We start from the raw sequence: 144,179 nt of genomic DNA on the forward strand, positions 1-144,179 counted from the left end.
GGGCTAGCAGGATATTATCGGAAGTTTATTCAGGGATTCTCCTCTATCGCAGTTCCACTCACGTCGTTGACAAAAAAGAATGTTAAATTCGTGTGGAGCGATGAGTGTCAGAAGAGCTTCGATACTTTGAAGCAAGCTCTTATCTCGGCACCAGTGTTGGCCATGCCGTTAGGGCCCGGAGACTTTATTTTGTATACCGATGCTTCGAAGCTCGGTCTAGGCGCAGTGTTGATGCAGCATGGGAAGGTGATAGCATATGCTTCTCGTCAGTTGAAAACCCATGAGAAGAATTACCCTACCCATGATCTAGAGTTGGAAGCCGTGGTATTTGCCTTGAAGATTTGGAGGTATTATTTGTACGAAGAGAAGTGCCAGATCTTTACCGACCATAAGAGCCTCAAGTACTTCTTTACGCAGAAAGAGCTGAATATGCGTCAGAGACGTTGGTTGGAGCTAGTGAAGGACTATGACTGTGACATTAGCTACCACCCTAGCAAAGCTAATGTATTTGCGGATGCATTGAGCAGGAAAGTCGCAGTGATGGCCCATTTCACGATTTCCAGACCTCTTCAGTTTGAGATGCAGAGGTTTGATCTAGAGACATATCCTCGAGGTAGAGTTCCCCGTCTATCTACTTTGACGATTCAATCTTCTCTTCTAGACCGTATTTGCAGTGTACAGTCAGCAGATCAGCAGTTGGCAAAGTGAAAGCAGAGAGATGAGGCCAAGGGCAGTATCTTGTATACAGTTAGCGACGGCATTGTGAGATACCGAGACAGGATATGGGTTCCTAGCAGTGATTCTTTTCGAGCAGATATTTTATCCGAGGCCCATATGTCGCCATACTCTATTCATCCTTGGAGTACGAAGATGTACAAAGATCTGCAGTTGTTGTATTGTTGGCCAGGAATGAAGAAGGATATCAGACGTTTTGTATCCGAGTGCCTGACGTGCCAGCTAGTGAAAGCGGAGCATCAGTGACCAGCAGGCTTGCTCAAGCCTCTTCCTATTCCCGAGTGGAAGTGGGAGAATATTACCATGGACTTTGTGATCGGTTTGCCGAAGTCAGTCAGAGGATCAAATGCTATCTGGGTGATTGTTGACCGTCTTACCAAATCAACACACTTCTTGCCCATTAAGACGACTTTCACCATGATTCTGTATGCCGAGTTGTATATCCGAGAGATAGTCAGACTTCATGGTATTCTCGTTTCTATCGTGTCTGACCGAGATCCTAGATTCACTTCCGCATTTTGGAAGAGTCTGCATTCAGCAGTGGGTACGAAGTTGTTGTTTAGCACAGCTTTCCACCCTCAGACAGATGGTAAGTCAGAGAGAGTTATCCAGATTTTGGAAGATCTTCTCCGTGCATGTGTCATCGATTTCTCAGGGAGTTGGGAGTCGAATTTGCCATTGGTAGAGTTCACCTATAACAACAGCTTTCAGTCGTCTATAGGTATGGCTCCGTTTGAAGCATTGTATGGTCGAAAGTGCAGATCGCCGGTTCATTGGGATGAAGTAGGGGAGAGATCAGAATTGGGTCCAGAGATTATTCAACAGGCTGCCAATGTAGTAGTCAAGATCCGTGATAGGATGAGGACTGCACAGAGTCGACAGAAGAGTTATGCGGATCAAAGGAGGAGAGATCTAGAGTTTGCCGTTGGCGACCATGTTTTTGTGAAGGTAGCCCCTATGAAAGGTGTCATGCGGTTCGGGAAGAAAGGAAAGCTCAGTCCGAGATTCATTGGACCATTTGAGATCCTCGACAGGGTTGGGACATTAGCTTATCGTGTTTCTCTTCCGCCGAATCTGGCCAGGGTACACAATGTGTTCCACGTCTCTATGCTGAGGAAGTATATGGCAAATCCTTCGCATGTCTTGAACTTTGAGCCGTTGCAGCTTACTCCGAACCTGTCTTTTGAAGAGAGACTAGTGTAGATCTTAGACAGATAGGAGAAGAAGCTTCGGAACAAGCTGGTTAAGCGAGTGAAAGTCAAGTCAAATGGCTTAATCATTCAGAGGAGGAAGCTACGTGGGAGTCTGAGCCAGAGATGAGGAGTCGGTATCCCGAGTTATTTGGTGAGTTTTAATTTCGATGACGAAATTTCTTTTAAGGGGGGAGAGATGTAGAACCCGTTAAATCAGACCACGTATAAGTTATGCATAATTTCTAGTATTTAAATTAAAAATGATTTTTCATGCATGAGGATTTAAATTCTTTTCTTTAAATTTGTTGAGTTATTTTACGCAGTATTTTAGTTATTATCTTTTCAGTTAAATAAACGATGCCGGACTAGAGTTGGAGTATTGAAATAAATTTTAATATTAAGAAAACATTCCTAGAATTTATTTAAGATAAATAATAAGTTATTTTAATATAAAAGAATGTTTAAGGATTTATTAACTTGAGATAAGTAGTAAATAAATTCTTTATGTCCAATAATTTAATTAAAAGCCTAAAATAAAATATGTGACCAATTGAGATAAGTTAATCTAGGCTTGTTTTATTTAAGAAATTGTAACTTAACATGTTAGTGAATTTAATTTAAAAATTAGCCATGCATGCAAGATAATTATCATCCTAAATAAATTTATTTATTCACTAAAATACTTAATGGGTAGATAAAATTCTAAAGATTTAAAATTCAATAATCAAGCAACATTCCACCCCATTTTTAAAAGCATAATTTTGGCCACCTTGATAAGAGATTTGAATTAATTGACAACTCACAAACTTTGATTCCTTTGCTTATCTCTTTTCTTGGTAGATAATCCCTCACCTTTTAATCATCAATAATTATTAATTAATCAATATTTTTCCCATTTTATTTCAAGAATTTCGGTCACTACCTTTTTAGATTTAAAATTATTTGGCAACTTTCCATCTTTAATTCATTTCCTTATCTTTTTTTTTTGGGAGATAATTCCACTACACTTAATCTTCAATAATTAATAATTAAGCAATTTTCCTACACCTATTTGAAAGTTAGAAAATCGGCAAACCTCATTTTTAATCAAATCAAATAAATCATTTCCCTTCTCTCTCAACTCAAGGATAGAAAAGTTTCTATCTTGCCTTTCTATCTCCCATTTATTTTGCAACTTCCTCATTCACCTCCTAGACTTTTCTCTCCCCATTTTCGAAAACTTGAGAGCATTTTCAGTGGATAAAATCGTGAGTCTCCTAGGAGAATTAAGAAAGAAACAAGAAAGAAAAGTAGAAACGAAAGAAGAACACTCTGTCTCCTCCGCGCCGCGTCGTCGTAATCGATTTGTTTTTGTTTCAAACAAATCCAAGGCATGTTTCTATCATTCTTTCACTCTTCAATCAAGTCATATTAATATTTTAAAACATTTCATGTGCATGATTGTAAAGGCAAAAACCGAAATATTGTCAAACCATTTTCGAAAAGGTAGTGCAGAATTTTTCGGCTTCACCCTATGCCTCACGGTTTTTGCTGTTTTTGTTGAGTTACAGGTTGGCTTTATTCCAGGGGCTCAAGGCTACATCTATACATGTACTAGGGCATGTTAGGGTTATGTAAGTCCATTGGTTCCAGCCGCTATACGTTGGAGAAAGAGTTTTGATAGCAACTCTCCTCATTGCTATTCATGAGTCTCGAAAATTCTGGTTTTGGATTGTTCAAGGAGGTTCAAATCTTGGTTGGCTATTGAGCCTGTCACCATGGTTGGAACCCTTCCTTAACATGTCTAGGACATGACCAAGATGCCCTTCCATGGCTTGGTTCACGTTCCCATCGGTTTTTAAAACAAACAAGACAAGCACCTCCTTCGGCCCTTTCTTTCTTTTTCTGCGTGAGTTGTCTCGGTTTTTGGGGATGGTGTGGATCTTGGTTGGCTTTTTAGCCCTTATCCATGGTTCACACAATACCTCATTATGTCTAGATTGAGCCATGGTCGATCATATGGCCACTGGAACGACACATGACAGCAAGCGATCCAAACAATCGCGTGGTACAGAATTTGTTCTTGGTGTCTCGGCTTCAGTTTCGGTTGTCCTAGGGAATTGCATGGTTTGTGGTTGGCTTGTAGCCATTAGCCATGGTCCAAGCCATGCCTTAGGATGTTGAAGAGAGGCTCTTGTCAGTGGTTCAATCCCCAATGGCCATTAGCCTTGTAAACGACGCATGCAAGTGCAAGGGCTGCTGCTGTATTCAATGGACAGCAGGTTTGTGCTTCGGTCCAGAGGCTCGTTTGAGTTCTTGGTGGGCTTTTAGCCTATGGCCTTGGACTTGACAGTACCTCATCAAGTTATGAAGGTCATGTTTTTGGCCGTTGGTGATTCGGTTAAGTTTAGAGGTCGTACGAGAATTTACGATGCAATGTGCAAAAATGACTCTCGAAAGAGCGTTTCTTGTTTTTGGCATCCATTCACCAAATTTCGACTTGTAAAATTTTCGGAGCTTCATTTCATCATTTTAGGTGTATTTTAATCTTGACTAAATGATGGTTCGATGTTGGTTCGGGTTGGTACGGAGTCATGGTTAGAAATTTAGTTGTTGGTCTAGTTGGCGCCGTTTTTGGGTTCAGTGACTAAGTTATTTTCAAGGAAAAATCATTTGCATATTTTTCATGTAAGAATTAGGTCGCAGCGAGCTTGGGAACGATCCAACCCATTTGGTAAAATAAAACAGGATATTTAATTATAGTAAGTGCATAAAAAAATAAAATGTTCATTTTTTAGATATAGGCGATATTGCTTGTGGCCACCTCACGTTCATGGGATTGCAACTTATCATGGGATTATTACTTCATCCGATGGTCACTGACCAGTTCAGTTCATGTTCATGTATGGGTACAGATATCCAGTCCAAGGGCTGTGATGATCTCTACCGCCCAGTATACTGTGGTTTAGTCTGATCAGACGATTCATTTCGTGTTATGGGCCACTTGCGTAGAACATATTCTCAACAGAAAATCATTATATGCTATTTCATTACAGGGCTCTATCGAGCAAACATTTCACTTACGATTTTCAGTTCAGTTATGCACGTATTTATAATTACTCATGACAAGATATTTTCACGTTATGCTTTACGACATGATATCTTTACACGGCATGAAATTTTTATGATATATTTACTTGTTATCTACGATATATGCATGCTGAGTCTTTAGACTCACTAGACTTGATTGTTGTAGGTACTGATGAGGTCAAGACTGAGGGCGGGGACCAGTGAGCTAGCTTGGGTCGGCAGTAGTAGGAACCCGAGGACCTCATTTATCAGTTTATTTATCATTTTTATGCAAACTCATTTTTTTTTATCACGATGAATTATTTGAAGTTGTTATTTTGAAACAGATATTTACTTCCGCTGCTATTTCGACATTTAAAACTTTTATTCCGCTGTTACATTAAACCTTAAAACTTTAATTCAGTTTATTTTATGAATGAGGCAAGTTATTTACCTTTAAAAAGAAAATTTCAAATTTTTTCGCAAATTTTCAAGTTCGAAATACGGGCCTCTACACCAAGTACAATACAATCTAACTCAATCTCATGCCCGTCATACTGTAGCATACAATGTCTAACAGACGTCACTGATACAAGACCTCTCCCCAAAGGTGAAGAGACAGATACTACAGCAGATAATGATTCAACATCAATGCATGAATCAATGCAAATCGCTCAGAAATAAAAGTGTGGGATGCACCCGCATCAATCAATACGTAAGGAGGATAACCACATAAAGAATAGTTACCTGCAACAACATCATCTGGTGCTTCCTGTGCCTGTTCTTCAGTCAAAGCAAATACTCTGGCCTGTTGTCTCGGAGGCTGGCTAACAGTCTGGCTTCCTCCTGGCCTCAGTTGTGACTGAGTAGTAGTCGGTGGTGGCTGGAAAGAATGAACAGTAGATGATCGTCTATCAGTCTGTGCCACTGATCCAGATGATTCTGCTTCCTGGAATCCTTGGAAACCTCGCTGTGGACAAACTCTAGCAAAATGTCCCTGCTGTCTGCAGATGCGGCAACTACCAAATACTCCTTGGCATTGCTCGGTAGGATGTTTTCCACCACATGTTCTGCAATAAGCCCCTGTATAACTTTGGCTCTGTCGGGAACCACTGTAGCTAGATGAACTACTACCAGGCTTCTTGAACTATTTCCCTCGAGCTTTCATATAATCTTTGTTTCCACTGCTACTACTGTCACTCTCAAATCTAGGAGGGGGTTGGTGAAACTGAGTTGGAGATTGTTGCTGTTTCGGTGCTGGGGCAACGTACGAAGCTCCTTTCTGCCTAATCAGGCCAGCTTCAGCTCCTTTTGCTCTGTTCAGGGCATCAGCAAAGTTATTCGATCGCCCGGTATTCACCATTGTAAAGATCTCGGGATTCAATCCATTGATGAACTGATCAGCAACAACTTCATCATTTTCAGCAACATGTGGAGCAAATCGCAGCAAAGTAGAGAACTTGGCCACATATTCTTCTATGTTCAACTGACCCTGTCTCAAATTGGCGAACTCTGCCCCCTTGTGTTTCCTGTATGATACTGGAAAAAATCTTTGATAGACTTCAGTCTTAAAGATTTTCCAAGTAATAACTGTACCTCGATGCTCCAAATCCCTCTTGGTCGTGAGCCACCAATTCTTTGCAACATCATGCAACTGGTGCCCAATCAGTCTAAATCTGCGCTCGTCTGTATAATCCAAGGAATCAAACAGCATCTCAATGTCATCGAGCCAACTCTCACACTCAACAGAATTCTCTGTGCCCTTCAAAGTCGGCAGTTTAAACGACTAAAACCTCTTCAGTAGTGTTTCCATCGGTGTCGCTGTGACATCCATCGGATTAGTTGAGGTACTACCCTGTTCAGGGATTCTTCGAGAAGACATATTTGATTATCAAAAAGATTAGTAACCAAATACAACAAGTCTGTTTCAGTCCTCCTCTGATTATCTTACTGCTGATCAAGAATTGGTTCTGATTCATTCTCCACCATACATATTTCCAATCAAATCAGATATCCAGGTAAACATGTATTTAAAGCAGTAAAACATGCTATCATCACAAAAGCAGGAAAGAAAACTCAATCTACCCCGCTCACTCTCTTCTAGGTCAGTCAGTCTAAGGAACCTACTGCTCTGATACCACCTGCTGTGGGGACCCGAACCTAATTCATTTTCTTAATCATCATTAGGATTAGTTAATTAATCTGGGTCTAAATTTTTTTTTAAAATACATGAGTGCGCAACATATGATAATCAATCTGATATAAACATCGAAAGTAAAGTACAAGTCTTATACAACATATGTTCAGATCAACTAGTGTTCAACAACTACATCAAGTTATGAAAATCAAATCTACGTCTAAGTCCGGATCTCCACGCTAATCTTGATCTCTCATCCTCTTCTCGACCCTGATCCTGTCCCACCTGTTGTCATGCACACATACAAACACAACAACAGCCGGATAACTCCGGTGAGAAATATATTCCCAGTATAAACAACGTATACATGCAATCATATAAACAGATATAAAAGCATGAAACAGATATCAATAACATGTATCACAATCTCAAAGACATGAATCGATATAAAACTGTAAATTAACTCTCGACTCATAATCTCTGACTCGACTCTTCTGTAATCGAGGGATCCCGATCCTTGACATTGGCACACTATATCGAATCTCAGCAATAGAAGTCGATCTGCTCCTAAGCAACATCAATATAAACCAAACATCCAGTGTCTTGGCACATCCGCCAAAGACTTGGCACCTCAGCCAATGACTAGGCACATCCGTCCATGACTCAATACATGCTTTGCTATAAATCAATAGACTAAGTATATCAATATCATGAATTGCAAACATCAATGCAATAAAATAAAGTATGTGGTTTTGGGAAACTCAAGTCAAATCAAACTCGAATCGTATCTTCCCGGTTCAACATTGATTTATACCTTTCTTTTGTCGATCTGACGAAGTCGAAGTCTCGAATTCGAAGCTATCAATACTCAATCTGGCAATGACAATATTGAGGAGTACAATGTCAATATACAACTCAATCAATACTGGATATAATCGGAACTCAATCTAATTCTGTTTCGACGGCATAACTGCACAATCTCGATATACCCAGCAATACAATATCAACAGATACAAATCATAACTCATAATCGATCAACAACACAATCTGATATCAAATCTGTATAATCTCAATCAAATTCAATCTAAAAATGATAACAATTTCATACGGTATCCGTTCTTCGATCCGATTTCGATTATACGATTACAACAATCTCAGGAACACATAATATTAGTCATATCAGGATTTCTTCCATATCATATTTTCAAATCATACAAGAACATAATAAAACTTACGTCCAGTTAAAGTTCTTGTCGAGAGGAGCACAGTACTGAAGTTGGATTGAAAATCAGACGGCCGGATCAGTCGCAAATCAAATTTCCAACTCTAAATTGACTTGAATCTTTCCAGGGAGAATTCTCGTTCTTTCCTCTTGCCAACTGAAGGAATAAATTAAAGTTATATATATCTTGCATGCCAAGGACCAAGTGGCTTATCCTTTGTGCTGCACGTCTCGCGCATATGCGCGACCTCCTCCGGCGCATAGGCGCGAGACACTCTGTCTCGGCATTTTTCATTCCCTCAGCTCGCGCATATGCGCGTCCTCTCTTCACGCATATGCGCGAGGTTCTTTGCCATGCATACGTCGCGCATATGCGTGAGGTTCTCTGCCTGCCTCGCGCATATTCACCCTGCTTGGTCGCGCATATGCGCGAGTGGTTCAGTCCTCGCACATAACATGTCTTCTTTTGTCTTCCCCAGTCTGATCCTTTTCCTCTATAATCACATCAATTCAAAATCAATAATCGCAGATTAACAGAATAAAAATCTCGGGCATTACAAAATGCAACGCTCTATTCCTTCCAAATCTACTAACTCGTCTATTCCCATCAACATACCCATTACATGCCTCCTCTTCTTCACACCTCCTATATTTTTTTCGTAAAGACTTAAACTCCTTCTCCCACATTCTATCCAACCCTCCTAACATTAATTGAAATTGACGATCGTCAATCATTATACCTGCAAGAAAAGGTTAGTATAAAACAATAAAGAATAAAGTTCCTCACCACGAATCCTCATTAGTCACTCCAATGAAAATTTACTCTACTCTCTCTTTTTTTTTCTCTTTTTTTTTGGTCCTCACTACAAAATTTTGCACGTCACTCCAAGAAATAAACGTTCGCTCTCAAGTATGTCACTCGATTTTTAGAGTTATCTCGTAGGGTACATTTTCAGGCTCTGTAGCTTGTGTGCATCAAACCCACAAGTTCAAACTTCACGACACTTGCAAACTGACTTACACGGACTGCGTAAAATAAGAAATTTGAAAGCACAAGATGGATTCTTTGTGCACTCAAAAAAAAATAAAAAAAATTCACAAATTTCAAGAATCAGTGATTCACGAAAGACGAAGAACGAACGGATAAAACAGATCTGATAACAAACAAGGATAAATACAGATATGAAAATAAAAAAGATAAACTTACTTGAATCAAAGGGGAACCTAAAGCTCTGATACAAAATGATGCGATTTTCAACCCACGAAAAGCAAACGCGCTCAAAATGGAGTCACACCCTCGATTCGATGAAATAAAAAAACGGTTGTGTTGTCCCGATCTTTTTGACACAAGTAAGGTTGTAATATTCACCTCTAAATTACGAATAATTTAGCAATAAATATTAACGAAGATAAACAATCGAAATTCAAACGAACCTTCAAAGAACTCGTCTTTGACAATTCGAGTGAAGAACAATCAACAAACGCCACAAAATGTTAAACTTTGATAAGTTTGATTTGAGAAACACACAATATGTATACAAAGCCAAGCTTTGAAAAGTTGAGAGAAAAACTCACAAAATATTATTAAACTCAATGAATAATTTTTTACCATGCTCAAAATTCGTTCATATATTGTGTACAAATCAAAAAGATACTCAAAATCTAATTACCTAATCAATTAAAACTCTAAAGTAGGAAATAAATAATTTCCTCGCAACAGAGCGCGCTCGGGCGGAAATTTATGTCCGCCCGGGCAGGAAGTGTTCGGCTTTCTCTCGCAACAGGGCGCGCTCGGGCGGATATTTATGTCCGCCCAGGCGGGAAGTCTTCGGGAAATTTTTTTATTGAATCGTAAGGCTCGCACTCGGGCGGTAAGTTATGCCCGCCCGGGCGCGGAGTGTTCGAAAATTCTCTTTCATTTAACACTCGCACAATGATCCGATGGCTCCAAAGCTCATTTCCATGCATCACGAGGCTTGGAACCTTTCTTGCAAACTCTTCTCGATTGCTCATGAGTCCATGCAATGCTTCCTTGAACCTCCTTCCAATTCTTTGAACGCCATGCCCGGCCAGTTTCATATCACCATGGAAATCGATCACACATGCTCGCAACAAATCTTCCAAAATCTGAATCACTTGCTCAGACTGGCCATCGATCTGAAGGTGGAATGCTGTACTAAATAGCAACTTCGTCCCCATGGCTGCATGTAAACTCTTCCAAAAGGACGATGTAAATCTGGGTTTCCTGTCGGATCCAATAAAAACTGGGATCCCGTGCAATCGGACTATCTCCCTGATATAGAGTTTTGCATATTGAATCATGGAGAAAGTCGTCTTCACCGGTAAGAAATTTGCTGACTTTGTAAGTCGATCGACTATAACCCAAATGGCATTGGATCCTCCGACTGACCTCAGCAAACCAACAACAAAATCCATGGTGATATTCTTCTATTTCCACTCGGGGATAGGGAGCGGCTTAAACATTCCTGCTGGCATCTGATACTTTTCTTTCACTTGTTGACAAGTGAGATATTCAGATACAAATCGGCGGATGTCCCGTTTCATACTTGGCCACCAATACAGTATTTGAAAATCCTTTTACATCTTGGTACCCCCTGGATGAACGGAATACGGCGATGCATGTGCCTCAGTCAGAATATCCTCTCTGATCGAATCAACACTAGGCACCCCACATCCTTCCTCTGTACTTAACAACACCATCAGACACTGTGTAGAGTACACTGTCCTTGACCTCATCCTTCAGTCTCCTTTTCTGTAACTGCTCATCCGAAAGCTGACCTCTACGGATTTGTTCTAGCAAAGAAGACTGGACTGTCAGATTAGACAGCTTAGGAGCTCTGCCCTTAGGATAAACTTCAAGGACAAACCTATAAATCTCTGACTGAAGAGATCTCTGTGCTGACAGCTGTGCTACGACTGCTACATTCCTGCTCAAAGCATCTGCCACAACATTAGCTTTCCCTGGATGATAGCTAATTTCATAATAATAGTCTTTTACTAACTCCAACCACCGTCTTTGTCTCATATTCATCTCTTTCTGCTTGAAGAAGTACTTGAGACTCTTGTGATCAGTGAATATCTGACATTTCTCGTCGTACAAATAATTCCTCCATATATTCAATGCGAAAACAACGACAGCTAACTCGAGATCATGAGTCGCGTAGTTCTTCTCATGTACCTTCAACTGTCTGGAGGCACAAGCTATAACCCGATCATGCTGCATCAAAACTGCGTCTAACCCGAGCTTAGAAGCATCGGTGTACAACACAAAATTGCCTTGCCCTGATGGCATGGCTAAAACTGGCACTGTAATAAGAGTTTGCTTCAAAGTATCGAAGCTCTTCTGACATTCTCCACTCCATAAGAATTTAGCATTTTTCTTGGTTAATGAAGTGAGTGGTACAGCAATCGAGGAAAACCCCTGAATAAATGTCTTGTAGTAGCCTGCCAAGCCTAGGAAACTACGAATCTCTGGCGCGTTCTTCGGCTCAACCCATTCTTTCACTGCTGCCACTTTAGCTAGATCTACCTCAATGCCACTGCTAGAAATGTAATGTCCCAAAAATGCTACTTTCTCCAACCAGAATTCACACTTACTGAATTTTGCAAACAACTTGCGACTCTGCAAGACTTTCAAAATTGTACCCAAATGCTGACTGTGTTCTTCATGGCTCTCCGAGTAAATAAGGATGTTGTCAATGAATATTATACGAACTGATCTAGGTAAGGCAGAAATACTCGATTCATTAGGTCCATAAAAATTGTTGGAGCTTCGTCAGTCCAAATGGCATCAATAAGAACTCGTAATGGCGATATCTTTTTCTAAGGGTGTCTTACGAACATCTGCATCCTTTACCTTCAGTTGATGATACACAGAACGTAGATCTATCTTAGAGAACACTGTAGCTCCATGCAACTGATCGAATTAATCATCGATCCTTGGTAATGGGTATTTGTTCTTGATCGTTACCATGTTCAATTCTCGGTAATTGATATACAGTCTCATGCTCCCATCTTTCTTCTTTACGAAGAGCACTGGTGCGCCCCATGGTGAGAAACTAGGGCGGATGAATTCTTTGCCTAGGAGCTCCTGAATTTGCTGCTTGAGCTATAACATCTCTGATGGGGCCAAATGGTATGGCGCCTTAGAGATTGGCACAGTGCCTGGCATAAGGTCAATGGCGAACTCCACATCTCTCTCTGGTGGAAGGCCTGTGACGTCATCAAGAAAAACGTCATGAAAATCTCTGACTACTGGTAAATCAGATATCGACGGAGTGGGTACATCAGGTGCGGAAATAATACTGGCCAAGAAAGCCTGACACCCCTTATGAATAAGCCTCCGTGCCTGCATGTAAGAGATCATGCGAGGGAAACTCCTCCATCTATCTGGCTCGAAGAGAAATTGCTCCTTGCCCAATGGTCTTACCAACACTGATCTTTTCTGAAAGTCAATAAGAACACTATTCTTTGTTAGCAAATCCATTCCAAAGATAATGTCAAACTCTGGAATCGGAAATACAATCAGATCGGCATACACTAGGTGGCCCTGCAGTTCATGATCAATATCTCTGACCAAGCTAGTAGCAGATAACTCTTTCCCTGATGGGACTGTCACTGAGCAGTTCACGTCGAGTCCAATGGACTGGACATCCAAATGATTAGCAAACGTCTCTGAGATAAAAGAGTGTGTGTCCCTAGAATCTATCAAGGCCTTCGTGGCGACTCTCTTTATGAAAATATTTCATGAGAGACGTTAGCATAACACACAAATTTTTTATCTCAAATACAAATCTTAACCTCATGAATAGTTGGAAATTTCTATCTCAAGTCACCAAAAATACGAAACAGTACACTAATAATCCCAAATAAAATTCGAAACATGCCTGGCAAAAATAATACGGTGCTGAATTAAATAAGTTACCAGTCAACAGGGTCGTGTCTAGGTTCGCCTTCTCTGCCTGCATGGCGAACACTCTCCTCTGGGTCGGCTTCCTACATTGTGGGCAGTCCCTCAGCATATGATCACTGGCTCTGCACTTGAAGCATTTGTCAGAACCCCATAAACACTGGCCCATGTTCTGACGGTTGCACTTCGGGCACACTGGGTACTCAGGCTTCTAAGGAGCCTTCTTTTGCTGAATAGGACCTTTATCTTTTGGCGGCCCCTGAAAGGCTTCTTTCCCTGATGTCCCTGGAAAGACCTCTTGAACTTCTGTTGCTGTGAGTGCTGCTGTTGTCGCGCCTGATAGGGCCTCTTGCCCTGCCTGTCATTCTCAATATCCCTCTGGTCCTGCTCTGCCGCCAAGGCTCTCGACATGGAAACAACATAAGTGGTAGGACCAGCAACTCTAGCATCACGGTGCAAGATCGGCCGTAAACCATCAATCAAATGCCTCAGCTTCTCCTGGGCATCATTCGCAATCAAGAGCACGAAGTGACACCCCCTCTCAAACTTCCTCACAAATTCGGCTACACTGCTGTCTACCAGCTGCAAGGTCATAAACTCTCTTGTCAGTCTGGAGCGTACTTCCTAAGTGAAGTACTTGGAGTATAAGACTTCCTTAAAACCATCCCAAGACAGAGAGTGCAAGTTCACTGACACATACGTGCTCTCCCACCCAGTCTGGCATCTCCTGATAACAAGTAGCACATCTGACCCTGTCTGCATCCTGCAGCTCCATAAAAGTGAATATCACCTCGATGGACTTAATCCATTCCTCTGCTATCATCAAGTCAGTAGTTCCCGAGAACTTTTTGGATCCATCCTCCTGAATCTCTCATACACTGCCTCTGGCCTAGGCGGCCTCGCTCCCGTATCTACTCCAGCGTTGTTCTCCGCAAACTGTGGGAAGAACTGAGTCATTCATGCAAGCATCTGAGCCTGCATATCTGGCGGTGGATGAGGAGGAGTGGCCCTCTCCTCATTCCGAGCCTCTCTATCCTCTTCACCTGCTCCCCGTGCATTCATACGTCTAGGAGGCATATTGTTCCACAATTTACCCAACACGTAAACCAACATGCATGAAAATAATATCCATATCATCATAAGATAAAAGTAGATAGAACATAAACGTGTACATGCTGAAATCATGTCTTTGATGCTTGCTACATGAAATAATTTTTAAAACTTTAAAATTTATAGACTTGAGGCGTGACTTCGTGAGCTTCTCGCAACTGGCAGTGAGCATAACCCTTTACAAGAACACCGCTCTGATATCAACTGTAACGTACCATACTTTTAAACATACTTAAAATTTGTGGGCAAAAAAAAATTTTCTTAAATAAGTAATGATCTTTCAAAATGCAATACAAATAAAATGTTTGACAAAATATTTAGAATGCAACGAGCTTGAAAAAGTACTTTTTTTAAGCAACGTGAAATAATTCCTTAAAAATCAGATTAAATGAAATAACATGCATAAAAATCCTTGAAAACTAAGCGGTCCTCGGGTTAGTCCACTGCACAGTCCGAGCCAGCTCACTTATCCTCGCCTCTCATCTCCTCAAACTCGTACTTACCTGTATCGATCAAGTCTAGTGAGTCTAAAGACTCAACATGTATAAACTGAGAATAGCAAGTAACGTATAATAAAACCACATGCATTTTAAAGTAGCACATACGTATCTTAACTTTGAACATACTTACATAAACATAGACGTGTCATCGATTCATAAACATTTTCATAAACGTACTTTCATCATACATACTTAAACATGCATATCATCATCATTTTGCGTAGAGATATGTTTCAAAGAAAGTGACACATACATAATGCGCCTGATCAGGCTAAACCACAGTACTTGGCTGGCAGGGATGTCCACTACCACATATATAAGATCACCGATCATACTTTACCGTGTGGATTGGTCCCTGGTCATACTTTACCGCTTTCCAATCTTGATCAAAACCCGGTCATACTTTACTGGGGTGGAGAGGTCCTCGGACATGTTCTCCGGCTTCCAAACTAGTTCATAGTTTGTCACAAGACATTTTGCATACATCAAAAATAAAATATTTTTTTTGCACGTCGAACACACTTAAAAACGTCGAGGGCTTTGTTGGAACACTCTGGACATGCTGCCCTAACCACAGCAGCAATGATTCAGGAGATCCCAACAAAGCCTGCAACCAAAACATGAAAAAACGTGAAGAACATGCACAAATTTTCACAGCTTGAGCGGTTTTACGATAAAAATCATACATCTCTCATTTCTTATCAGAAAATTAAAAATTTGCTATCGAATAGAAGATAACACAGAGTAATACAAATCATATGATGTAAACATTTCCAGAAAACCAACCTATAAGTTGCAGAAATCGAAATAACAGAAGGTGATCGGTTTTGTGAGACAGAAATTTCACAGCTTGTGCAAATTTACGATAAAAATCATATCTCCCTCGTTGCTTATCAGAAAATTACGAATTTGCTATCAAATCGAAGATAACACAAAGTACTACAAATCATATGTTGAAACATTTCTAGAAAACCAACCTATAAGTCGTAGAATGCAAAATAACAGAGGGTGACGGGTTTTGTAACACATAAATTTCACAGCTTGTGCGATTTTACGATAAAAATCATATCTCCCTCGTTTCTATTCCAAAAATTATGAATTTGTATCAAATAAAAGATAACAAATATTAGTACAAATCATATATACAAAAATTTCCAGAAAACAAACATATAAGTCGCAGAATTCAAAATAATCGGAGCACTGGTCAGTCTCTTCTTTAATTCAAGAAAACTGGGCTCACAGTCTTCTGACCAAATAAATGGAGCATTCTTCTGAGTCAACTAAGTAATAGGCTTGGCAATACTCGAGAAATCTCTAATAAATCAACAATAATAACCTGCCAAACCCATAAAACTGCGTATCTCTGGCACAGATATCGGTCTCGGCCAACTAATCACAGCCTCAACCTTGCTGAGATCAACAGAAATACCGTCTCCGGATATAATATGCCCCAAAAATACAACCTGTCTCAACCAGAATTCACATTTGGACAGTTTGGCATATAATTTCTCAGCCCTTAGAATTCTCAACACAGTTCCCAAATGCTCGGCATGTTCAATCATGTTCTTCGAATAAATCAATATATCATCAATAAATTATAATAACAAAATCATCAAGATACCTCTGGAATATACGGTTCATCAGACCCATAAACACAGCTGGAGCATTAGTCAAACCGAACGGCATGACAATAAACTCATAATGTCCATACCTGGTTCTGAATGCTGTCTTCGAGATATCAGAATCCCTGACTCTCACCTGATGATATCCAGATCTCAGATCGATCTTGGAATATACAGAAGAGCTCTGCAACTGATCAAATAAATCATCAATACGAGGCAAAGGGTATTTGTTCTTTACCGTAGCCTTGTTCAGTTGTCGGTAATCAATACAGAGTCTCATAGAACCGTCTTTCTACCTCGCAAATAGTACTGGAGCACCCCAAGGCGAAACACTCGGTCTGATGTATCCCTCGGCCAGTAGATCTTCCAACTGCTCTTTTAATTCTTTCAATTCAATCGGTGCCATTCTGTACGGAGCCCTCGAAATCGGAACTGTACCTGACATCAACTCAATTCTGAAGTCTATCTCTCTAATCGGAGGCAAACCCGGAATCTCATCTGGGAAGACATCAGCAAACTCGCATACCACTGGCAAATCAACCAATGACGGACTCGATTTCAGTAAATCAACTGAATAGACAAGGAATCCTTCTACTCCTTTCTGTAACAATCGAGTCATAGATAATACGGATATCAAAGAAATTCTGGATCTAGAACCCTTACCGTAGAATTTCCACTCATCAGCCATATCCGGTCTGAATCTCACAATCTTGTGGAAACAATCAACAGTAGCTCTGTACTTTGTCAGCATATCGATACCGATAATACAGTCAAAATCAGACAACCCAAGTACGATGCAATCTAACTCAATCTCATGCCCGTCATACTGTAGTTAACCATGTTTCACAGAATTCACTGATATCAAACATGTCCCCAAAGATGAAGAGACAGACACTACAGATGATAACGACTCAACAGGAAATGCATGACTCAATGCAAATCTTTCAGAAATAAATGTATGAGAAGCACCCGTATCTATCAATACATAGTCAGGGTAACCACATAAAGAACAGTTACCTGCAACAACATCATCTGGTGCTTCCTGGGCCTGCTCCTCTGTCAAAGCAAATACTTTGGCCTGCTCTCTAGGAGGCTGGCTCACGGTCTGGCTACCTTCTGGCCTATGCTGTGATGGAGTAGTCGGTGGTGGCTGAAAGGAATGAACAGCTGATGATCGTCCACTTGTCTGAGCCACTGATCCAGATGACTCCGCTCCCTGAGATCTCTGGGAACCTCTTGTGGACACACCCTAGCAAAGTGTCCCTGCTGTCTGCAGATGTTGCAACTACCAGTCGCTCCCTGGCATTGCTCAGTCGGGTGTCTCCTTCCGCAAGTCCTGCAATACACTCCAGTATAACTCTGGCTCTGTCGGGCACCACCGGAGCTAGAAGAACTGCTCCCTGACTTCTTGAATTTCTTTCCTTTAGCTTTCAAGAAGTCCTTCTTTCCACCACTGCTACTGCCACCCTCAAATCTGGGAGGTGGTTGCTGTGGTCTGGGTGCTGGAGGAACAAACGAAGCTCCTTTCTGTCTCATCAGACCGGCTTCTGCTCCTTTGGCTCTGTTCAGAGCGTCAGTAAAGTTATTCGGTCGCCCTGTGTTCACCAATGTAAAAATCTCGAGGTTCAAGCCATTGACGAACAGATCAGCAGTAGCTTCCTCGCTTTCAGCAACATGTGCAGCAAATCTCAACAAGGTAGAGAACTTGGACACATAATCTTCTATGTTCAACTGCCCCTGTCTCAGATTGGCAAACTCTGCCCCCTTGTCTTTCCTGTACGACACTGGGAAAAATCTCTGATAGAATTCAGCTTTAAAGACATTCCAGGTAATAGTCGTACCTCGATACTCCAATGCTCTCTTTGTCGTAATCCACCAGTTCTTGGCAACATCATGCAACTGGTGTTCTATCAGTCGGACTTGCCGCTCATCTGTATAATCCAAAGAGTCAAACAGCATCTCTATATCATCTAACCAGCTCTCACAGTCCACAGAAGTCTCTGTTCCTTTCAGGGTTGGCGGTTTAAATGACTGAAACCTTTTCAATAGTGTTTCCATCGGAGTTGCTGTCACATCCATCAGATTTGCAGATGTACTACCTGTTCAGGTACTCTTCGAGGAGGCATATCTGATTACCAAAAGGATTAGCAACCAAATATAACAAACCTGTTTCCGTCCTCCTCTGATCATCTTACTGCTGATCGAGAATCGGTTCTGATTCATTCTCAATAATACACGTTACCAAATCAAATCAGATAGTCAAGTAAACATGTATTATTAAAGCAGTACACATGCTAGCATTCAAAAGCAAGGAAAGAAAACTCATTCTACCCCGCTCACTAGCTCCTATCTCAGTCTAAGGAACCTGCTGCTCTGATACCACCTGCTGTGGGGACCAGAACCTAATCCATCTTTATAATCATTATTAGGATAATTTAATTAATCTGGGTCTAAATTTTTTTTTTAAATACAAATTCGGAAACGTAAAGTAATCACTCTGATATAAATATCAACATAAAGTACAGATCATGTACAACATATGTTTATCGCAACTAGAGTTCAGCCACTACATCAAGTACTGAAAATCACTCTACTCTAAGTCCGGATCTTCACGCTAATCTTGAATCTCTCATTCTCTTCGTGACCCTGATCATGTCCCACCTGTTGTCATGCACACATACAAACAAGACAACAGCCGGATAACTCCGATGAGAAATACATCCCAGTATAAATAATGTAAACATGCAATCATATAAAACATATATAAAAGCATGAAACAGATATCAATAACATGTATCAAATCTGAAAGACATGAATCGATATACAACTGTAAATCAAACTCTGGACTCATCATCTTAGACTCCACTCATCTCTAATCTAGGGATCCCGATCTGAATAAGAACGCAACGTTCTCCCATCTACTTTACCCCAGCTAGATGGTGGTACGTTCTTAGTCCCTGACTTTGGCTGTCTATATGGAAGATCTGCAATAGGAGTCGGTCTTCTCCTCAGTATATCGATATATATCCAAAAGTCCAGTGACTTGGCGGTTCTGCCATGGCGATTCTGCCAAAGACTAGGCGGATCTGCCCAAATCTAACTCATGCTTTGCTATAGATCAATAGACTAAGCATATCAATATCATGAATTGCAAATAATAATGCAATAATCATTCAGTGTGTGATTTTGGGAAACTCAAGTCAAATCTAACTTGAGTTGTGCAATCCCGAATCAACATTGATTTATACCTTTCTCTCTGTCAATCTGACTCTGTCGAAGTCTCAAACTCAAATCTGTCAATACTCAATCTGACAATGACAATAACGAGGAATACAATATCAATACCCCACTCAATCAATACTGGATATAATCAGAACTCAATCAAATTCTGTTTCAACAGCATAACTGTACAATCTCAATATACCCAGCAATATAAATCAATCAGATATCAATTCCCACAACTCATAATCAATAACGATACAAATCTGATATCACATCTCAGTCAAATCAACTATGAAATTCATAACAATTCTATACGGTATCCGTTCTTCAATCCGATTCCGACTATACGACGTCTAACGTATCAGAAACATCATATATGAATCATATCTGATTCCTTCAACATCATATTTTCAAATCATATCGGAACATAAAAAAACTTACGTCCAGTTGAAGCCTGCGTCGATAGGAACTCAGTGCTGAAGTCGGATTGAAAATCAGACGGTCGGATCAAAATATAAAGGCGTAAGGATTTTCTGAAAGATTTCTCGATTTCCCTTCTTCGTCTCTAATGAATTCTGAAGGAAAGAACTTATATATATATCACCTTGCATGTGTAAGATACGTGTCACATTTTTCATTCATATCGATTGGCGCTCGGGCGGTCATAAATTTCCGCCCGGGCGCTTGCTCGGCGCTCGGGCGGTTAAAACTTACCTCCCGGGCGCGGGAGATTCTGTCCTCACGATTAATCATTGGCGCTCGTGCGGTCAAAAACTACCGCCCGGGCGCCACATCTTCTGTCCGAAGCATATTTTGTTGAACATTGGCGCTCGGACGGTCACTTTCTACCGCTCGGGCGCCAATAATTCTGTTCAAAACTTGTACAATTCATATGCTTTGCCCAATCTGGTCTCGGAATGGCCCGGCTATAATCACATCAGTTCATAATCAATAATCTCAGATTAATAGAATCAAAATCTTGGGCATTACAACCATCTTACCATACTTAGCAGGTGGACACTAAAAACAAGGTAATAATGGGATTTTATCCTATAAATAGTAGGTATACATCTCATTAAAAGAGGGATTTCTGGAATTTGTTATCTTCATGAACTCACATATATCTTCACATATATTTCCATTATCCTTCACCTTAACCCTACTGACTTAAGCATCGGAGTGGCCAAGCCAGACACCTCTCTGGCGACCATTCACGAGTTCATTTCCTTGTTTTGAGGTTACAGTTGGAGCCATATTAGAGAGATATATCTTCTCCACAATATATATCTCCTTGCTCATCTTCCCAAACAAAACTCTTATCAAATCCGGTGGATTGCCCCGACCCTGCTCACCCGATTCACCCGGATATCATCATTTTGGCGCCGTCTGTGAGAAATTGAGTATAAGACGAAGACATGGCTCCTACAAGAAAGACGAATCAAGATAATTCCCGGGCTCCTGGAGATGATATACTTATCTCTGGATAAGGTGGTCTTCTGCCCACAGGACCTCCACCTGTTATTACTTTGTTCCCGAAGGAGTTGGCTCGGATTATATTCGATGCCATAGAGAAGGCTGTAACCCGGAGAGACCCTTCTCATCATGTTACACAGTCTGAAGGAGAGCAGAAACGAGAGCAGGAGGTGAGGGAGGAGGAAGTGAGGAAGAAGGAGAGGGAGTCTAGTGCTGGTTCTAAATCTCCTACAAGGGTAGAAGAGTTGGAGGAGCTAAGGCAGAAGATGAGGGTTTTGGAGTGGCAGATAGGTGAAAGGAGCAGTGCTCGAGTGATCAGTAAAGGATGCCCCTTTGATGATGCCATTATCCGGGAGCCTCTACCCAGGCATTTCAAATATGCCAAGATTAAAGATTATGATGGCAGCGCTGACCTGGAGGAGCATTTGATCCGGTTCGAGAACATGGCCATGCTGCATTGTTGTGCTGACAAGATAAAGTGCAAAGTGTTCCTAACCACTTTAGTTGATTCAGCCCAGATGTGGTTTGAGGGGTTGACTCCTCAAAGTGTACATTCTTTTGAGGATTTCCAGAAGGTATTTATGCACCACTTTAGTAGCAGCAAAAAATATAAGAAAACTACCTTCATTCTTTTCGAAGTGAAGCAGAGCCCAGGAGAGAGTTTGAGGGTCTATATCTGGAAGTTTAATCGAGTTGCTCTGGATGTTCCTTCCTGTGCCCCCGAGACCAAAATTACTTCATTTACTCGGGGCCTACGGGAAGGTGAACTTTTTCAATCAATAACCAAGAAAGCGCCCGGGGATTTCCAAGATCTGTTGGACCGGGCAGAGAAATATATTAATATGGAGGAGGCGCAGAGGCAGAAGAGGGACGCATCGAGAAGAGAGAAGGGTGACTGGGTGTCTAGACCCGAGGAAAAAGGATTGAGAAGAGGTAATCCGGGCATTTTTCTCATCGTGTGCCCTTGAAAATCACCTGGGATCGGGATGTCCAGGAGTGTAGCAGGGACATGACCCCCCACCCCCACCCCCCTCAAAATTTTACTAGGCCCTAGAAGAAGGGATTATGTACCCTTCATAAAGTGTGTTATCATAACACTGAGGACTGTCGGATGCTGAAAAGAGATTATGTCCCACCTGTTGTCCCGGGATAAAATCCACCTAGTAAGAGGCCGAGATTTCCACCATGGACAACTAGGCAGTCAGGACCTAGTACCCAGAAGGACTCGAGAGATGCCCCCGATAGGAGGAAGAATTCGGAGCCCGAGAGAAAGAAGGCCTCACCCCCTGTTTTAGGGTAATCAAAATGATTTCTAGAGGATCTACTGATGGGGAATCCAATCGAGCTCGGAAGTCTAGGAGTAGGAGATAGTGCATGGGGGTGGAAGGAGTAAGGAGGAGCGAAGCAGTTATCAGCTTTGGCCCGGAGGATCTTAAGGGTGTCAATCTTCCTCATAATGATGACCTGGTCATTCAAGCTCGGGTGGCAAATTATGACATTATGAGGGTTTTCGTTGACTCAGAAAGGTCTGTGAACGTTATTTTCAAGGAAGCCCTCGTACAGATGGATTTGCAAGGGTATCAATTGGAGACGGTGGAGACTGCTCTCTTTGGCTTCGCTGGTCATGCTATCTACCCGGAGGGAGAAATTTTCTTGCCCTTGACTCTGGGCAATAGGGAGCTGAAGAAGACTGTTATGACCATTTTCACTGTTGTAGATTCCCCATCATCTTATATTATCATCCTGGGGCGGCCGACCATGAATTAATTGAGGGCCGTAGCATCCACCTACCACCAGAAGATTAAGTTTCTAGTGGGAAGCCGAGTGCGTGAAGTCCAGGGAGATAAATCTTCTTCTCGGAAGTGCTATGTAGAAGAGGTCCGGGTGGACCGAAAGAAGGCGAGGAGGGAAGAGAAGTTAGCGAGTGTGGGTGAAGAGGTGGAGAGGGTAGTAGAAAAGGGGGAAGTCCAGTTTGTGGCGGAAGAAGAGCAAGAGGTGGTGGAGATCGGGCCAGGCAAGGAGATCCGGTGGCTCGAGACCTTGACTTATCCACCCGGGTCAGTTTAATAAACTAAATAATGTTAATATTTTTGCCTGGTCCGAGCAAGAATTGATCGGGATCTATCCACTGGTAGCTGAACACCATTTGAACATCCTACCGTGATCTCAACCTGTGAAGCAGAAGAAGAGACACTTTGGTTCCGAGAAGGACAAAGTAATTGATGAACAAGTCCGAGATTTGCTGCAAGCTGGCCACATTCAGGACAGCTTCTTATCTGGCTCTCGAATGTGGTGCTGGTACCAAAGGCTACCGGAAAGTGGAAAATGTGTGTTGATTTCAGAGATCTCAACAAGGCTTGCCCCAAAGACCATTATCCCCTGCCCAGAATTAATCAATTGCTGGATTTCACCTCTGGATATGAATTGCTCAGCTTCATGGATGCTTACCGAGGTATCATCAAATTCCCCTGGCCAAGAATTATCAAGATAAGGCCAGCTTCATTACCTCGGGAGGCACATTTTGCTATGTTGTCATTCCTTTCGGGTTGAAGAACGCATGGGCCACATATCAGCGTCTAATGAACAAAGTATTTGAGAAGCAGCTGGGAAGAAATGTAGATGTGTACGTTGACGACGTCCTGGGCAAGTCTAGACCCAAGCCACCTATATCGATACCATTATAAAACGATTCTATGGAAGAGTCCAAGAGATGATACTTACCAATGTGTCATGGTATTACTCTATCTAAGGCAATGTGTCCCAAAACTGATGAAGAGATAGAGATGACGACACAAATTTCATATGCGTCAGCCATTGGTCTAAGACTACTGGTACATCAGATATCGACGGAGTGGTAAATTCATCTTTGCCACTCTTATACAATTTGGGATTAAGCTCAATCTAGCCAAATTCATCTTTGGTGTAAAGAGTAGTAAATTTTTGGGTTTTATGATCACCGACCGGGGGATCGAGGTGAATCAGGAGAAAGTTAAGTCAGTGATGAACATGCCATTCTTTCGATCTGTCCGAGAAGTGCAGAAGCTGACAAGGAGAATTGTTTTACTTTCTTGGTTCATTTCTCGATCATCACATCGAAGTTATCCATTCTTCCAGGTCCTGCGGAAGGCGCAACAGTTTGGATGGGATGAAAAATGTGAATTGGTCTTCCAAGATCTTAAGAGTCACCTAGCAGAGCTTCCTGTCTTAGTAAAGTCAGAGCTCGTCGAGAAATTGGAGCTTTCCGGATCATTTTTTATTTCGATTCACAGTACCCAGCAGATAAAGGACGTTTATGAGGCTAAGGATGACATGATGCTTAAATATCTAAAGCTCATTAAAGCCCAGGCCGAATTCTTTGTGGATTGGAGCATTGAGAAAATTCTCCGGGATGAGAATGTGGAAGCAGATGCTTTGGCCAAAATGGCCGCCTCCTAATCGGAAGTCAATACCCGGGAAATATTGCATGTTACCCGGCTGATTCATTCCACGGCTGAGGAGATATTGCCAGCACCAGAGGATTCTTGGATGACATCCCTGATCAAGTTCATTGTCAACAATGAATTACCTGAAGATATAACTCAAGCTCAAAAGATCAAGAGACAAGCTCCCAGGTTTGTTCTCTTAAATAACATCTTATACAGGAGATCATTTCAGGGACCTCTGTTAAAATGCTTATCTATAGGAGAGGTGGACTATGTCCTCCGGAAAATTAATGAAGGCTGCTGTGGAGACCATCTCGGGGGAATAGCGTTGGCCCGAAAAGCAATGCTTGCTGGATTTTGGTGGCCCAGTATTAGCCAAGACTTTGCTCGAGTGGTCAAGACGTGTGATGATTGTAAACATCATTCTAATTTTCAACCCAACCTGGCCACTCTTATGAAGCTTATCTGGCCATCTTGTCTCTTTTATCAGTGGAGCATGGACATTGTTTGTCCCTTTCCCGTCGCCCGGGCTCAAAAGAAATTTCTTTTGGTGGCAGTCGATTTTTTTCAAGTGGGTAGAGGCCGAGCCCTTGGCAAGAATTACTAAGAAGGAGGTGTTAAAGTTTCTTTGGAAGAACATTGTATGCCGGTTTGGAGTTCCCAGGTGACTTATTTCAGATAATGGGAGGTAGTTCCAGGGAAAAGAGATCACAGCTTGGAGCCAGGAAATGAAAATCACTCAGTCTTTCACTTCTGTTACTTATCCTCAAGAAAATGGTTAAACAAAGGTTGTAAACAGAATTATTGTGCAAGCCTTGAAAACTAGGCTACAGGGAAAATGAAAAGACTAGGTGGAGGAATTACCTAATGTTCTCTGGGCATACAGGACTACTCCCTGAGCACCTACTCAAGAGACTCCCTTTAATCTGGTATATGGTTTTGAAGCAGTTCTTCCTGTTGAAATCGGACAATCTTCTACCTGGGTAGAATCTTGCCCAGATGATAATGATGAAAGCCGGGCAATGGAGTTGGATCTAGTAGAAGAGAAAAGAGAGTAGGCTATGATCTGAATGGAAGCTTACCGAAGCCGGGTTAAGAAATCATATAACAAGCGAGTTCGAATCCGAGATTTTAAAATAGGGATCTAGTGATGAAAAAATTCAATCCAGCTGGAGATTTTGGAAAGTTGGAAGTTCGGTGGGAAGGATCTTTTAAGATAACCTGGAAGGTTAGTTCGAGAGATTTTTATTTAGAGGATGCTCAAGGACGATCTCTTAAGCGATCGTGGAATGTATTTCATTTGAAAAATTATTACGCTTGAAAGATGTAATTATTGTTTGAAGATATAATGAAAGTTCTTTTCTTTCTCAAGAAGTGTATGAATATTATATCTAAACCCGGGACATGATCCCTGACCCAAGGCTCCGTACCTTGGTTATCAATAAGTCCAAGGCTCTACACCCTGGCTCGAGGCTCCGCATCTCGACCATTCCCAAGTCCCGGAACGTGATTCCCGGCCCAAGGCTCCGTACCTTGGTTATCAATAAGCCCAGGGCTATGCACCCTGGCTTGAGGCTCCACACCTCAATCATTCCCAAGTCCGGGGACATGATCCCCGGACCAAGGCTCCGTACCTTGGTTATCAATAAGCCTAGGGCTCTGCACCCTATCTCGGGGCTCCGCACCTCGACCATTCTCAAGTCTCGAGACATGATCCCCGGCCCAAGGCTCCGTACCTTGGTTATCAATAAGCCCATGGCTCTGCACCCAGGCTCGGGACTCCGCACCTCAACCATTCCCAAGTCTCGGGACATGATCCCCAGTCCAGGTTCCCATACTCTGGTTATTTATAAAATTCAGGGCTCCGTACCCTGACTTAGGGGTTCTACACCTCGATCATTTATTGAACAGAGGGATTTTTATTCAGCTCAGGGCTCAACATCCCAACTACTTATTTGAAGTTACTGGCTATTTTACAACACTTAGAAAATTTTGTGAATTATCATTCAAGGGCAATTCATGGTTAAACTGTTCTAAGTCCGGATACACAGTATATTAAAGAGAAATGAAATTTCATTAATGAGAGCCCGAAGGCCAAGAGTACAAGAAAATTAAAATAAATAAAAGAAAATTATGTACAAGCCTATTCTAAATCTACGTGACTTGACCCTGGCTGTTCTTCCTCCATGGGGTCCTCCTTCTCCTCTTCGCAATCCTTGGAAATGGATGCTATGGCTCGGCGGAAGTCCGGGAAGTTTTCCCTATCCTCAGGCAGAAGCCCGGCTTCTTCAAATTGTTCCCGACATTTGTCAAAACTTGTCTTGAAGAGAGGATTGGCCCGATCTTCAACGACCGCCTTGAATTCGGGATACTGAAGAAAGGAGGCATGTCACATATCTCTGTTTTATTTTGCAGCAGCCAGGGTCCTCTCAGCTACCTCCGCCCGAGATTGTTGTACCTCTACTTGCTCGGATAAAGAGTTAGTCCTTGATTCCAAAACAGATATGGTACCTTGCAAAGCTTTCTCCCGGATGAGGCTTTCATTTTCATCATCCCGGGCCTTTTCCAACTGCTGGTTGGCTTCGTCCAAATAAGCGCGGAGGCCAGCTACTTCTCCCTCGTGGGCAGTCCGAGCCCGGGAAAGCTCTCCTTGAACCTGCTCAATAAGCTCTAGAGCAGCTTGGGCCTGATGGTTCTTTGCAGTAGCTACTGCAGCCACCTCTTTAAAGGCCGACACAAGCATTTGAAAGCCCTGTCCAACAAAGGGTTAACAAAAAAAAGAGAGAGCAAGAAAGAGGAGGGATTGGAGAAATTACGGATAAAAGCCGGTTTTAGCCCTCGAAGAATTTGGCGGTAGGCCGGGAGCTCTTCAAGAAGGCCTCCTCTACAGGAATGAGCATCTGTTTGAGGAGTTGGACTCCGGTGGGAGTAGCTCCCTCCAGAAAGATATTATCCCGGTTAGGTTGTTCAATCTGAAGGAGCTCGCGGAGGGGCTCGCGGAGGGGTTACAGGCAAGGAGGAGTAGTTGATTGAGTGGCTAGAGAGGAGCCATGGTCCCCTTCCCAGTTACTCTCGAGCAGTATCAGCTCCCGGCTTGTTCCAGCCTTTCGCTTCCTCTGAACGAGAGGAACGTGGTCTTCAAACTCTTCATGGGAATCCGCTCGGGCTGTTTCCTGTTCTAGCTGAGTCTCCACTCGGGTAGACTCCTTTGCCCATGCCGCCTCCTCCTCAGCCTGTTTTTTTTTCTCGGCAGCTGCCCTCCGAGCTGCCAGTTTCTTTTCTTTGGCCGCCTTCTCGGCCGCCCATTTCTTGGAAATTGCCTCTTGAATTTTGGAGTTATCTGCACAAGGAAGGAAACATGGTTATTGAAAATCAAGTATGCAATAAAAAATTAAGTAAGAAGGGGGAAGAATAAATTACCGGGTTGAGCACCCGATCCCGCGAATTCATCAACTACCCGGTCCATAGGGTCTTCAGTCTGGGCACTCAACCCGTAGGCGATCATGTTTTCATCAGAAATAAGGGTGGAAGAAGAGAATTTTTTACCCTTAGCCAAAGTTTGGCTTCGGAGATAGGGATCCTCGAACTTTTAAGCTCGAGGGAGGCCAGGTTGAGTAGGGAGAGAAGGAAGAAATCCGTTTGAACAGAAAAGAGGGGTCGGGAGGTCAATGAAAAAGTAGCGTCCTTTCCATCCCTTCTGAGAAAATGGGATATCATGAAGGAACCAGTAGTTTAACCGGGCAGACAGGGAGAAGGCATTGTCTCACAGCCTACAAACAAAAAAATAATGAAGAACGGGAGAGTTGATAAGAATATTGTGCATTTTAAAAAGGATGTAGACCGAGGCCATAATCCGGAAAGAATTGGGGTGGAATTGGTTCACAGGCACACCAAAGAACTTGGTGACCTCGGTATAGAAAGAAGGGACAGGAAATCGAAGACCATTTCTAATTTGGTCCCGGAAGAATGTTGTAAAGTTAGGCGGGGGTTATTGGCCGTGTCAGAAGGGCCGGGAATTAGAATTTGAAAAGAAGAGGGGATGGAGCCGAGAGTCCTAAGCTCCTCATTTGCTCCCGAGTGCAAAGTGCTGTTCATTGAAGCAAACCAAGGAGTTCCCGGGGTCTCAGAGGGAGGAGGGCTAGAGGCCCGGACTTTTCCCTTACCTTTGCTCTTTTTCAAAGTTCGGAGAGGGCCGGAAGATGAGGAATTTGATGGTTTGGTTTTTGGTTTGGTTTTTGGTTTGGTAATAAAACATTGTGGTGGAGGAGAAGGGGAAGAAGATGAGCGTAGTGCGGTGGACTCGTCACTAGGTGAGCCTCGCGGATTTGCTCCGGAGGTGGAAGATGTGCAGGTCGACATTTAACAAAGGATAAAAAGAAACTTACGAGGGCGATGAGACGATGGATTTGCGAAGGAACGGTGGTTGAAGATCGCTGGAGTAGAAGAGCGCCACACGTTGGAGGATTTGATAGAAATCTTGAGAGAATTTGAAATTTCAGAAAATGACAAATTAAGATGGTGTGTTATTGTATATAGACGGAAGGGACTAATCTCCACCGTTGATATAAAAGGCGAATCGAACAATCAGGAGGCGTTTGGGAAATTGTGCGGGTATATGAAAGGACGTGCACATATATCGAGGCGTGTCAGACTTATCATATTCTCTGAATACGTAACGTTTCGGACTGTTTAAATTCCAGAGTAGGGGTGTCAAAAATGAACCCGACACGGGACGAAACGAAAAATATCGGGTTTGGGTTTAGGATTTTCTGGTTCGGGTCGAAACGGGTCGGACCTGAATGCAAACCCGTAAAAAAATTTTCCGGGTGGGTTCGGGTTGACCCGGGTTAACCTGAAAAAAATATCAGGTCACCCAGTGACCCGAACCCACCCTACCCATCATTTTTTAAAAAATTTTTTTTTTACAATTTACACAACTATTGTCCATGCCCATGATTTTTCACTTTCTAAACTAAAATAAAGCCCAACCCAATAATTCTCTAATGTATCCAAGGATTAACCCTTGTTGACTTCTCATTTCTCATCTCGTCCAGGCGCTTTCTCCCCTTCTCACTCAAGAGTCCAAGTGAAACCCTTCACCGCTAATCCGCTTCTCGTCCAGGTGAACGAACTGAGTTTTGTTAAAGTAATCTTTGTTGAGCATGACAATGCATATAGGCCACAAAATATAGTCTCTGTTTCATGGAAAACGTGTTGATGGCAATGATTTCAATTTTCAAGTTATTCTGAGTTAATATGGTTTAACAGAGCAAACGTGCTGTCGATTTTTCACATGTCAGACCACTTTCTCTGACTTATTTCCTCATTTTTTAAATTTTTAATCAAAACTTTTTATATGCTGAAATTCAACATCTCTCGTGAGTTTAGACATATTAAGATTGCCTTATTTACGATAGCTTATTCTTCGGAAATTTTAGCATAATCCTCCAGTATTTTAATTTCATTTAATAGAACTTCCCATTATATATTTTGGAGATTTTTTAAAAAAAATAAACAAATAAAATCAAAAGATTGACTCATTTGTGACAGCTGTAATACAATATGCATTATTGTGAAAGTGGGTTTTCTTGGAGAAAAAAAAGGGGAAGAGTGATATGACTTGAATATACGTTAGAGTAGATGTCCTGCAAGCCAACGGTTGGCTAGGGAATTTATTGACTCAAGTGTAATAAACAATCTTTATTTTAATATAATTTAATTTTTTATGGTCTTGTTATACTTTATCTGTATACCCATGCAAACAGCATAGATAAAGTCTTTGATTATGCTTTAATACAAATGAATCGTAATTCGATGTTGAAACTCATTTGTAAACACTGCATATTCTAATTCGTTCCTAGTCGATTCAGCCGCCTAAAACAGGGATAAAGGTCGCTTGAGCTCGAGACTAGCATCTGTGATGTTGTGTACTGCGTTTCTTGATAAGGGCATGGAGATGTCCAAACATGCAGATGGGTAGTCATATGATTATTATAACGAACAACCTTCCCTCGGACTTTCCAAGTGGTTATCATTCATCGAGAGGATAAGTCCGTGGTTATGATTGTACACCATTAGTCCTTACGACCTGGGACAACACTGAGACTCTATATGCTAGGGCTGTGCTTTGACTCGTTTACCGGCTCCAGGAGAGTCATCAGGTGGCGAGGTTGGGTACAGTTGCGACACATATAGGAGCCAATGCATTGTAGTTGGGGATTCACCGCTCACTTGCGGGTGTGGATATCCTATGTGATCTGATGTAATAATAGTGCATGGAATCTCTGGGCAGAGTATGAGATGTACGTTGGAGATGAGTTCTGCAATAGTACACGCGATGCCACTATTATATGTGTCAAATAGTTATCGAATTAATATGCAACCCTCGATGAACCAATGGTTGCAGATTCGATCGGGATATATGAGATGAAGGGGCCGTACAGTACGTCAATCATAATCGACTGGTTCTTGCAGGCACTATCTGTGATACCTAGGGGATCATGGGGCGATGCTACTAGACGCTCTTACCATGATCATGGAGCGTCCACACACAGCGCGCGCACGGCGTGCGGAGCGTCCGCACGCGGCGCGCACGCGGCTTGCAAGCACGCTGGCGCGCGCAGCGGCGGAGCGTCCGCACGCTGCGCGCACAGGCTGGTGCCATTGCACGAAACGTTCGGACAGCGGACGGGCAGTGCGGGCGGCTGCCCGGTAGTGTCTCGGGAAGCGTTATGTATGATGGGCTTTAATTGTTTGGGCCTAGGGTGCAATTTTCTGATTTTTCAAATTTTTGGGCAAAATTGATATTTTTGAAAATAGGTTCAATTTTTATTTTGGAAAATTGATTTTTAGAAAATTAATAATTTTCTTGTAAAATAAATAATTAAAATATGATTTTAATTATTTATGGTAAAAATGAGTTTTACAAGAAATCAATTATTATTGATTTAATTGGAAATTAAGTAAAGGAGTTTATTTAATTTATTAAATTCTTTAATACTTTTGGTGGTTAGTGATAAAATTATTAGATATATGATTTATCAATTAATTAAATTGTTTAATTAATTGATGTTAATATTTGATATTAAATGCATGAAGGATGATCGAGGGCCTTGACCAATGTGTTAGGAGTATGTTAGGATATTCTACTGTTTTATTCGTTTTTTAATAGTTGATATTATTAAAGTGGGCTTGGTTTATGGCCCGTTCCCACCCCCATGAGATGTATCCCTTATGTGCCATGGCTATTTAAATGTAATTATTAGAAATAGTGGGAGATCAAAACTGGAAGATGGTGAGCCCGATGAACGAGATGAAGACATGTAAAATATTGGAAGCTCTTGTAATAGTTGCATTTGCATCCCTGCATTCACCTAGGTTTTGGACCTGGATCCATGTTTCGCTCACATGGATCTAATAGTGTTGGCGATCGATCATCCTTATTTATTGTTGAATGTCATATTATGATATATGTGATATATAGTGGTATGCATGTATGTATATTATTAGATAATATAGTTGTATGAATCCTGCAAACATACAAACTCGTGGCACGCGATTTTTAAAATAAAATGATGAGACAATTTTAAAATTAAAATCCCTCATTTTGAATATGATTCAAAATTTATATCAAACCGAAAAAGTAAAAATTAAAAGAGTTTAATTTTTCTTTTCCTTCCATCAACCGTGGTTGCATGTTGATCGCTACCCGCGGACAGTGTCTGGCTCATATTATTGGGGAAGCCTGTACGCCGGAAAGCTGTGACTTCCACCGGACATATGATGTGAATTGAGGGGAACTCCCATGACTTCGGCTCATATTATTGGGGGAACTCATGGCGACCGTCCACTACAATTCAATATTGATGGGTTGGTTTGACAGGCGAAAATAAACGGCGTCATATTATTGGGTCCTTATTAAACGTGAGGCAAAACACGCGGAAGTTGCATAGGGATGCAATATGATTCTACCTTTTAGAAATTATAATTGGCTTATATTATTCGGGATTATAATTGGCTAATTGGACTAGACGTGCCCACTAAGGAAATACGATTTCCCTTTTTCATCAGAGGGTGGTGAAAATGTCAAAATAGTGGGAGGGAGATTTATAAAATAAAATCCATATTTTATATCTTAAAATTATTTTAAAATAATCAGCAACCATTATTCTGTTTCCATATCAGTATATTTTCGATTTCGTCACGTAATACATTTCTGTTATTAACAAGCTAACTGAATCTAATTTTCAAGACTGGTTGGGAAATTGTTCTGAATTCGGAGAAAATGACATACACACTAATGTCAGTCCTGCTGAACTGACAAAGCATGCAAGATGGTAGGACCATAATATGCAAGCTAAAGTGTAACATTCTCGTTTCTATGTCAAATGAACTGTAGGGACAGTTTGAGGAAATTTTGAATGCTGCTGACATTCGAATGCATGTACAAGAGTTGCATGGTGCATGAAACTTTGCACACCACTTTCAAGGAGCTCATGACTACACACATGCAAGACAGGACTTTGGCTCATGAGCGTGGTGTACGTATAACTAGACTTATTAAAAATATGGTGGGCCTGGAATATGTGATTCCTAACGAGTTATTTGATGACATTAAATAGTTGTCTTTCTCTTCCTCATTTGACGGGGTTATGGTGAACTTCAATTTGAATAAGATAGATGATAGCCTTGAAGAGCTAGTCAATACGCTAATAACTTATGAGATCACCATAAAACAGGAAATCTAGTTCTTCTTATGGGCCTCTCGTCAGACGAAAATGGCCCACAAGGTAAGGGAAAGAAATGTTCTGCCCCTCACAAGAAAAACAATCCCAATAAGAGGCAAACTCTGAAAGACACTTAAAAGGCCTACAAAGCCCGATAAGTTAGAACATATTTATTTCACTGCAAGAAGTCCGGACATAAGAAATTATATGTGCCAGAAATGTTCAGAAAATGATAAGTGAATGTCCAAGTAAACATGATTTCAACAACAAACAAAAGAAAGATAGAAGATCCAAATCCCGCACAAATATGGCACGCTAGACTAGGTCATATTTCCCAAGGAAGGATGCACAAGCTAGTAGGAGAAGGCATGTTTGACTTGTCAGACATAAATTCTCTACCTATTTGTAAATCATGTCTAAAAGGAAAAATGACAAAGACTCCATTCAATGGAAACGTGGAACGTGCGCATGGTCTACTGGATTTGATCCTCACAGACATTTGTGGCCCGCTAAGTGTTAGCACAGAATATGGGCAATCCTACTTCATTACCTTTACTGATGACCATTCGAGGTATGGGTATGTTTATGAAACACAAATCTGAAGCATTTAAAAGGTTCAAAGAATTCAGATCTGAAGTAGAAAAACAGCTAGAAATGAGTATTAAGACACTTCGATCTGATCGAGATGGAGAATACTTGAGTGCTGAATTTTTGGGGTAACTAAAAGAGAATGAGATTCTCTCACAGTTGATCCACCAGCAACACCACAATTGAATGGTGTTTCTGAACGTCGAAATCGAACCTTGATGGACATGGTTCGATTCATGATGAGATTCACTGAATTGCCTACATAGTTTTGGGGCTTTGCGCTTGAAACTGCGGCAATGTTGTTGAATAATGTCCATATTAAAGCAGTGGATAAAACGTCATATGAGATATGGATGGGAAAAACTCCCAAATATTCTTACATGAGAATATAGGGATGTCCTGCTTACGTGAAGCAGACAGTGGGAGACAATTGGATAGTAGATCCACTTTGTCCTACTTTGTAGGATATCCAAAGAATTCTGTTGGATATTATTTTTATCATCCCAATGAAGCAAAAGTGTTTGTTTCAAGAAATGCCACCTTTTTGGAAAGGGAATTTCTATTAGATAGAAAAGGCAAAATGATAGAACTTGAAGAAATTCAAGATAGTCCCCCAACTATAGAAGTTGAACCCATTTCCCAAGAACCAATAGTTGAAGTACAAGCTCCTAAGAGGTCTTATAGGGTTATTAGACCACCTGCAAGATATACACTTCTTCATGAACAAGGTCATGATGAGCCTTGTGTTGGATGTGATCCAATGAACTTTAAAGAAGTAATATCTGATACTGATTCAACCAAATGGCTTGAAGCCCTGCAGTCAGAAATGGACTCTATGTATTCAAACCAAGTCTGGAAATTAGTGGATCCACCTGAGGGAATCATTCCCATAGGATGCAAATGGATCTACAGAGGAAAGCTTGGGACGGATGGGAAGGTAGTGACCTTTAAAGTAAGACTGCTTGGAAAAGGTTATACTCCAAGGTAAGGAGTTGTCTATGAGAAAGCTTTTTCACCAGTTGCTATGTTTAAGTCCATTAGAATACTACTAGCCATAGCAGCATAGTATGACTATGAGACATGGCAAATGGATGTAAAGACTGCATTCCTCGATGGTGATATCAAAGAGGAAATTGATATGTCTCAACCTGAGAGATACACATCAGTGAGAAGTGAGCATAAGGTATGAAAACTTCAGAGATCAATATATGGTCTCAAGCAGACGTCAAGGAGTTGGAACCTCAGATTTGATAGCACTATCAAAGAGTTTGGTTTTGCTAAGATTCCTGAGGAACCATGCGTGTACAAGAAAGTTAGTGGGAGTGCAGTGACATTCCTGGTACTTTATGTTGATGATATCCTACTCATTGGGAATGATGTAGGATTATTGCAATCAACTAAAGTATGGTTAGCCAGTAAATTCTCCATGAAAGACATGGGTTAAGCATCCTACGTATTGGGAATACAAATCTATAGAGATAGATCAAAGAGGATGCTTGGCCTCACCCAAGCCACCTATATAGATACAATTATAAAACGATTCTCTATGGAAGAGTTCAAGAGATGATACTTACCAATGTGTCATGGTATTACTCTATCTAAGGCAATGTGTCCCAAAACTGATGAAGAGATAGAGATGATGACACAAATTCCATATGCGTCAGCCATTGGTAGTATCATGTATGGTATAATATCGACACTTCCTGATGTTGCTTATGCTTTGAGTGTTACAAGCAGATATCAGGAGAACCCTGGTCCAATGCATTGGAAGGCCGTGAAAGACATTCTTAAGTACTTGAGAAGGACTAAGAACTTGTTCATGGTCTATGGGGGTGGAGAATTAAAATTGGAAGGCTACACTGATTCTAACTTCCAATGTTACGTAGATGATTCGAAATCGACCTCTGGTTTTGTATTCATGCTTAATGGTGCAGCTGTCTCTTGGAAAGGTTCCAAGCAAGACACCGTTGCAGATTCCACCACTGAAGTTGAATACATTGTTGCATATGCCGCAGCAAAAGAGGTAGTTTGGATGAGGAATCTTGTCCAAGAGTTGGGAGTTATTCCTAATGGAGTTGATCCAGTCCCGTTGTACTGGGACAACACTGGTGCCGTTGTGCAAGCAAAGGAACCAAGGTCTCATCAGCGATCCAAACTTGTACTGAGGAAGTTCCACATCATACGGAAGATAGTGGGAAGAGGAGACATATCAGTTGAAAGAGTCCCCTCTGCAGATAATGTTGCTGATCCACTTACATAGCCCTTGCCAGGACCATTGTTTGAGAAGCATCGCGAAGCAATGGGATTAAAGTTATGGGTAGTTGGCTCTAGGGTAAGTGGAAGATTGTTAGAGTAGATGCTCTGCAAGCCAACGGTTGGCTAGGGAATTTATTGACTCAAGTGTAATAAACAATCTTTATTTTAATATAATTTAATTTTTTATGGTCTTGTTATACTTTATCTGTATACCCATGCAAATAGCATAGATAAAGTCCTTGATTATGCTTTAATACAAATGAATCGTAATTCGATGTTGAAACTCATTTGTAAACACTGCATATTCTAAATTCGTTCCTAGTCGATTTAGCCGCTTAAAACAGGGATAAAGGTCGCTTGAGCTCGAGACTAGCATCTGTGATGTTGTGTACTGCGTTTCTTGGTAAGGGCATGGAAATGTCCAAACATGCAGATGGGTAGTCATATGATGATTATACCGAACAACCCTCTCTCGGACTTTCCAAGTGGTTATCATTCATCGAGAGGAGAAGTCCGTGGTTACGATTGTACACCATTAGTCCTTACGACCCGGGACAACACTGAGACTCTATATGCTAGGGCTGTGCTTTGACTCGTTTACCGGCTCCAGGAGAGTCATCAGGTGGCAAGGTTGGGTACAGTTGCGACAAATATAGGAGCCAGTGCATTGTAGTCGGGGATACACCGCTCACCTGCGGGTGTGGATATCCTATGTGATCTGATGTAATAATAGTGCATGGAATCTCTGGCCAGATTATGAGATGCATGTTGGAGAAGGAGTTCTCCAATAGTACACGCGAGGCCACTATTATATGTGTCACATAGTTATCGAATTAATATGCAACCCTCGATGAACCAATGGTTGCAAATTTGATCGAGATATATGAGATGAAGGGACCGTACTGTACGTTAATCATAATCGACTGGTTCTTGCAGGCACTATCAGTGATACCTAGGGGATCATGGGGCGATGATACTAGACGCTCTTACCATGATCCGATGGGTGCAATCAGAAATGAGTTCTGACAATCTTGATCAAGGTGTTGATGAAAAGAATGGGGCTAACTAGGGTAAGCCCGAATAAAGGATTATGTCATGAATCACAAAGAGTTGTGAACCCACGGCTAGCTGTATCCCTGAACCATTGAGGGTCACACAAGCACTAGATCGTTTGTTCCCGTTGAGAGAATAAATTCAAGGAGTTGAATTTATATTATGATATAGTAAATTCAAGCAGTTGAATTTATGATAATTAAATTTTGAGAAAATAAATTTAAGATGTTGAATTTATGAGATAGTAAATTCAAGAAGTTGAATTTATGAAATTTGGAGAGAATAATTCAAGTAGTTGAATTTATAAAATTTGATAATTTAATTTATTAAACTCAAAAGTTGGGTTTATTAAATATTAAATTTTGGATGTGATAAAATTCAAGGAGTAGAATTTATAATTTAAATATTATATTCAAATGTTGAATTTGTAATGTATTTAATTTATTAAGCTCAAAGGTTAAGTTTATTAAATATTAAATTAAATATAGTGGGAAGTATGTTTAATGGGCTTGTCGGAGTACAAGTTCAACATACTAAATAATTAAAGTTCTTAATGGACTTTGATTAATTAATTAAACTAGTTGGACTAGCCCAATTAATTAATCAAGCCCATTAATGTTAATTATGTGTATTAGGTTTTGGCTTAATTATAAATAGGAGTGATCAAGCCATAACCCTAGCCTCCACCTTCACAATTGTCGAAAATCACAAGTTTTTTCTCTCCAAAATTTCGGCCACTTCCTTTTGAAGGAAAACTTTGAGCCGTTTCTTGTTTTCAATCTCAAACGCAAAACTTCTCCCGATTTTCTAGTGCAAATTGGAAGAGGAATAGATCATCCAGTCGTGGACCTGATTATAAAAAAAACAAAGACTCCCTTGAAGAAAGTTCGTAGGGATTCATCAAGAGCTAATCCGTTTATACCAGATTAGTTGGAGCCACGTGATTAATTCACAAAGGTATAATTTTCTAAGATCCTAAGAATGTTTTTGTTAAAATCATACGAGCGCCCAAAGCAAAACATATTTTGATTGTCAAAATAAATAAAAATTTTTAAAACTTCCGCTGCGTTTGGGAGTGTAGAAAACCCAGATCCAACAGTGGTATAAGAGAAAGGATTTCTGAATCGTATGATTTTAAATTATATTGAATAATTTATTTCTATCCACACAAGAAAATTTTTCAGAAAATTGTAGCACCATGAAAATTATTTTTTTTCAAAAAAAAATATTATTTTTCGGATCTGCCCGGAATTGTTTCGGGAAGACCGCAGCACAAAGGCGCCGCGCGCAAGCGCGCGCGGCCGCGGGCACGCAGCGTGCGGAACGTGCGCACGCAGCGCGCGCACGGCAGGCGCAAGCAGCGCGCGCGGCGTGCGGAGCGTCTGCACCCGGCGCACGCATGGCGTGAGCGGCAGAGCGTCCGCACGCTGCGCGCACAGGCTGGTGCCACTGCCCGAAACGTTCATGCAGGGGGCAGGCAGCGCGGGCGGCTGCCCAGGAGTGTCTCGGGAATCGTTCTGTATGATGGGCTTGAATTGTTTGGGCCTAGGTGCAATTTTCTGATTTTTCAAATTTTTGGGCAAAATTGATATTTTTGAAAATTGGTTCAATTTTTATTTTGGAAAATTGATTTTTAGAAAATTAATAATTTTCTAGTAAAATAAATAATTAGAATATGATTTTAATTATTTATGATAAAAATGAGTTTTACAAGAAATCAATTATTATTGATTTAATTGAAAATTAAATAAAGGAGTTTATTTAATTTATTAAATTCTTTAATAATTGTGGTGGTTAGTGATAAAATTATTAGATATATGATTTATCAATTAATTAAATTGTTTAATTAATTGATGTTAATATTTGATATTAAATGCATGAAGGATGATCGAAAGCCTTGACCAATGTGTTAGGTGTATGTTAGGATATTCTACTGTTTTATTCGTTTTTTAATAGTTGATATTATTAAAGTGGGCTTGGTTTATGGCCCGTTCCCACCCCCATGAGATGTATCCCTTATGTGCCATGGCTATTTAAATGTAATTATTAGAAATAGTGGGAGATCAAAACTGGAAGATGGTGAGCCCGATGAACGAGATGAAGACATGTAAAATATTGGAATCTCTTGTAATAGTTGCATTTGCATCCCTGCATTCACATAGGTTTTGGACCTGGATCCATGTTTGGCTCACATGGATCTAATACTGTTGGCGATCGATCATCCTTATTTATTGTTGAATGTCATATTATGATATATGTGATATATAGTAGTATGCTTGTATGTATATTATTAGATAATATAGTTGCATGGATCCGACAAATATACAAACTCGTGGCACGCGATTTTTAAAATAAAATGATGAGACAATTTTAAAATTAAAATCCCTCATTTTGAATATGATTCAAAATTTATATCAAACCGAAAAAATAAAAATTAAAAGAGTTTAATTTTTCCTTGCCTTCCATCAACCGTGGTTGCATGTTGATCGCTACCCGCGGACAGTGCCTGGCTCATATTATTGGGGAGGCTTGTACGCCGGAAAGCTGTGACTTCCACCGGACGTATGTTGTGAATTGAGTGGAACTCCCATGACTTCGGCTCATATTATTGGAGGAACTCATGGCGACCGTCCACTACAATTCAATATTGGTGGGTTTGTTTTACACCCGAAAATAAACGGCGTCATATTATTGGATCCTTATTAAACGTGAGGCAAAACATGCGGAGGTTTCATAGGGATGCAATTGGATTCTACCATTTAAAAATTATAATTGGCTGATATTATTCGGGATTATAATTGGCTAATTGGACTAGACGTGCCCACTAAGAAAATACGATTTCCCCTTTTCATCAGAGGGTGGTGAAAATGTCAAAATAGTGGGAGGGAGATTTATAAAATAAAATCCATATTTTATATCTTAAAATTATTTTAAAATAATCAGCAACCATTATTCTGTTTCCATATCAGTATATTTTCGATTTCGTCACGTAATACATTTCTGTTATTAACAAGCTAACCGAATCTAATTTTCAAGACTGGTTGGGAAATTGTTCTGAATTCGGAGAAAATGACATATACACTAATGTCAGTCCTGCTGAACTGACAAAGCATGCAAGATGGTAGGACCATAATATGCAAGCTAAAGTGTAACATTCTCGCTTCTATGTCAAATGAACTGTAGGGACAGTTTGAGGAAATTTTGAATGCTGCTGACATTCGAATGCACGTACAAGAGCTGCATGGTGCATGAAACTTTGCACACCACTTTCAAGGAGCTCATGACTACACACATGCAAGACAGGACTTTGGCTCATGAGCGTGGTGTACGTATGACTGGACTTATTAAAAATATGGTGGGCCTGGAATATGTGATTCCTAACGAGTTAATTGATGACATTAAATAGTTGTCTTTCTCTTCCTCATTTGACGGGGTTATGGTGAACTTCAATTTGAATAAGATAGATGATAGCCTTGAAGAGCTAGTCAATACGCTAATAACTTATGAGATCACCATAAAACAGGAAATCATTGTTCTTCTTATGGGCCTCTCGTCAGACGAAAATGGCCCACAAGGTAAGGGAAAGAAATCTTCTGCCCCTCACAAGAAAAATAATCCCAATAAGAGGCAAACTCTGAAAGACACTTAAAAGGCCTACAAAGCCCGATAAGTTAGAACATATTTATTTCACTGCAAGAAGTCCGGACATAAGAAATTATATGTGCCAGAAATGTTCAGGAAATGATAAGTGAATGTCCAAGTAAACATGATTTCAACAACAAACAAAAGAAAGATAGAAGATCCAAATCCCGCACAAATATGGCATGCTAGACTAGGTCATATTTCCCAAGAAAGGATGCACAAGCTAGTTGGAGAAGGCATGTTTGACTTGTCAGACATAAATTCTCTACCTATTTGTAAATCATGTCTAAAAGGAAAAATGACAAAGACTCCATTCAATGGAAACGTGGAACGTGCGCATGGTCTACTGGATTTGATCCACACAGACATTTGTGGCCCGCTAAGTGTTAGCACAGAATATGGGCAATCCTACTTCATTACCTTCACTGATGACCATTCGAGGTATGGGTATGTTTATGAAACACAAATCTGAAGCATTTAAAAGGTTCAAAGAATTCAGATCTGAAGTAGGAAAACAGCTAGAAATGAGTATTAAGACACTTCGATCTGATCGAGATGGAGAATACTTGAGTGCTGAATTTTTGGGTTATCTAAAAGAGAATGAGATTCTCTCACAGTGGATCCACCAGCAACATCACAATTGAATGGTGTTTCTGAACGTCGAAATCGAACCTTGATGGACATGGTTCGATCCATGATGAGATTCACTGAATTGCCTACATAGTTTTGGGGCTTTGCGCTTGAAACTGCCGCAATGTTGTTGAATAATGTCCATATTAAAGCAGTGGATAAAACGTCATATGAGATATGGATGGGAAAAACTCCCAAATATTCTTACATGAGAATATAGGGATGTCCTGCTTACGTGAAGTAGACAGTGGGAGACAATTGGATAGTAGATCCACTTTGTGCCACTTTGTAGGATATCCAAAGAATTCTGTTGGATATTATTTTTATCATTCCAATGAATCAAAAGTGTTTGTTTCAAGAAATGCCACCTTTTTGGAAAGGGAATTTCTATTAGATAGAAAAGGCAAAATGATAGAACTTGAAGAAATTCAAGATACTCGCCCAACTATAGAAGTTGAACCCATTTCCCAAGAACCAGTAGTTGAAGTACAAGCTCCTAGGAGGTCTGATAGGGTTATTAGACCACCTGCAAGATATACACTTCTTCATGAACAAGGTCATGATGAGCCTTGTGTTGGATGTGATCCAATGAACTTTAAAGAAGTAATATCTGATACTGATTCAACCAAATGGCTTGAAGCCATGCAGTCAAAAATGGACTCTATGTATTCAAACCAAGTCTGGACATTAGTGGATCCACCTGAGGGAATCATTCCCATAGGATGCAAATGGATCTACAAAAGAAAGCTTGGGACGGATGGGAATGTAATGACCATCAAAGTAAGACTGCTTGGAGAAAAAGTTATACTCAAAGGTAAGGAATTGTCTATGAGAAAACTTTTCACCAGTTGCTATGTTTAAGTCCATTAGAATACTACTAGCCATAGCAGCATAGTATGACAATGAGATATGACAAATGGATGTAAAGACTGCATTCCTCAATGGAGACATCAAAGAGGAAATTGATATGTCTCAACCTGAGAGATACACATCAGTGAGAAGTGAGCATAAGGTATGAAAACTTCAGAGATCAATATATGGTCTCAAGCATACGTCAAGGAGTTGGAACCTCAAATTTGATAGCACTATCAAAGAGTTTGGTTTTGCTAAGATTCCTGAGGAACCATGCGTGTAAAAGAAAGTTAGTGGGAGTGCAGTGACATTCCTAGTACTTTATGTTGATGATATCCTGCTCATTGGGAATGATGTAGGATTATTGCAATCAACTAAAGTATGGTTAGCCAGTAAATTCTCCATGAAAGACATGGGTGAAGCATCCTACGTATTGGGAATACAAATCTATAGAGATAGATCAAAGAGGATGCTTGGCCTCACCCAAGCCACCTATATCGATACCATTATAAAACGATTCTCTATGGAAGAGTCCAAGAGATGAATGTGTCATGGTATTACTCTATCTAAGGCAATGTGTCCCAAAACTGATGAAGAGATAGAGATGATGACACGAATTCCATATACGTCAGCCATTGGTAGTATCATATATGGTATGATATCGACACGTCCTGATGTTGCTTATGCATTGAGTATTACAAGCAGATATCAGGCGAACCCTGGTCCAATGCATTGGAAGGCCGTGAAAGACATTCTTAAGTACTTGAGAAGGACTAAGAACTTGTTCATGGTCTATGGGGGTGGAGAATTAAAATTGGAAGGCTACACTGATTCTAGCTTCCAATGTTACGTAGATGATTCGAAATCGACCTCTAGTTTTGTATTCATGCTTAATGGTGCAGCTGTCTTTTGGAAAGGTTCCAAGCAAGACACCGTTGCGGATTCCACCACTGAAGTTGAATACATTGTTGCATTTGCCGCAGCAAAAGAGGTAGTTTGGATGAGAAATCTTGTCCAAGAGTTGGGAGTTATTCCTAATGGAGTTGATCCAGTCCCGTTGTACTGGGACAACACTGGTGCCGTTGTGCAAGCAAAGGAACCAAGGTCTCATCAGCGATCCAAACCTGTACTGAGGAAGTTCCACATCATACGGAAGATAGTGGGAAGAGGAGACATATCAGTTGAAAGAGTCCCCTCTGCAGATAATGTTGCTGATCCACTTACATAGCCCTTCCCAGGACCATTGTTTGAGAAGCATCGCGAAGCAATGGGATTAAAGTTATGGGTAGTTGGCTCTAGGGCAAGTGGGAGAATGTTAAAGTAGATGCTCTGCAAGCCAACGGTTGGCTAGGGAATTTATTGACTCAAGTGTAATAAACAATCTTTATTTTAATATAATTTAATTTTTTATGGTCTTGTTATACTTTATCTATATACCCATGCAAACAACATAGATAAAGTCCTTGATTATGCTTTAATACAAATGAATCGTATGTTAGAGTAGGTGCCCGACAAGCCAACTTGTGGCTAGGGCTTTTATTGGCTCTAATGCAAAACAATATTTATTTTAATAATATTTTACGATTTTATTCGATTATGGCATTATACTTTATCTGTATACCCATGCAAGCTGCATAGATAAAGTCCTTGAATATACAATAGGTACCATGAGGTCTGCGTCTCAACGTAAGATCATGAAACTCATTATGAAGCGTACCGTATATTCTAAACAGGTTCCTAGTCGATTCAGCCGCCTAAAACAAGGATAAAGGTCGTTCGAGCTCGAGACTAGCATCTGTGGTGTAAACGCCATGTTTCATTGACAAGGGCATGGAGATGTCCATTCACACAGATGGGTGATCATATGATGATGCACTGAACAACCCTCCCTCGGACTATCCAAGTGGTTCCCACTTATCGAGTGGAATAGTCCGCAGTTATGTTTGTACACTATTAGTCCTTTGACCCGGGACAATGTAGGGGCTATACGTACTAGCATGCACTTTGATCCGTTTACCGACTCCATCGAGGGTCATCAGGTGGCGAGGTTGGGTGTAGTTTCGAAATACGTAGGAGCAAATGCATTGTAGTCGGGGATTCATCGTTCGCCTACGGGTGAAGATATCCTATGTGATCTGATGAGTTAATAGTGTATAGAGTCTCTGGCCAGAGCAAGAAATCTGCTTTAGGGAAAGTTGTTTTCCTAGTTGCACATGCCATGCCACTATTAATACTCAAAGATAAATCACATCGTTATCGAATTCATATGCAACTCTCGATATACCAGTGGTTGCAGATTCGATCGGGATATATGTGTTGAAGGGACCGTACTGTACGCTAACCATGACTAAAGGTTCTTGCAGGCACTATCAGTGATACCTAGGGGATCATGGGGCGATGCTACTAGACGTTCTTACCATGATCCGATGGGTGCAATCAGAAATGAGTTCTGACATTCTTTATCAAGGAGTTGATGAAAAGAATGGGGTTAACTAGGGTAAACCCGAATAAGAATAAATGTTATTCTGAATCACATGGAGATGTGAACCCACGGCTAGCTGTATCCTTGAACCATTGAGGATCACACAAGTATCGGATTCTGTGTTCCCGTTGAGATAGTCAAATTTCAAGGAGTTGGAATTTGGCGACTATAGTTTGATGGAGATCAAACAAGAAGCTTATAAAGGAGTTTATGAGCTGATTTCATAGGATGAAAGAAGTGAAGTTAGCATGATTGCTAAATAAGGAAGGAAAGTGGAAATGCCTGTTTTTTGAAGGAGTTCACTAAAACTGGCAGCTGCCAAATATGGTAACTGCCATATATGGTAAGTTCTAAATTTGGTAAATGAAAATTTTGATATTTGAAATTTTCGATTTTCATTATATGAACAAGATTTGTATCCTTGGTACATCGGCGCTCTCGGATCATCGATCGGGATTATAATGAGTTCGGAATTATTTTTTTAGTGAATTTGGAATTTACTAATTAAATGATTGTGCTAGTAGTGGTGACTACTAATATGCACAAATTCTCATAAATATTCTAGAGGAGTCTAGAATTAAATTAACTAAGGAGTTAGTTTATAAATTAAATAATTTTTATTTAATTTATTATATATATACATGTAGATATTTTATATGGTGATATAAAATATGTGTATATAATATTATTATATCATGTATTATTAAAGGTTTATAAATACATTATATATTAAACATATGAGAGTTTTTATATAATGAAATTATTAGAGTCCTTGTGGGAGAATAACTCCTAATTAGATTAGGAGTCTCACTCTATATATATACCACTAGGACTCATAATAAACCTAACCTAGTTTTTGCACACAAAAACCACTCCAAAACCTCTCCTCCCTTGGTTTCAAACCAACGGCTACCACTTGAGTTTTTGGGAGAAAATTTTGACCAAAAGCAAATTAGATTTGCTTAATTATGGATTGAGAATCTATAATTTTTTTTAATTATTAATTAAGAGTTAATTAGCATAAAAACCATGATTTTGAATCATGGATCTCTCGGCCAATATACCAAGGGTTGGGAAAAATTTAGGCCATGCGATTTTCTTCCACCGCCGTGCCACTTCGTCTCCGGATTTTGGAAATTCGGAGGATACAGTCTCAACGCACAAATCGTTTGGATTTTCTAGTGCAAACCAAACGAGGAAAACAGTCTTCGATCGTGGACCTAATTAGGCGATCAAACTCGAAGAGCCGTTCGTAGGTATTTACAAGAAGGGCTATCTCCGCTTAAACACCGGAATAGTTTGGAGTCCAAACGTTGAGAACGCAAAGATATAATTCTTAACACCCTATGAATGGTTTTGAACACATGACGCCCAAGAACAAAATTTTTAAACTTCCGCTGCGTCTTGGGTGCGAGAATACGATGTCCCAACTGTGGTATCAGAGCCAGGTTATTCTCAATCGTGTGTTTTAATTAAATTGTGTTGAGTTTATTATTTCTAACCGCGCAAGAATTTTATGAAAAACGCATCGAAAAATTATTTTTGAAAAATTTTTTTTTGAAAAAAAAAATTAAAATTTGATCTGCCCGGAACAGTCTTATGAAAAACGCCCCGAAAAATTATTTTTGAAAAATTTGTTTTTGAAAAAAAAAATTAAAATTTGATCTGCCCGGAACAGTTCCGGGCAGACGCGCGCACAGGGCAGGGCGCAGCGTGCGGGCCAGGCGCTGCGCGGCGCGCGCGCAGGCGCCGCACGGCAAGCGCGCCGCGCCCGGGTAGGCGCGCGGGCGCGCGCACGGCGCCGCACGGCAGGCGCGCGGCTAGCGCACAACCGCGCCTTCCAGCACCCGATTGGATCGGGCAGCAGGCGGGCGGCGCGGGCGGGAAAGTCTCGGGCCCCGCGCTGTGTCGTGGGCTTGAATTGTTCGGGCCCGGGGGCGATTTTCTGATTTTTTTAAAAGTTTGGATTAAATTGATATTTTGTGAAAATACGGACGATTTTACCCCTACAAAAATTTTTATAAAATCAATTTCTTACAAAATAAATAATTGAAATATGATTTTAATTATTTATGGTAAAAGGTGTTTTACAAGAAATTTAATTATTTGAAATTAAATAAAAGTGTTTATTTAATTTGATAATTATGGCGGTTAGTGATAATTTACGAGATACACGATTTATTGATAATATGTGATATTATCGGATTTATATAATATATGATATTATATGTTAAAAGGATGATCGAGAGCCATGACCAATTTGCTAGTGTATGTTAGGTTTTTACATGTTGTAATTTTTGATTATTTGATTATTAAAAGTGGACCTGGTTTATGATCCGTTCCCACCCCCTAAATTTGTATCCCAATGTGCCATGGATATTTAATGCAAATATTAAAATTAGTGGGAGATCAAGATTTGAAGACGGTGGGCCCGAGATCCTCGAAAAGAGTTTTGAAGATCGAAGACATGTAAATTTTGGAGGCTTATGTAATAGTTGCATTTGCATCCCTGCATTTCCTAGGCTATGAACATGGATCCGTATGTGGCTCGTACGGATCAATTAGCTCTCGGTTATCGATCATCCTTTATTATTTATGATGTATGTGATATATTATAAATAATCAGTATGTGCGTTATTATTAATATAATGACAAGAGTTGCATGAATCCGGTAATCATACAAACAATCATGGCACGAGTTTTAAAATTAATGATGAGACAAATTTTTAAAATTAAAATCCCTCATTTTGGATGAGATCCAAAATTTAAATCAAGCCCATTAAAAGGATAATTAAAAGAAAGTTTAATAATTTCTTGCCTTCCATCAATGGTGGTTGCATGATGAACGCTACCCGCGGTCAGTGTCTGGCTCATATTATTGGGGAGGCCTGGACGCCGGAAAGCTGTGACTTCCACTGACATATTTGATGTGAACTACGTGAAACTCCCATGACTTCGGCTCATATTATTGAGGGATCTCATGGAGACCGTCCACTAAGGTTCAACATTGATGGGCCGGGCTCGACACGTGAAGAGAAAGGGGATCATATTATTGGACCCTCCTCAAACGTGAGGCAAAATTACGTAAGGGTTGCAATTGGTCTCTACCTTTTGGAAGTTATGATTGGCTGATATTATTCGGGATCATAATTTCGCAATTAGACCTTGCGTACTCACTAAGAAAATTGGATTTCCCGTTTCTCATCAGAGGGTGGTGAGAATGTCAAAATAGTGGGAAGCAATTCGTAAAAACAAAAGTTCATATTTTACGTCTTACAAAATATTTTAAAATAGTCGGTAACGTTTATTCTGTTTCCATATCAGTATATTTACTATTTCGTCACGTAATCCATTTCTATCATTAAAACAAGCTAACCGAACACTAATTTTCAAGATTGGCTGAGAAAATTGTTCTAAATTCGGAGAGAATAGCATACACACTAAATTTCAGTCTTGCTGAACTGACAAAGCATGCAAGATGTTAGGACCATAGGGTGCAAGCTAAAGTGTAATATGCTTGCTGCTATGTCAAATGAACTGTAAAGACAGTTTGAGAAAATTTTGAATGCTGTTGACATTCAAATACACATGCAAGAGTTGCATAGTGCACAAAACTCGCATAATGATGCACACCATTTTCAAGGAATACATGACTACACGCATGCAAGATGGGGCTCTTGCCCATGAGCATGGTGTAAGAATGATTGGGCCTAATGAGAAGGTGGTGGGCCTGGAATTTGATAAGACCCGATAATGTAGAACATGTATATTTCACTGCAAGAAGTGTGGACATAAGAAATTATCTGGGCCAGAAATGTTTTGGCAATGATAAGTGAATGCCCAAGTAAACATAATTTCAACAACCAAAACAAAACAAGATAGTCTAAACCAAACACATTTGTGGCACGTTAGGCTAAGACATATTTCCCAAAGAAGGACACACAAGCTAGTGGGAGAGGGCATGTTTGACTCGTCAGACATAAACTCTCTAGAGACGTGTGAGTCTTGTCTGAAAGGAAAACTGACCAAGGCCCCTTTCCTAGGGAAAGTGAAACGTGCACATGATCTATTGGATTTGATCCATACAGATGTGTGTGGCCCGCTAAGTGTTAGCACAAGATTTGGTCATTGCTACTTCATTACCTTTACCGATGACCATTCGAGGTTTGGGTATGTGTATTTAATGAAATACAAGTCTGAAGCCTTTGAAAAGTTCAAAATTCAGAACAGAAGTAAAGAAACAGTTAGGAAAAAGTATTAAAACACCACGATTAGATCAAGGTGGAGAATACTTGAGTACTGAGTTTCAAGACTGCCTTGAAGAGAATGAGATTCTCTCACAGTGGACTCCGTCTGTCACACCGTAGTTGTATGGTGTGTCAGAACGTTGTAATCGAACGAGATGGACATGGTTTGATCTATGATGGGATTCACTGAGTTGCCGCCATCCCTTTGGGGATATGCTCTTGAAACAGCGGCAAGGTTGTTGAATCAAATCCATACAAAGGCAGTGAATAAAACTCCATATGAGATATGGATGGGAAAACCGCCCAAATATTCTTGCTTAAGAATATGGGGATGCCCTGCTTACGTGAAGCAGACAATGAGAGACAAATTGGATAGTAGATCCAATTTGTGCTACTTTGTGGGATATCCAAAGAACTTTATTGGATATTACTTCTATTATCCCAGTGAAACAAAGGTGTTTGTTTCAAGGAATGCCACCTTCTTAGAGAAGGAGTTTCTGTTGGATAGAAAAGGCGGGATGATAGAACTCAATGAGATTCGAGAACCACATACTACACAAGTAGCATAACCCACATCCCAACAACCAATCAAAGAAACACAAGCTTTTAGAAGATCCGAAAGGATCTCGAGGCCGCCTAATAGGTTGAGACCGCTTCTTGAAACGGGCCAAGGTGAGCCCATTCCTGGATGTGATCCAAGAAATTTCAAGGAAGCATTGTCTTATGCCGATTCATTAAAATGGCTTGAAGCCATGCAGTCCGAGATGGACTCCATGTATTCGAACCGTGTTTGATCCTTAGTAGATCCACCTTAGGGAATTGTTCCCAAAAGGATGTAAATGGATTTACAAAAGGAAACTTGGAGCGGATGGGAAGGTGGTGACCTTCAAAGCTAGACTTTTAGCAAAAGTATATACTCAAAGGCAAGGTATTGACTATGAGGAAACCTTTTCTCCAATCGCAATGTTCAAGTCCATTAGGATATTGCTAGCCATAGCAGCATGGTATGACTATGAAATATGGCAGATGGATGTGAAAACAGCGTTCCTTAATGGGGATATTAAATAAGAGATTTACATGTCTCAACCTGAAGGATTCACATCAGTAGGAATTGAGCATAAAGTATGCAAACTTCAGATATCCATTTAGGACTCAAACAGGCATCAAGGAGCTGGAACCTCAGATTTGACAACACTATCAAAGAGTTTGATTTTGCCAAAAATCCTGAGGAACCTTGTGTATACAAGAAAGTTAGTGGGAGTGCAGTGACATTCCTAGTACTTTATGTTGATAACATACTAATCATTGGGAATGATGTAGGGATGTTGAAGTCAACTAAAGTAGGGTTAGCTGGTAAGTTCTCCATGAAGGATATGAGTGAAGCATCATATGTATTAGGAATACAGATCTATAGGGATAGATCAAAAGGATGTTAGGGCTCATTCAATCCACATATATCGATACCATACTGAGGAGATTCTCTACGGAGGAGTTCATGAGAGGATATCTCCCAATGTCTCATGGTGTGAATCTATCCAAGTCTATGTGCCCTAAGACTGATGAAGAGAGAAATCATGAGCCGCATTCCAGATGTGTCTGCCATAGGCAGTATTATGTATGGTATGATATCTACTCGACCTGATGTGGCATATGCATGTTGCCAGCTGATATCTGTCGAATCCCGATCCACTCCATTGGAAAGCAGTGAAGGACATTCTTAAGTACTTAAGAAGAACTAAGAATTTGTTCTTGGTATACGGGAGTGGAGAACTAAAATTGGAAGGCCACATTGATTCTAGCTTCCAAACATATGTGGATGATTCGAAATCAACCTCTTGATTTGTATTCAAGCTCAATGGTGGTGCTGTCTCTTGGAAGGGTTCCAAGCAAGACACCACAGCGGATTCAACCACTGAGGTATGAGGGCGTTTGGATGAGGAATTTCATCCAAGAGTTGGATATCATTCCTCAAACAGTTGAACCAGTCCCGGTCTACTGTGACAACACCGGTGCCATTGCGCAAGCAAAGGAACCGAGGTCTCATCAGCGATCGAAACATATACTGAGGAAGTTCCACATAATCCTGGAGATTGTGGGAAGAGGAGACATTTTGGTAGAGAGAGTCGCCTCCGCAGATAACGTTGCTGATCCACTGACGAAGCCCCTGCCAGGACCATTGTTTGAGAAGCATCGCGAAGCAATGGGTCTGATCTATGGGTAGTTGGCTATAGGGCAAGTGGGAGATTGTTAGAGTAGGTGCCCGACAAGCCAACTTGTGGCTAGGGCTTTTATTGACTCTAATGCAAAACAATCTTTATTTTAATAATATTTTACGATTTTATTCGATTATGGCATTATACTTTATCTGTATACCCATGCAAGCTGCATAGATAAGGTCCTTGAATATACAATAGGTACCATGAGGTCTGCGTCTCAACGTAAGATCATGAAACTCATTATGAAGCGTACCGTATATTCTAAACAGGTTCCTAGTTGATTCAGCCGCCTAAAACAAGGATAAAGGTCGCTCGAGCTCGAGACTAGCATATGTGGTGTAAACGCCATGTTTCATTGGCAAGGACATGGAGATGTCCATTCACACAGATGGGTGATCATATGATGATGCACTGAACAACCCTCCCTCGGACTATCCAAGTGGTTCCCACTTATCGAGTGGAATAGTCCGCAGTTATGGTTGTACACTATTAGTCCTTTGACCCGGGACAATGTAGGGGCTATACGTACTAGCATGCACTTTGATCCGTTTACCGACTCCATCGAGGGTCATCAGGTGGCGAGGTTGGGTGTAGTTTCGAAATACGTAGGAGCAAATGCATTGTAGTCGGGGATTCATCGTTCGCCTACGGGTGAAGATATCCTATGTGATCTGATGAGCTAATAGTGTAAAGAGTCTCTGGCCAGAGCAAGAAATGTGCTTTAGGGAAAGGTGTTTTCCTAGTTGCACATGCCATGCCACTATTAATACTCAAAGATAAATCACATCGTTATCGAATTCATATGCAACTCTCGATATACCAATGGTTGCAGATTCGACCGGGATATATGTGTTGAAGGGACCGTACTGTACGCTAACCATGACTAAAGGTTCTTGCAGGCACTATCAGTGATACCTAGGGGATCATGGGGCGATGCTACTAGACGTTCTTACCATGATCCGATGGGTGCAATCAGAAATGAGTTCTGACATTCTTGATCAAGAAGTTGATGAAAAGAATTGGGTTAACTAGGGTAAACCCGAATAAGAATAAATGTTATTCTGAATCACATGGAGATGTGAACCCACGGCTAGCTGTATCCCTGAACCATTGAGGGTCACAAAAGTATCGGATTCTGTGTTCCCGTTGAGATAGTCAAATTTCAAGGAGTTGGAATTTGGCGACTATAGTTTGATGGAGATCAAACAAGAAGCTTATAAAGGAGTTTATGAGCTGATTTCATAGGATGAAAGAAGTGGAAGTTAGCATGATTGCTAAATAAGGAAGGAGAGTTGAACTGCCTGTTTTGTGAAGGAGTTCACTAAAACTGGCAGCTGCCAAATATGGTAACTGCCATATATGGTAAGTTCTAAATTTGGTAAATGAAAATTTTGATCTTCGAAATTTTTGATTTTCATTATATGAACAAGATTTGTATCTTTGGTACATCGGCGCTCTTGGATCGTCGATCGGGATTATAATGAGTTCGAAATTATTTTTTTAGTGAATTTGGAATTTACTAATTAAATGATTGTGCTAGTAGTGGTGACTACTAATATGCACAAATTCTCATAAAAATTCTAGAGGAGTCTAGAATTAAATTAACTAAGGAGTTAGTTTATAAATTAAATAATTGTTATTTAATTTAATATACATATACATGTAGATATTTTATATGGTGATATAAAATATGTGTATATAATATTATTATATCATGTATTATGTAAGGTTAATAAATACATTATATATTAAACATATGAGAGTTTAAATATAATGAAATTATTAGAGTCCTTGTGGGAGAATAACTCCTAATTAGATTAGGAGTCTCACTCTATATGTATACCACTAGGACTCATAATAAACCTAACCTAGTTTTTTCACACAAAAACCACTCCAAAACCTCTCCTCCCTTGGTTTCAAACCCATGGCTACCACTTAAGTTTTTGGGAGAAAATTTTGACCAAAAGCAAATTAGATTTGCTTAATTATGGATTGAGAATCTATAATTTTGGTTAATTATTAATTAAGAGTTAATTAGCATAAAAACCATGATTTTGAATCATGGATCTCTCGGCCAATATACCAAGGGTTGGGGAAAATTTAGGCCATGCGATTTTCTTCCACCGTCGTGACACTTCGTCTCCGGATTTTGAAAATTCGGAGGATACAGTCTCAACGCACAAATCGTTTGGATTTTCTAGTGCAAACCAAACGAGGAAAACAGTCTTCGATCGTGGACCTAATTAGGCGATCAAACTCGAAGAGCCGTTCGTAGGGATTTACAAGAAGGGCTATCTCCGCTTAAACACCGGAATAGTTTGGAGTCCAAGCGTTGAGAACGCAAAGGTATAATTCTAAACACCCTATGAATGGTTTTGAACACACGACGCCCAAGAACAAAATTTTTAAACTTCCGCTGCGTCTTGGGTGCGAGAATACGATGTCCTAACATCGTAATTCGATGTTGAAACTCATTTGTAAACACTGCATATTCTAAATTCGTTCCTAGTCGATTCAGAAAGGTCGTTTGAGCTCGAGACTAGCATATGTGATGTTGTGTACTGCGTTTCTTGGTAAGGGCATGGAGATGTCCAAACATGCAGATGGGTAGTCATATGATGATTATACCGAACAACCCTCTCTCGGACTTTCCAAGTGGTTATCATTCATCGAGAGGAGAAGTCCGTGGTTACGATTGTACACCATTAGTCTTTACGACCCGGGACAACACTGAGACTTTATATGCTAGGGCTGTGCTTTGACTCGTTTACCAGCTCCAGGAGAGTCATCAGGTGGCAAGGTTGGGTACAGTTGCGACAAATATAGGAGCCAGTGCATTGTAGTCGGGGATACACCGCTCACCTGCGGGTGTGGATGTCCTATGTGATCTGATGTAATAATAGTGCATGGAATCTCTGACCAGAGTATGAGATGTACGTTGGAGAAGGAGTTCTCCAATAGTACATGCGATGCCACTATTATATGTGTCACATAGTTATCGAATTAATATGCAACCCTCGATGAACCAATGGTTGCAAATTCGATCGGGATATATGAGATGAAGGGACCGTACTTTACGTTAATCATAATCGACTGGTTCTTGCAGGCACTATCAGTGATACCTAGGGGATCATGGGGCGATGCTACTAGACGCTCTTACCATGATCCGATGGATGCAATTAGAAATGAATTCTGACATTCTTGATCAAGGTGTTGATGAAAAGAATGGGGCTAACTAGGGTAAGCCCGAATAAAGGATTATGTCCTGAATCACAAAGAGTTGTGAACCCACGGCTAGCTGTATCCCTGAACCATTGAGGGTCACACAAGCACTGGATCGTTTGTTCCCGTTGAGAGAATAAATTCAAGGAATTGATTTTATATTATGATATAGTAAATTCAAGGAGTTGAATTTATGATAATTAAATTTTGAGAAAATAAATTCAAGAATTTGAATTTATGAAATTTGGAGAGAATAATTCAAGTAGTTGAATTTATAAAATTTGATAATTTAATTTATTAAACTCAAAAGTTGAGTTCATTAAATATTAAATTTTGGATGTGATAAAATTCAAGAATTTGAATTTATAATTTAAATATTAAATTCAAATGTTGAATTTGTAATGTATTTAATTTATTAAGCTCAAAGGTTGAGTTTATTAAATATTAAATTAAATATAGTTGGAAGTATGTTTAATGGGCTTGTAGGAGTAAAAGTCAAACATACTAAATAATTAAATTTCTTAATGGACTTTGATTAATTAATTAAACTAGTTGGACTAGCCCAATTAAGTAATCAAGCTCATTAATGTTAATTATGTGTATTAGGTTTTGGTTTAATTATAAATAGGAGTGATCAAGCCATAACCCTAGCCTCCACCTTCACAATTTTCGAAAATCACAAGTTTTTTCTCTCCAAAATTTCGGCCACTTCCTTTTGAAGGAAAAATTTGAGCTGTCTCTCGTTTTCAATCTCCAACGCAAAACTTCTCCAAATTTTCTAGTGCAAATTGGAAGAGGAATAGATCATCCAGTCGTGGACCTGATTAGAAGAAAAACAAGGACTCCCTTGAAGAAAGTTCGTAGGGATTCATCAAGAGCTAATCCGTTTATACCGGATTAGTTGGAGCCACGTGATTAATTCACAAAGGTATAATTTTCTAACATCCTATGAATGTTTTTGTTAAAATCATACGAGCGCCCAAAGCAAAACATATTTTGATTGTCAAAATAAATAAAAAATTTTAAAACTTCCGCTGCGTTTGGGCGTGTAGAAAACCCAGATCCAACAATATATTGGTCCAAAACAGGATGTCCTATGAGTTAAATATATATTGAGCCTAAATTTTTAGCAAGAATAGCTTTGACATGGTGATGAGATATATTAAATTTTCAAAATGTTCAAATGTAAAATCTTATACGTACGTACAGGTTGTGACTTGTTGGAATTGTCATTTTTTTCTTGTAGCTAATCCTATTGTTATGCTTTTTAATTGATAGAATGAGTTCAGAACCTATTGCTCTTGTTCATGAGGAGGATAGTGTGGAGGATGTACATGTGTTGGATTTAGATGTTGATGAAGAAACATGTACTAACTTGCAAGGTCGGGCCTCCGGAAGTGTTAAACGAAAGAGACCCTTAAAGTCACAATGGTGGCAATATTTTGAGATGCTTCCAGAAGTAGAAGGAAAGGAAAAGCGTTGCAAATGTAAAGCATGTGGGACTACGTACAAAGCAGACAGTAGCATGGGGACAGGTAATCTCCAACTCCGTATTCTCAAACAGTGTCATAGACAGAGAACTCGTGATATTGATCAGGCTTTGTTAGAACAAGGCGATAAAAGTCTTGCCATAAGGTCACAAAAGTTCAGCCAAGAAAGATCTTGAGAGTTGCTAATATTAGCAATTGTGAGACATGACTTACCGTTTCAGTTTGTAGAATATGAGGCAATTAGATCAATTTTTACATATTTGGAACCTCAAGTCAATCATTTCACTAGAAACACCGCAAGGACTGATATTCTCAAGATGCATAAAAATGAATACAATAGACTAGCTCAAGAAATGCGTTCATGCTTTGGAAAATTTTGTTTCATTTCCGATTTGTGGACTTCTATTGTCACTGATGGTTATGTATGTTTGACAGTATATTTTATTGATTCTAAATGGGTTTTGCAAAAAAGGATTATCAACGTCTCTTACATGCCTCTACCTCAATCTGGTATTGCATTGTGTGATAAAATCAATAGCTTATTCAATGCTTGGGGAATTCAGAGAAAGGTTTTCACAATTACGTTGGACAATGCCGCTGCAAATGATGTGTTTGTTGGCCTTTTAAGGGATCATCTCAGTTTAAATTGTTCATTGGTGAATGATGGTATGTTTTTGCATGTTCGTTGTTGTGCACACATTCTCAATTTAATTGTCCAAGAAGGTTTGAAAATAATTGATCATTCCGCTGATAAGATTTGTGAATGTGTAAAGTATGTAAAAGGCAGTAAAGTGAGAACGAAAAAGTTTGTAGAATCTGTTACCCAAACTTCACTGGATCCTAAGAAATCACTCAGGCAAGATGTTCCTACTAGATGGAATTCTACGTATTGGATGCTTTCTAGTGCCATATATTATCGACGTGCTTTTAATCATTTGAAATTGACCGATACTAATTTCACACACTGTCCATTGGTTGACGAGTGGGTTCAAGCTGAAAATATGCAAATTTCTTGAGGTTTTCTATGAGACAACAACTTTGTTTTCTGGGGTGAAATATCCTACTGCCAACCTTTATTTTCCTCGTGTCTTTACGGTTCAATTGACATTAAGTCAAGCCTTGCAAAGCTCTAATGATTTCATGAGATCAATGGCCAATCGGATATTTTAGAAATTTGACAAGTACTGGAAAGATTATAACATTTTGTTGTCCATTGTTGTGATAGTTGATCCGAGGTTCAAGATGCAGTTTGTTGAGTTTTGTTACAACAAGTTTTACGAACATGGTAGTAACGAATTAAGTCTGGTGAAGTCTAAATTAGTTTCTTTGTTTGAGGAATATATGGGCCTTGCTTCTAAATCAAGTAGTAGCAACACATCTACGAGTTTTCACAGTGGCATTGATGATAATGCTTCTCTTCCTCTAAATTCAGACAGTGGATGCATGGATGTTTTGAAGGTATTTATGTTAATTTTTTCTTTTTCTCACTATTTTTTACTTTTCGTTACCAATACATTTAATTTATGATGTAAGAATTTGACAAATTTCAAAGAACAGAATTAAATGATAGAGCTCAAAAGAGTCAATTAGATCTTTATTTGGATGAACCGAAAATTGATAGATCTTCAAAATGTGATGTTCTTGCATTTTTGAAAGCTTAGCAATTTAGGTATCTTGAATTGCACAAATGGCCAGAGATATTTTGAGTGTTCCAATTTCTACAGTTGCTTCTGAATCAGCTTTTAGCACGGGTGGTAGGATACTTGACCAATATCGTAGTGCAATGAAGCCTGATGTTGTTGAGGTGTTGGTTTGTTGTAGAGATTGGTTAGTTGGACAGAAAGGTTAGTTACTGTAGAACTCGATAAATCAGACTACGTATAAGCCATGCATAATTATTATTATTTAAATTAAAATGATTTTCATACATGCATGAGTGTTTAATTCATTTTAAAATTTGTTAAGTCATGATCATTTATTTTAAATCGCAGAAGTTTAGTTTTATCTTTTCAGTTAAATAAGCGAGGTCGGACTGGATTTGGAGTATTGAGATAAAATTTAATAATAAGAAAATATTCCTAAATTTAATTTAAGCCAAGGAATAATTTATTTTAAGGTAAAAGAATGTTTAAGGGTTTATTTAATTAATTGGAGTTAAGTAGTAAATAAGCTCTTTTATGTCCAATAATTAATTTAAAAGCCTAAATTAAAATGTGTAACCAATTGAGATAAATTAATCTAGACCTATTTTATTTAAGAAATTGTAACTTAACATGTTAGTAATTTATTTTAAGACTTAGCCATGCATGCAAGAAAAATTACTATCCAAAATTAATTTAATTATTTCACTAAAATACATAATTAGTGCTTAAAACTTTAAGTAGATAAAATCCAATAATTAAGCAATATTTTTACCCCATTCGTTAGCAAGAATTCGGCCACCCCCCTTATAGGATTCAATCATGTTTGGAAACCCTTTATTTTTTATTCACTTCCTTAACCCTTCATGGTATATTTAATCCTTCACTTTTAAATCACCACTAATTAATAATTAAGTACTATTATGCACCTAATCAATCACCAAATCAGCCCATCTATTCCTCATTCTCGAGCATCAAGTAGGAAGGAGATCATTTCCTTGTACCATTCCATTCCTCAAATTTGAAACTTCCCTCTAATGCATTCTTGACTCCTTTATTTTCCTTGTAACCTACCCCTTCATTCCTTAACACACCTCCACCCTCTCATTCAAAATTTCAGAAGCATAGGCTGAGAAAAAAACGTGAGCCTTCATCAAGTAATCAAGAAAGTAAGAAAAGAAAAGGAACTCCGTCTCCGCCGCGCCGTGTTCGTCATATTGATTTGTTTCTTTCGAAAACAAATTTCCAGGCATGTTTATATTGTTCTTTGCTCTTAAATCAAGTCATATAAATATTTTAAAACATTACATGATCATGATTTCAATGGCAAAAACCGAAATGATAGCAACTTTTCAAAACAAAACTGCACAGATTTTTTCGGTTCTTCCTTGTGCTTCACGGGTTTGGTTTTTTTGTGGTTTCAGGAGGTTGGCTCGATTCCAGGCACTCAAGGCTGCATCTAGGCATGTTATATAGTGTGTTCGGAAGGCGTTGGTCCATCGTTTTAAGTCCATTCACCACAGCAAAACGAAATGGACAACAACTCTCCAAAGTTGCAATTTTTGAGTCTCGATTTCATTGTTTGTTGTCTAAGGTGAGGATTCGGATCATGGTTGGTCTAAGGCCTGTAACCATGGTTAGAACCCTTCCTTAGTATGTTTAGGACGTGACCAAGATGGCCTTTCAAGGCTTGGTTCATGGTCCCATTGATTTTAAAACAAAACAAGACAAGTGTTCCACGGTTTCGTTTTTCTGATTTTTCGTGTGTGTGAGTTGGTTCGGCTTTGTGGTGTTTAGGTGGATCTTAGTTGGCTTCTATCCCTTAGCCATGGTTCACACAATACCTCAGGATGTCTAGATCATGCCATGGTCGATCAAATGACCAATGGAATGAAATGACAGCAACATAAAGCAATACACCCCACGCGCAGCAGTATGGTTCTCGGGTGGGAACGTTGGGTTGTCTTGGGTGTTTGCTTGGATTGTGGTAGGCCTAGGGCCCTTAGCCATGGTTCAAGCCACACCTTAGGATGTTGGGAAGAGGCTCTGGTAGGTGGTTCAAGCCCCAATGGCCATTAGCCTTATAAACGAAGCAACACAAGCAAAGCTGCGGCCACTGAAATTTGACAGCAGCATGGTTGCGGTTCAGGAGGCTCGTTTGAGTTCATGATTGTCTTTTAGCCTATGGTCTTGGACTGGACAGTACCTCAATGAGTTAAGAAGGTCATGTTTTTGGCCGTTCATGATTTGGTTAAGTTTAGAAGTCATACGAGAATTTACGGTGCAATGTGCCAAAATGACTCTCGAAAGAGCATTTTACAATTTTGGGATCCATTCACTATTTTCGTGTATTACAGCCCTAGGGTCATGTTTTCCAGTATTTTTGGTGTATTTTAATCATGGCTAAATGATGGTTCAATGTTGGTTCGGGTTGGTACGAAACCAGGTTGAATACTAAGTTTGTTAGGCGTAATTGTCTCATTTGTAGTTCGATTATGAAGTGTTGGTTAAGTTAAGTTTATTTGCATGTTCTCATGTTAGAATTAGGTCTCAGCGAGCCTGGGAACGATCCAACTCATTTGATTAAAACATGGTTACAATTATATTACGTGCATGAAATATAAAATGTTTATTTTTGAGATATATGCGATATGTCTTGTGGCCACCTTACGCTTATGGGATTGATTCACCCGGTGACTTACGACCGGTTTACGATTATGTATGGGTACGGATATCCAGTCCAAGGGCTGTGAGGATCTCTACCGCTCAGTATACTGTGGTTTAATCTGATCAGACGTGCATGTTATGTTATGTTATGTTATGGGCCACTTGCGTATAACATTATCTCTACAGAAAATTACGATATGATATGTTATGACAGAGCTCTATCGAGCAAACTTTTACGTATGATTTTCAGATATGCACGTATTTATAATTACTCATGACATGATTTCCCCCTTACGCTTTATGATACAATATTTTTACGTTACATGAAATTTTATGATATATTTACTTGTTATTCACGATATATGCATGCTGAGTCTTTAGACTCACTAGACTTGATTGTTGTAGGTACTGATGGGGTCGAGACCGAGGGCGGGGACTAGTGAGCTTGCTTGGGTCGACAGTAGTAGGAACCCGAGGACCTCAGTTTTATCATTTACTATTTATGCTCAAACTCAATTTTTTACTTTGACGAATTATTTTTAAGTTGTGGTTTGAAAACAATATTTGTTTCCACTGTTACATTAAACATTAGATCTTTTTATCAGTTTATTTTATGAATGAGGCATGTAATTTATTTAAAAGAAAAATTTTAAATAATTCCGCAAATTTGCAAATACGAAATACGGGCCTCTACAGTTGGTATCAGAGCCTATGTTCTTGTAAAGGGTTGTACTACTACTGATCTTGAGAAGCTCACGAAGTCATGTGTTCGGTCTGTAAGTTTTACGTTTACGCATTTCGTTTAAAGCATAAAATATTTTAACAGCATGATTTCATGAAATGTTTTATGTCAAGATTATGACTATGCAGTATTTATTTAAATTTAAAGTAATAATGGAATTATGCATGTTGGTTACGTATGAGTTATATGTATGGAACAGTATGCCTCCTAGACGCATTCCTGAGCGCATGAGAGATGATGAGCATCGTCATGAAGACGGTGAGGATCATAGACAGGAGAGAGATTTACCTCCGCCCCCTCCACCGGACATGAACGCCCAGATGCTAGCCGGAATGTCATAGTTCTTCGCGCAATTTGCGGGGAACAATGCAGGGGTAGCCAGGTAGACTGGACCTGAGGCTACCTACGAGCGGTTCATGAAGATGAGACCGAAGGAGTTCTCGGGGACGTCAGATCCCATGATTGCCGAGGGCTGGATTAAGTCCCTTGAGGTTATGTTCGAGTTCATGGGGCTTGGAGATGAGGACAGAGTTCGTTGTGCGACCTATCTGTTTGGAGGAGACGCCCGCTTGTGGTGGGAAGGAGAATCTGTAGCCTTGAATTTGGCTACTCTGAGCTGGACGCGCTTTACAGAGGTATTCTACTCCAACTATTTTACTGACGAGGTGCATTCCAGGTTGACCAGGGAATTTATGACCCTGAGACAGGGAGACATGACTGTTACGGAGTTTATCCGTAAGTTTGAGAGGGGTTGCCATTTCGTACCACTGATTGCGAATGATGCTGGAGCCAAGTTGAGGTAGTTTATGGATGGTCTGCGGCCAATCTTGCACCGTGATGTTAGGGTGGCTGGCCCTACTACTTATGATGTCGCTGTCTCCAGAGCTCTAGCTGCAGAGCAGGATCTGAATGATATTGAGAGAGACCGCCAGGGCAAGCGACCAGTCCATGCACCGCACCGCCTTCCCCATCAGCAGCATCAGAGTAAGAGACCTTTCCACGGCCCATCCAGGAACAGAGGACAGCAGCAGCAGGGACTTGTAGTCCCGAGGGCCACGGATTACCAGTCTGGGCTAAGGGCACACGCCATCACGCTGGAGCTTGTATGTAAGGCTCAGGGAAGTGCTACAAGTGTGGTAGTCCTGACCACCTACTGAAGAATTGCCCTCAAGGAAGTCTGCCTACCCAAGGCAGAGTTTTCGCCCTTCATGCAGTGGAGACGATCCCGGAGACTATGCTCTTGACAGGCATCTTAAAGCTTCAAGTTTATATTTGAAAGTTATTGTTTCGAGGGTTTGGGTTAAAATTTTGAACATAGAATTGATGATAGGATTGCATGTTCTAATCAGCGTTATTTCGGGAATTTAGGTTAGCAGAACTTTGACATTCGCATGTCTATAAGTTTAGTTCTTGTAATTATTGGGTTCACCGTGATGTTTCAACCTTTCAGGAAGAATTTTTATAGCTGGTTCAGCTACGAATGCCTTGATAGATTCAGGGGCTAAACATTCGTTCATTTCGGAGACCTTTACGAATTTTCTCCATATCAAGACCATTGGACTATATGTAGCGTATTCAGTAGTGTTACCCTCTGGAGAGGAGCTAGCCGCTACTGGTGATACCCCCATAAGAATCCGGGTCCTCGTCAACCCGGTTTGTTATTTTAATAGCCCAAAACAGAGCCAATAGCTAGTCATTTTCCTGAGGTCCCGGGCAGATCTCCTCATCCCGAGCACTTCTCCTCTCCCCGGGCAGTCATCATAGCCCGGGCTCTATATCAACGAGCCGGGAACTCTACTACCCGGGTTACCTCGATAATTGAACCACACTCGAGTATGATTGATACATGCCGTATAATCTGTCAGAACAACTTGGGCTTGGAGTGTCCTAGAAGCCATCAGAAGCTAGAGTATGGGCAACCGGCTTGCCATACTTAGTAGGTGGCACTGGAATCGAGGTACCTACCTCATTTCTTCTACTATAAATAGCAGGTATTAATGTCATTAAAGGATCCTGAAAAATCTTTGAACTCTAAGCATTATACATATTTTCTTTAAAATATTGCTTGTGATCATCTTCAACCTGCTGACTTAAGCATCGGAGTGGCCACGCCGGACACCCCTCCAGCGCCCATTCACGAGTTACTTTCTTATTTGCAGGTGTTAATCTCAGCCATTATTTTCACTCAAAATTCCCAAACACTATAAATTGTTGGTTTGCCCGGAAATAGACAAGAGCGTGAGCAGGAGCAAGAGCAGGAGTTGGGGGAGGAGGAGGAGAGACAGGAGGCTGAGGAGTCCAGTGCCGGGTCCAAATCTCCAACCGTGGCGGAAGAGTTGCTGGAGCTGAGGCAGAAGATGAAGGTCCCGGAAGGACAATTGGAGAACCAGAGCACTTCTCGGGCAATCACTAGAGGATGCCCATTTGCTGACATTATTTTCCGGGAACCCCTGCCTGGAAATTTCAAGTCTGCCAAAATAAAAGACTATGATGGCAACGCAGACCCTGAGGAACACTTGGCCAGATTTGAGAACATGGCCATGCTGCACTGTTACACTGATAGAATAAAGTGTAAAGTGTTCCTAACAACATTGGTAGATTCGGCTCAGAGATGGTTTGAGGGTTTGGCCCCCCAGAGTATTAGTTCTTTCAAAGATTTCCAAAAGTTGTTCTCGCACCATTTCAGCAGCAGCAAAATGTACAAGAAGACTGCTTTCAGTCTTTTCGAAGTCAAGCAGAGCCCGGAGGAAAGTTTAAGGGCTTATATTCGAAGATTCAATCGAGTGGCTCTGGATGTACCCACTTGTGCCACTGAGACAAAGACTACCGCATTTACCCAGGGCTTAAGGGAGGGTGAGTTTTTCAAATCACTGACCAAGAAGGTGCCCGGCGATTTCGAGGACTTATTATCTCTGGCAAAGAAGTACATCAATATGGAAGAGGCTCAGAAGCAGAAGAGGGAGGCTGTAAAAAAGGAGAGAGGAGACCGGGTATCTAAGACCGAGGAGAAGGGGCAAAGAGAGGTAATGCAGGGCACTTTTCTCAGCACGTGCCTCTAAAGATGGCCCGGGAAAGGGAAGTACAAGAATACAGTAGGGACCTGGCCCCGGACCATCAATTATCCTTGCCAGAGAAAAGAGGATTTTGCACTTTCCACAGTGTGTTATCATAACACCGAAGATTGCAAAACATTGAAGGGAAATTATGCCTTACCGTCCATCCCTAGACCCAGTCACAATAACCAGAGGCCTAGATTGCCACCTTGGACATCTCGGCAACCAGGATCCAGTGCCCGAGGGGGAGGTATGAGGAATAACCCGAGGAGTGAACCCGGGAGAAGAAGGGAGCCTGAGCCCGAGAGGAAAAATAATTTGCCCCCTGCGACGGGGTTGATTAAAATGATATCAGGAGGCTCTACTGATGGAGACTCCAACCGGGCGAGAAAGTCGAGAAGTAGGAGGGAGAGTATGGAGGTAGAGGGATCAAGGAGGAACGAGGCGGTCATCAGTTTTGGCCCAGAAGATTTGATAGGGGTGAATCTGTCCCACAATGATGCCCTGGTTATCCAAGCCCGTGTGGCAAATTATGACATTTTGAGGGTCTTTGTTGATTCGGGCAGTTCTGTAAATGTGATTTTTAAAGATGCCTTTGCGCAGATGGATTTGCAGGGTTTTCACTTGGAAGTTGTGGAAACTGCCCTCTTTGGCTTTGCTGGCCACGTGGTCTACCCGGAAGGGGAGATTGTCTTACCACTAACCCTAGGCTCTCAGGATCTCAAGAAGACAGTGATGACCTCTTTCACTGTAGTGGACTCCCCATCTTCATACAATATCATTTTGGGGAGGCCGGCTATGAGTGAATTAAGGGCTGTGGCATCCACTTACCATCAAAAGATAAAGTTTCCTGTGGGAGGCCGGGTAGGAGAAGTTAGGGGAAATCAACCTTCTTCCCGAAAATGTTATGTGGAGGCAGTCCGGGTTGATCAGAGCAAAACCAAGAGAGAAGGGAAGAAGGCAAGGATGGATGAAGTTGTAGGAAGAGTGGTGGAGAAAAGGGAAGTACATTTTGTAGCAGAGGAGGAGCAGGAGATGATAGAAATCGGACCAGGCCAGCAAATCCGGGTGGCTCGGGACCTCAATGCATCCACCCGGGTTAGTTTGATTAACTGTTTAAAATCTAATATTAATGTATTTGCCTGGTCGCAGCAGGGGTTGACAGGGATTTCTCCCCTGATATCGGAGCACCAACTGAACATTCTCCCGGGATCTCACCCGGTGAAGCAGAAAAAGAGACACTTTGGTCCTGAAAAGGACAAAGTTATTGATGAGCAAGTGAAGGAGCTGCTGAAGGCCGGTCACATTCGAGAAATTCAATTCCCCACATGGCTTTCGAATGTGGTGCTGGTACCTAAATCCACCGGGAAGTGGCGAATGTGTGTAGATTTCCGCGATCTCAACAAGGCTTGCCCTAAAGACCATTACCCCTTGCCCAGGATTGACCAGCTGGTGGACTCCACCTCAGGTTTTGAACTATTGAGCTTCATGGACGCATACCAGGGATATCATCAAATTCCCCTGGCCAAGAGTGACCAATATAAAGCCAGCTTCATCACCTCGGGAGGTACATTTTGTTATATTGTAATGCCTTTCGAGTTGAAGAATGCAGGGGCTACTTACCAGCGTCTAATGAACAAAGTCTTTGAGAAGCAGCTGGGACGAAATATGGAAATCTATGTGGATGATATTCTGGGCAAGTCCAAGGAGGTTGAGAATTTCATCATTGATCTGGAAGAAACCTTTGCCACTCTAATGCATTGCGTGATCAAGCTTAACCCTGCCAAATGCATTTTTGGTGTCAAGAGTGGCAAATTATTGGGATTCATAGTGACAGATCGAGGGATCGAGGTGAATCAAGAAAAAGTCAAGTCCGTGTTGTGTATGCCATCCCCCCGATCTGTCAAAGAAGTACAGAAGCTGACCGGGAGGATTGCTTCCCTGTCTCGATTTATATCCCGGTCAGCACACAGGAGTTATCCTTTCTTCCAGGTTCTAAGGAAGGCCCAGCAATTCGGGTGGGATGAAAAATGTGAGCAGGCCTTCCAGGATTTGAAGATTCACCTTGCAGAGCTCCCTGTGTTGGTAAAGTCGGAGCCCGGGGAAAAACTATTTGTTTATCTATCTACTACAGAGTATGCTGTCAGCTCAGTTCTGGTAAAAGAAAAAGGCTCTGATCAACAGCATGTCTACTATGTCAGCCATGCTCTAAGAGGACCCGAGCTCCGGTACAGCAAAGTGGAGAAGATTGCTTTGGCCTTGATCATGACCACCCGGAAGCTAAGACCCTACTTCATGTCACATCAAATCATTGTTCTTACCAATAGACCTCTCGGCAGGATTTTGACTCACTCTGAAGTATCCGAGCGAATGATCAAATGGACAGTAGAGTTGGGGGAGTATGACATTGAATACAAACCCCGGGTGGCCATCAAAGCACAAGCTCTATCAGATTTTTTATCCGAGATGGTCCAACCCAATGAGGAGGAAGTATGAAGAGTATTCGTGGATGGGTCGTCTAGCCTTGCTGGGTGTGGAGTAGGGGTTGTAATAATATCTCCCCTGGGAGAAAAGATTAAACTAGCGCTGAGGATTGACTCCCGGGTAACTAACAATGAGGCCGAGTATGAGGCTGTCCTAGCTGGTGTCCAAGCTGCCCGGGAAGTCGGGGCTTCCCGGATTATTCTATATTCTGATTCGCAACTCATTACTCAGCAGATAAAGGGCGTGTATGAAGCTAAGGATGACAGGATGTTAAAGTATTTACGGCTCATCAAAACCCGAGCAGAAGTTTTTACGGATTGGGATATTGAACAAATACTCCGGGAAGAGAATAGCGAGGCAGATACTCTGGCAAAAATGGTTGCTTCCTTGTCAGAAGTAAGCACCCGGGAGGTCTTGAATGTTTCCCGATTGATCCTTTCTACCGAGGAAGAAATGTTACCAGAACCAGAGGACTCCTGGATGACACCTCTGATTAAGTTCATTGTAAGTAATGAACTGCCTAAGGACAAAGACCGAGCTCAGAAAACTAAAAGACAAGCTCCCAGGTTTGTTCTCTTAAACAATATTTTGTACAGGAGATCGTTCCAGGGACCTCTTTTGAAATGCTTGTCCGAGAAAGAGTTCGATTATGTCCTCCGAGAGATTCATAAAGGATGTTGTGCTGAACACCTCGGAGGAATGTTTTTGGCCCGGAAAACAATGCTTGCCGGTTTCTGGTGGCCAACTCTCAGTCAAGATTCTGCTCGGGTGGTCCAATCTTATGAGGGCTGTCAACATCACTCGAATTTTAAACACAGCCCGGCTACTCTCATGAAGCCTATCTGGGCATCTTGCCCCTTTGATCAATGGGGCATGGATATCGTGGGTCCTTTCTCAATTGCCCGAGCTCAGAAAAAATTATTGTTAGTAGCCGTGGATTAATTTTCCAAGTGGGTAGAAGCTGAGCCCTTGGCAAAAATTACTGAGCGGGAAGTATTGAAATTTTTGTGGAAAAACATTGTGTGCCGGTTTGGGGTGCCCAGGAGACTAATCTCAGATAATGGGAGACAATTTCAGGGCAAAGGAATTACATCGTGGTGCCAGAAAATGAAGATCACTCAATCTTTTACCTCTGTGGCGTATCCTCAAGCTAATGGTCAAACAGAAGTTGTCAATAGAATTATTGTGCAAGCACTGAAAACGAGGCTACAAGGCAAAGGAAGGGATTGGGTGGAAGAGTTACCCAGTGTTCTCTAGGCTTACAGAACTACTCCCCAGGCACCTACCCAAGAAACTCCTTTAAACTTGGTTTTTGGTTCTGAAGCAGTCCTCCCAGTTGAAATCGGGCAAACCTCTTCCCGGGTAGAATCTTACCCGGACAACAATGATCAGTCCCGAGCTATGGAGTTGGATTTGGTGGAAGAAAAAAGAGATAGAGCTTTCATTCGAATGGAAGCATATCGAAGCCGGGTTATGAAGTCATATAACAAAAGGGTCCGGATACGAGATTTCTAAGTGGGTGATCTAGTAATGAAGAAGGTCAACCCAGCTGGGGACGTTGGGAAGTTGGAAGCACGATAGGAAGGACCTTATAAAATCACCCGAAAAGTCAGCTCGGGATCCTTTTATTTAGAAGATGCTCAAGGACATCTCCTCAAAAGGCCTTGAAATGTATTTAATTTAAAGAAGTACTATGCATGACAGATGTAATTATTTGATGGAAGAAATAAACGAAAGATATATTTTCTCAAAGAATGATATGAATGTTTCTGTTATCTTATAACGGGAAGTACTAGGCCCCAGTTATTGAAGAAAAGCCCACGGCACTACACCCTGGTTCGGGGCACCACACCTCGACCATTCGCGAGTCCTGGGACATGATCCCCGGCCCAAGGCTCCGTACCTTGGTTCTTAAAAGCCCAGGGCACTACACCCTTGCTCGGGGCACCACAACTCGACCATTCCCAAGTCCCGGGACATGATCCCCGGCCCAAGGCTCCGTACCTTGGTTCTTAAAAGCCCAGGGCACTACACCCTGGCTCGGGGCACCACACCACGACCATTCCCAAGTCCCAAGACATGATCCCCGGCCCAAGGCTCCGTACCTTGGTTCTTAAAAGCCCAGGGCACTACACCCTGGCTCGGGGCACCACACCTCGACCATTCCCAAGTCCCGGGACATGATCCCCGGCCCAAGGCTCCGTACCTTGGTTCTTAAAAGCTCAGGGCACTACACCCTGGCTCGGAGCACCACACCTCGACCATTCCAAGTCCCGGGACATGATCCCCGGCTCAAGGCTCCGTACCTTGGTTCTTAAAAGCCCAGGGCACGACACCCTGGCTCGGGGCACCACACCTCGACCATTCCCAAGTCCCGGGATATGATCCCCGGCCCAAGGCTCCGTACCTTGGTTTTTAAAAGCCCAGGGCACTACACCCTGGCTCGGGGCACCACACCTCGACCATTCCCAAGTCCCGGGACATGATCCCCGGCCCAAGGCTCCGTACCTTGGTTCTTAAAAGCCCAGGGCACTACACCCTGGCTCGGGGCACCACACCTCGACCATTCCCAAGTCCCGGGACATGATCCCCGGCCCAAGGTTCCGTACCTTGGTTCTTAAAAGCCCATGGCACTACACCCTGGCTCGGGGCACCGCACCTCGACCAGTCTAAACCCCGAAATATGCTCTCTTGGCCAACTTTTCTAGTTGGTATACGCGCCGAGATTTATGTCCGGGTTTTAGGTTGCTTATATCTGAGTCGCTTGCGGAGTATGAGGCATTTTATGCATTACGAGGATCAAGATCCCGGGTACTTATTTGAAGTTACCGGTTAATTCGCAACACTTAGAAAATTTTCTGGTTATTTTCATGCAAGCAGTTATATCACCCTAGTTATTGAAAGACTTATCAAGATATGATTGCAGAGAGGATAAAGGGAAAATGAAATTTGCATTAATAAGAGCCCGAGGGCCAAAAAGTTACAGAACAGGAAAAGGTTAGAAAATACAAATATTAGCCTATATCTACGTGTTCAGGCTCGGGCTGCTCTTCTTCGGCCGCCTCTTTGTCCTCCTCACCATCACTGGGAAGGGATGCAATGGCCAGACCAAAATCAGGAAAATTTTCCTTATCTTGGGGCAAGAGTCCGGCTTCCTCAAATTGTTCCCGGCATTTTTCAAAACCGATCTGAAAAAGAGGGTAGGCCTTGTCCACCACGGCCTTCTTGAACTCAGGAGATTGGAGGAAGGAAGTCTGCCACTTGTCCTTATCGTATTCAGCCCGGCCCAGGGCACTCTCAGCTCTCTCAGCCTGATGCAACTGCAACTCTGCCTGTTCGGAAACGGCACGGAGCCTCGATTCCGAGACAAATAGAGAGCCCTGCAGACGTTCCTCTCGGATAAGGCCTTCAATAATATCCTCTTGAGCCTTGTCCAGAGCTGAGCGCAGCTTAGCCACTTCTTCCTCATAGGTGGCCCGAGCCCAGGCTAGCTCCTCTTGCAGCCTCTCCTGAGCATCTTGGAAAGACCGGGCTCGCTTGCCAGAGATAGTGGCAACCCTTCCAACCCCCTCAAAAGCCGAGATCAGCAGGTGAGCGGCCTGTCCAAAAACAAGGTCGATAAGAATCAACAGTGATCGGAGCAAGAAAAGGGTATGGGGACTAACAAAAACTTACCGACAAGAGCTTGTTTGAGCCCTCAAAAATTTTAGCAGAAGCACTAGCATCCTTCAAACGAGCCTCCTCGTCAGGAGTGAGAAGCTGTTTGAAAATCTTCATCCCCCGTGGCAAAGGTCCATCCTCAAGAATATTTATTCGGGGAGGCTGCTCGAGGAGAGGAGGTTGTTGAGTGGTTTGTTGCTCGAACCCGAGGAGAGGAGGCTGTTGGTCAGATCGTTGGAGGGGAGGGGTGGTTGACCGGGTCACAGGAGAGGAGCTTTGACCCACCTCCCAGCTGTCCTCGGCCAAAGTCTGCTCCGGGCTTGTGATAGCCTTTCGCTTCCTCTGGGTCAGAGGGAAGTGGTCTTCAGGGTCTTCCTGGGAGGAATCCCGGGTCACCCCTTCTTGCTGGGCCTCTGCCCGGTTCAACTCAGCTTGCCGAGCTGCCTGTTCCTCGGCCTGCTTCTTCTCGAGGGCAGCTTTCCGAGCTACCATTTTCTTCTCTTTGGCTGCCTTTTCAGCCGCCCATTTTTTGGCGAAAGCCTCCTGCATTTTTGAGTTATCTGCACAAGACTAAGAAGAAATTTCAGCACAAATAATAAGTATAAAACTCTAAAAACAAGACTAGGATATCACGAATTACCGGGTTGAGCGCCCGAGACAGCAACCTCGTCAATCACCCTGTCCAAAGGGTCCTCAGCACAGGCACTCAACCCGTAGGTAATTAGGTTCTCATCTGAGATAAGAACAGAAGAGGAGTACTTCCGCCCCTCTACCAAGGTTTGACTAACAAGGAAAGGCTCCTCAAATTTGTAGGACTGTGGAAGGGTAGGTTGTTGGGGAAGGGAAGGGAGAAACCCGGTCAGGCAGGGAAGAGGACCCGGGAGTTGGATATAGAAAAATTTTCCTTTCCATCCCTTTTGAGAGGAAGGGATGTCATCAAGGAATCGGGCATTTAGCCGGGCAGTCAGGGAAAATGCATTGTCCCCAAGCCGGCAAGAAAAGAAATAGTGGAGAATAAGGGGAGTGATGAGATAATTATTCATCTTGAAGAGGATATAGGCCGAGGCCATAATCCTGAAAGAATTAGGATGGAATTGATTAACTGGTACGCCAAAGAACTTGGCAACCTCAATATAAAAAGGGTGGACGAGAAATCGAAGACCATTCCGGACTTGGTCTCGAAAGAAAGTAGTATACCCGGTAGGAGGGTTATTAGCCCTATCAGAAGGCCGGGGTACTAAAATGGAGAAAGAAGAAGGAATAGACCCCAAAGATCGGAGTTCCTCGTCCGCCCCCAAGCGCAAAGTGCTGCTCATTGAGGAGAACCAAGGAGCCCTCGGGATCTCAGTGGAAGGATGGTCAGAGGCCCGAGCTTTTCCATTACCTTTGTCCTTTCCAGGAGCTCGGGAAGTGCCCGAGGATGAGGGTTTTGAAAAAGAAGGTTTGGTTGGGATTGATTTTAAGGTAATAGAACGGCGGGGGGGAGACGGAGGGGAGTCAGAGCGCAGTGCGGCGGACTCATCGCTAGGAGATCCTCGCGCATTAGCTCCAGAGGTAGAAGAGGTAGAATTGGACATAGCTCGAAAGAGAAACTTACAAGTTTTGAGGGAGAAAGTGGTAGAAGATCGCCGGAAGTAGGTTGTTGGCACGAAGGAGCTTCGAGAAAAAATTTTGCAAGAGCTTCGCCGAAGATTTGATTTTGAAAGTGATTTTTGAAAAATAGAGCAGCCAATACTTATAGAGGGAGGGAATCAATCTGCACCGTTGATTTGAATCAAATCGGACGGTTGAACTAAACTTGGGAAATTGTGCGGGTATATGAAGGGACGCGCAATTATTAAAGTGTCAGACATATTGGCTCCTCGAAATGCGAGACGTTCCTAATCGTGGGAATAAAAAGGCACGCGTAATTATGGCCCCACATCATAGCCCGGGAGACTTAAGGCCCCGGCATCTTTATTCATAGCCCGGGAGATTTAAGGCCCCGGCATCTTTATTTTATATCCCGGGAGATTTAAGGCCCCGGCATCTTATTTAATATCCCGGGAGATTTGAGGCCCCGATACTTTATTCAAAGCCCGGGAGACACGAGGCCCCGGCACTTCATTCTACGTTCAGGATACATTAGGTCCTGGCATTTTGATTTCATTCGTTGGTTATATATTATTCAGTTTACATCGATTTATTTGCAGAAGATTAAAGGAACAGAGTATAATAATTAAGATTTTATTAAAGAAATTATCGATGTCGTATTACATCTGCCATTCTTGAGGCTACATAGTCTTGTCATTCAATTAGCCAATCAGTCAATTCCCGAATGTGAAGATTGGAGAAGGACTTGGAGGTTGAAATCTTGTTCAACTGATGTCATTCCTTCCACAGCATCGCATGCAAGAGAACTTGGTCAATGGCCAGGTCTGCAAATCGAGCTACTCCAAGCTCTCGCCTGTATTCCCTCGCCACTGCCCTTTGTGCACGTGTAAGGGCCAAACCGTTCTGGTGCGTGTTACTGATATCTTGAATCTTATACCAGGTAGACATGACCTTTACCCATATATATTCTTCAATGGTACTCTTCAAAGCCTCTATCTGGGGGTGCATTTCGCTAATGCTGGAGCAGGTGTACCACTGTCAGTGATTGTACCGCTGCAAGCACTGGAATCACTTGAACTCGACATATTGAAATAATGATCACCTTTCGTCTCTACCATCTTATTTATAGGAGGAGAGTTAAATCCCAACCGTTGATTTAGGCACACGTGGACGATCAGGATGCACCTCGTAAATTATACCAGGCAGACGAAAGGATGTGTACGGTTATTGAAGCGTCAATCTTACCCATCTCGAAATATGAAACGTTTTTCGGCGGGAATTTATTCAGTTCGTGATACATATATATCATCTGATGGAATTAAACTCTTGCAACAAAGTAAAAACAAAAATAAATTGGATGAGCATTTTATTTATAGGAATTTTTGCGGACTACATTAAAATATTCCTCCTCTACAAAAGCCCTCCACAGGGTCATCCACTTTTTAATTTCTCCAGTGGACGTCTTGAGGAAGCTGTCGGAGTCGGTGATGTTCGTCAAAAGCTTCCTCTCCTTGTGAAGCATCAGCTGGAAGACGTAGTCATCTTCGAATAGATTCACTGTATCGGCAACGTACAAGCGTTCCCAATATTTCTCCAGCTTTGCTACCAGTCGAGGAGTGGTAGCTTCTCCGCACTTGTAGAGAAAGTGCAGTCCTTGCAGCTCCTCCCAAAATCGAAGTACTTTATGGAAGACTTCATCCTCCAGCTCTATTTTTCATCTTTCCAGAGCTGTTTTCATGAACTCTTCTGCCATATCGGGAGCCTTCGAACTACTTGAACCTGCCATTGCGCTTCTCGGATAATAAATTGCTGGAGTGATGGAAAATAGGTAGGTGGGATACTATATATAGGGGAAAGAATTAATCTCCACCGTGGATCCGAATCTAATCGGACGATCAGAAGGAGTCTAGGAAATTGTGCATGCAGGTGAAAAGACATGTACGGATATCGAGGAAGCAGGCTCATTATTACCTCGGAATACGAATGATTTTCGGCTGTATCAATACTAACGCATGCGCCATTATGACACTACATTAATTTCTCGAGAATAATAAACGACACAATATCTAAAGCCCGGGAGATAGGAGGCCCCGGCATCCCAGTAAAGGTCCGGGTTGTATCAGACCCCGGTATCCCATTTCTTATATGGGATATTTAAAGCCCACGATGCTCTTACACATATCGAGTTGTGTTTCAACAGAAAAACAAGTACGACTCATCGGGACAGCGAGTCAAGCTCTAGCCCGACTATTTTAGGGATGGGTGGTGATACCCCCATAAGAATCCGGGTCCTCGTCAACCCGGTTTGTTATTTTAATAGCCCAAAACAGAGCCAATAGCTAGTCATTTTCCTGAGGACTCGGGCAGATCTCCTCATCCCGAGCACTTCTCCTCTCCCCGGGCAGTCATCATAGCCCGGGCTCTATACCAACGAGCCGGGAACTCTACTACCCGGGTTACGTCGAGAATTGAACCATACTCGAGTATGATTGATACAGGCCGTCTAATATGTCAGAACAACTTGGGCTTGGAGTGTCCTAGAAGCCATCAGAAGCTAGAGTATGGGCAACCGACTTGCCACTTAGTAGGTGGCACTGGAATCGAGGTACCTACCCCATTTCCTCTACTATAAATAGCAGATATTAATGTCATTAAAAGATCCTGAAAAATCTTTGAACTCTAAGCATTATACATATTTTCTTTAAAATATTGCTTGTGATCATCTTCAACCTGCTGACTTAAGCATCGGAGTGGCCACGCCAGACACCCCTCCGGCGCCCATTCACGAGTTACTTTCTTGTTTGCAGGTGTTAATCTCAGTCATTATCTTCACTCAAAATTCCCAAACACTATAAATTGTTGGTTTGATCCGTCGGAGCTCCTTACCCAGCTCACTCATTTCAGAGGGATCACATTAGCTACTAATGTGATCCGAGACATAGACCTCGAGCTTCATGGTAATCTTGTTTATGCGGATCTTATCGTATTGCCGATGCCAGAGTTTGACATCATTCTGGGTATGGACTGGCTATTAAGGAACAGAGTTTTGATTGACTTCCAGAGGAGATCTGTTCTAGTCCGACCGCTTGGTAGAGAGCAGTTCTTATTTGAATCAGACATGTACTTTCCTTTACCGCGTATAATACCTTGTGTACAGGCTAGGAAGCTTATGCGCAGAGGGTGTCGAGCATTTTTAGCAACTTTTGTGTCTGTTCCCGAAGCACCCAGTCAGTCAGCCGTCGAATGTCCCAATTGTTAGAGACTTCCTAGACGTTTTTCCTAGTGACGTCTCTGGTATGCCACCTTTGCGGGAAGTGCAGTTTTCTATTGAGCTTATGCCAGGCACCGCACCGATATCAAAAGCACTGTACCGATTAGCACCGACAGAGATGGAAGAACTCAAGAAGCAGTTTCATGAACTTCTTGACAAGGAGTTCATTCGCCCGAGTTTTTCACCATGGGACGCGCCAGTCTTATTTGTGAAGAAGAAGGATGGTTCGATGAGGCTCTGCATTGATTACCAGGAATTGAACAGGGTTACAGTGAAGAACAAATACCCACTTCCGAGGATTGAAGATTTATTTGATCAGCTACAGGGAGCTTCAGTATTCTCAAAGATTTATCTGCGTTCTGGTTATCACCAGTTGAGGGTGAATGATGCCGATGTTCTCAAGACTGCTTTTAGGACTCGTTATGACCACTTCGAGTTCCTTGTGATGCCGTTCGGTTTGACGAATGCGCCAGCGATCTTCATGGATCTCATGAATCACGTATTTCAGCCGTATCTTGACCAGTTCGTGATAGTATTCATCGACGACATCCTCGTGTACTCAAAGAATCATGAGGAGCACAGCAGACAAATGACCGCAGTTTTGCAGACCTTACAGAAGCACCAACTATTCGCGAAGTTCAGTAAGTGTGAGTTCTGGTTAGAGAAGGTGGCGTTCTTAGGCCACATTGTTTCTAGCAGCGGTATTGAGGTAGACCCAGCGAAAGTTACAGCAGTCAGAGATTGGGTTGTGCCGCAGAATGCATCAGAGATCCGTAATTTCCTTCGGCTAGCAGGATATTATCGGAAGTTTATTCAGGGATTCTCCTCTATCGCAGTTCCACTCACGTCGTTGACAAAGAAGAATGCGAAATTTGTGTGGAGCGATGAGTGTCAGAAGAGCTTTGATACCTTGAAGCAAGCTCTTATCTCAGCACCAGTATTGGCCATGCCGTCAGGGCCCAGAGATTTTGTTTTGTATACTGATGCTTCGAAGCTCGATTTAGGTGCAGTGTTGATGCAGCATAGGATGGTGATAGCTTATGCTTCTCGTCAGTTGAAGATCCATGAGAAGAATTACCCTACCCACGATCTAGAGTTGGCAGCCGTATTATTTGCCTTGAAGATTTGGAGGCATTATTTGTACAGAGAGAAGTGCCAGATCTTTACCGACCATAAGAGCCTCAAGTACTTCTTTACGCAGAAAGAGCTAAATATGCGTCAGAGGCGTTGGTTGGAGCTAGTGAAGGATTATGACTGTGACATTAGCTACCACCCGGGCAAAGCTAATGTAGTTGCGGATGCATTGAGCAGGAAAGTCGTAGTGATGGCTCATTTGGCGATTTCGAGACCCCTTCAGTTTGAGATGCAGAGGTTTGATCGAGAGACATATCCTCGAGGTAGAGTTCCCCGTCTATCTACTTTGACGATTCAGTCTTCTCTTCTAGACCGTATTCGCAATGGAAAGTCAGCAGATGAGCAGTTGGCGAAGTGGAGGCAGAGAGATGAGGCCAAGGGTAGTATTTTGTATACAGTTAGCGACGGTATTGTGAGATATCGAGACCGAATGTGGGTTCCTAGCAGCGATTCTATTCGAGCAGATATTTTATCAGAGGCCCACATGTCGCCGTACTCCATTCATCCTGAGAGTACAAAGATGTACAAAGATCTGCAGTTGTTGTATTGGTGGCCCGGTATGAAGAAGGATATTAGACGTTTTGTATCCGAGTGTCTGACGTGCCAGCTAGTGAAAACGGGGCATCAGCGACCAGCAGGTATGCTCAAGCCTCTTCCTATTCCCGAGTGGAAGTGGGAGAATGTTACCATGGACTTCGTTGTTGGTCTGCCGAAGTCAATCGGAGGATCAAATGCTATCTAGATGATTGTTGATCGTCTTACCAAATCAGCGCACTTCTTGCCCATAAAGACGACTTTCACCATGATTCATTATGCAGAGTTGTACATCCTAGAGATGGTCAGACTTCATGGTATTCCCATTTCTATAGTGTCTGACCGAGATCCTAGATTCACTTCCTCATTTTGGAAGAGTTTTCATTCGGCTATGGGTACGAAGTTGTTGTTTAGCACAGCTTTCCACCCACAGACAGATGGGCAGTCAGAGAGAGTTATCCAGATTTTGGAGGATCTTCTCCGTGCATGTGTCATCGACTTCACAGGGAGTTGGGAGTCGAAGTTGCCATTGGTAGAGTTTACCTATAACAACAGTTTTCAGTCGTCTATAGGTATGGCTCCATATGAAGCACTGTACGGTCGTAAGTGCAGATCGCCTATTCATTGGGATGAAGTAGGTGAGAGGTCAGAATTGGGTCCAGAGATTATTCAGCAGACTGCCGACGTAGTAGTCAAGATCCGTGATAGGTTGAGGACTGCTCAGAGTAGGCAAAAGAGTTATGCGGATCAGAGGAGGAGAGATCTAGAGTTTTCCGTTGGCGACCATGTTTTTGTGAAGATAGCACCTATGAAAGGTGTCATGCGGTTCGGGAAGAAAGGAAAGCTTAGTCCGAGATTCATCGGACCATTTGAGATCCTCGACAGGGTTGGGACGTTAGCTTATCGTGTTGCTATTCCGTCGAATCTGGCCGGAGTACACAACGTGTTCCACGTCTCTATGCTGAGGAAGTATATGGCAAATCCTTTGCATGTCCTGAACTTCGAACCGTTGCAGCTCACTCCGAACCTGTCTTATGAAGAAAGATTAGTGCAAATCTTAGACAGACAGGAGAAGAAGCTTAGGAACAAACTGGTGAAGCTAGTGAAAGTCAAATGGCTTAATCATTCGGAGGAGGAAGCTACATGGGAATCTGAGCCTGAGATGAAGAGTCGTTACCCCGAGTTATTCGGTAAGTTTTAATTTCGAGGACGAAATTTCTTTTAAGGGGGGAGAGTTGTAGAACCCGATAAATCAGACTACGTATAAGTCATGCATAATTATTATTATTTAAATTAAAATGATTTTCATACATGCATGAGTGTTTAATTCATTTTAAAATTTGTTAAGTCATGATCATTTATTTTAAATCGCAGAAGTTTAGTTTTATCTTTTCAGTTAAATAAGCGAGGCCGGACTGGATTTGGAGTATTGAGATAAAATTTAATAATAAGAAAATATTCCTAAATTTAATTTAAGCCAATGAATAATTTATTTTAAGGTAAAAGAATGTTTAAGGATTTATTTAATTAATTGGAGTTAAGTAGTAAATAAGCTCTTTTATGTCCAATAATTAATTTAAAAGCCTAAATTAAAATGTGTAACCAATTGGGATAAATTAATTTAGATCTATTTTATTTAAGAAATTGTAACTTAACATGTTAGTAATTAATTTTAAGACTTAGGCATGCATGCAAGAAAAATTACTATCCAAAATTAATTTAATTATTTCTCTAAAATATATAATTAGTGTTTAAAACTTTAAGGAGATAAAATCCAATAATTAAGCAATATTTTTACCCCATTTGTTAGCAAGAATTCGGCCACGCCCCTTATAGGATTCAATCATGTTTGGAAACCCTCTATTTTTTATTCCCTTCCTTAACCCTTCATGGTATATTTAATCCTTCACTTTTAAATCACCACTAATTAATAATTAAGCACTATTATGCACCTAATCAATCACCAAATCAGCCCATCTATTCCTCATTCTCGAGCATCAAGTAGGAAGGAGATCATTTCCTTGTACCATTCCATTCCTCAAATTTGAAACTTCCCTCTAATGCATTCTTGACTCCTTTATTTTCCTTGTAACCTACCCCTGCATTCCTTAACACTTCTCCACCCTCTCATTCGAAATTTCAGAAGCATAGGCTGAGAAAAAAACGTGAGCCTTCATCAAGTAATCAAGAAAGTAAGAAAAGAAAAGGAAATCCGTCTCCACCGCGCCGTGTTCGTCATATTGATTTGTTTCTTTCGAAAAAAAATTTTCAGGCATGTTTATATTGTTCTTTGCTCTTCAATCAAGTCATATAAATATTTTAAAACATTACATGATCATGATTTCAATGGCAAAAACCGAAATGACAGCAACTTTTCAAAACAAAACTGCACAGATTTTTTCGGTTCTTCCTTGTGCTTCACGGGTTTGGTTGTTTTGTGGTTTCAGGAGGTTGGCTCGATTCTAGGCACTCAAGGCTGCATCTAGGCATGTTATATAGTGTGTTAGGAAGGCGTTGGTCCATCGTTTTAAGTCCATTCGCCACAGCAAAACGAAATGGACAACAACTCTCCAAAGTTGCAATTTTTGAGTCTCGATTTCATTGTTTGTTGTCTAAGGTGAGGATTCGGATCATTGTTGGTCTAAGGCCTGTAACCATGGTTAGAACCCTTCCTTAGCATGTTTAGGACGTGACCAAGATGGCCTTTCAAGGCTTGGTTCATGGTCCCATTGATTTTAAAACAAAACAAGACAAGTGTTCCACGGTTTCGTTTTTCTGATTTTTCGTGTGTGTGAGTTGGTTCGGCTTTGTGGTGTTTAGGTGGATCTTAGTTGGCTTCTATCCCTTAGCCATGGTTCACACAATACCTCAGGATGTCTAGATCATGCCATGGTCGATCAAATGACCATTGGAATGAAAATGACAGCAACATAAAGCAATACACCCCACGCGCAGCAGTATGGTTCTCGGGTGGGAACGTTGGGTTGTCTTGGGTGTTTGCTTGGATTTTACTTGGATTGTGGTTGGCCTAGGGCCCTTAGCCATGGTTCAAGCCACACCTTAGGATGTTTGGAAGAGGCTCTGGTAGGTGGTTCAAGCCCCAATGGCCATTAGCCTTACAAACGAAGCAACACAAGCACAGCTGCGGCCACTGAAATTTGACAGCAGCATGGTTGCGGTTCAGGAGGCTCGTTTGAGTTCTTGGTTGGCTTTTGGCCTATGGCCTTGGACTAGACAGTACCTCAATGAGTTAGTAAGGTCATGTTTTTGACCGTTCGTGATTTGGTTAAGTTAAAAAGTCGTACGAGAATTTACGGTGTAATATGCCAAAATGACTCTCGAAAGAGCGTCTTACAATTTTGGGCTCCATTCACTATTTTTGTGTATTACAGCCCTAGGGTCATGTTTTCCAGTATTTTTGGTGTATTTTAATCATGGATAAACAATGGTTAAATGTTGGTTCGGGTTGGTACGAAGCCATGATTGAATACTAAGTTTGTTAGGCGTAATTGTCTCATTTGTAGTTCGATTATGAAGTGTTGGTTAAGTTAAGTTTATTTGCATGTTCTCATGTTAGAATTAGGTCGCAGCGAGCCTGGGAACGATCCAACTCATTCGGTAAAAACATGGTTACAATTATATTACATGCATAAAATATAAAATGTTTATTTTTGAGATATATGCGATATGTCTTGTGGCCACCTTACGCTTATGGGATTGCTTCACCCGGTGACTTATGATCGGTTTACGATTATGTATGGGTACGGACATCCAGTACAAGGGCTGTGATGATCTCTACTGCCCAGTATACTGTGGTTTAGTCTGATCAGACGTGCATGTTATGTTATGTTATGTTATAGGCCACTTGCGTAGAATATTATCTCTACAGAAAATTACGATATGATATGTTATGACAGAGCTCTATCGAGCAAACTTTTACGTATGATTTTCAGATATGCACGTATTTATAATTACTCATGACATGATTTGCTCCTTACGCTTTACGATACGATATTTTTACGTTACACGAAATTTTATGATATATTTACTTGTTATTCACGATATATGCATGCTGAGTCTTTAAACTCACTAGACTTGATTGTTGTAGGTACTGATGGGGTCGAGACCGAGGGCGGGGATCAGTGAGCTAGCTTGGGTCGGCAGTAGTAGGAACCCGTGGACCTCATTTTTATCATTTACTATTTATGCTCAAACTCAGTTTTTTACTTTGACGAATTATTTTTAAGTTGTGGTTTGAAAACAATATTTGTTTCCGCTGTTACATTAAACATTAAATCTTTTTATCAGTTTATTTTATGAATGAGGCGTGTTATTTATTTAAAAGAAAAATTTTAAATAATTCCGCAAATTTGCAAATACGAAATACGGGCCTCTACAGTGATTCTTCTTGTTATTTTCATTTTAAAGCTATCTGTTTTACTAATATTTTATTTTTGTAGAAACTACTGAGGTGAGGTTGGATGATTTGACTGAAAATATTAAGAATTTATTCATAAATGAGGATGCTGGATCAAACAATGCAGCAACGGATGATTGATGATTATAATAATGCTATGATACCTAGTATTGAAAAGTAAGTTAAATTTTATAAATTCATAATTTTTGAAAACTTTCACCCTTTCCTTTTTTAATTGTTAAATGTTATTTAAATGTTTGACTTTTACAAACAAATGTAGAACAATGAAGAAGTCAGAAGACAGAATTGGAGCTTGATTATTGTCACTTGGAAGTTGAAAATTATTTTGTTGTGTTTGAAGACCTTTTGAATAGCTTTTGTTATTATCTGTTTGAATTAAATATTATTATTATCATTATGTGTTTTGAATATTTATCTAATTATTGTGTTGAAAAATTAATATTATAAATAGACAACTAAAATTTTATTACACACAATCACAACATTACACATTCTTAATGAGAAACTTGTGAGGATATTATTAGAAATGTTATCTATATGACATATTATTATTTTTTTATTTTTTCAAATTTTTTCATTAATTTTTTTTAAAAAAATAAAAAATAAATAAAATTCGGGTTATACAGGTTAGACAGGTTGAGTCGGGTTAGATGGGTTCGTGTTCGGGTTGAGGGTTTTCGGGTTGCTTCGGGTTCGGGTTGGGTTCGGGTTGAAAAAAATAAAAAAAAATACGCGGGTTGACCCGAAACTTGACTCACCCGACCCGATTGACACCCCTATTCCAGAGCACACTTCATCATGACATCAACTCAACTACCCGAGAATACTAAACGACAAGAATATTTAAAGTCCGGGAGACATGAGGCCCTGGCATCTTATCTCAAGTCCGGGAGACATGAGGCCCTAAAATCTTATCTTAAGTCCGGGAGACATAAGGCCCCAGAACCTCATTCCATCTTTGGGATATTTGAAGCCCCCGATGCTTTTATAGCCAAGATTGATCATCTTTATGTTGGAGTTCAAGCATGACAAAGTGGGACAACGAGAATGACTCTAGCCCAACTATTTAAGTGATGGGTGGTGATACCCCCCATAAGAGCCCGGGTCATGGATAACTCATTATTAAATGGATAGTCCAAATCAGATTCAGTGTGCAAGATGATTTCTTCAGAAGCTGGGCAGGTGGATGCCCGGGAGATCTTCCCCCCGAGTTACCAAGTGCCTGGGCTTTCATACAAATTCTCGGGAGGTTTTCTACCCTTACTACCTCGAGAAGCGCACCTCACTCAAGTGCATCAGCATGGGCTACCTTGTGCTTGGCAATCGTTGCTGTCAGAACTACAGGGGTTTGGCGTATCAAAAAAGTCATCAGAAGCAGGGTATGGGCAGCCATCGTACCATACTTAGCAGATGGGCACTGAAAACAAGGTAATCATGATATTTTCTCGTATAAATAGCAGGTATACATCTCATTAAAAGGGGGATTTCTGGAATTTGGCATCTTCAAGCACTCACATATATCTTCACATATATTGTCATTATCCTTCACCTTCACGCTGCTGACTTAAGCATCAAAGTGGCCACGCCGGACACCGCTCCGACGCCCATTCACGAGTTCATTTCCTTGTTTGCATGTTACAGTTGGAGCCATATTAGATAGACATATATTCTCCACAAGACATATCTCCTTGCTCATCTTCTCAAACAAAACTCTTATCAAATCCGGTGGATTGTCCCAACCCTGATCACCCAATTCACCAGGATATCATCACTCAGGATTTTCAACTTGGATGAAAATAGGTGATGTTGTGTGAAAGACGCCTTCACATCCATCAATGACAGAGTCAAACGAACCCTCCTCCACCAAGTTGGCTTCCAACGATTGCAATCTTTCGTTTGCTCCTTCGAGCACTTTTAGATGTTCAACCTTTTTGGATCATCTGAATCACGAAACACATTCTGATCGTAAACACAGTAATCTCTCGTTGAAGTATAATCCATCCACTAAATCAAAAAGTGCAAGAAAAATATGTTCTTGATAATAATGCAATAAGTAAAACTCTATGACTGCAAGAAATAGATACCTTGATCAATATCGTTGGTCCTATATGGTTCAATTTTACATACTTTCCTCAACACTTGGGCATTTCTTATACTTCAAGATTTATTCTATTGCTCTCTCGAAAAAAGATTGTTATATAATGGAATACGATTACCAAAACTAGGAGCACGACGGCGGATCAGTGTCATCTGAAAGATGAAGAGTTCAAGATTTAGCATATTATGAACTCACTCAGCTAAAATTTCTAAAGCTATTTCTGATTGCTGCCTCTTAAGAACCACTATTTTACTCATGAAACCAACCCCTCAATCACGTCTCCTGTATCATATAACGATCGCTACATATTTGGATATGGCATTTTTTGTGTTCCAATTCCCAGGTATCAGTCATAAAGCCCATATAAAGCAATAAAATCTCAAACCAAACTCATAGAATCCATTTTCCCATAAATATATCTTTAAAATTAAAGTTAAAAAGCACAAAATATGTCCAACCCAAGAAATTACACAGCTCAAATACACAGTAAAGCAAGTCCAGAAGTGGACTGACCGAGATTGCAGAAAGTGGCCTTAACAGTGTAACCAGCCTCAAGCAAAAAATTGACCAGCCACGATGCTATGTACCCCGACGCTCGTGCCATGCACCTCCAATCCTTGCATCAAATAGCGTTGCAGGGGTCCTTCTCCAACGGAGCTGTGCCAGAGCGCAGAGGGAGTTGTATTTTTTAAAAATTTTTTTGTTTTTTTATTATAAATATTTATGTTAAAAAATTATAAATATTATTTATATAATAATATGATTATATTATTTTAATTATTATATATTTCATCATAAAAATTAAAATATTTAATTATAAAAATTTATAAATATATTTTAAAATAATTTTATAATTAAACATCTAACACACAAATTTATTGAATAATATTTTAACATTCAAGCACACGGTTAAAATAAAAATACGAATTCAAATTCAGATAATTTAAATGCAAATATAATAAAAGATAAACAAACTAAATCATCAATAATTTGTAAAATCGAATCCGGATCTGGATCCAGATCCTCCAAAATCACCAAAATATTTTCCAAATGCGCTGCTCTCATGTTGTCGACGTTCTGCATCTCTTTTTTGTATAATTCTTGCTCGTTCATTTTGAACAATTTGACGCATTTCTGGATCGCCAATTATGCTTAGGTCCATGTACAAAACTTTATTATCCTCCTGAATTTTAGCCAATTCTATTTGTTGTTGTCGAATTTCTAGTTTTTTTTTACTCATTTTGCAATGCTAACAGCTTAATATCATAATTTTGTTACATATCGGTAGATCCCTTTTGCAATGCATTAATAAGCTAACGATTTCCTTCCTTCATTGTAGAAATTAATTCCGAAACATTTTCTTCTCTTTTTTTCTTTAATTTGGTTTTTTTCACTCCAAGATGTTGTTGAGATGGAGTTCCACCTATATTTTCATCACTGCTTAAATTAATTGAAAATGAATTTACTGTAGGGGAACCTGATATTGGAGATTCTGGTTCTTGAGTATTCAACTGTGATGAATCCAAATCTATGATAGGTTGTTTGGATACTGCCAATGGTGCACTGTTGTTGGCCAAAAATTTCTCCATATCTTTCAATATAAGTTAAACATGATCAAACTTGAATCATTTAGTGAAATTTTTATCTTGCATCATTAAATATTTTGTGTCACGCCCCGAGACCGGGTTATGACACCGGCGTTGTTTAACAACCACACGATCGAAAAACAACTAGCCTCGTAGTACATCATAAACCGAAACCAGTTTATTATCATAAATTTCCCAAAAGTTCACTGTCTTTACAACTCAAAAGAAATAGAAACATGCGGAAGCGTAAATACACGATACTGAAATCATAAGACAGAATAATCGACCGGTCCTGAATTAGACTGCTTCATCACCATCCCCAAAAGTAGTCTTGCTCCTCATCCTCAATTTGATTCTCATTCTTATCTGGGTGGAAAAGTAAGGGGTGAGTATTTTGGAGAAATATTCAGTAAATGGGGGCCGATCGCGCATGACAATTATCGAGGATATACATATGAATAAATTATCAAAATTTCAATATTAAGCATGTTGAATCAAATACTAACACAAATACGAATATAGCACTGAAAATCATCTCATTTTCTATGGTTTTTACTGATCAGTCCCCTATATGTTACTCCTCTAAGGGGCGAGGCCAAAGGAACGGTTATTATAACCCACCGCATCAGGGCCTAAACAAAGTATATCAAAGTTCGGAATTTTCTTTACCATTTCTAAATCGAGTCATTACAGTGCATTTCAAAAAAATTCAAACATGCTTTCACATATTTAACTGATATCGAACAAAGAACAATTCAAGGGATTTCAATACCAAATGAAAATGAATATATCACGCCGACCGAATTTTCAAAGTCATGTTTAATTTATTTTCGAAACATATTATGCCCACTTAAAAAGAAATAAGTGTGGCAAATAAAATAGTATCAAGAACCCACTTACAAAGAAAGATATATAGCAAAAGCCCACTTACCGTATTCTGACTGCTCAAGGGAACGTAAACGTGAACGGTGAGATTGCGGCAGAGCTTTGTTACTAGAGGGCGAAGAGCTTCGAGAATACGGTGCTGCTGGAGAGGATATCGAGAATTTGGATGTGCAAGTTTCGAATGAGGAGCCTTCCTTTTTATAGGCACGAATAATCTGCTACAAGGTAAGCTCTGAAGTCGCTCCACGAATGACGCTGCGTTGATGGCTCCACGAATGACGCTGATGGCTTAATCAATGGGTGATTACACTAACCTCTCCCGGATGAATGTGGCCACTTTTTGGTTCAAGGTGCTCACTCGAGATTTATGCTGAAATGGAGTGATTTTGGCTGTATGAGTTCCTCCACAATTGGTGCACTTCCATAGTGCATGGTCTTCACATTCTCCCCTCCTTAATGTAAGTTTCGTCCTCGAAACTTGGATTATCTTGTCCTTCGAAAAGGTAAGGGTAATGGTTTCTCATTTTCTCTTCGAGTTCCCAAGTGGCTTCTCTTTCGTTGTGATTGGACCATTGTACTTTGACGTATGGAATCGTTCGTCGTCTTAGCACTTGGTCTTTGACATCCACAATTCTGATCGGGACTTCCTTATAAGTAAGGCCTTCATTCAAGTCTCCCTCGATTAGGAGTGGTTCAGCTTCGAGGATGTGGCTTGGATCCGAAACATATCTTCTTAGTTGTGACACATGGAAAACATTATGGATTCTAGACATACTCGGTGGGAGTGCCAATCTGTATGCAAGTGTACCCACTTTCCCTAGAATTTCAAAAGGTCCAACATATCTAGGGTTCAGTTTCCCGGGTTTGTTGAATCGAACCACACCTTTCATTGGTGATACTTTCAAGTATGCTTTATCTCCCGCTATGAATTCCACTGGTCTTCTTTTCAAATTAGCCCAACTTTTCTGTCGGTCTTGTGCCACTTTAAGTCTCTCCTTGATTATAGTGATTTTATCCACTGTTTCTTGGATCAATTCGGGTCCAGTGATGGCCTTTTCTCCTACTTCATCCCAATATAGTGGTGACCGACATTTTCGCCCATACAGAGCTTCATACGGCGCCATTCCGATGCTGCTGTGAAAACTGTTATTGTAAGTAAACTCAATCAAAGGCAAATGTTCACTCCAATTACCGCTAAAGTCTAGGGCACACGCTCTCAGCATGTCTTCTAAAGTTTGAATTGTCCTCTCTGTTTGACCATCGGTCTGAGGGTGGTAGGCCGTACTGAGGGTGACCTTAGTTCCCATGGCTGGTTGAAAACTCTTCCAAAAACGAGATACAAACCTCGGGTCTCTGTCTGACAAGATGCTGGCTGGAACCCCATGTAATCGTACGATGTTATTCATGTACAATGTGGCTAGTTTGTCCAAATTATAGTTCATGCGGACTGGTAAGAAATGCGCAGATTTTGTGAGTCTATCTATGATTACCAAGATGCCATCATGGCTTTGTCTAGACTTTGGTAACCCAACCACAAAGTCCATGGAGATATGTTCTCATTTCCATTCTGGAATTTCTAGAGGTTGAAGAAGTCCTCCAGGTCTTTGGTGCTCTGCTTTGACCTGTTGGCACACAAGACATTTGGAAACAAATATCGCAACATCCTTTTTCATTCCACTCCACCAGAAATTCTTCTTTAAGTCTCTGTACATCTTGGTACTGCCAGGATGGACTGAAAATTTCGACTTATGTGCTTCTGACATTACTTCTTGTCGAAGGTTATCTATGTCTGGTACACACAATCGTCCTTTCATCCAAAGGACTCCTTTGTCGTCGATCTGAGTATCTTGAGACTTTGCTTCCTTGGCTTGTTCCTTAAGTTTTACTAGAACTGGGTCTCGATCCTGGTTCAACTTGACGATTTCTCGCAGACATGGTTGAGCGGAGAGTGCAGCTAAGGTAACCTTACTCATATTCCTCCGACTCAAAGCATCAGCTACTTTGTTTGCCTTACCTGGATGGTAGCTTATGGTCAAGTCATAATCCTTCAACAGCTCAATCCATCGCCTTTGTCTCATATTTAATTCCTTTTGGGTGAACAAGTATTTGAGGCTCTGGTGGTCCGTGAAGATTTCGCACTTGGAGCCATAGAGATAATGTCTCCATATCTTCAAAGCAAAGACGACTGCTGCCAGTTCGAGGTCGTGAGTGGGATAATTTCGTTCATGCGGCTTCAACTGCCTTGATGCATAGGCAATCACTCTTCCTTCTTGCATGAGTACACATCCCAACCCTTCCTTCGATGCGTCACTGTAGATGGTGAAATCCTTATCTTCAGTGGGCAAGACTAACACTGGTGTAGACGCGAGCTTTTCTTTCAATATCTGAAAACTTTTCTCGCAGTTGTCATCCCAAATGAATTTAGAATTCTTTTGAGTAAGCCTTGTTAATGGTACGGCTATGGAAGAGAATCCTTCAACGAATTTCCTGTAATAGCCTGCCAATCCAAGAAAGCTTCTAATGTCTGTGGCGTTTCTCGGTTTCGACCAATCTAGAATTGACTCCACTTTCTTTGGATCCACTGATACTCCTGCTTCTGATATCACATGCCCTAAAAAGGATACACTGTTTAGCCAGAATTCGCATTTCTTGAACTTGGCATAGAGTTCTTTCTCCCTTAAGGTTTGTAGAGTGAGGCGGAGATGCTCTTCGTGATCTTCTTTGCTAGGAGAGTAGACAAGGATGTCATCAATGAATACCACTATGAACCGATCCAGGAACGGCTTGAATACTCTGTTCATTAGGTCCATAAAGACTGCTGGTGCGTTTGTCAGACCAAAAGGCATCACCGTGAATTCGTAGTGTCCATACCTTGTCCGAAAGGCCGTCTTTGGGATGTCTTCAGCCCTGACCTTCAATTGGTGGTAGCCCGTTCTCAAATCCAATTTGGAAAATATTGTGGCTCCCTTAAGCTGATCGAACAGGTCATCTATTCTCGGAAGAGGGTACTTGTTCTTGATAGTGATCTTATTCAATTCCCTATAGTCAATGCACAGTCTCATGCTCCCATCTTTCTTCTTGACAAAAAGTACTGGAGCTCCCCATGGAGACGCACTTGGTCGAATATGCTTTTTGTCTAACAATTCTTGAAGTTGCTCCTTTATCTCCTTAAGTTCAGCTGGTGCCATTCTGTACGGTACCTTGGAGATGGGTGCCGCCCCGGGCACTAAATTGATTTCGAACTCAATTTCACGATCTGGGACTGTCCCTGGTAGTTCCTCTGGAAAGACGTCTGAGAATTCTCGCACGATAGGGATATCCTCTAGTTTAAGTTCACTCTCCTCCTTCACTACGTTAACCATAGCTAGATAGATATCTTCTCCAAATTTATGGCTTTCCATGCTTGGGATGCGGAAAGAAGTGACTTCGGTTCCTTGGATTTGCCACGATACACGACCTCTTTTTGGTTCGGGGTTCGGAGCCTAACACTCTTTCCCTTGCAATCTACCATCGTATTGTTTCTTGCTAACCAATCCATTCCTAAGATGATATCGAACTCCACCATGTTTAGTTGTATCAATTCTGCTTGGAATAGGTGCTCATTGATACAGATTTTACACTTTCGGTGCACTCTATGCGTTTCGATTGTCTTACTAGTAGGAGTTGCTACTCTAAATGGTTCGACTAGTAATTCAGGTGTAAGCCTTAGTTTCTTAGTGAACCTTTTAGATATAAATGAATGAGTAGCACCACTGTCAAACAAAACATAAGCTGGCATTTCATTGACAAAAATGGTACCTGCCACGACATCGTTTGCATCATCTGCTTCTTCTTGAGTTATTGCAAACACACGAGCGTTGGGCTTATTCTCCCTTGGCTTGTTGAGGTTAGCATCAGCATTAGGCTTGGTACTTCTCTTCAATGGCTCGGGGCAGTTAGCAATTTGATGCCCTAATTTCCCACAATTGAAACATGCTCCCGTCTGTCGGTGGCATTCTCCAGAATGACGATTATTACATTTGGGGCACATCTTTAGTTCTTGGTAAGCTGGGTGGGACGAAGCACCTTTGAATGACCCACTGGATTGGTTTGGTCTTTTGAATGGTGGTTTCCCTTGAGATGACTGTCCAGTGAGAGGTCGCTTATTCTTGTTCTCATCCTCCCGGCGCTTGATGTCTGTCTCGGATCTTATTGCTGCGCCCATCAGATCAGCAAAGCTCGTGGGTTGGTAAACTGCTAAAGCTGACTGGATACGGCTACTCAGACCACGCTTGAACCGATGCATTTTCAAGGTGTCATCAGCCATGATAGTGGGTGCATAGGTTCCAAGGGAGTTGAATCGGGAGGTGTAATCTACTACTGACATGTCTGGAGTTTGCGAGAAGTTCTCAAACTCGCTCAATTTCTGTAGTCTGACTTTTGCTGGGAAATACTGTTTGAGAAAGATATCTCTGAATTGTTGCCAGGTGATTGCTCCGGCGGCTGTCAGGGTAGGTGAGACTGTTTCCCACCACTTGCTCGCCTTATCTTCAAGGAATGGTATTATCACCTCTACTTTGAGTGTCTCGGGTATCTCTAATAGTCGCAGCTGGGTTTCCACACTTTTCAACCAATTCTGGCTACTTTCAGGGTCGGCGTCTTCCTTGAACACTGGGCAACGGTTCTTACGAAGGGACTCATAATGGTGCTTGATCCCATTGTGTGCCGGTGGTGGTTGAGGCTGCTGATTACCGTTACCATTGGTGTTTCCCAAACCCTGGATAGTTGTTGCCACTATGGTGGCTATAGCCATCAAATCTACTTGGCTCAGGCCCACTCTGGGTGGTGGATTGCCGTCAGCATTTGGATCTCCAACATTATCGTTGCGGTTGTTAATGTTTGCGTACCGCGGGTTGCGATTGTTTCGTAGAGGTCTTCCGGCCATTTCCTACAAGGGTACAAGTTTCTAAGATATTGTTTGCTCACATACATATGAATTAATCATGAACTGAAATTGGCCGCTGATATAATCAAGTAAACCTTTTATTGATTCAATCGAAAATAGAAGCAATACAAATCAAAGTTTTTAGGAAACAAGAAAAGAAAGGACAGAAAATTCATGAGAAAGCAAATGGATTATAAATCCTTATTACAAATAGTCACGACTCTAAATCCTTAATTATCTAAAATCTCGCCATCTCCTACTGCTTCATCTTCAGTTGGTTCTTCTATCGGTTCCATTTCAGGTCCTAAGTTGATAATGACATCCTGAAGTTGTTGAACCTGATTTTGTAAGTGTTCGTTATGCATAGTCAGATGTTGCACTGATTCTTGCAGCTCTTGAATGATCAGTGCATCTTGCTGATGTCGTTGGACTGCTATATAAAAGGTCTGCTCCAAGAGAGCACTGAGATGAGCTTTCTTTTCCTCTAGCTCGTGCTTTTCTTCTTGCAGCTTATGTAATGTCGCAATCAACTTCCCGTTGTCTTTTTGTTCTAGTGCGAGGGATGCTCGAAGGTCCTTAATGATGAGGTCCTTGTCAGGGACGGGTATAATACTCTTACGTGCTGTGGTCCGAGTGCGAGGCATAGAAGAACTTGAAGCCATTTCCTGAAATCGAGAAAAAAATTGGAAAGGCTCAGAGTAAATCAATCATATAGAGCAGAAAGCAGCAAAAATGCAGGAATAGAAATTTATCGAAAATTTTCCAAATATGGCAATTTTCGAGATATGTACTTGGATGGAAAGCACATGTCGAGAGGGCTCCAGAACAATCGAAGGAATCGAATTCGGAATTTCCTACGAAAAGTTCTAGGAGTTACAAAACTTTCCTAAAACGGCAAAATCGAGGTTTCGGAGGCCTAAACGAAGGAATTTCGCGATTTCGCGCTGTAGCTCCCGATTAGGGTCGGGAGTCTTGATCGTTGGGCCGTTTCGGAGGGGATAGCATTGGCCGATTTATAAAATTCCACCGAAAAATTTTTTTTTTTCCGAAGATTTTCTTCCCCAACCGGATTATGAACCTGGCGGCTCTGATACCACTTAAATGTCACGCCCCGAGACCGGGTTATGACACCGGCGTTGTTTAACAACCACACGATCGAAAAACAACTAGTCTCGTAGTACATCATAAACCGAAACCAGTTTATTATCATAAATTTCCCAAAAGTTCACTGTCTTTACAACTCAAAAGAAATAGAAACATGCGGAAGCGTAAATACACGATACTGAAATCATAAGACAGAATAATCGACCGGTCCCGAATTAGACTGCTTCATCACCATCCCCAAAAGTAGTCTTGCTCCTCATCCTCAATTTGATTCTCATTCTTATCTGGGTGGGAAAGTAAGGGGTGAGTATTTTGGAGAAATATTCAGTAAATGGGGGCCGATCGCTCATGACAATTATCGAGGATATACATATGAATAAATTATCAAAATTTCAATATTAAGCATGTTGAATCAAATACTAACACAAATACGAATATAGCACTGAAAATCATCTCATTTTCTATGGTTTTTACTGATCAGTCCCCTATATGTTACTCCTCTAAGGGGCGAGGCCAAAGGAACGGTTATTATAACCCACCGCATCAGGGCCTAAACAAAGTATATCAAAGTTCGGAATTTCCTTTACCATTTCTAAATCGAGTCATTACATTGCATTTCAAAAAAATTCAAACATGCTTTCACATATTTAACTGATATGGAACAAACAACAATTCAAGGGATTTCAATACCAAATGGAAATGAATATATCACGCCGACCGAATTTTCAAAGTCATGTTTAATTTATTTTTGAAACATATTATGCCCACTTAAAAAGAAATAAGTGTGGCAAATAAAATAGTATCAAGAACCCACTTACAAAGAAAGATATATAGCAAAAGCCCACTTACCGTATTCTGACTGCTCAAGGGAACGTAAACGTGAACGGTGAGATTGCGGCAGAGCTTTGTTACTAGAGGGCGAAGAGCTTCGAGAATACGGTGCTGCTGGAGAGGATATCGAGAATTTGGATGTGCAAGTTTCGAATGAGGAGCCTTCCTTTTTATAGGCACGAATAATCTGCTACAAGGTAAGCTCTGAAGTCGCTCCACGAATGACGCTGCGTTGATGGCTCCACGAATGACGCTGATGGCTTAATCAATGGGTGATTGCACTAACCTCTCCCGGATGAATGTGGCCACTTTTTGGTTCAAGGTGCTCACTCGAGATTTATGCTGAAATGGAGTGATTTTGGCTGTATGAGTTCCTCCACAATTGGTGCACTTCCATAGTGCATGGTCTTCACATTTTGTCATTTTCTACTGCACAGAAATTTATTACTCGTATAAAAAATAGACTTAGAGTATTCATGTAAATATAAAATACTTACAATATCTTTTTCAGATGCGCCACTCGACTTCAGCTTTTCAATTATACTAACACATCCACATAATTTTCTAACAGCCCGGAGGATAACTTGCATGCGACATTGCAATGATCTGATATTGCGTACTTGCATGTTATTCGATTTGCCGGCATTGAAAGCTTCTTCAATCCGACTTCAAAATCTTTCTTTGGATTGGTTTATACTGATAATAGGATTTTGCGAAATGTCAAGATAAATGTGACACATGAGTTTATCTTCTTCAATAGTATAATTAGTTGTTCGAAAAGTGGAGTCCATTGAATTTCTTTGAACAATGAGATTTTTTGTTTGTAGATTGTAATGTTTATTATTTAATCAGCCTACAGGAAGTTTATTTATAGTAGGAATGTGACCTACCAGTCAAAAGCGCATCTAACAGTCCAAACTCATCTACAGTCAAACATATATATCAGTCCAAACTCATCTACAGTCAAAACGTATCTACCAGTCAAAAGCACATCTACCAATCCAAACTCATCTATCAGTCCAAACTCAGCTACTAGTCAAAATGTATCTACCAGTCCAAACTTATCTACCAGTCAAAACATATACTCATCTACCAGTCCAAACTTATCTACCAGTTCAAACTCATCTACCAGTCAAAACATATACTCATCTACCAGTCAAAACATATCTACCATTTCAAACTCATCTACCAGTTCAAAATGCATCTAAAAGACATATATATAATGTATCTATAGTATCATACTTTCATACAGATTTAACCTTCTTTCTGAATTAAAAATGAATCCATAATATCTATTTGATGCAAACTCATCTAGCTCATCTTCATTGTCAGATAATGAAGATGATATTCAATTTATTAAAAACTTTGAAAATAGAAGAAGAGCAATACTCTCAACTATAGCTCGAGAACAGATTTAGTTGCTTCCTACATCATCCAACAAGAGCAAGAAGTCACACATGGAGGGTCAATTCCAGGTCACATAGTCATCCGACGCGAACGTGAAATTTCTGATCAAAAGTTGTTTAACGACTATTTTGCTGAGAATCCAGTCTAGAATGAAGCAATATTCCGACGAAGATTTCAAATGTCTCGAAATATTTTCCTTCCAATAGTAGACGTCATAAAGAATCACGATGTTTATTTCATATAAACAAGTGATAGTTTGGGACGGCTCGGGCTATCGACTAATCAAAAAGCAACTGCTACATTGAGAATGCTAGTATATGGCTTACCAGCGGATGTTACTGATGAATACATCCAAATAGTAGAATCTACTGCAATTCAGTATATGCAACACTTTTGTCGAGCTATAGTGGAAGTTTTTGCGGAGCAGTACTTGAGATCACCTACTGCCAATGATGTTGCTAGACTTCTCTATATTGGCAAACAACGAGGTTTTCCTGGAATGTTGGGAAGTCTCGACTGTATGCATTGGAGGTGGAAAAATTGCCTCACGGCTTGGGCAGGACAATATGCAGGTCGTAATGGTTCTCCAACAATCATTTTAGAAGCGACAGCTGATTACGATCTTTGGATATGACATGCATATTTTGGTATGCTTGGAACTAATAATGATATAAATATTTTAGAGTCTTCCAGTCTAATTTCCAATCTTGCATAGGGAATTGCTCCCCCAGCTCATTATACTATTGGAACAAAAGAATATGACATTGAATATTATTTAGCTGATAGTATTTATCTGAAATGGTCAACTATTGTGCAAACTATCCATGTTCAGTGTGGTTCAAAGAAGCAGTATTTTGCGATGAAACAAGAGTCATGCAGGAAATATATGGAGTGTGCATTTGGCATTCTTCAATCACGATTTGCGATTGTGGCATATCCAGCACGTGGTTGGAAGAAAAATCATTTGAATGATATAATGAAAGCATGTATTATAATGCACAATATGATAATCAAAGATGAACGTGATCTTAGTGCACCAATTCAAGATGCTAGGGAAGCACCGACTCCAATAGTAGAAATGACTGTCAATGAGCATATCAGATTTCGAGAATTTCTCGCTCGATATAAAAAAAATAAAAGACAAAGACGCTCACTATACATTACAAAGTGCTTTAATTGATAATTTATGGGATGAATATGGTCGTTCAAATATTTGAAGTTGTATTTGTAATAATTATTTAATTTAATGTTATATATTAATTTTATTTCACTAATTTTATTTATTTATATTTCAATTCGTATAATATAAATTTCATTAATATATTTAAAATAACTAAATTAATCATTTTAGTAATATTATCGCAGTTGTTAATAATATAATATTAATTATATCAAATATAAAATGTAATTATAAATATATCATTAAATTTAAAAAATATATATTTAATAAGTAATAAGAAAAAAATTAAATAAAAAAAATATTTCGAGAATATTTTATTTTAGAGTAAGATTTGAAGTAGACGATTCGAAGATGAATATTATATTTGTTACAGAAACTATATTATTTTAAAATAAAATTGTTTTAAAATAAAATTTTAAATTGGAGACGACGTTAGAGCATCCGCATTCGTTGGGTGTTTAAACACCCACCAACTCATCAAAAAGCATGGGGTCCACTTCACATAATCATTATAACAACATATCTCTTTTAACCACATTCCTTTTAACATTCAAACTCATTATTTATGGGTTTCACTGCCACATACTCATTATAACAATATATCTTTTTACCCACATTCTTTTAAACATTCAAATTCATTAATTAAATATTTAAAATAAAAAATAAAATATATACAATGGTTTACAAATAAAAATTAAAAAAAATTACAAATTTATTTTTTTTAAAAAAAACCTGAAAGTCAAAATTTAAAAACAAAATTTGAATGAATTTTTTTTTTAAAATAAAACCAAATTCAAAATTTGAAAACAAAATTAAAATAATTCAAAATACGTGGGGCTCGTGTATAAGCAAATCAGCGACGTTTTTTGAAAATCCGTCGCTAATAGCGACGGTGTTTCAAAACCGTCGCTAATTATCCAATTTTTTTTTAAAAAAAATCTGACACAGGTGCGTTCATATGCGTTCATACATATGAACGCCTCACACCCTCTCTCTTGCTCACATTGGAGAGTGTTATAACATCCCTTTAACACCCAATGTGGGTGCCCTTACAACAAAGAACTCGAGATTCTAGTTTCAAAAACGAAGACCTTGAGATTTTTTTGATCGTACGTTGTTACTAAATGTAGATTTTGTCTGTAGTGCTGGATAGTGCGGAAGCATTTACGTCAGCATGTTTGATAGAATTTTGAACCATCCACTGGCCGGCCTAATAGCATATTCCACCCCCCTGAACTTCCAAGAACCAAAACACAGCCCGAGGAAAAAATAACTTTTTTTCCATTAAGTTGTATTATTTAAAAATATTATCTATTAAGCATTTAAAATTTAATTTTGATAAATTCTTTTTAAAATTCTAACCATTTTGGTCAAAAAAAATTTATCACGTCAACGTTCCGATAAAATATAACTAAAACACACACAAAAAATCAAGTTAGTCCATGCATAACATCTAATATAAAGTGAATAATTTTTTTTTTATTACAATGAGATTACTGATATTTGTTTAAATTTGATCTTTTTTTATTTCGTATCCCTATGTCATAAAAGTTTTGGCAATTATTTTAAGTAATTGATTTGAAATTTTCCTTTATATATATATATATATATTCTAAAACTCCACATTCTAAGCCACATATCAATGAATAAATATCTTCATTTGTCTAAAATGTTATTTTTTAAAATACCTCCCACTGTAATAATGGTACTTCAAAACATTTTTACCATATCAGCATCTCAATCTCTTTATATGGCTTTTCTAAAACGTACGTTTTCAATATTTTAAAAAAATCCCCTACTTCAATAATAATAAAATTTATAAATTTTTCCTATTTAAAATATCAAACTTGTACCCACATAAATATTTCCAGTGAAGCCTGTCGTGTGTCGAAACCAGTAAGAACAAATACATTAAAATTCACAATTTGATATTTGAAGTACTCAGAAATATCATCACAAGGGAAATGATTCAGAAATCAAGAACATTTTTATCCTTCAAGCATTGAACAGTGTCCCTCAAAGTCACCTCAATAGGAGTGAAATCCAATTTTAAACTTTCTGCCTTCTCTTTCGAAACATGGTAAGGAGGATCTTCAATGGCAGCTTCGGTCTCCCTACTACGCAAAGATAAACAAAGCTCGAAAACGTCCCATCGACTGAAATTCATAACCATGAACACAAATAGATAGATTACAAAAGGAGCTTACTTTGCAGGAAGGTTGAGTGAAGGGAAAATCCCGCTTAGTATTTTCAAAGCATTGAAAGAATGCATCACTTTCCTAACCAAACAATATCTTCCACTAGCAGAAGGATTCTTGAATGCAAGAACATGTGCACGAGCAACATCCCTAACATCAACATATCTGTAAATCCCACTAGGCCACATTTGTTGTCCTGCAAGAAAAAGTCACCCAGCTTGATTTCTTGGTTTATGATATGCAATACGGAGAGGGTGGCTGAAATTTCAGTCTTCCCCTATTCTCCTCCATCTGAGTCCACCCCTGCTTGAATACGTGATTTTGGATGTAAAAAGACGACTACCTTCTTTAATGAGATTCAGAAAAGCCTCAGTGGTCAAATTGAGATCTGGCTGCAAGTAAGGACCGATCACAAAACCAGGATGTAATGTTACCAGTTCAAGGCCATTTTCTTCACAAAAATTCCAAGCAGCTTTCTCTGCCAAAGTTTTTGAGAGACCATACCATTGCTGAAAAACAACTTCATTATGCGTCATAACAACCCATTATGAATTGAAATTTGTAAGTTGCTCAAAATTTTGGATCTTAGATAGAAATATATATCACCATGGGATCAAAAGTACGGGGAAAAATTCATTACGAGTTCATTTTTAATACCTGTAACAATTATATACCTTAGTTTTCTCGCAGAAAAGAGGATCCGAGTACCAAGTTTCGTCGACTATAACATCAGAATTAAGAGGGTCACTGTTGAACATTACTGAAGCCATAGATGATGTTATAACAACTCTTTTGATTGACGGTACTTTCTTGCAAGATCTAAGAACATTAAGTGTTCCCGTAACGGCAGGATTTATCAGTTCTGTCTGAAATATAAATGAATATTATTGAGATCAATTAAAAAAATCTAGATGAAAATAGTTTTTCCAGGAACCTGAGGATCTGAAACTTGGATTAAAACAGGTGATGCTGTGTGAAAGACGCCTTGACAGCCATCAATGACAGAATCAAACGAACCCTCCTCAACCAAGTTGGCTTCAAACAAATGCAACCTTTCCTTTGCTCCTTCGAGCGCCTTCAGATGTTCAACCTTTTTTGGATCATCTGAATCATGAAACACATTCTGATCGTAAACACAATAATCTCTCGTTGAAGTATAATTCATCCACAAAATAAAAAGTGTACAGGTGCAAGAAAATTCTGTTCTTGATAATAATGCAACAAGTATCACTCTATGACAGCAAGAAATCGAAACCTTGATCTATATCATAAGTCTTGTATGGTTCAACTTTAAATACTTTCATCAAAATTTGGGCATTTCTTATACTTCAAAATCTGTTCTACAATTATCTCGAATAGCTATTCTTATATAATGGGATACGATTATCAAAATTAGGACCACCATGGCGGATCAGTGTCATCTGAAAGATTTAGACTTCAAAATTTTGCATATTATGCACTTACTCTGCTAAAATTTCTAAAACTATTTCTGATTTCTGCATCATAAGCACCACTATTTTACTCATGAAACCAATCCCTCAATCATGTCTGTAATATCAAATTAATTACACTTGCTACATATTTGGATATATATCTGCCGAATATAGCCCTTTCTGGATGCCAATTCTCATGTTTCAATCATAAAGCCCATATAAAACGCATATAAGGCAATAAAACCTCAAACCCAACTCATATAATCTATTTTCCCATAAATTTCTTTCAAATTAAGGTTAAAAACACAAAATTATGTCAACCCAAAAAATTAGACTGCTCAAATACACAGTAAATCAAGTCCAGAAGTTGACTGACTGGGATTGCGGACAGTGGCCTTAACAGTGTAACCAGCCTCAAGCAGAAACTTAACCAGCCACGATGCTATGTACCCCGACGCTCCTGTCACGCAAACAACCTCGCCTTTTTCACTCATTTTTTGTTTTTCCTTGCAAACGATGAAATGAATTATATTTGGGAACGAATAACTTGAGATTTTAGCTTAAAAAAAAAGAGATTTTCTTGATTGTACATTGGATTTTGTCTTTAGCGTTGGATAGTGCGGAAGCATTCACGTCAGCATGCTGAATAAAATTTGCCCATTTTGGACCATCCGTTGGCCTGCCTAATAACATATTCCACCCCACGAAATTCCCAACACGCAAAATTTAGCCCGTGTAAGACAGGGAGACTCCTTACGACCTCACCTCCACTTATAATAAAAAATAATTAAGGAAAAATATTTTTGTTGGTACACTAATTATTAAATTATTTCATTTTAAGTCATGATCCATCAAATATTAAAAGTTTAATTTTGGTACATTAACATTTAATTTCTAGTTATTTTGTTCTAATAATGTCACATCAACAATTTTTTGTGTCATGTCATCAATTCTGAGTTTAATATGAGTATTTTTTGGCACTACATCAATATTTTCCTTTGTAGCATCAACACTTCGATAAAATAGCAATAAAATCCCAAAAAGACCAAAACATGAATAATTAGTAGACCAAAATCAAAAAGTTTATAAATGAAGTTAAGAGTCAGGCTTCTGTGATATGTTAGGTGTTGGTGGGATACTCTTCAGAGGATTACAAGGGTTGATAGGAGATGTGCATTTAGTAATTACGAGGGGAAGATCCATTGACAGTTACTCTTCTTATGATTGATGTCATTGGTGGGGGGCTTCTCGTGAAAGTAAAAATTCTACTGGACATTTTTTTAAAAAAAATGCAATGGCTGAAACCATGCCTACATAAATCCATAGAATTCGAAACATGCATTTTGTGAAATCATCCCACAGCTGAATAAAATAATTGCAGTTAAAATTTTGAAAATAGCAACCAACTTAAACAATTACCATTTAAAAATATAAAATGTCAAGCATTTTAAAATCCGTCAAACTCTCAACAAAATAAAATCATCAACCATTTAAAAAGTTGTTTAAAAGTGTCCCCATAAAATCATATTCTTGCGGAAGAATACAAGGTCCTCGGGTTAACGTGCATCGCCAGCTCCGCCCGTTCAGTCAGCATCACCTCCAGTCTCCTCATCGAAAAGCTCACCTGCATCATTCATACCTACTGTAACATTAATAGTAAATACATATACATAACATGCAACAGTGAAAGGTACTGTAACAAAATACATTTCATGAATTTAAAAGCATAAACGTAAACATGTCGTATCATAGCATAGCGTGTCAAAACATCTCATCATATCATTGAATTCAGTTCATTAGTTGTGATATTCGTATCAGCTCTATTCGATGGATCCATCTATGTATAACCACGGTACCGGGCGGCGAGGACATCAGCGACACTCTCACCCGTCAACTGAGCCTTGGCCTATCATATCATGTCAATGGAAATATGATCGTCGGGTTCCCTTTGAGGCCTTCTCCCGTAAACGGGCTTCTCTGAGGCATTTTTCCTCACAATATCTCCAATCATATCATCGTATACATATATTGTCAGTCATAACCAACTCCCATCCTTCAAAAACATCATCATTTTCATCACTTATCAAAATCATGCATATACGTAAATTGCAAAAAATATACATATATTGTCACTCAAACTATATTATGCATGTTTTGATTATTTTTGCATGGAAAATTTTTACTCACGATTGGTTTAACGATAGAATGATTATTTTCAAAGTTTTAACAATTTTACGTTTGTTTATTAAACGTTATGATTTCCAAAGGATAGGCTCTAGAACCCGAAAATCAGATTACGCATAAACCATGCATAATTGCTACTATTTAAATTAAAAATAAATTTTATGAATATATGAAGCGTTTTATCTATTTTGAAAGGAGATGTTTAGTTTTATCTTTTCAGGATAAATACGCGAGGCCGGACCGGAGTTTGGAGATTAGAGATAAGATTAATACTAAGAAGAATATTCCTAAATTTAATTTAAGTCAAGGAATAATTTAATTTAAAGAAAAAGAATGTTTTAGGATTTATTAAATTTATTTGAGCTAAGTTATTAAATAAGTTCATTAGGTTAACATTCAATTAAAGCTTAAATAAAAATATGTAAACAAATGGGGATAAATTAATCTAAGTCTAAAGTAATCAAGAAATTAAGAACCTAGCGTTTTAATACTTAAATTTTTGGTTAAGTATGCCATGTACTAAGTTATTCTAAATTAATGTGTTAATTCACTAAAATATATATAATGAATGTTTAAATTCTTAAACAATTAAAAAGCAAGGTTTTAATAAAAACATACAATGCAAATTAGCAATAATGATCAAAATTTAAAATATTTCAATTGTTTGATAACTCTCCATTCAAACTATTCCTAATTGCACTTCATGGTGTATTCATTTCCCTATTTTTAAATCACTAATTAGTAGAAAAATCAAATACTATAATTCACATAATTGTTCCTCAACCCATTAGTCTAGGAAATGAGCATGAACGTACAGCAAGAATTTGAAGATAAACCAACGGCAGCAAGGGTAGGAGAAAACCATTCAAAGTCCCTTCCACTCCTTCACTTGTAACTCTCATTTTAAGGCATATAATGTCATCTTTAACACCTATTAAATCATTCACCTTCCTTGCCTACATCCCCCACAACCCCACCTTCGAAATTACAGAAGAAAACATCAGCAAAATAATCGAGAATGACAGCAGCTGAACAAGAAGGAAGCCAACTCCGATCCCGTCGCGTCGTATTGTCGTTTTGATTTGTTTTTCTTTAAAACAAATTCCAGGCATGTATATATTATTCCTTTGCTCTACAATCAAGTTATACTAGCTATTTTAAATCTGTATATGTTCATAAATCAAGGCACAAACCGAATTTTGACAGCAACACTCTCCAAAAATCTGTACAGCTTTTCGGTTTATGATGTGTGCTTCACGCTTCAGTGTTTTATGTTGTTGACAGGGGGTTGCTCGAGTCCAGGCTTACAAAGCTGCATCTAGACATCATTTAGATTGTGTTAGGGTGGTTTTGGTTCATTGGTTTGAGTCCATACAAGTCGAATAAGGGCATGACAGCAACTAAATTACATAAGCTATAGAATGTGGTTCAATATTCTGTCATGTGGTGTTTAGAGTGAGTGTTCAAATCTTGGCTGCCCTAGGGGCTATAGCCATGGTTAGAACCCTACCTTAACATGTCTAGGACGTGACCAAATCATCCTTCCAAGGAATGGTTCACAGATCCATCAGAATTCCATCAAAAGCAACACAAGTGCATTTCGTTTTTTTCATTCCTGTGAGTGCACCCCTTCGGTTTTCAGTGTTTGTATGGATGATGGTTGGCTCCAAGCCCATAGCCATGGTTCACACAACACTCTATCATGTCTAGATCGAGCCATGGTCAATCAAATGGCCATTGGAACGACCCAATACAGTAAACCATGTCAATACATCACACTACACAGAAAGTACATTCTCGGTTGAGTACTGTAATTGTCTTAGGGGGTTGCTTGGTTTGTGGTTGGCTTTTAGCCCTTAGCCACGGTCCAAGCCATGCCTTAGGATGTTGGTAAGAGTCTTTGAGTGGTCGTTCAAGCCCTTGGTCATTAAATTTTAGAATTTCCCCTCAAATACACAAGCTGCTCCTGCTGTAATTTGACAGCAACTTGCTGTTCGGTTCATGAGGTTGGTTTGAGTTCTTGGTCGGCTTTTAGCCCATGGCCTTGGACTGGACAGTACCTCAATGAGTTAGAAAAGTCATGTTTTTGACCGTTTGTGATTTGGTCAAGTTTAGAGGACGTACGAGAATTTATGGTGAAAGGTGCCAAAATGACTCTCGAAAGAGCGTTTTATGTTTTTGGATTCCTATCGCCTATTTTCGTGTTTTACAGTTATTATGCATATTTTTCAGTATGTTTGGGGTATTTTAATCATGGTTAAACATCGGTTTAATGTTGGTTCGGGTTGGTACGAAGCCATGGTTAAAAATCAAGTTGTTGGTCTGAATCGTCTCGTTTTTGGTTCTATTGTTAATATTTTGTCAAGTTAAGATTTATTGCACGTGTCACATATTAGTAGTAAGTCGCAGCAAGCCTGGGAACGATCAACTCATCCGGTAAAAATAAGGTTATAATTATATTACGTGCATAAAAATATAAAATATTTATTTTTGAGATATATGCTATATGTCTTGTGGCCACCTTATGCTTATGGGTTTGGAAGTCGGTAGGCGCAACCGAAGACCTCTCCGCCCGGTGACTTACGACCGGTTTATGATTATGTTTGGGTACGGACATCCAGTCCAAGGGCTGTGATTGATCTCTACCGCCCAGTATACTGTGGTTTAGTCTGATCAGGCGCTCACGCTATGTTATGGGCCACTTGCTTAGAAACATTATATCTACCAGAAAAATTATGATATGTTATGACAGAGCTCTATTGAGCAAAGCTTTTACGTATGAATTTTAAGATATGCACGTAGTTATAATTATTTATGATGCTGTTTTCACCGTACGCTTTACGATACTTTATTTTTACGTTGCATGCGATTTTATGATATATTTACTTGTTATTCACGATATATACATGTTGAGTCTTTAGACTAGACTTGATTGTTGTAGGTATTGATGAGGTCGGGACCGCGGACAGAGACCAGTGAGCGATCTTGGGACAACAGTAGTAACCCGAGGACCTCATGATTTAGTTTATGCACTTTTTATTATTCAGACTCAGTTTAATACGTCGGATTATTTTAAATTGATTTTATGTTGGACTATTTTTAAATTGTTGGTATAAAATCATATTTGCTTCCGCTGTTATTTTAAAGATAAAAAATTATTTACATGTTTATTTTAATTAAATGATACAAGATAATTATTTATTTAGAAATTTTTAATAATTCCGAAAATTTATGAATACGAAATACGGGCCTTTACAGTTGGTATCAGAGCCTATCATCTTGTAAAGGGTTGTACTACTACTGCTCTCGAGAAGCTCATGAAGTCACGTCTTCGGTCTCTAAGTCTTACGATTACGCATTTATTTAAAGCATGAAATATTTTTTTTTACGTCATGATTGCATGAAATATTTTATGTCAAGATTACGATTATGCATTATTTATTTAAATGTAAAGAAATAGTGGAATTATGCATGTTGGTTACGTATGGGTTATAATTATGGAACAGCATGACTCCTAGACGCCGTGTTGGACGCTCGAGAGGTGATGATGAGCGCCGTCATGAGGGCGGTGAGGATCAGAGACAAAGGGAGAACGAGGAGAGAGATCTACCACCACCCCCTCCACCAGACATGAATGCCCAGATGCTAGCTAGGATGACTCAGTTCTTCGCACAGTTTGCGGGGAACAATGCAGTGGGAGTCACACAGCCGGGACCGGAGGCTATCTATGAGCGGTTCATGAAGATGCGACCACAGGAATTCTTAGGGACATCCGATCCTATGGCAGCCGAGGGTTGGATTAAGTCCCTTGAGGTTATTTTCGAGTTTATGGGGCTTGAAGATGGAGATAGGGTTCGATGTGCGACCTACCTGTTCGGAGGAGACGCTCGCCTATGGTGGGAAGGAGCATCAGTGGCTTTGGATTTGACTACTTTGAGCTGGGAGCACTTCACAGAGGTATTCTATTCTAAATATTTTACTGAGGAGGTGCGTTCGAGGTTTACCACGGAGGTCATGACCCTGAGGCAGGGAGACTTGACTGTTACGGAGTTCATCCGTAAGTTCGAGAGGGGATGTCACTTTGTACCCCTAATTGCTAATGATGCTGGAGCTAAATTGAGGCATTTTCTGAATGGTCTACGGCCGATCATACGCCGTGATGTTAGGGTGGCTGGCCCTACTACCTATGATGTTGCTGTTTCCAGAGCTCTAGCGGCAGAGCAAGACCAGAATGATATTGAGCGCGATCGCCTTGGAAAACGACCATTTCAGGCACCACACCATCCTCCTCAGTCACAGCATCAGAATAAGAGACCTTTCCACGATCCACCCAAGAACAGAGGGCCGCAACAGCAACAGCAGGGACGAGCAGTCCCGAGGACAGTGGAGTATAGTCTTTGCCAAGTGCTCACGTCGTCATGCTGGGCCTTGTATGTATGGTTCGGGAAAGTGTTACAAATGTGGTAGTACTGACCACATATTGAAGAATTGCCCTCAGAATAATCTGCCTACCTAAGGCAGAGTTTTTGCTCTACATGCTGCGGAGACTAACCCGGAGACGATGCTCATGACAGGTATCATAAATCCTTAACTTTTATTTGAAGTTTAATGTTTTGGGTTAATATTTTAAACTTAGAATTTATGATAGGATTGCATGCTTTAATCAGTGTTATTTACGGGAACGTAGGTTAGAAGAACTTTGACCTTTGCATGTCTATAAGCATAGTTCTTGTAAAACTATTGGGTTTAGCATAATATTCCAATCTTTCAGGGAGAATCTTTATAGCCGGTTCAGCTACAAAAGCCTTGATAGATTCAGGGGCTACTCATTCGTTCATTTCAGAAACCTTTGCAAATTCTCTCAAGATCAAATCAATTGGGCTAGACATAGCGTATTCCGTAACATTGCCTTCTGGAGAGGAGATGACAGCCACTAATGTGATCCAAGATATAGACCTTGAACTTCATGGTAATCTTGTGTATGCGGATCTTATCGTTCTGCCGATGCCAGAATTTGATATCATTCTAGGGATGGACTGGCTATTGAGGAACAGAGTTTTGATTGACTTCCAGCAGAGATCTGTTCTCGTCCGACCGCCGGGGATGGAACAATTCTTATTCGATCCAGACATGTATTTTAATTTACCGCGTATGATATCTTGTGTTCAGGCTAGGAAGCTCATTCGTAGAGGGTTCCGAGCATTTTTAGCTACTCTTGTATCCGTTCCCGAGACGCCCAAACAGTCATCATCCGATGTTCCAGTTGTCCGGGATTTTCTAGACGTTTTTCCTGATGACGTCTCTGGATTACCACCTGTGCGAGAGGTGGAATTTTCTATTGAGCTTATGCCCGGTATGGCACCGATCTCAAAGGCGCCGTACAGATTAGCACCGACGGAGATGGCAGAACTCAAGAAACAGATTCAGGAACTTCTTGACAAGGAGTTCATTTGCCCGAGCTTTTCGCCATGGGGCGCACCGGTATTGTTTGTGAAGAAAAAGGATGGTTCTATGAGGCTTTGCATTGACTACCGGGAGTTGAACAACGTTACAGTGAAGAAAAAATACCCACTCCCGAGGATAGAGGATTTATTTGATCAATTGGAGGGAGCTTCGGTATTCTCCAAGATTGATCTGCGTTCTGGTTATCATCAGCTGAGAGTGAAAGACGCTGATGTTCTCAAGACTGCTTTCAGGACTCGTTATGGCCACTTCGAGTTTCTTGTGATGCCGTTCGGTTTGACGAATGCGCCAGCGATCTTCATGGATCTCATGAATCGCGTATTCCAGCCGTATCTTGATCAGTTTGTGATAGTTTTCATAGATGATATTCTCATCTACTCAAAGAATCAAGAGGATCACAGCAGACATCTGACCACTGTACTGCAAACCTTACAAAATCACAAACTATCCGCGAAGTTCAGCAAATGCGAGTTCTGGTTAGAGAAAGTGGCGTTCTTAGGCCACGTCCTTTCTAGCAGTGGGATCGAGGTAGACCCGGCGAAAGTTGCAGCAGTTAGAGATTGGGTTGTGCCTCAAAATGCATCCGAGATCCGTAGTTTCCTTGGACCAGCAGGATACTATCGAAAGTTTATTCGAGGATTCTCCTCCATCGCAGTTCCACTCACATCATTGACGAAGAAGAATGTTAAGTATGTGTGGAGCGAGGAATGTCAGAAGAGCTTCGATACATTGAAGCAAGCTCTTATTTCGGCGCCGGTATTGGCCATGCCTTCAGGACCCGGAGATTTTATTCTGTATACCGATGCTTCGAAACTCGGGTTAGGCGCGGTATTGATGCAGCATGGGAGGGTGATAGCATATGCTTCTCGTCAGTTGAAGATTCATGAAAAGAATTATCCTACCCATGATCTAGAGTTGGCAGCCGTAGTATTTGCATTGAAGATTTGGAGGCACTATTTGTACGGAGAGAAGTGTCAGATCTTCACCGACCACAAAAGTCTCAAATACTTCTTTACAGAGAAAGAGTTGAATATGCGGCAGAGGCGTTGGTTGGAGTTAGTGAAGGACTATGACTGTGACATTAGCTATCATCCTGGCAAAGCTAATGTAGTTGCGGATGCGTTGAGCAGGAAGGTAGCCTGGATGGCTCATTTGGTGGTTTCGAGACCCCTTCAGTTTGAGATGCAGAGGTTTGATCTAGAGACATATCCTCGAGGTAGAGTTCCTCGTCTATCTACTTTGACGATTCAGTCTTCTCTTCTAGACCGTATTCGCAGTGGACAGTTAGCAGACGAGCAGTTGGCAAAGTGGAGACAGAGAGATGAGGCTAAGGGCAGTATTTTGTACACAATTAGAGACGGTATTGTGAGATATCGAGACAGAATATGGGTTCCTAGCAGCGATTCTGTTCGAGCATATATCTTATCTGAGGCCCATATGTCGCCGTACTCTATACATCCAGGGAGTACGAAGATGTACAAAGACCTGCAGTTATTATATTGGTGGCCAGGAATGAAGAGGGATATCAGACGTTTGGTATCTGAGTATCTGACGTGTCAGCTAGTGAAAGCGGAACATCAGAGACCAGCAGGTTTTCTCAAGCCTCTTCCTATTCCCGAGTGGAAGTGGGAGAATTTCACCATGGACTTCGTTGTCGGTTTGCCGAAGTCAGTTAGAGGGTCGAACGCTATATGGGTGATTGTTGATTGTCTTACGAAGTCAGCTCATTTCTTGCCTATTAAGACGACTTTCTCCATGATCCAGTATGCAGAGTTATATATCCGGGAGATCGTCAAACTTCATGGTATTCCCGTTTCTATAGTGTCTGACAGAGATCCTAGATTCACTTCCTCATTTTGGAAGAGTCTACATTCAGCTATGGGTACGAAGTTGTTGTTTAGCACAGCTTTTCACCCACAGACAGATGGTCAGTCCGAGAGAGTTATCCAGATTTTGGAGGATATTCTTCGTGCATGTGTTCTTGATTTCTCCGGGAGTTGGGAATCAAAGCTACCGTTGGTGGAGTTTACCTATAACAACAGTTTTCAGTCGTCTATCGGTATGGCTCCATACGAAGCACTGTACGGTCGTAAGTGTAGATCGCCTATTCACTGGGATAAAGTAGGGGAGAGATCAGAATTGGGTCCTAAAATTGTGCAGCAGGCTGCTGATGTAGTAGTCAAGATCCGTGACAGGATGAGGACCGCTCAGAGTAGACAGAAAAGTTATGCGGATCAGAGGAGGAGAGATTTGGAGTTTGCTGTTGGTGACCATGTTTTCGTGAAGATTGCACCGATGAAAGGTGTCATGCGGTTCGGGAAGAAAGGAAAGCTCAGCCCGAGATTCATTGGACCATTTGAGATCCTCGACAGAGTTGGGACATTAGCTTATCGTGTTGCTCTTTCGCCGAATCTAGCCGGAGTACACAACGTGTTTCATGTCTCTATGTTGAGGAAGTATATGGCGAATCCATCGCATGTCTTGAGCTTCGAACTGTTGCAGCTCACTCCGAACTTGTCTTATGAGGAAAGACCAGTGCAAATTTTAGACAGACAGGAGAAAAAGCTTCGAAACAAAATGGTCAAGCTAGTGAAAGTCAAGTGGCTCAATCATTCGGAGGAGGAAGCTACGTGGGAATCTGAGCCGGAGATGAGGAGTCATTATCCCGAGTTATTCGGTAAGTTTGAATTTCGGGGACGAAATTTCTTTTAAAGGGGGTAGAGTTGTTGAACCCGAAAATCAGATTACGTATAAACTATGCATAATTGCTACTATTTAAATTAAAAATAAATTTTATGAATACATGAAGCGTTTTATCTATTTTGAAAGGAGATGTTTAGTTTTATCTTTTCAGGATAAATACGCGAGGCCGGATCGGAGTTTGGAGATTAGAGATAAGATTAATACTAAGAAGAATATTCCTAAATTTAATTTAAGTCCATGAATAATTTAATTTAAAGAAAAAGAATGTTTTAGGATTTATTAAATTTATTTGAGCTAAGTTATTAAATAGGTTCATTAGGTTAACATTCAATTAAAGCTTAAATAAAAATATGTAAACAAATGGGGATAAAATTAATCTAAGTCTAAAGTAATCAAGAAATTAAGAACCTAGCGTTTTAATACTTAAATTTTTGGTTAAGTATGCCATGTACTAAGCTATTTTAAATTAATGTGTTAATTCACTAAAATATATATAATGAATGTTTAAATTCTTAAACAATTAAAAAGCAAGGTTTTAATAAAAACATACAATTCAAATTAGTAATAATGATCAAAATTTAAAATATTTCAATTGTTTGATAACTCTCCATTCAAACCATTCCTAATTGCACTTCATGGTGTATTCATTTCCCTATTTTTAAATCACTAATTAGTAGAAAAATCAAATACTATAATTCACATAATTGTTCCTCAACCCATTAGTCTAGGAAATGAGCATGAACATACAGCAAGAATTTGAAGATAAACCAACGGCAGCAAGAGTAGGAGAAAACCATTCAAAGTCCCTTTCACTCCTTCACTTGTAACTCTCATTTTAAGGCATATAATGTCACCTTTAACACCTATTAAATCATTCACCTTCCTTGCCTACATCCCCCACAACCCCACCTTCGAAATTACAGAAGAAAACATCAGCAAAATAATCGAGAATAACAGCAGCTGAACAAGAAGGAAGCCAACTCCGATCCCGTCGCGTCGTATTGTCGTTTTGATTTGTTTTTCTTCAAAACAAATTCCAGGCATGTATATATTATTCATTTTCTCTACAATCAAGTTATATTAGCTATTTTAAATCTGTATATGTTCATAAATCAAGGGACAAACCGAATTTTGACAGCAACACTCTCCAAAAATCTGTAAACCGTTGTGGTAGAATTTTTTTTTAAAAAAATTTGTAATGTTTTATAATTTTATTATCTTTAATTTAACTATATAAATAATAGTGTATCAGCACTACTTTTTTTGTAATTAATTTAAGTTAATATTTTGTTTTTATGTCAAATTTAATTCAGTGAATAAAACACTCATATGTTGACTGTTACTGATGTTGACTTCACCCTCCCAACGACTCCAACCGAGATCTTGACCCAAACTGAGATTAGCTATTTTGACGCATGGGAGGAAGCAGTTCCGGTGATGCAGAGGGTCGAATCTGTTAGGGATTTAAGGGCCAAGATGCTCGAGAAACTATGCAAGGAGAATCTCCTTGATCTAAATCCGAATCCGGATGTTGGGTGGGTGACGAATCTACTCGAATAGGTTTGATTCGAATATTGCTGGATAAGGAATCGCCATTTTGGAATCCAACTCTGTAAGTACGAAAATGTCGTAATTATTGCGACGGTTTAATAAACTGTCGCAATTTACTGCGAAGATTTTTAATAAAACCGTCGCTATGTAAAACAAGCGACGGTTTAAAAAAAATCGTCGCTTGTGTAGCGATAGTTTACAAAAAATCGTCCCTTCTTTGGCGACGGTTACGATTTAACGACAACCGTCGCTACTCTAGCGACGTTTTAACATAAACTGTCGCTAATATTGCGACGTTTTATCCACTAATCAAAATAAGCGACGGGGTTCTAAAAACCGTCGCTTTTACAGCAACGGTTTGTAGTCAACCGTCGCTACTGCAACGACAGTTTTTTGGACAACTGTCGCTAATATTAGGCGAAGGGTTTGTACCTGTCGCCATGTGCGACGGTATAACACGACCTGTCGCAATATACGACGACGAATATACATAAACCGTCGCTGATATGGATTAGCGACGGTTTTAGTAAACCGTCGCCGATCTAATATGCGACAGTTTCTATAAACCGTCGCCGATCTAGTAGCCGTCGCAACCAGCGACGGTTTTATTGTAGCCCGTCGCTCTAGCTCTATATATACCGAGATTCGCAAACATTTTTCGTAAACGATTTTCGCCTATCTCTGGTAGTAACGAATCTCTATAAATTTTTCGAAGTTTCGGTTTTTATTTTGTACTAACTATTTCGTATTTATTTTGTAGATTTGCTACTCGGTGTGATTTACCTGCGTTACATGGAACTACATGTCTTCGTGCAACATCAGGTTTTAAAGCTTTTTTTTTACAGAAAATTTAATATTTGATTTTAATTTTTGCGTAGTAGTTTTTTTTGTAAATTTAATACCTGATTTTAATTTTTGAGTAAATTTAATATCTTCGCACACATCAATTGCGATTTTTGTTAAACACCGTCGCTATATTAAGCGACGGTTTTTATAAAAATCCGCCGATTAATATAGCGACGGTTTTTGTTATATCGTTGCTTACAATAGCGACGGTTGTTAAAATACTGTCGCTATATCTAGCGACGGTTTTTCAAAACCGTCGCTTATTTTAGCGACGGTGTATTTATGACCGTCGCTAATTTTAGCGACGGTTGACATATAACCGTCGCTACAACCTTTTAGCGACAATTTGTGCGACGGTGTTACCGTCGCTATTTTTTTTTTAGAAATAACAATGGTTTAAAACTGCTGCGAAAGTGTTGTCGTTGGTATAAAAGACAACGGTTTAAAACCCTTGCAAAACCGTTGTCGTTGGTAGAAATTACAACGGTTTAACACCGTTGCAAAACCGTTGTCGTTGATAGAAAAGACAACGGTTTAAAACCGTTGTCGTTGAAGACACTTTAACGTCTGTGTGTCAAAGACTACATACACAAGTTTAACGTCTTTGTGCATACGATATTTGAGTGGTGGTATGTGTGTGTGTGAGAGAGAACTGATCTCCGAGTACAACATGAAAGTGTTCTCACACACTGAGGGAATTGTGCTTCTAATCTAAGCTGATAACACGATGAAGTGTTCCCTCTGAGCCGATTTCTTCTTGAAAGCTGATAATCATTAAGCTTGCCCTTTTCTCACTTTGTCTATAGTTGGTCTTCACTGATCTTCTATTTATAGGCGGGAAACTGATCGTGCAGTGAGACTCAATAATTGTATCTGTTGCAGCTTGAATTCGTTCATAGGACTTTGTGTCTCGACTTTTCCGACATGTCTCCAGGAATCTCTCGGCCTTAATCTTTGCTGCAACGACCATTAATTGTACTACTGATAGTACAGATAATTTACCCAGTGCGCACAGCTGGATTCCATTGAATAAGCTTGTAGTGTTCTCCATACTGATTAATTCCTGACTGATGCTTTGAACTGGTCTGGTGAAATCAATTAACTCGTCAGCTTAACTGGCTACACTAGTTCAGTTGAACTGGTCAGTTGGACTTTCCATCAGTTGAGCACTTCATCAGCTGGCCGGACTTCTGAAGGTTTTCTGCTGAATTACCTAACAACTAATCAAACGGTTGAACTGTTCTTCGATACATCAGTTGGACTGATTCAGTTTGGGCAATCAGTTGACACTATCAATTAGCATTCTCGAAATTTTCAGCAAGGCGAGATAACTGATCAATTCGGCCTCTGATCAGTTACAGTATCCTGCACACTACGATAAACCATTAGTAACAAAATAACAAGTTTTGTTAACATCAAAATCAAGATTGCGAACATGAAATGTTCCAAAAAAGGGGCTAGGTGCGTGGGTTAGGGTGAGTCCAGGGTGGTCAATAGGATCCTTAGGTGGTCTGGTCAGGGGATGGCTTGAGGTAGCTCGGGTGTGGTTGGAAAAAAACGAGAGTTGGCTCGAGGGAGATTGCATGGGTTCGAACTAAGGTTAGGTAGAAAGGAATTGGTTCGAACCATGGTCCACGGGTGTAGAACCCGAAAATCAGATTACGTATAAGCCATACATAATTGTTACTATTTAAATTAAAAATGAATTTTTATAAATATATGAAGTGTTTAATTCATTTTTATAATTGTTAAGTCATGATTATTTATTTTAAAAGTAGATGTTAATTTTATCTTTTCAGGATAAATACGCGAGGCTGGACCGGAGTTTGGAGATTAGAGATAAGATTAATAATAAGAAAAAATATTCCTAAATTTAATTTAAGTCAATGAATAATTTAATTTAAAGAAAAGAATGTTTTAGGATTTATTAAATTAATTGGAGCTAAGTTATTAAATAAGTTCTTTTAGGTTCAATATTTAATTAAAGTTTAAATTAAAATGTGTAAACAAATTTGGGATGAATTAATCTAAGTATAATATATTCAAGAAATTAAATATAGCATTTAAATACTTAAATTTTAAACCATGCAATGCCATGCAAGAGTTTATTCTAAATAATGTGTTAATTCACTAAAATGTATAATGGGTATTTAAAACCTTAAACAATTAAAATGCAAAGTTTAAATAATAATATACCATGCAAATGAGTAATAATTTTGGTAAAGACAATTCAAAAGTGTAGTAAATCCATTCAAGTCATACTCAAATAGCCTTTAAGGTGAATACAATTCCTCACCTTTAATTCATTAGTTATTAGTAAATTCAAACACAATAATACACCTTAATTCTTTCTCAATCCATCATGCTAGCAAATAAACGTGTATAGGCAGCAAGAATAAGAAAAGAATCGGCCAGCCAAGAGAAGAAGAAGCATTTCAAATTCCTTCAACTTCTTGACTTGTAACCCCCAACTTAATGTATATTATGGCACCTTTAACACCTCTTATAACACTCATATTCAGTGTCTAGCACCCACACTCTCACCTTCGAAAAACATCAGAAAAATAGCAGCTTAGAATCGTGACAGCAGCAGCTGAAACAAGAAAGAAATTCCACTCCGCTCCGCCGCTCGTATTCGTCGTATTGATTTGTTTTTGGCAAAAAATTTTAGGCATGTATATATTATTCCTTTGCTCTTCAATCAAGTCATATTAGATATTTTAAATCAGTATATGTTCATGAATCAAGTGACAAAACGAAATTTTGACATCAAGTTTTCCAAAATCTGTACAAGCCTATCGGCTATATGCTATGTGCTACACGGTTGGATTATTGTGTTGTTTAGAGGGGGTTGCTCGTTTCCAGGAATTTATGGCTGCTTCTAGGCATGATTTAGAGTGTGTTAGGGTGTTATTGGTCCATTGATTTACCTCCATACACTCACAAAGAAAGAAATGACAACAACTTTTCCCAAAGATACAGATTTGAGCCACGTTTTTTTTGTTCTTGGTTGGTTAAGGAGTGTGTTCGAATCTTGGCTGTCCTAAGGATGGTAGCCATGGTTAGAACCCTTCCTTATCATGTCTAGGACGTGACCAAATCAGTTTTTCCAAGCTTGGTTCATGGATCCTTCATATTTTTACATAAACATGAAGAGTGCTCTCGGTTTTCAAAATTCTGATCCTTGTGTGAGTGAGTTCGGTTTTGAGGTGTTTGGGTGGGCTGTGGATGGCTTGTAGCCCATAGCCGTTGTTCATACAACAATTCATCATGTCTAGATTGAGCCATGGCCAATCAAATGGCCACTGGAACGACACAAGACAATAAAACAATCAAATACATTTCACTACACAGAATGGGAGCTCTCGGTAGAAGCTTGGATTGTTCTCGGTGGTTGCTTGGTTTATTGTTAGCTTTTAGCCCTTATCCATGGTCCAAGCCATGCCTTAGGATGTTGGTAAGAGTCTTTGGTCGGTGGTTCAAGCCAATGGTCATTAATTTCAGAGTTTACACCACAAACACACACACAAGCTGCTACTGCTGTATTTTGACAGCAGCTTTGGGTCTCGGTTTTGGTGGTGGATTGAGTTCTTGTTTGGCTTTTAGCCTATGGCCTTGGACTGGACAGTACCTTAATGAGTTAGAAAGTCATATTTTTGGCCGTTCGTGATTTGGTTGGGTTTAGAGGTCGTACGAGAATTTACGGTGCAATGTGCCAAAGTGACTCTCGAAAGAGCGTTTCATGATTTTGGCTTCCATTCACTAATTTTCGTGTTTTCCAGTCCTCATGAATATTTTTCAGTATGTTAGTGGTATTTTTAATCATGGTTAAACGACAGTTTAATGTTGGTTCGGTTGGGTACGAAGCCATGATTGAAAAATTAAGTTGTTGGTCCTAATCGTCTCGTTTTTGGTTCGATTGTCAAGTTTTGGTCAAGATAAGATTATTTGCATGTGTCACATATTAGAATTAAGTCGCAGTAAGCCTGGGAGCGATCAACTCATCCGGTAAAAACAAGGTTATAATTATATTACGTGCATAAAAATATAAAATGTTTATTTTTGAGATATATGCGATATGTCTTGTGGCCACCTTACGTTTATGGGTTTGGAAGTCGGTAGGCGCAACCGAGGACCTCTCCACCCGGTGACTTACGACCGGTTTACGATTATGTATGGATACAAATATCCAGTCCAAGGGCTGTGGTGATCTCTACCGCCCAGTATACTGTGGTTTAGTCTGATCAGGCGCTCACGTTATGTTATGGGCCACTTGCTTAGAAACATTATCTCTACTAGAAAAATTATGATATGATATGACAGAGCTCTATCGAGCAAAGCTTTTACGTATGATTTTCAGATATGCACGTATTTATAATTACTCATGATACGATTTTTACCGTACGCTTCATGATATTATATTTTTACGTTGCATGTGACTTTGTGATATATTTACTTGTTATTCACGATATATACATGTTGAGTCTTTAGACTCACTAGACTTGATTGTTGTAGGTACTGATGAGGTCGAGACGGAGGGCGGAGACCAGTGAGGTATCTTGGGGCAGCAGTAGTAAACCCGAGGACCTCAAGTTTTAGTTTATGCATTTTCTTATGTTCAAACTCAGTTTTAATACGTTGGATATATTTTGAAGTTGTTGTTTGAAAACAATATTTGCTTCCGCTGTTATTTTAAAGTTAAAATTATTTACCTGTTTATTTTATAAATGAGGCAAGATAATTATTTATTTAGAAAAATTTTAATAATTCCGCTAAAATAGGAATACGAAATACGGGCCTTTACAGTTGGTGTCAGAGCCAATGATCTTGTAAAGGGTTGTACTACTACTGCTCTCGAGAAGCTCATAAAGTCACGTCTTCGGTCTGTAAGTTTTACGATTACGCATTTCGTTTAAAGCATGAAATATTTTACATCATGATTGCATGAAATATTTTATGTCAAGATTACGATTATGCAGTATTTATTTATATTTAAAGAAAATAGTGGAATTATGCATGTTGGTTACGTATGGGTTATAATTATGGAACAGCATGCCTCCTAGATGCATTATTGATCGCACGGAGGTGATGAGCATCGTCATGAGAACGAGGAGAGAGATTTACCACCACCCCCTCCACGAGACATGAATGCCCAGATGCTAGCTGGGATGACTCAGTTCTTCGCGCAGTTTGCGGGGAACAATGCAGTGGGAGCCAGACAGATGGGGCCGGAGGCTATCTATGAGCGGTTCATGAAGATGCGACGGAACGAATTCTCCGGGACGACAAATCCTACGATTGCCGAGGGCTGGATTAAGTCCCTCGAGGTTATCTTCGAGTTCATGGAGCTTGGAGATGAGGACAGAGTTCGTTGTGCGACCTATCTATTGGGAGGAGACGCCCGCTTGTGGTGGGAAGGAGCATCCGTAGCCTTGAATTTGGCTACTCTGAGCTGGACGCGTTTTACAAAGGTATTCTACTCTAAATATTTTACTGGAGAGGTGCGTTCCAGGTTGACCACGAAGTTCATGACCCTGAGGCAGGGAGACTTGACTGTTACGGAGTTAATCCGTAAGTTCAAGAGGGGATGTCATTTTGTAACCCTAATTGCTAATGATGCTGGAGCCAAATTGAGGCATTTTCTGAATGGTCTGCGGCCGATCTTGCGCCGTAATGTTAGGGTGGCTGGCCCTAATACCTATGATGTTGCTATTTCCAGAGCTCTAGCGGCAGAGCAAGACCAGAATGATATTGAGCGCGATCGCTAGGGTAAACGACCATTTCAGGCACCACACCATCCTCCTCAGCAGCAGCATCCGAGTAAGAAACCTTTCCACGGCTCATCCAGGAGCAGAGGAAAGCATCAGCAGGGATGTGTAGTCCCGAAGACATCAGAGTATCCAGTCTGTGCCAAGTGCTCACGCCTTCATGCTGGGACTTGTATGTATGGCTCGGGGAAGTGTTACAAATGTGGCAGTACTGACCACATACTGAAGTATTGCCCTCAGAAGAATCTGCCTACCCAAGGCAGAGTTTTTGCTCTCCATGCAGCAGAGACTAACCCGGAGACGATGCTCATGACAGGTATCCTAAAGCTTTAAGTTCGTATTTGAAATGTAATGTTTTAAGAGTTTGAGTTAAGATTTTGAACTTAGAATTTGTGATAGGATTGCATGTTCTAATTAGTGATATTTTCGGGAAATTTAGGTTAAAAGAACTTTGACCTTCGCATGTCTATAAGTTTAGTTCCTGTAAAATAATTTGGTTTTAGCATGATATTCCAATCTTTCAGGGAGAATTTTTATAGCTGATTCAGCTACAAATGCCTTGATAGATTCATGGGCTACTCATTCGTTCATTTCAGAAACCTTTGCAAATTTTCTCAAGATCAAGACAATTGGGCTAGACATAGCGTATTCAGTAGCATTGTCTTCTGGAGAGGAGCTGACAACTACTAATGTGATCCGAGATATAGACCTCGAACTTCATGGCAATCTTGTGTATGGGAATCTTACCGTTCTGCCGATGCCAGAATTCGATATCATTCTGAAGATGGACTGGCTATTGAGTAACATAGTTTTGATTGATTTCCAGCGGAGATCTGTTCTAGTCCGACCGCTTGGGATGGGGCAATTCTTATTCGAGCCAGACAGGTATTTTAATTTACCGCGTATAATACCTTATGTACAAACTAGGAAACTCATGCATCGAGGGTGCCAAGCATTTTTAGCTACTCTTGTATCTGTTCCCGAGACACCCAAACAGTCAGCATCCGATGTTCCAATTGTCCGGGATTTTCTAGACGTTTTTCCTGATGACGTCTCTGGTTTACCACCTGTGCGAGAGTTGGAATTTTCTATTGAGCTTATGCCCGGTACTGCGCCGATTTCCGAAGCACCGTACCGATTGGCACCGATGGAGATGGCAGAACTCAAGAAACAGATTCAGGAACTTCTTGACAAGGAGTTTATTCGCTCGAGTTTTTCGCCATGGGGCGCACCAGTCTTATTTGTGGAGAAGAAGGATGGTTCGATGAGGCTCTGCATTGATTACCGGGAGTTGAACAGAGTTACAGTGAAGAACAAATACCCACTTCCGAGGATTGAAGATTTGTTTGATCAGTTGCAGGGAGCTTCAATCTTCTCCAAGATAGATCCGCGTTCCGGGTATCATCAGTTGCGGGTGAAAGACGCCGATGTTTTCAAGACTGCTTTTAGGACTCGTTATGGCCACTTCGAGTTTCTTGTGATGCCGTTCGGTTTGACGAATGCGCCAGCGATTTTCATGGATCTCATGAATCGCGTATTTCAGCCGTATCTTGATCAGTCGTGATAGTATTCATAGACGATATTCTCGTCTACTCAAAGAATCAAGAGGATCACAGCAGACATTTGACTACCGTGTTGCAGACCTTACAAAAGCACAAGCTATTCTTGAAGTTCAGCAAGTGCGAGTTTTGGTTAGAGAAAGTGGCGTTCTTAGGCCACGTCGTTTCTAGCAGTGGTATTGAGGTAGACCCAGCGAAAGTTGCACCAGTCAAAGATTGGGTCATGCCGCAAAATGCATCAGAGATTCGTAGTTTCCTTGGGCTAGCTAGATATTATCGGAAGTTTATTCAGGGATTCTCCTCCATCGCAGTTCCACTCACGTCGTTGACAAAGAAGAATGCTAAGTACGTGTGGACCGATGAGTGTCAGAAGAGCTTCGATTCTTTGAAGCAAGCTCTTATTTCGGCGCCAGTATTGGCCATGCCTTCAGGTCCCGAAGATTTTGTTCTGTATACCGATTCTTCGAAACTCGGGTTAGGCGCAGTATTGATGCAGCATGGGAAGGTGATAACATATGCTTTTCGTCAGTTGAAGATTCATGAGAAGAATTATCCTACCCATGATCTAGAGTTGGCAGCCGTAGTATTTGCATTGAAAATTTGGAGGCATTATTTTTACGGGGAGAAGTGCCAGATCTTTACCGACCACAAAAGTCTCAAATACTTCTTTACACAGAAAGAGTTGAATATGCGGCAAAGGCGTTGGTTGGAGCTAGTGAAGGACTATGACTGTGACATTAGCTATCATCCTGGCAAAGCTAATGTAGTTGCGGATGCGTTGAGCAGGAAAGTCGCAGTGATGGCTCATTTGGTGGTTTCGAGACCTCTTCAGTTTGAGATGCAGAGGTTTGATCTAGAGACATATCCTCGAGATAGAGTTCCTCATCTATCTACTTTGTCGATTCAGTCTTCTCTTCTAGACCGTATTTGCAGTGGACAGATAGCAGACGAGCAGTTGGCGAAGTGGAGATAGAGAGATGAGGCCAATCGCAGTATTTTGTACACAGTTAGGGACGGTATTGTGAGATATCGAGACAGAATATGGGTTCCTAGCAGCGATTCTATTCGAGCAGATATTTTAGCTGAGGCCCATATGTCGCTGTACTCTATTCATCCAGGGAGTACGAAGATGTACAAAGATCTGCAGTTATTATATTGGTGGCCCGGAATGAAGAGGGATATCAGACGTTTTGTATCTGAGGGTCTGACGTGTCAGTTAGTGAAAGCGGAACATCAGAGACTAGCAGGTATGCTCAAGCCTCTTCCTATTCCCGAGTGGAAGTTGGAGAATGTTACCATGGACTTCGTTGTCAGATTCCGAAGTCAGTCAGAGGGTCAAATGCTATATGAGTGATTGTAGATCGTCTTACGAAATCAGCTCATTTCTTGCCTATTAAGACGACTTTCTCCATGATCCAGTATGCAGAGTTATATATCCGGGAGATTGTCAAACTTCATGGTATTCCCGTTTCTATAGTGTCTGACCGAGATCCTAGATTCACTTCATCGTTTTGGAAGAGTCTACATTCAGCTATGGGTACAAAGTTGTTATTTAGCACAGCTTTTCACCCACAGACAGATGGTCAGTCCGAGAGAGTTATCCAGATTTTGGAGGATATTCTTCGTGCATGTGTTCTTGATTTCTCCGGGAGTTGGGAATCAAAGCTACCGTTGGTGGAGTTTACCTATAACAACAGTTTTCAGTCGTCTATCGGTATGGCTCCATACGAAGCACTGTACGGTCGTAAGTGTAGATCGCCTATTCACTGGGATAAAGTAGGGGAGAGATCAGAATTGGGTCCTAAAATTGTGCAGCAGGCTGCTGATGTAGTAGTCAAGATCCGTGACAGGATGAGGACCGCTCAGAGTAGACAGAAAAGTTATGCGGATCAGAGGAGGAGAGATTTGGAGTTTGCTGTTGGTGACCATGTTTTCGTGAAGATTGCACCGATGAAAGGTGTCATGCGGTTCGGGAAGAAAGGAAAGCTCAGTCCGAGATTCATTGGACCATTTGAGATCCTCGACAGAGTTGGGACATTAGCTTATCGTGTTGCTCTTCTGCCGAATCTGGCCGGAGTACACAAAGTGTTTCACGTCTCCATGTTGAGGAAGTATATGGCAAATCCATCGCATGTCTTGAACTTTGAACCGTTGCAGCTCACTCCGAACTTGTCGTATGAGGAAAGACCAGTGCAAATTTTAGACAGACAGGAGAAAAAGCTTCGGAACAAATTGGTCAAGCTAGTGAAAGTCAAATGGCTCAATCATTCGGAGGAGGAAGCTACGTGGGAATCTGAGCCAGAGATGAAGAGTTGATATCCCGAGTTATTCAGTAAGATTTAATTTCGGGGACGAAATTTTTTTTTTAAGTGGGGGAGAGTTGTAGAACCCGAAAATCAGATTACGTATAAGCCATACATAATTGTTACTATTTAAATTAAAAATGAATTTTTATAAATATATGAAGTGTTTAATTCATTTTTATAATTGTTAAGTCATGATTCTTTATTTTAAAAGTAGATGTTTAGTTTTATCTTTTAAGGATAAATACGCGAGGCTGGACCGGAGTTTGGAGATTAGAGATAAGATTAATAATAATAAAAAAAAATATTCCTAAATTTAATTTAAGTCAATGAATAATTTAATTTAAAGAAAAAGAATGTTTTATGATTTATTAAATTAATTGGAGCTAAGTTATTAAATAAGTTCTTTTAGGTTCAATATTTAATTAAAGTTTAAATTAAAATGTGTAAACAAATTTGGGATGAATTAATCTAAGTATAATATATTCAAGAAAAATATAGCATTTAAATACTTAAATCTTAAACCATGCAATGCCATGCAAGAGTTTATTCTAAATAATGTGTTAATTCACTAAAATGTATAATGGGTATTTAAAACCTTAAACAATTAAAATGAAAAGTTTAAATAATAATATACCATGCAAATGAGTAATAATTTCGGTAAAGACAATTCAAAAGTGTAGTAAATCCATTCAAGTCATACTCAAATAGCCTTTAAGGTGAATACAATTCCTCACCTTTAATTCATTAGTTATTAGTAAATTCAAACACAATAATACACCTTAATTCTTTCTCAATCCATCATGCTAGCAAATAAACGTGTATAGGCAGCAAGAATAAGAAAAAAATCGGCCAGCCAAAAGAAGAAGAAGCATTTCAAATTCCTTCAACTTCTTGACTTGTAACCCCCAACTTAATGTATATTATGGCACCTTTAACACCTCCTATAACACTCATATTCAGTGTCTAGTAAACCCACACTCCCACCTTATAAAAACATCAGAAAATCAGCAGCTTAGAATCGTGACAGCAGCAGCTGAAACAAGAAAGAAATTCCACTCCGCTCCGTCGCTCGTATTCGTCGTATTGATTTGTTTTTGGCAAAACAAATTTCAGGCATGTATATATTATTCCTTTGCTCTTCAATCAAATCATATTAGATATTTTAAATCAGTATATGTTCATGAATCAAGTGACAAAATGAAATTTTGACAGCAAGTTTTCAAAAATTTGTACAAGCCTATCGGCTATATAAAATGTGCTACACGGTTGGATTATTGTGTTGTTTACAGGGGGTTGCACGTTTACAGGCATTTATGGCTGCTTCTAGGCATGATTTAGAGTGTGTTAGGGTGTTATTGGTCCATTGATTTAGCTCCATACACTCACAAAGAAAGAAATGACAGCAACTTTTCCCAAAGATACAGATTTGAGCCACGTTTTTTTTGTTCTTGGTTGGTTAAGGAGTGTGTTCGAATCTTGGCTGTCCTAGGGATGGTAGCCATGGTTAGAACCCTTCCTTATCATGTCTAGGACGTGACCAAATCAGTTTTTCCAAGCTTGGTTCAAGGATCCATCAGATTTTTACATAAACATGACAAGTGCTCTCGGTTTTCAAAATTTGATCCTTGTGTGAGTGAGTTCGGTTTCGAGGTGTTTGGGTGGGTTGTGGCTTGCTTGTAGCCCATAGCCGTGGTTCATACAACACTTCATCATGTCTAGATCGAGCCATGGTCAATCAAATGGCCACTGGAACGACACAAGACAATAAAACAATCCAATACATTTCACTACACAGAATGGGAGGTAGAAGCTTGGATTGTCCTAGGTGGTTGCTTGGTTTGTGGTTAGCTTTTAGCCATTAGCCATGGTCCAAGCCATGCCTTAGGATGTTGCTAAGAGTCTTTGGTCTGTGGTTCAAGCCAATGGTCATTAATTTCAGAGTTTACACCACAAACACACAAGCTGCTACTGTTGTATTTTGACAGCAACTTTGGGTCTCGGTTTTGGTGGTGGTTTGAGTTCTTGGTTGGCTTTTAGCCTATGTCCTTGGACTAGAAAGTACCTTAATGAGTTAGGAAAGTTATATTTTTGGTCGTTTGTGATTTGGTTGAGTTTAGAGGTCGTACGAGAATTTACGGTGCAATGTGCCAAAGTGACTCTCGAAAGAGCGTTTCATGATTTTGGCCTCCATTCACTAATTTTCGTGTTTTACAGTCCTCATGAATATTTTTCAGTATGTTAGGAGTATTTTCAATCGTGGTTAAACGACGGTTTAATGTTGGTTCGGTTGGGTACGAAGTCATGATTATACAATTAAGTTGTTGGTCCAAATCGTCTCGTTTTTGGTCCGATTGTCAAGTTTTGGTCAAGATAAGATTATTTGCATGTGTCACATATTAGAATTAAGTCGCAGTAAGCCTGGGAGCGATCCAAATCATCCGGTAAAAACAAGGTTATAATTATATTACGTGCATGAAAATATAAAATGTTTATTTTTGAGATATATGCGATATGTCTTGTGGCCACCTTACGTTTATGGGCTTGGAAGTCGGTAGGCGCAACCGAGGACCTCTCCACCCGGTGACTTACGACCGGTTTACGATTATGTATGCGTACAGATAACCAATCCAAGGGCTGTGGTGATTTCTACCACCCAGTATACTGTGGTTTAGTCTGATCAGCCGCTTACGTTATGTTATGAGCCACTTGCTTAGAAACATTATCTCTACCAGAAAAATTATGATATGATATGACAGAGCTCTATCGAGAAAAGCTTTTACGTATGATTTTCAGATATGCACGTATTTATAATTACTCATGATACGATTTTTACCGCACGCTTCATGATATTATATTTTTATGTTGCATGTGACTTTATGATATATTTACTTGTTATTCACGATATATACATGTTGAGTCTTTAGACTCACTAGACTTGATTGTTGTAGGTACTGATGAGGTCGAGACAGAGGGCGGAGACCAGTGAGCTATCTTGGGGCAGCAGTAGTAAACCCGAGGACCTCAAATTTTAGTTTATGCATTTTCTTATATTCAAACTCAGTCTTAATACGTTGGATATATTTTGAAGTTGTTGTTTGAAAACAATATTTGCTTCCGCTGTTATTTTAAAGTTAAAATTATTTACCTGTTTATTTTATAAAAGAGGCAAGATAATTATTTATTTAGAAAAATTTTAATAATTCCGCTAAAATAGGAATACGAAATACGGACCTTTACAACAGGAGTCGATTCAGGGTTCATGAGGGTCCTTTAGGTATAAAAAGTCTATGTTTAAAGTTTGGGATGAAAATATTAGATCTTGAATTAATTCGGGAATTAAACGCTTCACGAATTATTAAATAGGAAATTAAATCGAAAGCCTCGAATTTAAGCTAAATAAAAATATTAAAAATTAAATTTTAGCTTAAATAATTATTTTGGATGGTCTAGATTCAATTAAAGTGAGAAAAAGTCAAAGCCAAGAAATTTTACGTCCAGGGGCAAAACGGTCATTTTACACCGGGGTAGTACAAAAAGGGTTGGCAGCGTCCCGAAAGGGTCAAACGCATATTAAATGATATTTTAAAATGATTTTGATGAAAATGTGATATTTTATTATGTATGGTAAAGCTGTGCAATTTTTACTGTAAAAATGTTATTTTTGGAAATTCATGATATTTTATGATTTAAAAAAGGAAAAGGAAAAATTTTTTGAAGGATGTGAATCGACTGTGACAAAGATGATATGATATATGATTTTTGAGAATATCGTGAAGGAAAAGGCCCTATAGAGAGCCCGTTTACGGGAGAAGGCCCAGAGGGGGCCCAACGATCGTATTTCCATTTTACGTCAGTGCCTAGTGCCCGTCTCCATTCGCAATGGTGAGCTAAGACTGATCAGTCGACCAGAGGATAAAAGGCTAGTCACTTTCAAGGATCAAACTTCACCCAAAATGATGAATGATGAAAGCTTTACATTTTGACGATTTACGATTTATTTATACTTACAAATTTATTTTGAATAAAAGTATGATTTTTAATGCATGTGCTTGTATTTCACCAGCGGAATAGTCTTCGTTCTGAGTATCGGCTTTTCAAAATAACTCAGTGTCTCATCAAGTTCGGCCTCGTTTGGCTGAATAATATGAGATGCATCAGGAAGATATTTCCGCAATAAAGATACATGAAAGACTTCATGTATTCTAGATAAAGAAGGTGGTAAGGCGAGTCGATAGGCACGATGTCCTATCTTCTCGAGAATCTCATAAGGACCGATATATCGTGGAGACAACTTCCCTTTCTTGCCAAATTTGACAACGCCTATGAAAAGAGAAATCTTCAGAAATACTCTGTCTCCTGCCTCAAATACCAACGGTCGACGACGAACATTGGCATATTTGGCCTGTCTATCTTGAGCTATCTTCATTCTCTTCTGAATCAGCTTCACTTTTTCTGTCATCTCTCGAATCATATCAGGTCCAATCTCAGTTACCTCAGTGATATCATCACAATAAAGAGGGGATCTGCATTTCTTGCCGTACAACGCTTCAAATGGAGCCATCTATATACTCGTCTGATAGCTGTTGTTGTACGAAAACTCACAAAGAGGCAAATAATCTTGCCAATTAGTGCCAAAATCTAGCACTACAGCTCTAAGCATATCTTCCAATGTCTGGATAGTCCGCTCTGACTGTCCGTCAGTCTGTGAATGATATGCAGTACTAAGGCGAAATTTAGTACCTAGAGCTTGCTGCAAACTGTGCCAAAAGTGCGAAGTAAACCGAGGATCACTGTCTGATACAATCGACTTCGGCACTCCATGCAATCTGACCACTTCTCTAACATAGATCTCTGCCATCTGGTCGTGTCTGTACGTCATCTTGTACGGAATAAAACATGCTGATTTGGTTAATCTATCAATCACGACCCAAATCGCATCACAACCTCGGGAGGAACGTGGTAGCTTCGTCACAAAATCCATAGAAATGTGATCCCATTTTCATTCAGGAATAGACAAGCTATGCAATAAACCTCCTGGTTTCTTTCTTTCGGCTTTCACCTGTTGGCAATTTAGACATTTTGATACAAACTCTGCAATATCAGCTTTCATCTGTTTCCACAAAAACTCTCTTTTCAAATCATTATACATCTTTCTGCCACCAGGATGAATACTGTATCGACTACTGTGCACTTCTGACAACATCTGTCGTTTCAAATCTGAAACATTCGGCACAACAAAACGATTATTAACATACAGTACACTATCACGTACCTGATACTCTGATCGATGCCCTGCTCTGACCATCGAAATCGAGTTCTGAACATTCTGATCAACTTTCTGAGCTTCTTTAACTCTCAAAATCAGCTCTGGTTCGACTTGAATTGTATACAATCTCAATGGTCTATAATCTGTTCCAAATGCTAATCCAGATAAACAGAAATCTCCAATCAAATTTGAAACACCAATCGTCGATAAGGAACATACCTTTCGACTTAGTGCATCAGCTGGTGCATTAGACTTCCCTGGATAGTATTTGATTTCACAATCAAAGTCTTTCAGTAAATCAAGCCATCTTCGTTGTCTCATATTCAATTCAGACTGTGAAAACAGATATTTCAGACTCTTGTGATCAGAATAGATTTCAAATTTCTCACCGTATAGATAGTGTCGCCATATTTTCAGTGCAAATACGATGGATGCCAATTCAAGATCATGAATTGGGTAGCGAGACTCATGTGGTTTCAGTTGTCTCGTGGCATAGGCAATAACATGTCCTCGCTGCATCAGAACACAACCCAATCCTCTGTGAGAAGCATCACAATAAACAACAAAATCACCAGTACCTAATGGAAGTCAAGATCGGAGCACTGGTCAATCTCTTCTTCAACTCTAAGAAACTGGACTCACACTCTTCTGACCAAAAAAATGGTGCATTTGTCTGAGTCAGCTGCTTAATCGGCTTAGCAATACTCGAGAAATCTTTAATAAATCGTCGGTAATAGCCTGCTAAACCCATAAAACTGCGTATCTCTGGCACAGATGTCGGTCTAGGCCAACTGATCACGGCCTCAACTTTGCTAGAATCAACAGAAATACCATTTCCAGATATAATATGTCCTAGAAATACAACTTGTTTCAGCCAAAATTCACATTTAGACAGCTTGGCATACAATTTATCTTTTCTCAGAATTTTCAACACAGTTCTCAAATGCTCAGCATGATCAATCATATTCTTCAAATATATCAGAATATCATCAATGACAATAATCACAAAATCATCGAGATACTTTTGAAATACACGGTTCATCAATCCCATAAATACAGCTGGAGCATTCGTTAAACTAAACTGCATGACAATAAACTCATAAGGGCCATACCTGGTTCTGAAAGCTGTCTTCGAAATATCAGAATCTCTGACTTCTCAGCTGATGATATCCAGATCTCAGATCGATCTTCGAATAGACAGAAGAACCCAGCAACTGATCAAATAAATCATCGATACGAGGCAAAGGATATTTGTTCTTTACCGTAGCCTTGTTCAGTTGCCGGTAGTCAATGCAAAGTCTCATTGAACCGTCCTTCTTTCTCGCAAATAGTACTGGAGCACCCCAAGGCGAAACACTTAGTCTGATGTAACCCTTGGCCAGTAAATCTTCTAACTGCTCTTTCAACTCCTTCAGTTCAATCGGTTTCATTCTGTACGGAGCTCTAGAAATCGGAACTGTACCTAATACAAATTCAATTGCTGAAGTCTATCTCTCTGACTGGAGGCAAACCCGGAATCTCATCTGGGAAGACATCAGAAAACTCGCAAACCACTGGCAAATCAGCCAATGATGGACTCGATTTCAGTAAGTCAACTGAATACACAAGGAATCCCTCCGCTCCTTTCTGTAATAATCGAGTCATAGATAATGCAGCTATCAAAGGAATTCTCGATCTAGAACCCTTACCGTAAAATTTCCATTCTTCAGCCATGTCAGGTATGAATCTCACAATCTTATGGAAACAATCAACGGTAGCTCGGTACTTGGTCAGCATATCAATACCGATAATACAATCAAAATCAGATAACCCAAGTACGATACAGTCTAACTCAATCTCATGTCCGTCATACTGTAGCATACAATGTTTCGCAGACGTCACTAATACAAGACCTCTCCCCAAAGGTGAAGAGACCGATACTACAGATGATAATGACTCAACAGGTAATGCATGAATTAATGCAAATCGCTCAGAAATAAACGTATGGGACGCACCCGTATCAATCAATATGTAATCAGGATAACCACATAAAGAACATTTACCTGCCACAACATCATCTGGTGCTTCCTGAGCCTGTTCTTCAGTCAAAGCAAATACTCTGGCCTGCTGTCTCGGAGGCTGGCTAACAGTCTGGCTTCCTCCTGGCCTCTGCTGTGACTGAGTAGTAGTCAGTGGTGGCTGGAAAGAGTGAACAGCTGATGATCGTCTGTCAGTATGAGCCACTGATCCGGCTGATTCTGCTCCCTGGAATCCTTGGGAACCTCTTTGTGGACAAACTCTAGCAAAATGTCCCTGCTGTCTGAAAATACGACAACTACCAAGTATTCCTTGGCATTGTTCTGTGGGATTTCTCCCTCCACAAGTCCTGCAAAAGACCCCTGTACTACTCTGGCTCTGTCGAGAACCACCAGAGCTAGATGAACTGCTCCCTGACTTCTTGAATTGTTTTCCTCGGGCTTTCAAGAAATCTTTCTTCCCACCACTGCTACTACCACTCTCAAATCTGGGAGGGGGTTGCTGAAACTGAGTAGAAGGTGGTTGCTGTGGTCTCGGTGCTGGAGGAACATACGAAGCTCCTTTCTATCTCATCAGACCTGCTTCAGCTCTTTTAGCTCTGTTCAAAGCATCAGCAAAGTTATTCGGTCTCCCTGTGTTTACCAATGTAAAGATCTCAGGATTCAACCCATTGATAAACTGATCAGCAACAACTTCATCATTCTCAGCAACATGTGGAGCAAATCGTAGCAATGCAGAGAACTTGGCCACATACTCTTCAATGTTCAACTGACCCTGTCTCAAATTGGCAAACTCTGCCCCTTTGTCTTTCCTGTACGATATTGGGAAAAATCTTTGATAAAACTTAGTCTTAAAGATTTTCCAAGTAATGACTGTACCTCGATGTTTCAAAGCCCTCTTCGTCGTGAGCCACCAATTCTTTGCAACATCATGCAACTGGTGCCCAATCATTCTAACTCTGCGCTCATCGGTATAATCCAGTGAATCAAACAGCATCTCAATGTCATCTAGCCAACTCTCGCACTCAACAGAATTCTCTGTACCCTTCAAAGTCGGCGGTTTAAACGACTGAAATCTTTTCAGTAGTGTTTCCATCGGAGTTGCTGTGACATCCATTGGATTAGCTGAGGTACTACCCTATTCTGGGACTCTTCGAGGAGGCATATCTGATTATCAAAAGGATTAGTAACCAAATACAACAAACATGTTTCAGTCCTCCTCTGATCATCTTACTACTGATCGAGAATCGGTTCTGATTCATTCTCAAGTATTACATATTTCCAATCAAATCAGATAATCAGGTAAACATGTATTAAAGCAGTAAAACATGCTAGCATAGCAAAAGCAGGAAAGAAAACTCAATCTACCCCGCTCACTAGCTTCTATCTCAGTCTAAGGAACCTACTGCTCTGGAACCTACTTCTCTGATACCACCTGCTGTGGGGACCCGAACCTAATTCTTCTTTTTAATCATTATTAAGATCAGTTAATTAATCTGGGTCTAAATATTTTTAAAAAAAAATTACATACATGCGGAAGATAATAAAATCAGTCTGATATAGACATCGAAATAAAGTACAAGTCTTGTACAACAGATATTCAGATCCACTAGTGTTCAACAACTACATCAAGTGCTGAAAACCGAATCTACTCCTAATTCCGGATCTCCACGCTAATCTTGAATCTCTCATCCTCTTCGTGACCCTGATCCTGTCCCACCTGTTGTCATGCACACATACAAACACAACAACAGCCGGATAACTCCGGTGAGAAATACATCCCAGTATAAACAACGTATACATGCAATCATATAAACAAATATAAAAGCATGAAACAGATATCAATAACATATATCATAATCTGAAACACATGAATCGATATAATGCTGTAATTAAACTCTGGACTCATCATCTCAGACTCGACTCATCTCTAATCTAGGGATCTCGGTTCCTGGACAATTGGCGTACTATATCGAATCTCCGCAATAGAAGTCAGTCCGCTGCTACGCAACATCGATATAAACCAAACATCCAGTGTCTTGGCACATCCGCCAAAGACTTGGCACATCCGCCCATGACTCGACACATGCTTTGCTATAAATCAATAGGCTAAGCATATCAATCTCATGAATTGCAAATATCAATGCAATAAAGTAAAGTATGTGGTTTTTGGGAAACTCAAGTCAAGTCAAACTCGAGTAGTATCTTCCCGGTTCCACATTGATTTATACCTTTCTTTTCGTAGTTCAATCTGATCAAGTCGAAGTCTTGAATTCGAATATGTCAATACTCAATCTGGCAATGACAATATCGAGGAGTACAATATCAATATACAACTCAATTCAATACTGGATATAATCAGAACTTAATCAAATTCTGTTTCAACGGCATAATGGCACAATCTCAATATACCCAGCAATACAGATATCAACATATACCAATCTCAACTCATAATCAATCAATCAAACATAATCTGATACCAAATCTGTATAATCTCAATCAAATCAATTCTGAAAATCATAACAATTTCATACGGTATCCGTTCTTCAATCCAGTTTTGATTATATGATAACAACAATCTCAGGAACAGATAATAACAGTCTTATCGTGATTCCTCTCATATCAGATTTTCAACTCATATCAAAACATAATAAAACTTACGTCCAGTTGAAGCTCTCGTCGATAGAAACACGATACTGAAGTCGAATTGAAATTCTAACGGTTGGATCTTGTAAAATCTCACTTCTTAAGTTACGAAATCTTGCAGCCTTCCTGGAGCCTTTGTTCTTGTTTCTTTTCAGATTCTGAGGGAAGAAAGAATGTGTCTATATATATATATATCAATGCACGGTGAAGCCAAGTGGCTCATTCCTTCAAGTTGCACGTCTCGTGCATATGCGCGACCCTCCTCGGCGCATATGCGTGAGACATTCTGTCTCGGCGCGTGTCTTCTCGGCAGCTCGCGCATATGCGCACCCTCTCCCGGATCATATGCGCGAGGTTTTCTTCCTACCTCGTGCATATGCGCGACGCGAGGGGCTTAGTCCTCGCACATAATTCAATCTTATTTCGTCTTTCCCGGTCTAATCCATTCCGTCTATAATCACATCAATTATCAATAAATCATTTCAGATTACAATAAACAAATTCTCGGGCATTACACTTCGTGAGCTTCTCGCAACTGGCAGTAGGCATAACCCTTTACAAGAACACCGCTCTGATATCAACTGTAATGTACCGTACTTTTAAACTACTAAAAAATTGCGGAAAAATAAATAATTTCATAAATGAATCGTGAACCTTCAAAATTCGATGAAACAAACTGTTCATCCCCAAAGTAGTTGCATAAAAGATCTCAAAGTAAAGTTTGAAAAAATGTATTTGCTTAAAATCTCATAACCCGTAACATAAATCAGAGTACTTTTGAACATTTCTTAAAACTTAAAACTTGGCGGTCCTCGGGTTTAGCCTTCCGATAGTCCAAGCCAGCTCACTGGTCCCCACCTCTCGTCTCTTCAAACTCATCCTCACCTGCATCGATCAAGTCTAGTGAGTCTAAAGACTCAACACGTATAAACTGGAAGTAACGAGTAATACGTAATAAAATCACATGCATCTTTAAAATAGAGCGTATATACTTAAAACTTGAACTTGCATACTTAAGAGCTTGAACATACATACATACATAGACGTGCCATAACGTGAAACTTTTCTTAAACATGCTTGCATATTTGTACATACATAAACTTCATCATTTTGCGTAGAGGCATGTTTCAAAGCAAGTGACCCATACATAAATACGCCTGATCAGACTAAACCACAGTACTAGGCTGACAGGGAAAATCTACTGCCACATACATGAGATCCCCGTTCATGCTTTAACGGGTGGATTGGTCCCTGATCATGATTTACCGCTTTCCAATCCTGATCTAAACCCGTTCATGATTTAACGGAGTGTATTGGCCCCTGGTCATGCTTTACCGCTTTCCAATCCCATACATAAATTGGTCACAAGACATTTAGCATACCTCAAAAACTTAAAAGTATTTTCTTTTCGCATGTCAACATACTAACTTGGCGTTGAGGGATTCGTTGGATCTCGCTTGGGGCCACTGCTGCACAAACTAACATGAGTTCAAACACTTATCTTGCATACTTAGATGTAGGTATTCGTGCTCACCCCCGAAGCAAAAAAAGGGCTTATGACATTCTAGATTACTCGGGACTTGACCTCGTTTAATCATCATACTAAACCATGACATGAAACCCCAAATCAATCCCTAAAATTTTTTCAAAAAAAATGAAGGTACACGGACCCCGTGCCCAGGTCCAGCTCTGGGTCCGTGTAGGTACTGGAATGACACATCGAAAAGGAGGAAGGACACGGACCCTGTGTCTAGGTCCGTGTACGGGTCCGTGTAGACTCTGTAAAAATACATTTTTGAAGAAACATGGACACGGACCCCGTGCCAGGGTCCGTGTATCCACTGATGACGCGAACCGATGGAAATTCAATACACAAGATGCTTAATCTCCCTAACTCGATTGTACGGACTATGAATCGACACCTCGAGACCCATCCTAGGATACTATAACACTGACTCGAGCCTATTCAACTGTCCCAAAACAACGACGCATCACAAGCAACTCAATGAACCCGTGAACACAACTTTTGACAACAAAACGATTTTGACGACTACTCAATCTCCGAAGTGCCTAATGACGCGAAACAAAATGTCAATAACCATACCAATATCATTAACGACATACCTAAACGCAGCAGCGATCACCCGTCGATCCCCAACAAAGCCTGCAACCATACAACTTCAAGAACACATCAATAACATATTTTTCAGAAAATACAGTTTGAGCAGTCCCACGAAAATGATCATATCTCACTCAATTTGTGTCCAAATATTTCCAATTTTATATGAAATCGAAGGTATCAAAAAGTTCTACATTTCATATGTTGAAAGTTTTCCCAAATTCTTGACTGAAAAATCGCAGTTTTCAAAATACAGTGAAAAACGAGAATTTAGATCTAAAAATTATTTCAAAACTGATCCAACCAATTTTCTGCTCAAACTATGAACGTCATACATGAATTTTACGCATAATAAACATCAACATAAATACTATGACAAGATCGACGTAGAAAAAACAGAATATATGTGCCTTTAAATCTTTAACGTTATCGAAACGACGACTCCGACGCAGGAAGGAAGCCAGAAACGAACCGCGACGAACGTGGCACTATCTTCCTTGAAGAAAAGGGACAAAAATTGCTGAATTCTTAGAGGAGGGAGGGGCGGCTGCCACTAGCTAGAAGAACCCTAGGTTTCTCTCTAAAAAAATAAAATCTGAATTTTGTGTGTGTGTGTTAATCGGTTTTTGGTGTGTGTAAAACGTGTAAGTGTGTGTGAGTGTGTGTAACGTGTGTGTGAGTGAGTAATTAGGGGGAAATTGCTTAATTAAATAATTAATCAAGCTATTTAAAATGTTAAACCAATTAACAAGCTAATAAAAATGGTAAGCCTAATGCCCACTTTACTAAAATCATCTAATTTAAAATAAGATGCACACTTGCTAAACTTTAAAAGTTTTAAACCCTTAAATCGCTAAATAAATAAATTAGACTTTAAAATACTAAAACTTATAAGTCACTTAAAATGCGTCAATCTAAACTTAAAATAAATTACCACGTTTTAAAATTACCAAAAATCGTCCCCGGTCTCTTGTCCTTGATCACGCATCGAATAATCGTCTGAAACACGAAACTCAAGAAAATATTTTAACGTGCATCACATAAACATACATAATTTAAAATAACGCAATTTATATAGTTCATGCATCACTACAAATCATTTTAAATTTAAATAAATGATTTAACAATTAAATAAATGCATGGGTTTTACGTGTACTTATTTTGGGCTCTACATTACTTATTATTTCAGTATTCAATCTATCAGTTGATTTATTTCCGCACTTCAAATAAGTTAACCGATTGATATTGACAACAAGATTATTGAGTTCAGTTTATAACCAAACTGGCTCATATTTTGAAAAGAGCCAAAAATCCCAAATGTTTATTCAACTCTCCCTTCTAAACACTTTGACCCATCAAAACGATTCTAACAAAACTACATAGAAGCCATTTTTCCCAAAACTGACTTCTCAAATGACATGTTCAGTCTGTCAGATGGAAAAGAAAGTCGGATCGAATTTCAAGAACAAAGATGTACCGACTCAAGTCAATGCTTGGAACTAACTCACTTGGATTTATTTTGTCTTATACATGTGATAAGCTTAGGGAAATGAAGTACACCTGGGTGATAGTTGATGATTTCTCAAAATTTACGTGAGTTATCTTTCTGAGTTCCAAATACCAAACCAATTCTAAACTGATAAAGTTACTGAAGCAATTACAGAATGAGAATACCCTAGTGGTTGATAGGATCAGAAGTGATCGAGGAACTGAGTTCACCAACAGGTTGCTTGCAACTTATCTAGAATACAAAGGAATCAAACATGAGTTTTCAGCTGTTAGATCACCTCAGTAGAACAATGTTGTTGAGAGACATAATAGAAAACCTAAGGAATAAACTCGAATCATGTTAGATGACTATGGATTTCACAGTGCTTGTGGGATAAAGTTGTAAACACTTCCTGTTATACTCAGAACAGATGGATGATCAGCAAAAGGCATGGCAAGACACCTTACCAGATCTGAAATCGAAATCATTTGGTTGTAAATGTTTTATTCACAATAATAATAAAAATCATTTAAATATTTTTTATGCAAAATCAGATGCTGGAATTTTCTTAGGATACTCGTCTGTTAGTAAAGCTTATTGTGTATTCAATACAAGAAATCTAATTGTTGAAAAATCAGTTCACATAGTATTTGATGAATCTTCTGTTGTTCTTAATGCACACTTGAAGAACAAGATTCTCTTACTGTAAATTCAAATCCTCTTGGACCATGATATTGGTGGAATAATGACCATCCATCTAAGCTTGTCATAAGTATCCATCTATCCCTTTAAGCGCTAGCAAACATATGATTGATTAATTTTTTTCATATTGCATTTATTTGTCAGATTAAACCTAAGAAGATTGATGAAACTCTAATTGATTCTAATTTTATAAATTTCATGAAAGAGTAATTAGGTCAATCTGATAGAAATAAAGTATAGAATTTATTTCGTAGACCATCAGATCAATCTGTTATAGGTACCAAATGAGCTTTTAGAAATAAACTTGAAGAAAATGACACTGTATGTAAGGCCCGAGAAATTTATCCGGTTAATCTAAAAGGATTTGGCGATAATTATTATAATCTATTGGTGATAATTGATATGATTTTAGACGGAACGGATCAGACCGGAAAAGACGAAAGAAAATCAAAATGAGGAGCAAGAAAGAGTCCTCGCTGCACATGCGCGACGTGATGGGCGCACATGCGCGAGGTAGACAGAACCTTGCGCGCACATGCGCGAAGAAAGACGCGCATATGCGCGAGCAGCTCATGGCGAAGGCAGAGGACCTCGCGCATATGCGCGAGATAGGGCGCGCATATGCGCGAGGAGGTGTATCGGTAAGACTCGAGTCCAGAGAATGTCGCGCACATGCGCGGAAGGACGTCGCGCATATGCGCGACTTGCTGTAAGTTCGGACAGAACGTTCGGCGCATATGCGCGGGACTTGGGCGCGCATATGCGCCAGGCATGCATCACGAAAAATTGACATTTGGTCTCTATATGCAACGTGGATGATATATATATATATCAATCCTTACAATTCTTAGGATCAAAAGGAGAAAAATGAGAAAGAACCGAGGGAAGAAAACTCCAAGTTCCTTTCGTGTGAAATTTGAGGGTTACGCAAAAATCCGTCCGTCTGATTCATAATTTGAGTACGGCACCGAGTTCCTAACGACGACAGCTACAACTGGGCGTAAGTTTTGTTACGTTTTGATGTCGTTTGAAATTATGATGTTATCAGAATTGAATAGGAATCATATATGGTGTTTCTGATATAGTGGACATCGTATAATCGAAGTCAGATTAAATAACAGACTGGTTATGTAATTGTTATGATTTTTGGAATTGATTAATTGAGATTCGATATCAGATTTGTATTGTTATTGAAATTATGAGTTGCACCGATATTGATTATGAGTTCTGGTATTATATCTGTGGTGTTGGACTTGACGGGGTTATCGAGACTGTATTGTTATACCGTCGAAACATCCGTAAATTGATAATGATCATACTCGGTATTGGTTGAGATTGTATGTGGTATCATATGTCGATTGGCATTGATCAGGTTATGTTTTGATTTGAGTATTAATCAGAACAGGTTTTGAACTGAGTTATGTACTGATATTGTATCTATTCGATTGTCATTATCAGATTGGGTATGGACAGAGTTGACTTCAATACTTCGTCTTCGTCGGACCGAAATGATAAAGGTATAAATTAATGTTGAGTTGGGATTGCACAACTCGAGTGAGGTTTGACTCGAGTTTCCCTAAATCACATACTCTACCTTATTGTATTGATTTGATTGATTTACTTGTTCTCTTGATTGATAGCAGGTATTAGACAAGTAATCTTGTGACAGAAGTACCTGATAGTGGTTGGATCGCCACGGGCACATTGCACAATGTCACAAGATAGTGTATTGGCAATTGTGCCAAAGTCTGTCACCGGATGTTTGGCTATCGATGTGGATAGAGTTATAACTTCTTCTATTACTGATGATCGATATTATATCGATGTGGATAGAATCGGAGCTTCTTCTATTACTGGTGATCGGTACCGTATCGATGTGGATAGAATCATAACTTCTTCTATTACTGATGGTCGATATCATATCGATGTGGATAGAATTGGAGTTCTTTCTATTACTGGTGATCGATACTATACCGATGTGGATAGAATACGAGCTTCTTCTATTACTGGTGATCGATACCATATCGATGTGGATAGAATTGATATTTCTTCTGTTACTGGTGATCGATACCCTATCGACGTGGATAGAACTGGAGTCTTTTCTATTACTTTTGGTCGATATGGGAATGCTAACATCTGGAAACCGGGATCCCTAGACTAGGATTGAGTCTAGTCTTAAATGTGGAGTCATGAGTCTAATTGACAGTTATATTGGTACATATTGATTTATGTTCCTGATGATGGTACATGTTTAGAATATAATTTATTCTTGATATGGATTTATATTCTGATCTGAATACATGTTAGATATATCTGTTATATGCTTTTATATTGTTTTTATGATTGCATGTATACATGATTTATACTGATAATGTAATTCTCACCGGAGTTATCCGGCTGTTGTCTTGTTTGTATGTGTGCATGGCAACAGATGGGGGATAGGATCAGGGTCAAGAAGAGAAAGAGGCTGGACTAGATAGCGTGGAGATTCGGGCTTCGAAGCAACTTAGGATTCAGCACTGAGATATAGTTGAACCTAGTTGAATTCTTGTAGATAATACAAGATTGATATATTTATGTTTAATATGTAATTTGAATTGAATTACATTACGTTTCCGCTTTGTATTTTTAAAAAAAATTTAGACCCTGTTTATTATAATTGTTTGAATTATTCCTAAAGACGATTAAGGAATGAATTATCGTCTGGGTCCCCACACTGTAATTCGTAATAAGACAAGATTAGTGGAACAAGGTTATAAGCAAGAAGAGAGAATAGGTTTTGACGATCATTTGCATATGTAACTAGATTAGAAGCTATTAAAATATTTTTTTCTTATGATTTTTCTAAAGACTTTAAGTCTATCATATAGATGATAAAAATGTATTCCTGAATGGTTTATTATAGGAAAATGTATATGTTGAACAACCTCATAGATTTTGAATCATGTATTGATTGATTATGTGTTTAAATTAGATAAATCTTTTATGGTTTGAAGCAAGCTCTCAGAACTTTTTATGAAAACTTATCAAAATTTTTAATTAATCATCATTTCACCAATGTTACAATTGATAAAACATTATTTAAATTCAGTAAAGGAGATTATACTTTATTAGTTCAAATATATGTCGATGATATTATATTTGAGTCATCTAACCCCAAACTCTATGAAAAGTTATCTAAACTGATGCAAAACAAGTTTGAAATTATTATAATGGGTGAGCTGACATTCTTCCTCGGATTGCAATTTAGACATCTTGATGTAAGAATTTTTACAAAGCCAATCTTAGTACAACTAAGAACTTCTCGAGAAATTTGTAATGGAGAATTACTTAGCAGTATCAACACCCATGACTCTCCTCAATCAAGTTGGACAAGGATGAGATTGGACCATCAGTTGATGTATTCAAAGGTTTAATTAGTTAACTATTGTAATTAACTTTTAGCAGACTATAAATCATGTTTATTTTTTTTATATGTGCTAAGTTCCAGGAAAATCCTAACCATCGCATTATATTAATGCCAAATGTATAGTAAAATATCTTAAGGGTACTCAAAATGTTGGACTATGATATCCAAAAGATTCCAGTTTCAATTTAATTGGTTATTCTGATACAGACTAGGTAGGTTGTAAAATAGACAGGAAAAGCAGAAGTGGAACCTATAACGTTTTAGGTGACAGATTTATCTCGTGGTTTAGGGGGGGGAAAAAAGCAAACCTCAATTGCTACCTCAACAGTTGAAGCAGAATACCTAGCTGTCAAGAGTTGTTGTGCTCAAATGTTGTAGATCCAACACCAGCTCAGAGATTATTGTAAGGTCTAGAAATTCGAACGACGTAACCAGACTGCATGCAAATCTAGGGGTTATTAAAATGTTTATTTAATTATTTTTAAATGCATTTAGTGCATGGTTATGACATGATTTCATGATTTTATGGCATGGTTTACTTATTGCATAACATAGGACTTTAAGCAGTATTTCACGCTCGAACGAGGAACGAAGACCGGGGACAGTTAAGAAAAATGTTTTATTAAATAATTATCTTTAATTATATAATATATGATATATTTATTATGAATTTTCGGAAAATGGGCATTTTTAATATATTTTTACACGTTGAGTCATATTTTAAACCGTTAGGCGATTTCTGGCAAAAGGAACAACTTTTTGAGAGCTCAAGTAATATTTTTGAAAACGTTCCAAAACAAAATATTTTACGTACTCGTTAATGGGCCTAATGGGCCTGTTATAGCTTGCTGGTGGGCCTAAGTTGCTATTGTAAAAAGAACAGAATAGGTCCACTCTTGTATTATATTTTCTCCTTCATTTTTCACCCCAAAACCCACCTTAGCACTCTCCCTTCACCTCTCGGCCGCCCACCTCTCAAGAATAGCAGCAATCCTTGTGCATTTTTCAAGGAGATTTTGGTAGGAAAATTTTCCCGTCCCTCCGATGTTCGTCCCTCGCTTAGTCGATTGGAATTTTTGAGCGTTTATTTACTAAGGCATGCCTGATTCCTTTTTTTTTTCTCGTCTTTCACAACATATTATATGTATTTTGATTGTATTTGCATGATGTAATATAGATCTACTGATATGAATGGATTATACATGGTTTTTACATAAAATTCTTTTGAAAAACATGCATATGGATCACGGTTTATGCACGGTTCGAAGGGGTTGCCAGTTGTGATGTTGAGGCGTGATTTACATTAGATGTTTATGTGTCTTAAGTGCCGAGATTGAATCTGGAGCAAGTTTTGTAGGTAGCCGATCGAATTTCTTGTGGTGGATCGATTTAGGGCAGTTTGGGTGGTTCACATGTATTCGAGAGCATGGGGCTGAGAGCCACGGGTAGGGAAGTTCAGGAAGGGTTAGTTGTGGTCTAGGATAGGTTGGTCCGGGCCGAGTGGGTGTAGGATGGTTTGGATTCGAGGTGGAAATTTAGGTTTTTTGCGCGCAAGTGCAGCGTTGCTCATTTGGAGCAAAAACGCTTTAGCTTCGGCCCTTGTAGCGCCCCAACGTTAGTGCATGGTGCCTAGGTTCTTACCAGCACCACAACCCTACACAGCCAGCGCCTAGGAGCTAGTCCTGTACTTGATGGTTAATGATTTTGGTGAGCATTTCTCGTTTTGGGTGTTGGTATGTCAGTGTGTCCGAGGTTATTGATGGTTTAATTAGGTCATACGGGGTTTGGTTAGGAGTCTTTGAACTATGGTTAAGTTTCGGGTTGATTATTGTTAAAACCGGGACTCTCGTCTAAGTTTTAAACGAATTATAGAAGTTCAAGCGTGTGCTCGAGTTTATGTCTAAGAAATGTTTAAAAACATGTTTTTAAGGCGTTCGATAAGTTTTAATGGAAAAATGGTCATTGTGCACCCGAGTTAGGTTAGCAGTCCTGACAGTTCCCTGACAACTAATATTGAATATTTAAAATGTATATGTTGTTATTAAATATGGATTTTTATGTTAATGCAGGAAAATACGTTGCAGACTTGGTTTTAAGAAATGCATATATATGCATGAATTTTACAAGTAATGAATACAATAACATGTTTTTGAAGGAGGTGAGTTGGTTGTGACTAATACGAACGTGAACATTTAAGGCCAAGACTCAGTGGACGGGTAAAACTGTCGTTGATGTTCCCACCGCCGGATACCACGGTTATACATAGATGGATCCATCGACGTAGAACTGATATAAAAGTCACAACTAATGATCTGAATTCAATTAAGAAAATGTATACGTATATGATGATACGATATGACATGATTTGATATGAATATGTTTATGTTTATGTTCATGTTTTTGAAGATCATGAAAGTTACTTTGTTGACAGTATTTTTCACTGTTGCATGATATGTATATGTACTTATTATAACGGTTCAGGTTTGTTGAGTCTTTAGACTCACTAGGTGTGATTGATGTAGGTGATATTGTGGATGAGGAGACTGGAGGCGCTGAAGACTGAGTAGGCTAAGCTGGGGGGGCACGTGAAAACCCGAGGACCTTGCATTTCTTCCGCATAATATGATTAGAAGACATGAGTTTTAAACAATATTTCAAAATGCTCATGATTTTCTTGTTTTGGTGATTGTCAGATTTCTAGATATATGGTGGTGTTTATTTTTAAACAGTAACTTCTATGTTGAAATTACATTTTAAGAATTTATTAACTGCAATTATTTTTATTTAGTGGTTGGATAACTTTTAAAATGCATGATTGACTTATTTATATATATCTATATATATATATATATTTATATATATATATATATGATTATGTGTGTATTTTTTGTCATAGTTTCAAAAAAAAAAATTAGTAGCAATTTAGCAGTAGACGTTTCAGTTGATATCAGAGCAAGGTTTCTTGTATAGCGTTGTACCACCGTCAACTTCAGAAGCTCAGTCGTCAAGCCTCAAGTCCGTAAGATTACTTGCTTTAAATGATTTGAAAGTTTTAATGTTATCATCTGCATGTTTACACGATTTGCGTTTTTCAGTACATGTTGATATGACTTTATGTGTTGACGTTAAATGATTTAAAAGCTAGATTGAATTGTATGTTGGTTACATTTAGAATTTGGACTGTATCCAGACATTATGTCTCCCAGAAGAGCTCCCAGTACAGACAGGCAGGACCGCACCACTGGGGGTGATCGAGCTTTTCCACCACCGCCACCAGGAGATCCTACTACTCGAGTTCTAGAAGGTATAGCACAATTGATGGAGCAGGCTCAACAGGCTCCCAGACCCCAGGTAGACATGTATGAGCAATTCGGGAGGCTCAATCCCAAGGAATTTAGTGGCACCAACGACCCGTTTGTGGCAGAGGGTTGGATTCAATCGCTGGAGATGCAATTCGAGTACATGGACATGAAAGATGAGGACAGGGTATAATGTGCAACATTTATGCTAAGAGATGATGTATCTCTATGGTGGGAGGGAGCAGCACATGTGGTGGATCTGGATACTCTTACCTGGAACCAGTTCAAGGATCTTTTCTACAATAAGTACTTCCCTGTAGACATCCGGGGATGTCTGACCCGAGAGTTCATGAGTCTCCGACAGGGGGACTGTTCTGTTGCAGAGTTCATTCGGAAGTTTGACAAGGGCTGTCACTTTGTGCCCATTATTGCTAGGGATGCCGTAGAGAAGCTGAGGCATTTCATGGATGGCCTCAGACCTACCATTCGCTGGGATGTTATGCTGATGAGGCCGGCTAGTTATGATGCTGCCACAGCTTGTGTCTTTCAAGCATTGCAGACCTTGAGGGACATTGATATAGAGATGCATAGGAAGACGCATTATGCCCAGCAGAGCTCACATCCCAGTAAGAGGCAGTTTACAGGGCCTCCTAGACAACCGGGGCAGTAGAAGCCTCGAGGTCAGTTCAAGAAGCCGGGGCAGCTAAAGCCCCATTAGAATACAGTTGCCCCGAAGCAGGAGAAGAGGCAGCCATGCAATCAGTGCAACTGTTTTCATTGCGGTAAATGCATATGGGGGACGTTTAAGTGCTTCAACTGCAAAATAGAGGGTATAAAGCTGCAGACTGCCCAAGGAACAAGGGGCTTACTACTGGTAGGGCCTACATCATGCATGCAAAGGAGGCAGAAGCAGAGCTCGATTCGATCTTGATCACTGGTAACCTATTTGCTTAGCATTTCTTTTAAAAATTGCCTTGATTGAATGAAATGTTAAGTTGGTTAATAAAACTACTTATGGAACCAAGAACTTAGAATAAAATAGGTTGCATGCTTTAATTAGATGGATTTAAGGGTTGAACTGATTTAATTTAGGAATTGTGAGGGTTAAATTGCAATAACAAAAATTTTTATGGATTAAATTGCTAATTTTTGGAAATTTAAAGGGTGAAAATGATTATTTCGAGAATCTTAGGGGCCGAAGTGGTAATTTTCAAAACTTTAGTTGGTTAAAATATGCAATTTCGAGAAATTATTGGGATTTAATTGGAGAATTTTCTATAATTATGGGTTATCGATAGAATTTCTTGATGGTATATTTTGTCGCATGAAAAATATTTATTTCAGGTGTAGCCAACTATGCACTGCTGTATTCAGGAGCTACACATTCATTTATATACGAGACGTTTGTCAAGCGACTGAGAATTGTACCATAGGCCATGGATTTGGGTTTTAGAGTTTTGATTCCTTCCGGTGATCAAATATTTATGTCGAGGATAATGAAGAATTTAGATCTTCGTGTGCAGAAGACTGATGTTTGGCAGATCTGATTGTGCTACCGATGCCTGAATTTGACATCATTCTAGGAATGGACAGGCTTTCGTCGAATGGAGCTTCGATAGATTTCCGACAGAGGTCAGTATCTGTTCGACTACCTAGCAGAAGTCCTTAGTTTTTAAGGCAGCAAGGAACAAACAGATGTCGCACATCATTTCTTGTAAATGTGCAAGGAAACTTATGAAGAAAGGCTGTCAAGCATTTCTGGCGAGTATTTTGTCATTATCTGAGCCAGTCAGTCTGAGACTGGAGGATGCCGAGATCACCAGAGATTTTCCTAGCGTCTTTCCTGAGGACGTTTCTGGCATTCCACTAGACAGAGAAATGAATTTTTCTATTGAGATGTTACCGGGTATAGTGCAAATTTCTAAGGCACCCTATCGTCTAGCACCTGTAGAGATGAATGAATTGAAAGATCAG

General features: G+C 39.9%; 5 protein-coding genes across 6 annotated transcripts; 3 read left to right on the forward strand and 2 right to left on the reverse strand.

Moving 5' to 3' along the window:
• Window positions 1-22,566: 22,566 nt before the first annotated feature.
• LOC142525864 (uncharacterized) lies at window positions 22,567-22,959 on the forward strand. The gene has a single exon (XM_075630150.1). It carries the CDS (start codon window positions 22,567-22,569, stop codon window positions 22,957-22,959), a length of 393 nt encoding a protein of 130 aa, XP_075486265.1.
• A 6,700-nt stretch (window positions 22,960-29,659) lies between these two features.
• Window positions 29,660-81,572, forward strand: LOC142528089 (uncharacterized). Its single transcript, XM_075633144.1, has 4 exons — window positions 29,660-29,736; window positions 55,807-56,063; window positions 81,257-81,390; window positions 81,494-81,572. Exons 2-3 carry the CDS (start codon window positions 55,808-55,810, stop codon window positions 81,352-81,354), a joined length of 354 nt encoding a protein of 117 aa, XP_075489259.1. The 5' UTR covers window positions 29,660-29,736; window position 55,807; the 3' UTR covers window positions 81,355-81,390; window positions 81,494-81,572.
• Window positions 81,573-89,167: 7,595 nt separating this feature from the next.
• On the reverse strand, window positions 89,168-90,727 carry LOC142525865 (uncharacterized). Its single transcript, XM_075630151.1, has one exon. It carries the CDS (start codon window positions 90,725-90,727, stop codon window positions 89,168-89,170), a length of 1,560 nt encoding a protein of 519 aa, XP_075486266.1.
• Window positions 90,728-94,376: 3,649 nt separating this feature from the next.
• LOC142525866 (uncharacterized) lies at window positions 94,377-94,703 on the forward strand. Its single transcript, XM_075630152.1, has one exon. The coding sequence runs from the start codon at window positions 94,377-94,379 to the stop codon at window positions 94,701-94,703; it is 327 nt and encodes a 108-aa protein (XP_075486267.1).
• Window positions 94,704-97,048: 2,345 nt separating this feature from the next.
• LOC142527568 (phenylacetaldehyde reductase-like) lies at window positions 97,049-99,594 on the reverse strand. 2 transcript variants are annotated; one of them, XM_075632410.1, is made up of 7 exons: window positions 99,471-99,594; window positions 99,257-99,386; window positions 98,382-98,551; window positions 98,122-98,313; window positions 97,791-97,956; window positions 97,457-97,643; window positions 97,049-97,363 (listed from the first exon to the last, which is right to left on the reverse strand). In XM_075632410.1, the coding sequence occupies exons 1-7, from the start codon at window positions 99,507-99,509 to the stop codon at window positions 97,219-97,221; spliced, it is 1,029 nt and encodes a 342-aa protein (XP_075488525.1). In that variant the 5' UTR covers window positions 99,510-99,594; the 3' UTR covers window positions 97,049-97,218. The 2 variants fall into 2 exon arrangements, with proteins under 2 accessions (XP_075488525.1, XP_075488524.1); XM_075632409.1 differs by having other exon boundaries at window positions 97,049-97,366; window positions 99,471-99,592.
• Window positions 99,595-144,179: the final 44,585 nt, after the last annotated feature.

Source organism: Primulina tabacum, chromosome 15 (assembly GCF_025594145.1).
Source record: "Primulina tabacum isolate GXHZ01 chromosome 15, ASM2559414v2, whole genome shotgun sequence".
In the NCBI taxonomy this organism is placed as follows: Eukaryota; Viridiplantae; Streptophyta; class Magnoliopsida; order Lamiales; family Gesneriaceae; genus Primulina; species Primulina tabacum.

What these genes read in the sequence shown, in the direction of transcription:
- LOC142525864 (XM_075630150.1), top strand. Translation starts at nt 22,567, where the DNA reads ATGGGGGTGGAAGGAGTAAGGAGGAGCGAAGCAGTTATCAGCTTTGGC.
- LOC142528089 (XM_075633144.1), top strand. Translation starts at nt 55,808, where the DNA reads ATGAGTTCAGAACCTATTGCTCTTGTTCATGAGGAGGATAGTGTGGAG. An exon ending in AGACAGTAGCATGGGGACAG is followed by an intron (nt 56,064 to 81,256) that starts GTAATCTCCAAC and finishes TTATTTTTGTAG; the next exon opens with AAACTACTGAGGTGAGGTTG.
- LOC142525865 (XM_075630151.1), bottom strand. Translation starts at nt 90,727, where the DNA reads ATGGCCGGAAGACCTCTACGAAACAATCGCAACCCGCGGTACGCAAAC.
- LOC142525866 (XM_075630152.1), top strand. Translation starts at nt 94,377, where the DNA reads ATGCTAGTATATGGCTTACCAGCGGATGTTACTGATGAATACATCCAA.
- LOC142527568 (XM_075632409.1), bottom strand. Translation starts at nt 99,509, where the DNA reads ATGCTTCCGCACTATCCAACGCTAAAGACAAAATCCAAT. An exon ending in GGCCACTGTCCGCAATCCCA is followed by an intron (nt 98,552 to 99,256) that starts GTCAGTCAACTT and finishes TTCATGATTCAG; the next exon opens with ATGATCCAAAAAAGGTTGAA. An exon ending in TCTGAATCTCATTAAAGAAG is followed by an intron (nt 97,644 to 97,790) that starts GTAGTCGTCTTT and finishes TTTTTCTTGCAG; the next exon opens with GACAACAAATGTGGCCTAGT.